Here is a 101,009-nt window from a genome sequence, read left to right as displayed (position 1 = left end):
TGTCGCTCTGAGGATTTCTTGAATAGAGTTCAGAACAGCACGAAGCAGCTCTGAGGTAGTAGCACACCTACACGTCCCATGACCTTGCGACTCATGAGGTTGATGATTTTGATTACGGAGTGGCTAAATCCAAGACAAAGCCCTCCTTCAAAATGGCTTTGGCTGTCTCGTCCACATCACATGATAGAGGAGATAGAGTCACACGACTCATTAAGACAAAAAGGGCCATGCTCAGAAGGTTTACTTTGGTGTCCAACGAAACACAGGCCAAGGCACAGACTGTGCACCCAAGGGTAGCAGGGCCAGCAGAGATCTCAGTTGAACCCTTCCTCGTGGAAATATGATGACAGCAGCAATTGTTGATCAGTCCTAGCTGATGAGCACAATGCAGCTGACTATGCTTTGAACTCACTGAATATAACTCAGACATCAAAAGCAGCAGAGAAGATGCTTCCCATTTGGAAGAAGTGAAAAAGTACAGCAGACTTCCTTTTCTGACCTCTGTGCACTATGAAAAAATTGCCAGCTCCTCAGGCCTGTGTGTAATCCCTGTTCTTTGACTCCACAACCTCACCCTGACCTTAAATAAACATTAGGAGCTTAATGCCCATCCGTAATCTGAAACATCCTTTGCCCCACTAATTGGAGTTTCACACAGCAAAGACACCCTGACCTGGATTGAAACAGGTGGATAGATAAACAGTAAGTGGACTACACAATTGGCTTATACAAGCTCACACACAGCAGCCAATCAGTCTGTCTCACTCACACACACACACACACAAAGGTACTTAGTTAAAAGTAGTACTCTCAGAATCCAGAATTAGTTCAAAATCTTGCATAAATATTATGCAGAATGGCCACTCTGATATTGAAATATCTGGGTGTCATTTTATTTTATTATTCACTAAGCTTGCATTAACAATGCATAACATACACATTGGCACTTTTGACATTGTAGCCAAAAAGTGTGGAGCTGCATGTTTAAATACTTTAATTACTGTTGAGTTGTTAATTAAAGAACATTACATCATATTTTGCTCAAAGTAAGTTTTCTACCTAAAATTTTAATAGGCAAGGTGACTTTAACTGTCAGATAAGTGCACTAGTGTAAAAAGCACAATATTTACCTTCGAAATCTGGTGAAGTAGAAGCAAATATAAATGTTCAAATTAAATGTAAGTACTAATATGTGCAAGGAGTAATACCAGAGTAAATGTATCATATCCATCTCGACTGCAGATGCCAGAGTGACTAAGTGCACTGCCAATATTGTTACTCTCCTTATATTTATGTTTGCTTCTTTTATTTGCTTCTTTTTTAAATTAGATTGTGTCTGATAGTTTCTTGAAATAGGGCGACACCATAAGGTGAAACGTGGCTTTCTACCGCGGTGCATTGTGGTCTGACACCTCTTGTCTCGTTGGTTGTTTGGCCCGTTTGGCTCACACTCTGCAAAATGGCGACGTCCCTGGGATCCAACACCTACAATAGACAGAACTGGGAAGACGCGGTAAGTTTAATCGGTATTATAGTTTGTAAGACAGTAAGTATAACTGAAATAACTGAAATAAAATAATTTCACCTTTAACTCGATGAATCAACATGATCATAAAATCTTCCAGCACCCGCTAACCTGGCGGGTTTGCTTGATAGCTAGTTAGCCTCCCGTTAGCTAGTAGTAGAAGCGTGGCTACTATCTTTCTAACATGTCTCTACAACTACAGTAATTCATAAGGTATAGCAGTTTAGTCTGGAACCCGCAGTAATGACGTACAGAGAATAGATGATAACGTCTGAAGTTGAACTAAGAACAAACCACCTTGGTTAATTTAACCTTAACGTGTTTTGTGCTAAACTTAGCTGTCTAAGCTAATCAAAGCTAGCACTAGCCGGCTAACAATAATAGAATGAAGTTGCGTCAAGTAACGCTTGTCAGCTAACAAATGCCACTAATAACTGCGTTATACAGAACCGAGCCAATCCGCCACACAAGCAAGTTATTGCCTGTTGTTTTGGATTAGTTCCTCGGCCATGTTAAACTCATTGAGCTTGAACTGTAACGTTAGCTTAGCAGGCGCTGATAGAAAAGGACCATATGATCTTGCCTGATCGGTCAATCACAACTTGTATAACGACTTTGGGAAATATCAAAAAAAAAAAAAGAGAGAGAGAGAGAACTGTGTTATAAACAACTCTGAACTGTATGAAAACTTGTTAACGTATTATTTCAGCCAAGCTTGTTGCTTGTCAGTCGTCCTCATACAGATAACCCGGTCTTTGTAACCGTAGTGAGAAACTAACCTTACATATGTTCTAAACGGAAGTCGTCGTACATCTACCAAATCTTCACTCTTAAAGTTATTGTTAGTAAATTAAGCACTTCTATTTTTTAACCTCTTAAAGGGTGCAAAACCAGACTATATAAGGCAGCAAATTAGTTTCCTGTCTTGAGCCATGACACAACAGGGCCTTTGGCCAATGTTAGTTTTACCAAGACATCAGAATATAAACTTTGCAACCCTAGACCATGTCGTTGACGTTTGAGCCACAAGAGCTGCTTATATTTAGGTGTAGGTGCTGATGCTGTCAGTGAGGCGGATTAAGGCAAGGTCGTTTTCAGCAGTCAACACTTGGATTGAAACAGCATCCTTCACCAGATGGCAAAGAAGGAGTGAGCAAGTCCCAGTGCACTCCCTGTTTTCACACATGTAACTTTGCCAAGGTGCCCATAGCAGAAAGTGAAAGCGAATGTGGGCCAAGTTACTGTTTCAGATACCTTGCATTCAGGGACCGTTGGATGAATACCAGATATGGTGCTCGGTTTTAATAAAATGAACATCTGTTTTCCTTTTTCTTCCAGGATTTTCCAATTCTGTGTCAGACATGTTTAGGAGAAAACCCTTACATCCGTATGGTGAGTGAGCATTACAGTGCCATCATAATGCATTGTATTGAATTGAATTGGTTATTTTACTTGTAGTGTTGACACCAGTAGATTTCAGTTTTGTTCATGCTTTGCTTTACAGACCAAGGAGAAGTATGGAAAGGAATGCAAGGTATGTTTGATGACCCTGTTTACCTGTGGAATGGCCCAAACAGGTGTTTTTGGAGTGTTCCACAACTTATCCTGTCTTTTGTTGCTCCTGTCTCAACTTGTTTGAAACATTTTTGCTGGCATCAAATTCAGAATGAGTATGAATTTTACAAAAATCAATGACAATGAAGTTGATGAAGAAAAAAGTTAAATATATTGTTGTTGTTTTTTAAATAAAGTACATGGATTAAAAATTTAACAAATTATCACATTCTGTTTCATTTATGTTTTATGCATCACAACATTGTTTGGAATCAGGCTTGTACTTATATTCTTGGTTATTCAGCACACAACAGAGCTTATGTTAAAGTTGTACCACATGCGACAGAATACTTACTGTTTTCGTCATAAACCCATCAGATCTGTGCTCGACCCTTCACTGTGTTCCGATGGTGTCCAGGAACACGAATGCGTTTCAAGAAGACAGAGGTCTGTCAGACCTGCAGTAAAATGAAGAATGTTTGTCAGACATGTCTGCTGGACCTGGAGTATGGTGAGTTTCTGTAACTGACTCCATGTAATTTCTAATTGTAATTTGGCTTGTGTTCATTTCTTATGGCTCGCTGAATCATATAGCTTTGTGAGTTTGACCCACTTGTCGGACCTTGTGTTTTGCAGGTTTGCCCATCCAGGTCAGAGACACTGGGCTGGCAGTTAAAGATGAGGTTCCTAGGTCAGATGTGAACAAAGAGTACTACACACAGAACATGGAGAGAGAGGTATAATTGCTTTCTGATGCAGCTACAACAGCTAATGCCCTGAGCACTTTTCTTTGTCCTGAATATAAAGAACACATATCTGCTGAACCAGTCAATAATCATTTATTTTTCCTGCACAGTACATCTGAAAGTGTATACTTGGCATGCATTGTGCTTAGATTAAAACAAGTAAAGCAGTTTTGATATGTTTGATAACTAAATGTTTTTGCAATTAAAACATGTCCTGTATTATGGTGTTCCTTTACAAATTTCCAATAATATTTTGTGTATTATCCATGTGTGAGAGTCACTGTGAAATTGTTGTGGGAGAAAGGCTTGGACAGGCTTTAGCTTACCTTTATTTTCAGTATGAATAAAATCCTGGAAGTGAATGTTGATTTTAACCATCTGCAACACTTCAGAGGTTTGATTCACCTTTAAAATTCCACTCAAGTAGGCCCAAAGCAGAACATTCCTTTAGTAGTTTGTGTCTCTTTCTAAGGTTGGGATTTCTTTTTGTCATTGATCCCTCGTGTGTTTGGACCTCTGTGTTCTCAGATAGCCAACTCTGATGGCACAAGGCCGGTGGGCCAGCTCGGTAAAGCGCCCAGCTCGAGTGATATGTTGCTGAAACTGGCTCGGACCACACCATATTACAAGAGGAACCGGCCGCACATCTGCTCCTTCTGGGTGAAGGGAGAGTGTAAGAGAGGGGAGGAGTGTCCATACAGGTGAGTCACACTTCATAAAACAGGCTACAGCTGCAGTTCTTTAGGGTTCAAACTGGGTGCTGTGTAATCAGTGGCAGTGTGCGCTGATGTATTTTTATTTTTTAATTTATCAATTTAAATGTATTAGTACTTATACCTACAGGAAAAATAGAAATCGGTGTGCTCCTCTGGTTCAGTTTGACTGTAATGTCTTTATATTTGTTACAGTTGCAGTTTCTCATTCTGGTTCTTGTTTTCACACAGACATGAGAAGCCCACAGACCCTGATGACCCTCTAGCCGACCAGAACATAAAGGACCGTTACTACGGCATCAATGATCCAGTGGCTGACAAATTGCTGAAACGGGCCTCAACTATGCCCCGACTGGACCCACCGGAGGACAAGTCCATCAGCACCCTCTACATAGGGGGTTTGGGAGATACTGTCACAGATGGAGATCTCAAGTAAGGATTTCACTTTTCATTACAAGTTCTTGTACAACTTTCGTGGCCATTGAAAGTTTTATTCATTTTGTGAACATAGTAGAATGCCATCTCATTGTCATTAAAGGGTCTATTACAGTTTTATACTTTTATTTCCAGGGTTTTAAGTCTATTGGACATTTGTCTGTTTTATTGCAGGAGTCATTTTTACCAGTTTGGTGAGATTCGCACCATTACCATAGTCCAGAGGCAGCAGTGTGCCTTCATCCAGTTTGCCACGCGGCAGGCAGCTGAAATGGCGGCTGAGAAGTCCTTCAACAAACTCATCATTAATGGGCGGCGGCTCACTGTCAAGTGGGGAAGGTAAGAAACTAATCACAAAGGCAAAAGTTGACCCTGAGGGTGTCCATCAGCAACCTGAGACCAGAACATTGAATCCTTGGTTGTGCAGTCATGTATTTTGTAGGTGCAACCCCAGAAAAGCTCGAGCTCACTTGCGAGGACATGTGGAAATTTGTAGTGATGATTTGCTTATTAAATGCTGTGTTTAGGGAGCATGTGTGTTTGAAAGTAAGTGTGAAATGCTACCATCACAGTCACAACTGAAGGCAAACTACTGTCTACAATGATTTAAAAATATTACAAGAGCTTCACCAAGGCAAAGAATTTGTACAGGGCAGGACATTTGAACTTGCACACCATTTAGTGGTATTATCAAAGTAACTGTGAGTAATACGTATGTAACTTAAATGTTTTTTTCTTTTTAGATCTCAGGCAGCAAGAGGGAAGGAGGGTATCAAAGATGGTGTCAGTGAGATGGGCACCAGGCTTGATCCTGTACCTGGACTTCCTGGAGGTGAGTCTGCAAACAGATTAAAGTTTTGTGTGTATGTACGCATAGTGACGTAGTCATGTGAGTGTAATTTAGGTATTGTTTAATTTTGACATTGTCTCATAAGTTGTTTATTTTTGTCGTATCTTTTTGGTCATACAACCTAGATTTAAAAAATATATTTTGGATGCTATGAAAAACATGAATAAAACAGAATTTGTGAACTTGCTAATCCTTTCTGACATATTTAATTGAAAACAAAAAAAGAGAATATATTGAGTGTTTGACCTCATCAACCTCATTATTTTTGTAAAGGAACAAGTCCTAAAGCTGTTGTTGGTAAACACAGTTAATTTACAAATTAATACATTCAGTCCCAACTTTTTTGCAATGTGGGTTTTGTATACTAGAAAATTATTGGGATTGATAAAGGAAATAAAATGGAGAAATTAAGGTGTATTTGCCACATTGTTTCTTTAATTCTATTTCTCTCTATGCTACAGCTCTTCCTCCTCCACCAGCCTTAGATGAAGAGACTCCTGCAAACTACTTCAACCTGGACCCCAGCACTTCTCCTGCTGTCATGAACATTGCTCTGCCTCCACCTCCCGGCATCAACCCACCTCCTCCAGGTAAAGTCATAACCTTGGTCACATAATTGCAGTTTATGTCACATACATAGTGAAATAATGTCAAATATAAGTTACTTAAAATAATCACATTAACTTTATCCCATTATTAACTGTTTATCCTGATCTATGTAAACAACCTAAACACAGTGAGAACTGGTTCCTAATGCTTTATTCTCTTACTTTTTATCTGCTAAATCAGGTTTTGGGCCTCCGATGTTTCACCCCATGGGTCCCATGGCTCCACCTATGCCCCCTCCAATGAGCATGAGACCTCCTGGTCAAATCCACTACCCCTCCCAGGATCCTCAGCGCATGGGCGCTCATGCCGCACATGGCTCCCGTCATGGAGATTAGCTGCTAGAGTGAAATCATACTGTGATTAGGTGTCATTCTTATTCTTGCGTCAAACCTGGTCAGGTGCTTTCACCTCAGATGCTGTCAGTGGGTCTGAAACCTGCAGACCACTCCTGTGAAAAACACACTGTACAGAAAACCGTTATCTCGTACAGGATATAACTTGTGATTTATTATGCCACCTGCAGTGCAGCGAATGAACTGAATGAGGACCATCTGTGTCTGGAGAGACGACAACCAGGATGTTACAGGATGAATTTGTCACCACTTGCAGTTTAAAAAGTACCAGAGCAGCATCTGAACAGTTGAAGTTAACACGGTAAAAGACTGGAGGCATGAGAGTGCCGGCCAGTGTGATCGGGGCCATGTGGTTTTTACAGGCTCCCGTGGTTGGAGCCGTTGTACATATAAAAATGTATACTGTTGCTTAAACTTGTATTTGTCACATTGTGCAAAGTATCATGTAGAGTAAAATTCTGAGGAGCATTTTTAAACCTGTTCATTTTCAGTTTATTGACTTTTTTTATTTGACACAATCTCAATATTCCACAGCATAACGACTCAGTTTATTGTTAGGCTTTCTTTGAATGTTGTTTTCACTTTGTCATTAAAATGACACAATTTTGTCATTAATCATCTCAGAGTGCGTATTCATTCATACTCCTGCTGTTTTTAACTGTTGTGTAAGAGCATAGGTACCTCCTGCTGTAGCTGTTATAACAGTATTAGGGGATAAAGATGTGAGTATCACATGGAGGCTGGAAGGAGGGGAAAGGGGGCAGTCAAGTGTTGAGACATTTTTGGGGATCAGGTACTCGTCTGTGTGACAGAAAGGAAGGACAGGTGTTACTGTCTTGCCTGTGGAGGCATTGCTCTGGACTCTACTGTGGTAGTGAACTGATTCCAGCTTTCTGAGCTGCTGATCAAACCACTCAGCAGCAGCAAACCACTTCATATTTCATGCAGTAGTGTTTCTTTTTTCTCTCCCCTGCACTGCCTTAGTGATTAACACAGATGATCTCTGTAGGAGGAGAGGAGCACAGAGTAGGTCAGCGCTTCAGTCTTTAGCTGATCAGACCTTTTTCATAGTTCGTTAGATTCAGGGCTGTAATCAATTCCCCATCCCCTGGGCGCTCTGTTGAAGTTGGGCCGCCGGCACATGCGCTCCTGAGCGATGCCGGGCAGCTTCTGGGACTCCACTGCCTCAAAGCTAATCACTGGGATCACCCTCTTGCTGGCCATAGCGCCCCCGTATGGCATGGCAGATCTGAGAGGCAAAGAGAAGAGGATTTACTGAGCGGGCTGAATGCATTGTTTGATGTTCCTGGCAGAGGAGGACCCTGGGTATCACATGGCTCAGGCTCCTTCCCATAAAGGGGGGGGAGGGGGACCTTTCGATGATGCATAATAACCCAGTCTGCTCATCTCTGTTTTTAACTGGTCCTGCTGACAGGGAAAAAACAGACTCAGGATGACTCAAGCAGGGTGTGTGCTGAACTTCACCTTTTCTACTTGAGTAGCTGCTGAGCTCAGATTTAATTAAGGCATCACAACTTCACAGTAATCTTAAGGGCGTAAACAGATCCCTCCACAGGGGGTACAGTTCCAGACTAGCTGGCAGAAAGCGAGTGATTGACAACCTTAATTGAGCAAAGTCTTGAGTTTGTCTTTCATATATTCTCCACTTCTCCATCTGCCCAAGCTTAACCTTTTGTTCTGCCTCGCTGGAATGATGTCAGTCCTCGGGTGCCATGAGAAAGGTGATTCCCTTTCGTGCGTAATCTGTCTTGTGGGGGGCATTAAAAGCTTGCGGCCCCACCAGTGGATCATCTTTCAAGAGCCACGATTCAAAATAGCCATCACGCACAGCGAGAGAAAGAGAGACTGGTTTCATTTTCAAACTGTGGAAACATGGAGTAGAGCCGAGGGAAAGGATGGAGGTGATGGATAACGTGGCTCCGTCATCTCTGGGTCTATTTGAAGATGCGCCTCCAACTGAGAAGGATTTGACAATTCATGCTTTATTTGGGTGAGCTGAGTTGTGGATTTACCTGTTGAAGCACCTGTAGTTGGCAGGCTGTAGTCCTTGTGGGAGCTGGGGCAGCTGTGTATTGAGGGTGTTCAGGAGCTCTTCGCTGCCTCCCAAAGCTTCCGTCCACGGGGAGCAGTAGGATTTAGGGATTACTGTTGCGTTGAACTTCTCGTGAGGAACTTTCTTCAGAGGGCCAGAATATCCTGACAGAACAAAAGTGTGATGTCAGTGGGTAAAAGTGTCATACCTCTGTGAGTAAACTGAAAGCTGTGTTACTTTCATTTGGACTAATTTTATCTTTACATTCAAAGTAAGCAAAATAAAGTCCCCTGTGTTGAGAAAAGTTTATATTCCTTGGGTTTTGAAACTAATTACAAACCCCATTAGATAACTTCAAAAAAAAAAAAAAAGCAAGCCCCAACAAAGAACAAATGGATCTAATATGCTCCTTTGGTGTCACTCCTGTCAACAATAGGAACTACAGTAATTAGATCTCAGTGTGAATCCGAGATAATAAAAAAGCTTAGCTCACTGTCAGTCAGAGTGGAAGCAGTGCCTTTTGTCAGGCCAAATACGCAACGGCACACAGCAAAGAAGGTTACAGATCACTGCGTTCTGCAAACTGTTAACTCTCCTGGCGCTGATAATAATAAAACTAATTTATTTGCTCAGTACATTTCCATATAAAAAGTGAACACCAGCAGATCAGAGTGAGATACGGCGTGCATGCGTTGCCCAAGCATGTGGCATTGTGGTGAGCCCTGTGGCTCGTAGCGGTCTGTGCTAATCCGCTCATCACCATGTATTACCATTTACCTGGAGCAAGGACGTCAGGACTGCCCTTCTTTGCTACAGTCTTCTGAAGGTTCATGACCAGGCTATGCTTACCACTGACGGAGAAAGCCTGGTTCTCTTTTCCTCCCTGTGGCTCTGCGGCAATCTGCAGGGGAGGTGCGGCCTCTGAATGGACCTGGGAGGGGGGCAAAGTTTTATTTTAAGATTCACATACTTACATTTTCACCATGTGCAATGAAACGCAGGGGTGGCATACTGTCTATAGGATGTGCCAAAAGGCTATGGTGCAATAATCATAGGAGCAGGAGTGAGAGAGAAGGATTAGGAACAATATAAAGGATAAAAATATGTTATATCAGCATTAATGTGTTAATGTGCATATTTTCAGTGTCAAAATAATTTAATGTTAAATGTCAGGCAGACTGTATAGTAAAAAAAATATTGTGCAATTATAACTGTGCTCAGAGATGGTTAATCTGGACAGAGTTCATCATCCTGATGGTCTGAGGCAGGATGTTTTTCTACACAAATACACACTCATCTAAAGGGGCATTCCACCAATTTTTATACATGAAGTTCAGTTAACTGTAGCTACTCAGCCTGTGACAGCTTCCCAGAGTTTGAAAAAGAAAAAAACCTCTGATGATGACATTACATGGACATGAAAGGGGCGGGCATTTAGGAGGCGGTAAAAGATGTTGCTGAAATGCATTATGGGTAGTGTAGATAAAGTGTTTTTGGATTTTATCTGAAACTAAAGACAAAATGTTAGGATGTGTCACTCGCTGCTGCTTCCATATTGTCCATTCTTTTTTAAAGACTGTGATGAAAGTGCAGTACTACATTACAAAACTGCCTTACTCGAACGCTTGTTGTTTGTTAGGCTATTCCTGCCTGTGTGTGTCTGCTTTTACCTCATTTGTCAGGGCGGAAACACCTAATCTCGCAGTAACAGTTAATGTGGTCAGATGTTAAATGTTTGTCACTGTGTTACAAAGAACATGAGACAGTCGTTGTATCTCTCTGCTCAGTTCAGCACACTAAGAAGGTGTTTTCAAGCATTGACTAGGTGTCAGAAACACAGGTACATCGTTTTGGGCGAGCAGGTTGAGCGGATGGGAGTCATTACATGCTGTGCTCCACCTCTCAGTTCCTTACATTGTTGGTGCTGTAAGAGCCATCGGCTGCGTTCTCCAGCGTGAACCTCTCCACCCGCCTCTGTCTCTCCTGAAACATGCGAGAGCCTCGGTTAGACGGAAGGTTGAGCTCCTCCATCATCACATCCTTGGGAACGCTGATCTTCTTCCCCAGGTTCAGACCCTCTGGCACGACACGACAGATAAATGGAGGCGCTTTAATAAGTTATTGCTTTTAATATCCCTGTGCATTTTCAAAATGGCAGCATCAGAGCAGAGACATCTATTTGCTGCAGGTTGTTATGCTGTGTGGCATGGCATCCTGACATTTGCTTGTTGGTGCAAAAGCGATGATAAGAGTAACTGCCAGATATCTGGAAAGAGAGGGAAAAGTAACAGACTAATAAGGACCTTTGGCAAATCTTAATGCCTCCTCTGATCTTCTTGTTTCTGTCGACTTTAAACAGCTGAGGGGCACTGAAATAAAAAAGCCAAACCATGCGCAGCATCACTAAGTTGGTATCTGCACAGCCTTTGCTCCAGGTCTCTTCTCATGTTCTATCATGGCACAGCAGAGGGTCTGAAATAGCCTCGAGATGATGTCAAGGGCTGCGTAATGTGTGTTGTGGTCCTGGGTTGCATGGGTAACCGGGCATATAAATAGGATCTTTGGATGAAAGACTAGTGTAAGAGCGGGTGGCCCTCTTTTCTTGCACATGAAAAGTGTTGAGAGAAGTCTGGGCATGTGCCACCCTCGAGGAGCTGCCTTTGATCGGCCTGCGTAAAATTCAGTGGTGGGAGTCACATTTTGCTGAGTTTAGGGGACTCGGTTTCAAAGCGTAGCTGGCAGACAGCGCTGGAAAACAAACAGTGCAACTGGGATGGTCCCTGCTGGAATGTTTGGAGAATTTCAGCAGCACACCGGCACTCCTGGGATTCGGGTGTACCGCACTGCATGTGTCCCCAGGCAGTGGACGAACACACTTTGATGTTTGGCTCAATTACGTCTGACAGCTCTGGCTGTGATCACGCGCTATGACAGTTTCAATATGGGCGTAAATACACACAGGAGCAGACCAAGTTGTTGATGTAATATGTAAACCAGTTTGCAAACTGCAAAGTGTGTTAACTGACATACTGATACATGTATTCATGTAGACTAATGAGTGTACTCGTTGCTGTTCAAATATCACGTATGTGTATGACAGTTCTGTTTCAAAATGCGCATCAGCCGGAACAAAATCAAATCAGTGCATCCAGACTTACTTCCCCTGGCCTCCAGAGACAGAGCCTTAGCCTGCAGCATCCTCTGCTTCGTGATGTCATCCAGGCCTGACTGCATCATCATCATCATCTTTCCCTGATGGACACACAGGGATTTTTCTAAATTGTAGTTTCTTTTTTTACGAAATCTCTAAATAAGACGTATGACTTCTTATTCGGGGATAAACGCAAGAAAAACACACTTCTATTGGCTTTCTGTACATTATAAACTTATACGCAGATATACCACAAGCCCTGAATGAAAAGTTATATTAAGGGCACCTCCATTTTGCTGTGACTAAATGACTCTGGTCATGTGTTGCTTCTTCCTGGTATTTTGCCCAAGCTTCTAAAATTACTGTACTTCCTTGCCTCTTTATGTGAACTTTTTTTTTTTTTGCATTAAAACCACAATGCATCTTTACATTTTAAAGCATTTCACAAGCTCCCTGTTTACAGCTCGTTAGAGGTGGACCTCGTGCCCCCTGTCACGGCTTGTTTAGATAGCAAACGCCTGCACACACCCCTCACCTCAGTCCTTACCTGTGTCTCCTGCCTGCCTGTGTGTCGGGTGTTGGAGCTGGTCTGGGTGGCCGGGCGGTTTATCGTGCTCTGGAGCCGGGATGCCTCCACGCTCCTCTCTGACACTCCTCAGCAGAGAAGGAACAGTCTGTATAAAACTCATCCCGGGATGCCTCAGGCGCTTACCTCACTGAGTTATTTTAGCAGAGGGATAAGAGAGTGAGGATGGATGGAGGAGGAGTGTTCGAGAGGGGGGCATAAAAGGGCGATTAAGGGGAAGGGGCAAGTAAAAAGATTTACACTCTGACCTCCGGCCTCTTTGATAATAAAAATCTGATCCCTCCTGTGTGTGCGCGCGCATGTGTGTGTGGTGTGTGTGTGTGTGTGTGCCAACAGCTGCTGTCCAGACAGTGACACTGAGCTCTCAGAGGGGCCAAGCAGCCAACCCCTCCACTGCAAACATGGACACACACACACAGACACAGTTTCTATTTTCTCTCTTTCTTCTTTCCCTCCTGTTAAGAGCTTTGTAACTTCTCTGCCACATCGTTGCTCACCAACACGCTCACCACGTGTTTCCCATACAGACAGTTTTAGGGAAGCAGCTATAAAATTGATGAGTTTGGTGCCATCAGACGTTGCGACTGGGGTCAAAGGTTAAACTCTGTGGCAGGTTGCTCTTCCATTTTTGATGGTGTGAGACCTTTCGCGTCCTTTTCTTTCACTCTGCCGTGACTTACGGGCGTTCCTCATGCTTCACAGTAGCTCGGCGGTGTAAAAGATACAACAAATAACAATACAATGTTTTTACTTGTGCTTTGCTTGCTTCTGTTACACTGGAAGCGATGCCCTTTAACTTTATATCTGGTTGCCCTTTTTGAACTCAAGCTAGTCTTTATCGAGCACCCCCCCTTCACCCAAATTGATTCATTGAGCTCGGCAGGAGCCTGGAGGGAAAAAACATTTTCCTTATCCCTGTTGAGATTGGATATCGATTTCACACCTGCCCTGCCCCACAATGCCACTATCCCCCCAGCGGGAAGCCTCCCGGCCTCTAAAACAAAATGTGGAGTCATCCCGAGTCACAGAAAATCATCGGCAGACACACAATTGAAGTTGAACAGTTGCTGAACATTAAGGGTTTATTCCAGTGTTTATCGAGTAGGGAAAAAGCAATTTTGCAGAGCAGGTTTGCAGCCTCCTTTCAGCACAGCTTCAGTGTGCTGCCTTTGTGATTAGAATCAGTCTGTTACTTCACTGAAACCTGTTGTTTATTACAGTTAATTACAAATGGAGTCTTTTGGTTATTCATTGATTTTAACAAGTCACACAAGATGGCAAGATAATGAAAACAGGACAAATTCTCTGGCCTGGTGTCATCTGTGTTTGAGAGGTGGTCTCTGCAGTGTGTTCATGTCACATAGAGACCACCAACCACCAGGCCATGACAGCTGACACAAGAACAATAGAGGCCTGTTCACTCTCAAGGGCTTGCGCAATTAGAGCACCTTTAAAACCGTCAGCCTTGTTGGCTTTCAGATGAAACCGAATTTGGCTGGCTGGTCTGAGGAAGGGAAACTCCACAGGTACCGTCGAGAGCAAGAGACAACAAAAGCAGCAATATTCAGAGCGTGGATTTTTATAGCTTCACGCTGAAAGCTAAATGCATTAAAATTCAGATTGTGGCAGCGAAAAAGTCACCATTGTGTGAACTTTTCTTATTCGCTTGCAGGTGCCTTTGGGAGGGCTGTTGGAAGTCAATCAGTTGGGGAGCTGTCGTGACAGTGCTCAGCTCGGGCTTCAATCCAGAGAGACGTAATGTACGGGCTGCTGTGTGAGAGTCTTCATGACTTCATCAAGGAGTCGTACGGAGACGACGTGTGGAAGCTGGTCAGAGAGAGAGCAGATGTCAGGTTACACTCCTTCGTCACCCACCAGGTACAGTGTAGCTGACGTGAATAATATAATTCTGCATGTATGCAGAGAATACTGATGTATTTGCTGTCTGTCTGTGTCAAAACATACATACTTTCTATATATGTGTGTTTGTGTGCAGGTGTATAGTGAGAGTGTGATTCCCCGTATTGCAAAGGCAGCCAGTGGAGTGACAGGCACGCCCTACAATGAGCTGATGAACTCCTGGGGTGTCTACTTCCTAGGTTTTGTCGGGAAGTACGGCTATGACAGGATCCTCAAGGTGAAAAAAGATCTCACACCCAAACTGTTGCAACTCTAATATCACTGCTGTACTAGTGAAAGGTTATTATTTTGAGATCTTCGCTTTTCTCATCAAGCATGAATATGCAGCTCGTGTAGAACTGAGTCATTCGAAAATTCAAGCATGTCACATCTGCAGAAATAAGGGCATATCAGTGGATTACATACACTCATACAGGCATTGCAGTTTGGTGCATTATTAATCCACATTCTGCTCACAGTTTCTGCCCAGCCCTTATTATCAAACTATATTTTTGGAATATTTCTGCAGGGCCATGTTTTTAAAGAATTAGAATATTAAGAGTACCATTATACACTGAGCAGTCGAATACCATAAAACCATTTTCAGGGAAAGTAGGAGCTAAATGTGGCAGACTCTAAGAGGGGTACCAGGGGGCAGTTTAGTATTGCACTTGCATGAACTTGCAGGACTCACTGCAGACGGTCAAAATCACAGTAGCAAAGGGGAAAAAGTCCTGGTTTGTAGTCACCTGTATTGGTCAAGCTTCAAAAATGGTTGTTCCTAAATTAATACGGTTTAAAATGAACTCTTACGACATCACCTGGCAGCTATTTTCTGAGATTTGACTAAGTTTCTGTGAGAGAAAAGACAGAGACGGAGGACAAACTCAGGGCTGTCACAACTACAATAACATGACCTGTCACTCTCTGCTTTCAGGTGCTGGGCCGTCATGTGCGCGACTTCGTTAATGGCCTTGATAATCTCCACGAGTACCTGCGCTTCAGCTACCCCAAGGTGCAGCCTCCAACCTTCTTCTGCCAGGAGGAGTCTGCAACAGGGGTCACCCTCCACTATAGGTCTGGTGCGAGGAGGAGGAGGAGGAGGGCAGAGGGTTGGGGTGGGGGATTGATTGACAATCAGACATATAAGAAGAAGCAGAGGGCAAACAAAGAGCGAGAGAGCTGTGTGATGAGATTCTGATATTGAATTTTCTCCCTCTGCGACCTGCAGGAGTAAGCGCAAAGGCTATCTGCACTACGCCATGGGTCAGCTGAGACAGATGGGGAAACAGTTCTACGACACCGACATCCACGTGGAGGTGCTGTCTGAGCAGATGGTTGGAGACTACTCCCACGTCACCATGAGGTACACTCGCACTCATGAAAAGCTTTTTTTATACATTTATTCAAGTACTGCTCGAGTATTTCCTTTTTGTGCTCCTTAATACGACATTTAAGAGTATGTGTGTGTTTGGCAGCTAGTTACTAGTTACTTTTCAGATCTATGAAACCTGTGGATGCTGACCTTTTTGTCTTGTGACTGCTAGCATAAAGCCAGGGCCTACTTGTGCTCCCTTGTCACGTTTCAGCTCTCTATGAGCTGTTAGCAGTCCCACGAAAGAGACATTTCCCTCTAAACATCTCTGATGGCTTCATTTGAAGAACTGCTCGAGGCCTAAAGGGAAATTAGCCAATATTAAGCAAAAGAAATGGCAAAGATTAGAGAGAGCAGGGCTTTGTTTTTTCTTCTTTCCTTCCTCATTAGTCATCTCACATTGCCTTAGATTTTGTGTGAGACCCTTTGGAAGCTGCTGTACTGATGCATCAGCACTATCAATCTGATAATGAAATATAGATAAGATATCAGTCACAGGGGACATTTTTCTGCAGAATGAATACTTTTTGATTTTGATATTTTACAGTTTCCTGAAAATACTTCTGCATATTTACTTAAGTAAAATTTTGAATGCATGAGTTTTATCGATACTTTCACCAAGGTAAAGGATCTGGACAGTTCTTCCACCACAGTTTATACTATAAAACATACTGATCTGTATGCCTGTGCAGGCTGAACTTTGACAACTCAGCCTATCGCTACATCATGAAGGAGGATGAGGAGGAGCAGGAGATTTTGCCCATTACCTCAGACTTCTTCTTTGAGGTCTTCCCCTTTAACATCGTCTTCAGACAGGTAAGTTCAGTCATCCTTTATTGGTCTCCGAAGGGTTGTTCATTCTTGTGCATTCAGCCCATCCTCAGTATCAGGATCAGTGTGCAGGTATGGTTTTTGATGGAAACCGGAGGCCCAAGAGGTCACCCCTCAGTGATGCCACTGTTCCTAACCTCACCAAGGTCAGTTAATGAGTGAAATGAAGCACTGAATGAATGTGCAGTTCTTTGATTGTTAAGGACATGGTGGTGCATAACGTTGGCTCAGGCCTGGCCACTGTCTTCCCTGATCTGGACGGGAAGAAGATCAATGATGCCTTCTTGCTGGCTCGCCCCCTAGTGGAGTTCACCTGGAACATGGTAAGACGTCACTTTCCATGTCCCCAATTTCAGACAATGTAACATTGTAACATTTTAATGTTTTCCATCCGAATCAGGTCAAGCTTAAGCAACAGTGTTCTGCAATAAACAGCCATGTGTCTTAAACTTTCAGCTTTAAACAGCGTACTGATGAGTGCTGGGAAAACTGATTTTGCACTCTGCACACAGATCATCTCCCACCCCAACAACCTGTTTGAGATCATGTCCAAGGAGCCTGTGAAGAGAGAGAGGAACCTTCACAACCGAGTCCAGAGTAAGAGTGGGAGCGATGTAAAGACTCGCAGGGGTGTGTCTCTGGTGGGGAAGGACTCGCTGGCTAGTGGTCAGATCAATTTCACTGCAGTCAGTTGCAAAAGACACGCTCAATTTCAGCTTTATTGAATTAAGAAAAGAGCAGGTGTGCAGTAAACTGGATGCCTGTTTTTGTGCGAGAGCTCGAACATCCATGTTTAACCTTGAAAACATTGCTGGATTAAAGTCGAGAGTCTTGCAGTCGCAGAAATTGAATTGTTTGATGTCTTGTTTCAGCTCAAATTGATTGAATTTAGTGGAACTGAGCCCTGGTCGTCATGAATGTGATTGTTCGTTGGCTCTGATAGTTCAGGCCTGCCCTCTTTTTCCACAGATTCTGACTACGAAAATGCCAATCGCTCTGCTGACGTGGATGTGGAGCTCATGGCTTTCCAGTCCATCATCGGAGATGATTACAAAGGTCATGACTTTTTTATGTTATCTTAAAACACACATAGCATGCGGACACTGAGCTAGTCTGGCTGACAATGACAACATAAAACCTATTAAAGACAACAACACATTAAAAGACCAAAGAATCTAACTCCAAGGGGATTTTTATGGAGGCTTATTTGCTTGCTTGTTGAGACCACTCTCATGTCTGTGTATTCAATATAGAGCTGGAGCCAGCAGCAGATGAGCTTAGCTTAGCATCGAGATGGGAAACAGGGTGAAACAGCTTGCCCGGCTCTGTCCAGAGTTAACCATAATCTGCCTACCAGCACCTCTGAACCTCACTAACTAACATGTTCTGTCTTGTTTGTTTAATTTGTACAAAAACCAAATTGACAATGATTGTATGGGGGGATTATGTGCATGACTCCTCCTTGGCTGGGAGCAATGACTTTCTAAAGGAGGTCACTGCTCCCGTCTTTGAAAAAGTCCCCAACAAAACCTGGTAAAAGCCTTTAATTATCATTACCTTTAGGCAGAGCCAGGTTAGCTGTTTCCTGTGTTATGCTTCAGCTTCATGCTGAACATACAGATACGAGAGCGGTATTGATTTTATCATCTGTTCCCAAAATGTCAAACTATTCCTCTAAAATGCTAAAGTGCTAAACCCATTTGGATAACACTGTTAGCACAATTATTACCTATCCACTGCTGAAATTTAACCTAAAACACCTCTCTAAAGGTTCTTCCTGTTGGCATTTCACCATGCTTCTCTTTTAGACGGTAACAGCGCTAATGCGATGGAGAGCTGGGGCGACGGGAGCCGCTGCCTAAAACTGAAAGGACAAATGAGATACATGCCAGAGTGGGAGTCCATCATCTTCCTGGGAACCCCTGTGTACGGCTGAAACGCTCACAAATGCACGCACGCACGCACCCGTACACACAGATCTTTATTGAAACGCCGCCGTTGAAAAGTAAAACATTCTACAAAGCAGCGAGAGCTAAACCGAATTACGAGGCTGGAAATAAAAGCCTGGGCAGTGAATCAAATCAGGGGCCCATTCTAACAGCACTTACCATGCATGAAATGAGCTGCTAATTAGCTTGTAATCAGACAGTGCAGCTCTTGTGAGCCTAATGGGAACCCATTTGCAACTGAGAGTGTTTTCCACCGAGTACATTACCAAAACATCTCCCTCCTCTTCTAAAACATTTTGTTTTGCAAGTAAATGCTCTTGTGCCTGTATTGACAACACGACTGAAATGTTAAATGCTGCATCACATATGTGGATTATTTATACTGCAGGAAACTAAAAATAATTTCTCTCAGAATGAATTGAAAATTTCTAATAGATACTGCTATTGTTATTTCTTAATAGATCCTGTAATTGCCTAAGTATGTATATATTATTAATCTTACCATTGTTGTCTTCCATTTTTCTCTGTCTGTATGTGTGCGTGGAAGGATGGAAAGCCTGAGTGCTATGTTTAAAACGGGCCTGTACATCAATGACCTGAGCATGCACGACTCCAGCAGAGACCTGGTGCTGGCGGGCACGCAGCAGTCAGAGGAGCTGAAGAGAGCCCTCATACAGGTTCACTCTGCTCTCAAGTGCAGCTGTATTTTATATGTGTGATCGGCTATCTTGTCACCCCGCATTATGCAAAGTTGCTCTGAAGCCCTTCTTTCAGTCTAGAAGCCCCAGATCACCTACCGCCCACAGACCCGAGATGAATGCAAATTTACAGTGTTATTCTGTCTTATTTCCCATTGTGCATAAAGGAGCAAAAGAAGTCCAGTAAGCTGGAGGAGAGCATGAAGATGTTGGACTATGAGATGAAGAAGACTGATGACCTTCTGTACAGGATGATTCCCAAGCCGGTGGCTAAGAGGCTGCGTAAGGGAGAGCCAGCTGTAAACACTTGCGAGGTAAGGATTGAAGATAGAGCCGCTTACATATGCCACTGTTTGTCTGTGTTGTGTGTAGGTATCTGTAAAACAATAGTTTAATCCACTCTCATGGCTGTCTGGTAAGTATGAAGCTGCAGTTGCGTTAGCTTAGAAAAAAGACGGGAAACACTAGAAACACAGAGTACAAAGGCAACAAAACCCTCCCACTTCCACCTCCAAAGTCCACTAATTACATGTTAATTAGTGAGCTCTTGAGGTGCTGTTAAGCAGATTTTGTTACCTGCAGACAGTCAGACTAGCTGTTTGCAGGGGCCAGCTGTGACCCAAAAATCAGCTGTTTCCACTTGGGGATAGACTTTTGTCTCCACTGGACAAGCCGTCGCCAGTTAAGCAGTGTTTACTCTGAAATTGGTCCACAAACATTCATATAAATCCTCTGAATTCTTACCTCTTGTAGTCATACTATTGGAGACGTTTTGCTATAGTTCAGGTTGATTGAGAGCGACTTCCTGATGGTGCATGACAGCATACTGTAGGCACAAATTAGGCCCATGGGTGGCCCCCTCTCTCACCTGTGTGTGTGTGTGTGTGTGTGTGTTTGTGTGTGTGTGTGTGTGTGTGTGTGTGCAGTACATGAACCTGCCTGCTCATCCGCTCTTATCTTTTTTTTCCTCCAGGTGTTCCCAGATGTGACCATTCTTTTCAGCGATGTCGTGGGATTCACTCGCATTTGCAGCCACATCACTCCAATGCAGGTGGTCTCCATGCTCAACACCATGTACACGCTGTTCGACACGCTCAGCGAGAAGCACCGCGTCTTCAAGGTTTGTGTTTGTCTTCTCCCCGTCTGCTTAATGCACTTTATCCACGCATGCTGCTGCGTCACACCTGCTGCTCCCGTCTGTTTCCAGGTTGAGACGATCGGAGATGCCTACATGGTGGTAGCCGGGGCCCCAGAGAAGACAAAGTATCACGCTCATAACATCTGTGACATGGCCCTGGACATGGTGCGCTCCATAGACCACCTGAAAGACCCCTCTAATGGCAACAATATACAGATTCGCGTTGGTGGGTGGAATGCCTGTTGACCTATTTGCTCGTTTATGTCAGCGTTGACTGAGCGGACTAACCTGTTGTTCTGGTGGCAGGGATCCACTCTGGGATGGTTGTGGCAGGTGTGGTGGGACATAAGATGCCACGCTACGGTCTGCACGGCGACACAGTCCACACTGCATCTGCCATGGAGAGCAATGGAAAGGTGGGGAAAGATAATGAAAGACATCAGCTGATGTATGAGAGACATGAGGCTAAGAAGCTCAGTCAGCACTCTACTTGTGATGACTAAGGTGCAAGTTTGTTGTAACTGCCTGCTTGTTCTTTATCTGATGCAGGAGATGCACATCCAGCTCAGCAGCGCCACCTATGAGCACCTGAAAGGAAGTCACTTTATTTTTGAAAGGAGGGGCACCATTACCATCAAGGTAGGGGGTTAAAACTGATACCACAGCAACTGCGCTCACCACATTAATTGCATTCACTCAGGCACCGTAAACAACATGTAATTAATATGGTGATAATAAGAAACTGCATTTGTGTAGCACAGTGCTTCACATAGAATGAACATAAGAACAGGGATAGAAAATGAATGCAAAATAAGATGGAGAATAAAACCCACTTGATAATAAATAAAAATAAAAGAGAATAAGGATAAAAATAAAGTTGATGCATAATATAAGATGGAAAATAAAACCACAGAATAAAGTTAAAAAATAAAGTTAGAAAGAGTGCCTCCAATTAACCAGCAGCAGATGATTGCAGTGTTCTTGAAGGCAAACCATAAACAAGGGATTCAGCAATAAAGGGCTTTGCACACAAGGAGGGGGACCTTAAAATCAGTCTGAATGTCACAGGAAGCCAGTGCAGAGCACCTAAAACTGGACTAATGTGCTCTCTGCTCTCGGTTCTGGTTAATAGCCGAGCTGCAGAGCTTTGACTGAGCTGAAGTGGGTTTTTTTCAGTAAACAGCGTGTTACAGTAATCGAGTCGGCTTCGAATAAAGACATTCATCAGTTTTTCAGCATCTTTTTGATTTAGAAATGGTCATACTTTGGTTAAGTTTGGTCGCATTGTTGAAAACTTGCAACCTCAGGTTTAATTGGGGAGTTAATTTCCCCAGATTATTGAACAGCATTTCTCTTTTTGCTGAGAGCTGACTAGTAGGATTTCAGTTTTGTCCTCATTTCACTTCAAGAAATTAGTGCTTATCCATTAATTTATTGCCAAAAGACAGTTAGTAATAGAGTCTATGGCTGCGGCATCATTTGAGATGTACAGTTGTGTGTCATCTTCATAACTATGGAAACATACATTGTGCGTCTAATGATATAGTGAGAGCAGGCAGCTCCCTTGTGCAACTCCAAAACAGATGTGATGTTTCTCAGAGACATGATCTCCAGGACTGACGTAAAACTTTCTGCCTTTGATGTGTGTTTTTAAAAAGTTTAACACACAGTCAGAAAGACCGATTGAGACCTTACTTTAATCAGAATTTAGTCTGAGGGGCTGAGTATTTTATAGTCAGAGCAGTTTCAGTGCTGTGGTTTGTTCTGACCAGAGACTGAAACTCCTCCAGGATATTATATTCTTTAAGGAAATAATTAATTTACACTGAAACTTTCTTCTCGGGTATGATTAGCTGTAGCACATACGAGCATCAGGCTGTGATGATGTGGCCTGTTCAGAACATCCCCACTTAAAAAGTCAATACGTGTTATCTGCACATCACAGGCAACCTGCCTGAAACTAAACGCAGGTAATCTATGTCAACGGAAGATTCAGCAATCAGATGTAAAATAATAATAAGTCACAATGTCTTGGCTCCTGGGAGTGAGCGCACTTAGTATTCAGATCTGGTAATTGCAGCTTGCTTGTTGATTTGCCGGTCTATTTTATCACAGGGTCTGACTTTAAAGCTGTACATTCAGTGATAATGGCAGCAAAGTGACTCACAGAGGTTACTGGGGCAGCTGATTGCAGGTGCCAATCTCATGAAAGCAACACAATTTTTTCATCAGGAAATTTTCACCCTTGAAAATCTATCGCCTCCCATTTTTCTCCCCTCCATAACACCTAAAACCTAAATCTCTTGTTCACTCTTTCCTTCTCTTTGTCTATTTTTAGGGGAATGTTGAAATCGAGACCTACTGGCTGAAAGGAAAGAGGGACAAAGACGGGAATGCTCAGGCAGCGTGTCCTCAGTTTGAGACCCAGACCATCAGCAAAGCCATCAGCAAGGCCACCATCTCAGGCCCGGAGGCCGCAGGGGACGAGGAGGGACTGGTAAAAAGAAATGCTCGAATGGCCTAAAATCTCATTTGCTTCATTGCCGCCATCATCATCTCTGATTCCGCGACTCTCCTCCCGACTTTGCCCCCAGGTTTTCCCTCTGGTGGCAGGGGAGGACGAGGACGACGTCAAGTCTATTCGCTCTCATCGCATCAAGATGGAGATTTCTGGCCACTCTCTGGAGGAGTCGATGGAGGAATGCCGGGTGGAGGAGATGTCGGTCCATAAGGTGAGAGGGAATATGTGGTGCCAGGAATTCTAGATTCCTAGACTTTTAATGACTGATTTAACTCCAACTTCTAGACATATTTTTTTCATTTGCATCACAGTGCATCACATCTGCACTAATAGTAACCTTCCTGGATGACTGTCACTGCTGCTTTCACACAAGCTGTTTTGTTATCTGTGTGATAAAATGTGCCCTTTCTTCCCCCAGTCCCACTATAAGGATGCTTTGCAGGACAGCCTGCTGGACTCTCACCTGGAACTGGACTCACCAGAGTCTGACGGCAGAGACTCCATCATGGAGTCCCGCGACAGCTCCTGTGACTCCCGCTGCTCCAAGAGCGCCATGTGCTCCGTGTCTTGAACGAACAAAGCCAGAAATTCACCTCTATTACTGTCTCTAAAGCGCTTTATGTACAACTCGCTGAAAGCATTGAACGGTAGGCCAGATGCCTGATAGGAAGCAGTTTTTGCTGTTATGTTTTGCCTTTTTGGAGGAGTTCTTGTGGTCAAGCATTATTATCTCTGAGGACTTGTTGTTTGTACATGGACTAGTCTGTAAGGCTTGAAATTTCTAGTGGCCTTGCGTCGTGTTATATTGCACAGCAAAATCATTAGTGCCTGTTTAGCTCAGACAATACATAAATCAGTCGCAGCTGACGTTGATAAGTTCACACTTTGATCAGCTTTAACAGCTGCCTCAGTGCTTTAAAAGCCCTATGAGCGAGCAGATGCCTCTCCAATTAGTGCCTCACACCAGTCACCTCAAAGCAATTGCCGCTAAACCTTTGCTGCTGCTGTGTGACATGTTTAAGCACCGCTGCCACGCGCTTCAGCTGGACAGAAGCTCACTCGTTTCCTCCTGTGTTTGCTCTGCCACACCTTGTAGATTTGACGTCTTGTTTCATCCCGTGTGGAAATCACCCTGGATCTCTCCCCCATCCCTCTCCCTGCTCTCCCCGTCGCCTTGCATGTCTGAATTCATCGTTCTGTATCAGTCTCGTCAAACACACGCAGCCACGGAACGCTGTAAACGCTTGTCAGCTCAGTGAAAATAAAGCAAGATGACTGCTGAGTCGAGTGTGGATCCGTTTCTTATTGTTTGTCTTGTCACTCAAAGGCGCTGGCGTTCAAACTCACATTTACATTTGCAAGCATCTTACACTTATTTATTTCTCACAGTTCTCCATGACTACAGACATGTTTTTATTGTGTCTATATGTTGCTCACATGAGTTGACTGCATGTGTGTTTGCATCTTACCCAGGAAACCTTTTGCACAGTCTTCAATTTTAGCTTCAAAATGCATCATAAATGTATTTTTTGTGATTGTGTAGCAATCAAAAATCAAACAAATGATATCAGTATTAAATTCGTATAGTGGTTAAACCAATGTCTCAAATTTCATGCTTTGTTTTACTATCTGTCAAATGGTGCTGGGTCACATCCACACATGCCACTAAAACACCAACAGTGTAATCCTAACACAAGAACATTGACAGACAGTCAAACATGAGCTATCCTGGTCCAGCGTCCCAGTCAGACAACATTCCCCACTGACTGGTTATCCGAGGAGCTGCACTTGTAGGTGGCGTCCTCACGGTCCAGGCTGCACGTGTTGGCTGTGTGTGAGTCTTTGGGCAACGAGCCGATGGAGCAGTGGAAGCAGAAGGCGTAGAAGAAGGCAAGCAGGAGCAGCAAGCAGACAACGCAAAAAATGACGACGATCAGGATGCTGTGCACTTGCATGTGCACCTCCTCCCATGGGAGCAGTGTGGTGGAGGTCAGGAGGCTGGAGGCCGCCTGGGTAGTATTGAACCCGGGTGGAGGAGTCACTGTGGGTGGCTTCATGGAGGCCAGGAGGGCGATTTCTGGCATGCTGGAAGGATGCGTGCCCTCAGTGGCTTGGGATTACTTTGTAGTAGCTTTAAAGAGGAAAACATCTTTTAGTTTGATTTGCCATTAATAAGTCACATTAATAAGAGGCAGCAGTAATTTCAATTCAAGTGAAGTTCAAGGTAATTATGCGTGATGAGAAATCAACCTGCTGGAAAGAACAGACAGGAACACAGGGTCAAAACTTCATAGGATTTTCTCAACACAACAAATTTTTGCACAAGAACAGGCCACGTTACAGAAATGATTCACGTCAGCAACATCACTTCCATATATTCAGCAGCAGCAGGCGAATATCCTTCCTCACAGGCGACCGAACACAGAAGCGGGGTCGTCAGTTCTTACCTGGGGTGTGGTTGTCGTCCAGTCTCTCGGAGCAGGACCCAGCCTTTCTTTTGATGAGCACAGCTTGGGAAAATGAAAGAAATGGAGGGCAAGAGAGGGAGGGCTGGACTGAAGAAGAGAGGTGGCTGGTGGAATAACAGGGGAGTTGCTATGGCAACCCCTACTGAGGGGCCACTAGCAGTTGAAGTGACATCATATGTGAAGTGACACCTTAAGATTAAGGAAGTGTTTACCAAACGTAGATGTGAGGTGATATTTATGAATAACAATGAAATTAGTTTGAAATACAGTATGTGCAGCACTGTTGCTACAGTACGTACACCTACATCACCTGTAGCTTATAAAAAAATCATTAATCTACAATTTACTGCTACTCCTATACAACTATACAGGAATACAAGTATCTGCCAAATGAATCCCAAGCTCTGAAAGGGCAATTAATGAAATTAGAGTGTGTCAACGTGTTTACTTATTTGTAAAGAGCAAAGCCTTCCTCATCAGCCCTGGGATGAATCAGGCTCTCTAATACTGCCACCTGTTGGTAAAAGAGCTGAACAACACACTGCAAAAAGCAAACTCAGCTCCTGCTGGTCTCTTTCATGAAGCCATTATGATCCTGTAGGACAAGTTGTAATTGGTCCCACACCCCCTGCTGTGGACTCCTACAGGACTTCATGCCTACAAAAATGTTTCGGGACTTGCAGCTAATTTTAGTTGCCATGGAGATGACTCAGTATTCATTCACTTGGTTAACACTTACAGCAAGTAAACCAGGGAGCCGTTGTTTTCCTCCAAAAGCACTCATAAATGGCAGACAGAAGAAGGAAGAGAAAAAATATTCATTTACATAATTTCATGTAGAGGAGGACACCGAACAAAGCCTGCCAGCTGATGTGATTTTAGAGTGCTTTCAGATGGTTAATTACAGCTCCAGACAATAGACACAAAAGATCCATTAGATCCAACTGCAGCTGAGTAGAGCCAAAATGGCTGAATAGAGGACTTTTAGCAAGGTTAGTCTAAAGGACAAGTATGTGAAGAAAGAGCACGGGGCTGTGGGGGCCTTCATAAGCCTGTCGTCCCTGTAGAGATGAACAAAAAGTGGGTAAAGAATGAGGAAGTCACTGATCTGAACAGTCTTTTCGGTAGATTTCAGAACAGAAGGTGAAAAAGGACTTAACCTCAAAGTTGTATGTCTGCTGGGGCACAAAGTGTTCACAGCTGGACATTCGATGTGTCATGTCAGCAGCTGCTTCTGTGAAGACGCATCCTCAAACAGAGAGAGAGAGACCGCATGCTATGTAATACTCCCAGAATTAACATACAAAACAAACACTTTGAGAAAAAGTCTCCCTGCTGCAAATTAGTCAGCCTCTCTGTGTGTAATTTCCTGCACTGTTTGTTCTGCTGTGCCTTGAAGATTTGATATCTTGTTCTGCCATGCGGGCGTATAATTGTAAACTCTCTCCTCGCTCACTCTTGCTTGTCAATTAGTCTCTCTCTCGCCGCTCAATGTAAGTGTTTGTCATCGTGTTGTGGAAATGCAGCAAGTTGACATCCGAGCAGGAGTGGATCAGCTTGTTATTGTTCCTCCTGTCACTCATGGCGGCGTTGGCATTTACAGGCACAGTCACATGTTTTCTGTCTGTCACTGACCGCTTTTAAAGCTATCATCTGATCATCAATATGTTACCGTGAGCGCGTGCATGGAGGGATTTTTTTTTATTAAATTGATGGTGCAAGATTGGAAAACAAGAAAGCAAAATAGCAGATATGACTAATCATTTTATTGTCAAAAATCTCAAAACACATACTTTACACTCACACTGAACTGGTGTCTATGTAACTGACAAACCCCAACAGCTCTACATGGCTACACAGTCAGTTTGGTTTCCTCAGAAAGCACACAAATTCACCAGACAAGGACCCTTGGGACAACAATAAACATACATTTTTTGGAATAGAACAATGACTAATTAATGCCAAATTCACTCATCTTTCTTTAAATTAGCTACATTTGCAAAATGTTCATAAAAATTACAGAATCAGTAAAAACAGAATTGTTCAGATCATTCAGATCTGCAGGGGGGGCGGGACCTGCCATGGGCGAGGTGCGCTGATGTTAAATGAAGTGAAATATGTTTTGAATTGCTTCCGTGATGCTGGTTCTCTCTTTGACTCGGGTCAGTGTTGTTTGGGACGCTGGCTCACTTTTTCTTATTCACGATGTTGTTGCAAATCCAGTTCATGCCATCCTGTTGGGGAAAAGCAAAGAAAGCTGTCTAAATGTGTTTCACAGACCAGTCCAGACGGCTTGACGACAGGAAATAGTCAAAACCACCAAATGAAGCAAGAGGTTGTCTCCATTAAAACGGATTTTCAGTACAATATTGTACAGCAGGCAGGCAGAGAGCACTTCTATGTGGTTAACTAGGTTACATCTGAGGAGAAATCAATAAATCAAAGCTGGGACTTAGTCTGACCTGAACGCCCTCCCCAGACACAGCTGAGCAGGCCTGAATCTGCCACTCACGGTCCCGGTACGTATGCAGGTTGAGTCCCTCGGCGATCTCACTGGCCGGCGATGCTGTGGCCAGATCCTGCTTATTGGCAAAGATGAGCACTGGAACGCCCTTTAGATTCTCCTCGTCGATCAGCTCGGACAGCTCCTGCACACATACCATTCGTTAAAATCACACCGAGCAATGACTTTCATATATGCTAATTTCTGCTGAACCTCAGGTGGTTTTTCTGTGCTTCTCATCAGAGTAAATTTGCATGCAGAAATAACAACTGTGCATCAAGCTCACCAGTCCCGTCTCCTCAAACCGCTTCTTGTCTGCGCTGTCAATAACATAAATCTGAAAGCACAAATGTGAAAGAATGACATTTGCTGAAAAACAAACTCAGAAAATCCATAGATAAAAAGCTTTGTTTTGGGCCTCTTCGTTTTGCTGTCTGCATGTAGAAAACCTGAAGATGTCAGTGAGTCTCTTGTAGTCCTCAGCTGCTCCTGGACTGTACAGCAGCCAGAAAGTCAGCAGTAATTGAAGGTAGATGATACAGCTGTCAACCTTTTAAAAAGTGTTCCTTCATCGAGATACAATTACAGTGCTTAATGTATGTATGTGCTGTCCTGTCCTGAGTACAAGCATTGTGTATTATCACTTTTTGCTGTAAGTGTATGACAACTCATTTATTTTATTATCCTTAAATGTCACTGCTTTTTATTGCGCTGCATGCTTTTTGTGGTGTATTTTCAGCAAGGGCCGCTAGCAGCCACTTCCAACTCGAGAATAAAGCAAATGGCATGATTTCAATTGAATTGATTTCTAATTAAGTTTTGATTTAAGTTCTCACCAACAGGTCTGTGTTTTCCAGGTACTTTTTCCAGAAGGGCCTGATCTTCCTCTGGCCTCCAATGTCCCAGACGTTGAGTTTCATGCCATGGGAGGCAACGCTCTTTATGTTGAAGCCCTGAAATGAAACACATAGCTGGATTTCTGCACATCCTCCAAATGAGCACAGCTCCAGCACCTGGAAAGCCTCGCAAATGGTTATGAAGCAATTCATTAAGCGGCAGTGCACTACGGCACAGGCATGTGTTAAATTAATCACTGTTTGGCTTCTCTGTATTGTAACCTTGTTAGCTATCAGCAGGAGTCCAACGTGTGCTGTTGGTGTTTATAAGGAAATGGTCACTGTGCTAATCCACAGACGTTTTTCATAACGCAGCTCCTTTTGGTTTCAGTCGGCGAGGTTGTATAACGACTTTATCCTGAGGGTCAGTCGAGGAGCAAATCTGAGGATAAGACTGGAAGGATCAAGTGCAGTGTATGTGTTTATGTGTCAAGTCTGATTTAGCTTTGTGGTGATTATTGCTATGGCGCTCTGGACCGCATCCTCTCTGCCCGGTGTCTGATGAGCCGCCACACTCGTCCTGGACCCGGCAGTACATCCGCTCTATGCCTCTATGTCTTGTGAGAGTGATGCACCGGTATGAGATAATCATATTAGAGGTTAGATAATCGCACTGAAGGAGGGTGATAAAATAACATTAGGATCTTCTAAGAAAATGTGTTGAGAGCATCCAAATCAGGAGATCTCCTGCTGAAAGGATGTTTCACATACAGCGTAACGGGATGATCCTAAAATCACTATTTCACCAACTCAGCATGTGTACTATAAGACCCCTCGTTTAATTTCGCAGCGTGTCGGAAAAGCAAAGGTCATGTGAATCCCATTACTCTGAGCGAGAACGTGCACTGGTCCAGCTGGTCTCACAAGATTAGATGCAATCCCCCTGCCTCTTATGATGCTGGGTTACAGTGCCATGACAATACTAAATAGCTTTTGAAAAGCCTCATTTAAACAAGAGGAATCCATCGTTGTGAAAAGTGACACCAGTTTTTGCAAAAGGATTAAGTGGCAGCAGACTCATTGCACGGGTCTTTAAAGAGTGGCAACTTGTTGGCTTCGAAAATATTGATGCAATATTGATGGCAGATGCAGCCTGTTAATAGAAAACACCCTTAACGATAAACATCACATAATGGTGTTATAAAGCTGCCCAGATGAATTAAAGTGAAGGACACACAAACATCATCTGGTCAAGCTGGTCAGTCAGACTTTCTTTCCTGATGACGCTGTTCAGTAACTGCCATTAAGGTCATGCTGTGTGTGTGTGTGTGAGTTTTAACATATCACCTGTGTTGGCGTGATGGTGTTCACATCCTCAGAGGCGAGGCTCTTCAGCAGGGTGGTCTTGCCGGCGTTGTCCAACCCCAGAAGCACTATCCTGACCTCCTGCTCTGTGGATCCCTTCAGTTTCTCAATGACAGAGAGTAAGCCCTGCGTGGAGGGTGGGATGGGTGGTGGGGTGTGGAAGGACAGGGGCATTCACAACATCCTCAGTTATTTGTAGAATATACTTTTCTGTGGAAGTCCACCTGTATCATGTCGGGTCATTCATTGGATGTTTCAATCTTAAAACCATCTTATAAAACCAGAACATGACTGTGAGAAAAGATCTTTCCTTTGATCGGGGGTGCAGTGTTTCTTTGGTATACTGAGATAATATCCAGAGGCTAAAAACAAACAGTTTAGAGATGCTTTACACCTGAAAGCTGATCCCACTGACCTCTTTCTGATTTGAGGTCAAAGCTCCCCTCGCATACAGCACTGCTGAGCACACACGGCCGCTCCTCTTGCTCCACCCACCCGCCAATCTCCTGCCCTCCATCTCTGGAGCTACCACAGACATCCCACCCCCATTCTGTAAGAATTAATCTGTTGCTTCATTTAGAAAAGCACCGTTGTTGATTAGAGCTCCATTCATATAATGGCGCGCTGTTTAATGTGATTAGCCTGAAGCAAGGTTGCACAACCTGCAGACTGCCACACTGCTGACAAAACTCCAGCTTTTAATGTTTGATTCGCAGTGATAAGTACTGCAGTGTGTGTGTGATTAACTCTACATCAAAGGCTGGTGGAGGTTCCATTTAGATGAGCTATAATCATCATGTCAACACTGTTTGACAAGCTGAGCAATTTGGAATACCCAACCATCACAGCAGAGAGCTGCATCAAAACAGAAATACTGTAAAACACATACTGATACACACTTCTGGAGTCAAAACCACCTGTAGTGGTTCTTTGTACCAAATACAGAAGGTTCACGTTTGGTTTTATAAGTCTTGTTCCTCCAGATCAGGTCACTTACCTTTTGAGCTTCTCCCATGGTGGCGTGTTTCCTGTGGCTTGGCTGGAGGGCTGCAGCTACATTCTCCAGTGAAGCTCACACAGGTGTGTTAGCTCTCCAGGTCGCTCAGGTCAGCTGTCCAGAAACGGCGGCAGCAGCAGCAGCCTCTCGTCTTCTCCCGTGTTCCTCCTCGGCAAACCTGGGTGGGTTAAGTGCTACGTGTGTATGTGATAGTAATGTCTACCTGGGCGTCAATTGCTCCTCGCTGTCGCTGTGGAGTTAGCAAGCAGGAAGAGGGGGAGGGTGGATGGGACTGGGATTAGGAGGCCAGAATTAGCCCTAGTCATCCATGCAAAGGCCACCCCATCCGCCCTCCCCCTTCCTCTGTCCATCCCTCCATCTCCACTTTGCAGTGGCTTTACCTGGATTATCCCTTAGCCACCTGCTACAGGAGGAAACACAGTCCTTCCTGACACAGTCACACACAAAAATAGAAAAAAGTTCATATCTTTTGCCATATGACCGAGGGGGGGAAAAGGCTGTTATTGCAGAAAAACAGACACTCTGAGCAGTGTGTGGCCGGGCAGTATGCTCAGAGTTTAACACACAAACTTGAAGGGATTATATCATGTTATTGAAGCAGGGAACTTATCATTTCTGTGTTCATAAATCAACTCTCAAATCCCACATCCATCCCTCTGTTGGAGAGGAGCGGACAGCATTAACATCCCTTATATCCATTACATGCCAGCCGCTATAAAGCTGCTCTGCGTGGGTCGTCTGTCATGTGCCTTCCTGTGAGTGGAGCATTCAGTGGGATTAGTTTGAGCACGCCTGTCCTGTGTCTGGATTAAAACATTTCTAGGCTCTTTTCCTCAACTGAACAGGCTTTCTGGTCAGTGGGAGTGGTTAACATGAATGCTGCACTAAAGAATGCATTGGCCCTGGTCTGGAAACAGCTATACATAAGCTTGTAACCTCACCCGATCACACACACTTAGCCTCAAAGGCAGAGATTACAGAGGTTTTATTTCTATATCAAATAATACAACAGCAAATTACGAAACAATATTCATTATTTTTGAATGTGATGGTGTTTTGTATTTAGGACTCTCTTGGTGTGAATGGAGCTGGGCCGCCACGCTGCTCAGCCTGTTCCCTCTGCTTCATCCTCTCTCTGTGTTTAGCTGCAGAGAGAGACAGAGAGGGGAGGGGAGGGGTCACACCTGATGTCCACAGAGAGGAGTGAAATCTGTCACTCTAAGCTTAGCAGTATGCAAAAATGAAGGGAGCACTTTGACATTTTGAGGAATGGTTATTTGGTTTCTTATAGAGAGCTAGCTGAGAAGATCAACGCCATTCTTATATGGTAATGTGTTGCTGGAGTCAGCAGCAGTTAGCTTAGCTTAGCAAAGAGAATGGAAACCCTCTGTTTCATTGTGCTAAGATAAGATAACTGGCTGCCGGCTGTAGAATTACATTTAAGAGATAGATTTGAGAGTGTTATCCAGCCTCTCATGTAACTCTTTGTAAGAAAGCCAAATAAGCATATTTCCCACAATGCTGAGTATTTGAAATATACTATTTGTAACACCATGGAGTAGTTACAGTATATCTATCATCATTTGCATTCAAGAAGATGTATTTGGGAAGTATTATATCCTTTACTTAATCCTTGTTCTTTCTCTACTCTATTAGGCCCATTTGTTCTTTCATACCACAGATAACCTAAACCAAGCTCTTACCGTTGTCTCTTTTCAGCTTGAACTTCATAGCCAGGCCCATAATCACAACCAGGACCAAAGCAGAAACACCACAGATCACCAGGAGTACCATACTTTGGTCTGGATGAGGACACAGTCACAACAGTAGAAACAGACAGACAGTGAAGACACATGCCATCATGGGTCAGAGCCGTGCGTTTCATTAGTCACATCTGCAAAGCCATTCAATATATCTGCTTTCAATTTCATTCAGTTGCAAAATGCATTATTTTCAAGGCTCTGGTTAATGACTTGCACAATCTATATTCCAAAGGCAAAGGTAATCTGTGTGAAATGCACAGGGTCATGTCTACTTACTGCTTACACTGACATCGTGTGGCAAAGACTTGTAAATGCCACATGAGCAATTCACAGAGCAGGTGTACGGCCCTGCCTTATGTGAAAGCACTTTGTTGAGAACCAGCTCGCTTTCATTTTGGCCTTGCAGGGTTTCCTGCCCCTTCATCCACCAAAACGTCAAAAATGTCAGATTTGGAAGGTTATGGACACATGTTAGAATGATGTCATCACCTTCCTTTACATTGGATCCAGTAGTGTTGATAGAAACCTGGAAGTCTGACGGGCAGAGTAAATACACACAGGGAAGCAACAGTGATAGTTTTAGGTAGACAGTTTACACTTTTTGAGTTTCAGAGCTCTGACACAGATATGGACGTTACAGGTTACCTTTGTAGCAGTTTGATGGGATATCTGGAGGTACTAGAGAGAATAGTAAATATGGGAAGGAATGACTATAGTCAGCATTTAATATACAACAGTGCATGTGTGACAACCCAGGTATTCATAAGGTTCATTTTAAGATAAAAATATAATATAATAATATGTCCACACCACACAGCCAATTACTGTTGGTCATGTACCATACAGTATGTAAAATTCATGGGATTTATCTACAAGTAAACAAATGAAATGAAAGATGGCACTAACCACTGATGCACTGCGCTGTACTGTTTGGACAGAGTGGACAAGAATCTACAGGGAAAACAGAGATGGAGGGAACAGCATTAAGAGCACATTTCCTTTGCATCTCACCTCGCAATTATTTAATGGGCAACAATGTTCAGGTACATTAACTGCTTCATAACATTTCTACATGTAGTCTATAAAAAGAGAGGTTTCGGTTGATTTTTACTTTTCTTTTTTTACCTGCTGGTGTTTGTCCGGTGACGTTACATCTCAGACACACAGTGGGAACACAGACAGAGCTGACAGCTAACAATAAAGAATAAAAAAAAAACTTAAATAACATGTGGAGCCAAACAGGCGTACACAATAAGTGTAAAATTCAAAGTGGCTCCTTACCTATGAGGAAGTGACCGAGCAAAACATATCGAGATATCTCTCTCATAACTATTCTCTGCTGGAAAAGATATTATTTAAAATTATTAAAATACTTATGCTTTAAAATGTTTAACAGTTGAATAAAAGTAATCATCAATATATGTCAGAATCTTTAAGAATAAAAGCTACCAACATTTAAACATATTTAATGGAAATGTCATAAAATCTCTTAGCACCAACACATAACATTTTGTACAAAAGTTATTAAATGTAATTAAAAGGCTAAAAAATAACATTATAATGCTCACATGTTTTCCTTTTTACCTGTGCTGGTGTCATTCCTTCACGCACAGAGCTGAATGATGATCAGCTCTTCTTTGCCTAACCTACGGGTGTTTGCATCAGCAAAGGCACAGCAGAATGATTATAAACACTGATACCAATGCAAATAATATCATTCCTGGAACTTCATAGCACAAACAATAACACAGTTTGTATGGTCTGTAGGCGGGAGTAAGGCTGTTGCAGCTCATTTTTACGTTGTTGAGTAACATTTAGGCTAAAATGATGGGATTTTTTGGTCTACACACAGATGGAAAAAAGAACAGAGACAGACACAGGATTAAAATGACAGTGACAAAGAGACTGAAGTCCGCTGATCTCATTTCCCTTATTTGATATAGTCTGTTATGAGCAAAGGTTTACTTATGCAAATTATCCACTGCCATTGCACACACAATATAATGTGACACTTTGCTAAGAATGTTTGGGATTATGGCAAAATTGACTGAATCTGAACAACTGTAGCTTGGAAATACATTATTATCTTTCACTGAAGCCATCTTCTAAGGTTCTTCCAAACATCCAGTAGAGAGTGCTGCTGATCATCTTTTATCTCAACATTTATCCCATTCAGGGTCGTATAGGGAACTGGAGCCTATCCCAGTATGCACGGGTAATGAGGTGGGGTGCACATTGGGCAGATTGCAAAACACAAACACTATCACACTCTCAACAACCAAAAGGCGGTTTAGAGTTGTATTTAACCAAACCTGCATGTGTTTGAACTGTGAGCACCAAAGAAGAACAAAACACACACAGACACAAGGTGATCATGCGAACACACAGAAATAACCAAACTGCTCTTCGAATTCAAATAAGATAAACTTTATTAATCCCGAGCTGGGGAAATTCTGTGTACAGGCAGCATCAATAGAAATAGCATGCGTTTGCTCCTGTTCTACATATGATAAAGGTTAGTATGCTAACATTCTACAAGTGATGCTAACGTTTTGCCTATGAAGCTAAACGTTAGCATGCTAACAATCTACACATGTTAAATGTTATCATGCTAACGTTCAACAAGTGATGCTATACGTTAGCACGCTAACATTCTACATACAAGGCTATACTTTCTGGACCAGAATGTCATCATGCTAGCGTTCTGAACTCTTAAAAGCTCAAAATTACATTGCCATTATGTACAAAGAGCCTTAATTATGCGGAATATGTTGTTCTGATCAAAACCACTTTGTAAACTGGTTCACACATATCAGCTAACTGGCTATATTTTAAGGGATAAATAGGAACGATATAAAGGTGCACCGTTAATTACAGCGCCGGGCTTCACCTGTGTCCGCAGTTTGTGCGCATGTCAGAACTCATCAAATCGGTAAAGATCAGCTGTAAATTAACTCTGATCGGTAACTTTTCGCTTTGCTAGATAGTGGCGTCTCTCTCGTTTGTATGCCTGAAGATGGTCGCTTTCAGAGGACTTTATCACAAGTTCTCCCACCTAGCAAAAGTTGCAGCACAAAAGCAGTTCAGGAAATATAACAAATGGTGCACCATAACCACTGGCATCATGGCGCACAAAAAGGTATGACCATACATTTCACGCACGAGCTAATTAGAGAGCGTTTGGCAGTGCAGAAAGGATAGTGTGCATACACTTTCATCTGCATTCATTCAATGGCTATAGTTGCAGAATAATACTCATATATTGTACTCTAAACAATGTGATGGAGATTATTTCTGAGGTTTCATTTTTGTTTTACAAGAGAAGCATATAATTGTTTGAGAGACATCACTCCTCCATCCTGTAGATGTTTAGTGATTTGTTCTGGTTTTCATGAAACTACTGTATGGCAGGATGACCTTAACTTAACATAAGGGAATGTGTGGAGGAGGCGTATTTTCTGATTTAACTGCCTGAATCTTAATGGCTTCCCAGTGAAAGAAAAGTGTGACGCACAATGCCAAACTCTGGACTCCCTCTGAGAGGCAGCACTGTAGCTGCAAATTGCCATTTAGATTGTATAATGGTTGTAGGCTGTGTCTAGAAACACATGCAGTGACTACATCAAAAGCACAATGAGTGCATTTGACTGGCCTGTGTTCCCACATCATAGTGTTTCTCAAGATGTAGGTTGAGAACAGTTTGATCATAGTAACCATACTTCCTCTTTTGTGGCTTGTTGCTATGGTAAGACTTCCCTTCCAGGCAGGAAGTGACAGGAAGACCTAAGTGATGAGTTCATGTGTGTGTGTGTGTGTGTGAAGAGTGTGCAGAGTGTGCATCATGTTTGGGTGGAGCACTTTACTGTGTCCCCTGACAGTGTGCACATCGAATTAAGACTTCAGCTTGTAGTCTGGTGTCTGGGCCACCATGGCGAAGAACTGCAATGCTTTAGGGATTCCTGTGGGCCACATGGTGAGTTGGTCAGGTTTGGTTGTGCAGCCGCCCTTTGGATCCAGTAGTTTGTTTATGCAAATGTACGTGTATTTAAGAGGATTACGTTGGAGTCCGGTGTGTTGTGTGGTGAATAGCTTTTTAGGTTGTGTGCTTGTATTTATTTGGTAAACAGGAATGTCTTTTTTTATATTTCGGACCACACTTTCAGTCTGCTTTTTAAACCGTGCTCACACAGGTCAGAGTACACGGCGCATGGTAGAGCAGTGTCTTGTGTTGGCTTGTGTCGTCTGTGCTGACTCCTCGGCATTGCCAGGACCAATCAGGCTGTGTGGCTACAGTTGGTAGCTACTGAAAACAGACTGGGCCCGCTTGAGTCAGAAGCGGAAACCAAGCCATGCCTGTTTGCCAATCTGTCATGTGTAGGCTGAGTTGGCTTTGGTGTAGTCAGCGCGAGACCATTACGTTTCTTGAATTGGCTCTGCTGTGAAAGGTGTGAAAGTGTATATGGAGATGTGTTTGACAGAGGCAGAGAGGACCTGGCTCTTGCTGCGGTTAAAAAAAAAGGTGCCCTGTGTGCTTTGTATTTTTTGTAATTGGAAATGTTCCTATAATTGATGCTGCATCCGTCTCTTGTTGCACATGTTTGAATATCTTTTCTCATCTTGAAAAGGTTTGCCGAAAATCCTAATCTCAGATATTCCCTGTAGTGGTGTATGAGAATGAAAGGTGTGCAAGCAAGATGGCAATCATTTGCTTTCATTGCTGCTCGTGGAAAACTGAGTGAACCGTGTGTTTTGGCTTCTCCAGGCAAGTGTATTTGTAGGCACCGGCACTCGTCTGTGGAGCCAGAGTATGAGCAGTTGAGCAAAATGTTGAAGAGGTGGAGCCACAGTGGAGCTCACACCTGCAGATACAACCAGCCCTTATCAACCTTATATGGGCAGAGTTTATCAGTTGCCAAGAGCTGTCATCTTTGAGCTGCTGAGAACAAGAACAAGAATTCTTTGCACACTCGTGCAGTCTATCTTCTCACTGGCAGTTGATTCAAGCTGCTTCAGCGTGGATGCAGTGCTCTTGTGTTAAAGAAATGTTTTTGGCCATGTGTTTCTACGCAGGAGATGTTCCTTGGCCTCATGGTTAATACTGCTTTAGCTGACATTATGATGTGATACACTGTGGGTTATTCCAACATACGCTACATAAGCTCTGAGAAATCCTAGACTAAAGTTAACCCAAAGACTTAATTCACTCTTTAATACATTTCACAAAATCAGCTAAAATGATCATGAAAATTGAAGTCTGGTTTCTAAAAGCAAGAAAGTGTATGTGTAGGAAGACCAAGTTTGGATGTCAAGTGCAGACCAATTCATAGACAAGATATGAAGAGTGAAGCCGAAAATAAGAGCAAAGTGTAAAAGCAAAAACAACAGCCACAAACCACAAACTAGCAGAAATGATTAAAGTTAAAGCTAAGATATTATCATTTTTTTTTAGAATGAAGAACATCTAGACTTCTTAGATCTGTCTAGAACTCAAATTATGTCTCTTGGTAGGTGCCACAGTATTCTCCATTCAGGGGAAATAAACCCTTCAGATCACTCCTTGTCCACTTTCATTTACTGTTCATTATCAGTTTAATGTACGTCTGGAGTTTAAGCTCGCATTTACCCAAATGGCATTGAAGGTGTGAGTGACTGTTAACGGTGACAATGTTACTTACGCGTTTATTTTTATAAGCTTCACAATAAGTGTGCACCATGGGCAGGCTGCTACTCACAGGTCTATAAACAAACGCATGCTCTCATTCACACCTCTGGATAAATTTAAAGCTGGAGGCCGCATATTCTTGGACAGACAGATTAAATCTGACCACTGATCAGCACCAAAATAATCTTTTAATAATACTGGATTCTTGAGGGCGAGCTTTTCTGTGTGGGTGTCATACTTGAAACTTAACATCCAGTCAATCTGCTGTTCCTCTTTTGTGAAATACCTCCCCGGGGGTTTCTGATCAATATCAAGGCACCTTGATCTTCAAATAACGCTCAAACGTGGTTGTCGGCACAAGTTTGCGTGCACCCTGTTTGCAGAATTCATTCACAGCACTCGCAACTGTGTAGGTGCATGAATTCAAACCCAACTTTTTCAGGATGTGAATTTTGTGAGCTCTGAAAGCTGAATGAGAGCCATTGTCATCAGTGTCACAACCACTTCCTGTCAAGACAGCGTTGCACTACATTGTCACGGAGGAAAAAAACAAAAAGCAAAACACATGCAGCTGGTGTTCACATTTCACTTCCTAAATACATCCCTATGTGCTTTTGAATCTACATGTGTAACTTCTGTATTAGTACTATTTCGAGGACACTGTGCTGTGAACGTTATAAAGCTGTTCCTGGAATATTTATCCAAACATTTTTGTCATCAGAGTGACTTTTTGTTCTGTGGTTAGTTTTGATTGCCACATGTTAGACAACAGGTAGAAATTGAGGTGCATTCCATCTCATCAGGTGTTTTTTTTTCTTTTTTTTGTGTGTGTTTTTGAATACCTTCTATCTCCCTCTCTTTATTCACAGAGCCAGGCGGTGTCAGACGGAGGTGAGCATGAACAACCAGCGTTTCTACACACTGAAACATGCCTGTGCACGACGGGAGGAAATATCTGATTCAGTCTCACTCTCTGTCATGCTTCTCTGTGCTGATAAATGGGTGTGTTTGTCTCTGGATGTGCTCTAGAGTTGAACATGACTGCACGGGGCTGTGGAGGCAGCAGCTCCAGCCTTCCGGGGACTCCGGGCGGAGAGGTCGGCCCGGCCAACAGCGTGCTGAGCTGGGCTGTCTCCTTTGAGAAGCTGTTGGAGGACCCCTGTGGAGTCCACTGCTTCACGGTGAGACACACTCGACACACACGGTGTGGCGGTTTGAATGATTCAAGTGTTGACGTCTCCCTATGACCTCTCATGAGGTGTGCCATATTTGTTCATACGCGGCTTGTGTGTCTTCCTCCACAGTCCTTCTTGAGGTCTGAGGTGAGTGCGGAGAACATTTTATTCTGGCAGGCTTGTGAAAAGTTCAGGAAGATCCCAGCCACCTCCTTGGATGAGGTATTGTGCCTCTTCACGTGGTGAATCATTTGACCTGTCACCTATTCATCATGCTGTTATGTGCTTTACTCCGCATGAGCTCTTCATTGTAATTTTCCTAGAGCTTATTTAATGTCTCCCATGAGGACAACTTAATTTCTATGTAACTACAGTTGTGTCCATGTGGCAGTCTCTAGCTGAGGTTTTTGTTTTGCTTTGACATTGCTTGTATCATGTTAGGATATTTTGGTATTTAGTGAACAGGCCTTAACTAATGAAGTTGAGTAAAATATGATAAATTGTTGACCTTCGTGACAGATGTATTTTTTTCAACGATCCTTTTTGACATATTTGATTCTTTTTATACATCCTTTAAATAAAAGTGGCCAGCTGGGAAGCTTTAAAAGCTGTAATCAGCTTTTAATCTCTCTTCTCCCAGGCTGAAATATTGTCCAGACAGAAATATTGTTCAAATTAAATTCTGTCGGTAAAGGCAGGGTTGTTGACTGTCCATGAATCGGCCGAGTTTCTGCGGTTGCTCAGCTCCCTGGTAAATGAATTGCCTTTTAGTGACTTATTGATTGTATGACTTTTAGCGTGGGTCCTTGGAGAGGCTTGATTTGGTCCTTGGTACACTTAACGTGGACAGACACCATGCCAGTGTATAGATATGCATATACACACACGCAGGGGCGTCTTTGATGGGTGCTGACAGCCACATATTTTGCTGAGTCCTAGTAGTAGTATGAAAGTCAAAGGGAGACATTGGGGTTTCTATGTGTTCTTTTTAAAAAGAGGTGGTCAGTCTGATGGAGCTGTTGTGTTTCCAGCTGAAAGCAGCAGCTCGCTCCATCTATGACACCTACCTGTCTGAGAGCGCTCCCTACTCCGTCAACATCGACGACACAGCCAAGACAGAGGAGAAGGATCTGGAACAGCCCACACGCGACATGTTCAACAAGGCTCAAACACAGGTGTCTGTGTGTGTCTGTGTGTGTCTGTGTGTATGTGCGCGTCCACTCTCCTAGTTTAGCCAAATAATACAGTGAAACATTGTTGGTGCGTTGGCTGACTGTGCACTGGTCCCTGCTGTGTGTCAGATATTTAAACTGATGAAGATGGACAGCTACAGGCGCTTTGTGCGCTCTCCTCTCTACCAGAGCTGCACCTTGGCAAGCGTAGAAGGCAAACCTCTACCTCAGCAAGTCCGGATGGGATCCTGGGAGGACGTGGCCACCAGAAGCACCTCCTTAAGTGACAAGAAGGTAGCGTGACGAGAATGGGAAGGGAGAACGTGGAGTGATTCTTGTTTTAATTTTGCTGTCATGGTGTGTCTTTCATCCCTGTTTGGCACAGAACAAGACGTCAGACTCTAACAGCTTGCCAGGTGCCAAGAGTGCCTCCGAGAAGCAGCGTCAGAAAAGAGGATCCTGGGGAGGTAGTGCCTGTGAAATGGCTGACCTGGTGCTTCTAAGTTATGCTTGATGGACTTTTTCTCACAGTTTCTCCCTGGTTCTTTTCTTGGTCATTTCTTTCTATCTGCAACAATAGATGCATCCAACATCCATGGCTTAGTCACCCGAAAAGAGTTGCATACATCGGTGAAGTCAAGCAGCAGCGTTGAGCTTGGCTCCCTCTACAGGCAGATAGAGGTCAGTGCATTTGTGACATTAGGGTTTGGAGCATCAATGTTAAAGTAGGTACATATGAATGACAAAATGTTGCCTTCAAGGCCACAAATCTGAATTTAGAGGTAAAATCTGCCATAGAGTGACAAACTCCATCATCCTGAATTCTATTTTTCACACTTCAGTTCTTTCCTCTCTTCTCCACTGGTGATGTAGAATGGCAGATCGAGTCCCCGGTCTCCAGAGCAGGGTGGGGGTGGGAGTCGGCTAGGGGTGGAGGGAGGCTACTGCTGCGTCTATCTACCTGATGGCAGTGCCTCCCTGGCCCCCACACGTAATGGCCAGCCCATCAAAGACATGCTGGCCAGCTTGTGTGAGAAGAGGGGCTTCCCACTGAAAGATGTCATCATCTACCTTCACGGCAAGGACAAGGTGAGCTCTGAGCTCTGTCCACAGCGCTGTAGAAGCTGTTCAAAAGTATCTAGTGTATCACACTGCAGAGTTGTTTTGCAACAGGCAGTGTGAGAAAGATGACTAGCCTCTTCCTGTTCTAACATCCTCTCAACCTCTCACTCCTGCTTTTCATTTCTGAAACTTTGTGAAACTTGTTTTAAATTGTCCCCAGTTGAAGCTGACGTCTCTGAAAGTCACTTTCATCGCTCTCTCTCTCTTCAGCAGCCCTTATCGCTGGACCAGGACTGCTCTGTACTGAGGGATCAGCAGGTCTCTCTCGAGCTCAGGGTGACGTTTGCGTGAGTCAACTGCGCCACTTCCTTCATTTTCTTTTTCTTTTTTTTTTTTTTTTGTCTTCGTCACCCAAGCAGGCTTTCACACCCACATCCCCACTACACGCACCACTTCTCACCATGTTAGAGGGAAGTCCTTGTGTTAACACCACACGTAGAGACAAGCTGTCTGTGCAGTAGTCATTTTAGTCATCGTTTGCATTGAATATGTTATCAAATGATCAAATTTGGATTTTAATGCGGCCATACTGCTGTTCCACTGCGTTCCACACGACTCAGTTTTACTGTTTGTGCTGACGTTGTGAGGGAGGTTATTTAAATGCGTGTGTGTGTGTGTGTCAGGCTGGAGATTGCCTTCACTGGAAAGACAGTGGGGATTGTGGTGAAGTCCAGTAAGACGCTGCAGGACGCCCTCTCTGCGGTGCTTCACAAACACCATCTCAAGCAGCAAGAGGCCCTGGTCACCATGGTGAGTGTCTGTATGTATGAACGAGACCACAATACAGCCCCGCTTCCAAAAGAGTTAGGACACCGTGTAAAACATGAACAAAGCAGAATGTGATCATTTGCTAATTCTTTTGGACACACTGAAAACAGCACAAAGACAATACAATGAATGTTTACCTCATCAGCTTCATTGATTTTTTTTTTGTAAATATCTGCTTATTCTGAATTTGATGCAGCAACACATTTCAAACAAGTTGGCATAGGAGCAACTAAAGACTGGGAAAGTTGTGGAATGCTCCAAAAACACCTGTTTGGATCATTCCACAGGTAAACAGCTCTACTTCTCACTGGAGCAGCAGACGTGTCTGACATTTTTTAAATGTAATACTTACGGCCGTCCCGTTGCCACTCGCCGGCCTCTCCTGCCTGCAGCAGCCATCGCTAGGCAACAGTTTACGCGTCAGGGTGCATATTAATATTTATAAAAATCTGGAATTTTAATGCCATCACTCAAAACTGAATCTGTGACACTATATCCTCCGTGGATTAAGCAGGATTACACCGTCTTAGTAACGCAGCCATGTGTACTTTCTCTCTGTTATGCATCGTTTTTTGTGGGGTCTTGAGGCTTCATCCCCACAAACCGTGCAGCTGGTTGCGTGTCAGCATCCGTCCACCCACAGTCTCTCATGTCTGACTTCTTTGTTGGTTTTAGGTTGGGAGCGACGAGCCCGTGAACATGTCCAGCACTGTGTTCAGACTGGCCAATAAGACGCTACGGCTTGACAAAAGCAAAGGTTAATATGCTTGACCTTTTTTTTTTCTTTTTTTTTTTAAAAACCAAAACTTTTACATTAGCGTGAACCAGAGATAATCATGTGTACATTGTTTAATACTTGCTACACTGCCCCCCCCCCAAAAAAAAAGTTCTCCCCCATCCACTGTTCGTTGATGGTGTGGGTGATGCATAGTGAGGCTGTGTGTGTTCTCCTCTGTTGCCTGAACCCTGGCTGTGCTTTCTTATTCATTTCATTGTCTCTTAATGGGTCCTAGAAAGTGTTTCCGCATTTCTTGGCTCTCACTTGCTCTTAGCGGGCGGCGAAGGCAAAGTCTTTTCACTGTCCACTTTAGTGCCCTGGTTCTTCTGCATCACTGTCTGCGTGCTCCTTTTTCCCTCCTCTGATTTCTCTGTGTGTGTGTGTCTCACTCTCTTCTGTCTTTTCTGTGAGGTTGAAATGTCTGAGTACATTTGGTTTGTTGAGTGCTCTGCTCACTCACCTCATTTCCCAACTGCTGAGAGACCAGAACCAACTTCACTTTGGATCAGCGCTCCCCGCCTCAGCTCCACTCACAGTCGATTCGATTAGAGTGGCTGCATCCCAGGGGGAGCAGTTTAATTCTTGTCAAGAATGTTTTATCTGGGTGATGTCAGTGTTTAACAAAACGGGCTCTGCAGTAGCATCATCATCACTGACGACTTTTTGTACTGGGGGTGGGAGCACGGTTAGTAACTGATCAGTGTCCTTTTTTGGTTTGAGCAGGAAGAGATGTTTCCAGAGCCAGTGGTCCAGCTGCAGCCACACAGGTGAGGCGGTGTCAACAGACTGCTTGACATCAAACAAACTTCTTGTTGCCATCATCAAGAAACTTCCTACTGACTGATACTTTGTTCTGAAATTATTAATATGGAATAGTAACTTAAAATGAAAGAATGTTGATAGGAAAAGATGCTCAGATCCTCTTGGTTGTTATTTTCTAAATAATATAATAAAGATGAGGATTTAAAGGCCACTGCTACGCATAACAGAGGGAGTGATTTTGGACTCAGCCTTCTTATGTACACTTTTTTCACACTAAGAATGAATAAAATGGCTGGCAGTAAATATAGTGCTCGAAAGGGTATACAGGGATTAGCCTGAGTCCTCTGGACACTACCAAAACTCATTGTGAGTAAGCATCAGTATTTATCTCTGTTGAAAAGTTGAATCCCTTCATGCTTCACCGTGAAACGTACATCGCTGGAATCTATTTTGGTCCCAGGCAGGAGCAGGGGGTGCAGGTGGTCTGGAGACCAGAGCATCGCTGCAGACGGACAGAACCAAGACTCAGCCCAGGCCCAGTAAGAACCGCGACATGGACGGTAGGACACCTCAGCAGTATCTAACAGGGCTGGGCCATGTGGCAGTATAGACCGTGAGAGGATTTTCTCAGACATTTGGCAGCCATCAGGTTTTTCCGTATCATTTATAACAAGGAAGCAACGGCATCTCTGTAGCTGCCTTTCTGAGGTTCATTCTTGACCTTGGAAGCAAAAAAACAATCTAAAGACAAGGTCCAACACAGGGAAGCAGTTCCTTTCTCAGCTGTGGACAGGAGTCTCAGCACAGGGTGCATTTGGATGCTGTTTTGGAGCTTTCAGTCATATCACACGATCTCTCTCAGCAGATGAAATGACAAAAAAAGATTTTAAAATTCCGTGACGACTCCATCTGCTGAGGAAGATTGGGCGATACAATCAAAAGCTCCAGCAAAGCTACTGAATGGACCCTGGGGTGAGATTGTTTTATCAGCTACTGCATCGTATTGTATTGCGACACACTGATATTGCAATATAATATTGTATATACCATGATCAAACATTTTATTCATGGAACCAAACCCTAGTATCCAAGCCAGGCCATGTTTGAAGAGCACTGTACTATTAAATGACTGAAAACGTGTATATACAGTTACATATAAGAATATAGTTGAGTCTGTGTTGCCTGACTGTCATAAAATGTAAATACAGTAGGCTGGTTAAAAATAGTGCAGTTATTTATTCATCGAAGCAAATGGCAGAATTAGCATGATGTTCCGTGTGTGTCAGGGTTTCTGGACATGCTGACGAGGGCTCAGTGCTGCAGGGTTGATGACCAGCGAGGCCTGTTGACCAAAGACCAGCTGGAGGTCCCCTTGTTTCTGCAGCTGTCCTCGGATCAGGGACAGGACGCCGAGCCAGACCAGGCCAGCGCAGCCAGCGCCCCCACTGCAGACTCCAAAGAAGACAAGACGCCATCAACTCCAAGTTCAGCTGGAGCAGCGGAGGAAACCCCAGACTCCGCTCAGTCTCAACCCAAAGACTTGAGGGAAACGATGGTTTGAGAGACACGTGTGTGTGTGTGCCTGTGTGTGTGTGAGTGTGGGTTCGCAGACCCAATCAAAAACTACAACAATTATCTTGCAGCATCATGTTGACCAATCGTGTCAAACCACAGAATCTCATTTTTAGTGAAAAATGGTCAAGCACTTTTTATAATTGTTTACAAATAAGCTCTGAGACTGCAGTGTGCTACCATCTCTGCTCTGGATAATTAGCCTCTCGAGGTGATATGCAAAGAAGAAGAAAGATCATGGCCAGCGTTTAGTGTCGGTTCAAAACACTACACGTCTTAAAGAGAGAAATGTTTGCTATGAATTGTTTAATATATGGAGAAATGTTTGAAAAGAAGTTCAGCTCACCCTGGAGCCAGTGTGTTTGCTGTAGTAGTCCCTGATGTTTAACGCTGTACAGTTTGCACTTCACATTGCTTTTATTTCTCACAATCTCACTTTGCTTTCCTTTGAACTCTAAGCAAAAACGTGTTTCTTCACAGGACTGTCCAGAAGGGGGGTTTTGAAGTGTATTGCACAATTGTTTCTTTTTTCTTTATCTGAGTTAAGATTATTGAATATTTTTACTGAGATGCGTTTTTAATATTTTAAATGACTAATTTTGTGTGCTGACTTGCTATTTTCAAATGTGTGTTTGCGGTGTTTTAATGCATTTCGTTTGCTGTGATGGCACTTTGAGAAGCCCTGGTCAAGTCCTGTTTTCCTGTCACCTCAGACTACGTCTCAGGGTCCAGATCATGAATTAGTAATGCGATATTACAGCAAATGAATCAGACGATGTGATCATTAAGAATAATTCACAGGGTGTTTCCAAAGAATTAAAGTGTTTTATGTTAAACTGTGATCCTCGCTGTCTGTGTTTGTTGTTGGGGAAAGATGTCAGATGGCAGCTTTTAGTCCTCAGTGAGGAAGTTTTTGGATGAATCACTGAGGTCAGTTTCTGCTTTGACAAATGCTGCGTGATTTGGTTTGATATGAAGAGAAGCCAGACCCCACTGTCCCAGTGGACTGGCTGCATGACTCATCCAATGTAAGACGAGTCTGATCTGTGTCTGTCTGTGTAGGTGTCAATTGTAACTAGCTTTGATTGCATTATCGCGCCTTTGGTGTATCTCAGTGAAACCTCCCTCTAAAATGCCATCATGTAATGATGTCATTTCTGCACAGTGACGGTGGATCATTGCAGCCCTGTGATTGGCTCTTTATGAAGGGCCTGTAACCAATAACTTGCTTCGTCTGGCTACAGACTTGTTGCTGGAAGGTGTTTTCCAGTTGAGGAGCCTGGGAGGACTATTATGGGGCGTATTTGGCCATTGTATGGGTTACAAAACAAATTGGATGAGTCATAGATGGATTCATCCAAATGGGTGATGTCAACAGCATGCATATTTTCAGAGTATGTGACAGCGTGAGATTTGGGAAGCAGCTCATTTGCCCACCTTGCCCTGTAGCATCACCCTGTAGATGTGTCACTGAAGTAATTAACCTGAGACAATGAACAGCGCTGTGCAGTATGTGCTACCTGTTTGTCACAGACTGCCAGACCAGACACATTAGCATACACAACTATGATTGGCACACCTGGCTTTACACATATATATATGTGTGTGCGTGCGTGTGTGTGTGTGTGTGTGTGTGTGCATCCATGCATGAGTGGTGCGTCGGCGGAGCTATGAATGGCCAGAGAGGGGTGTGCTCTCGCAGACACCATAGCAGCAGTGAGATGAGGAGTGCCGTCTACTCCGCTGCACGTCTGTACTGAGAGAGGAAAAGAGAAGGAAGAAGGGAGAAAAGGAGGTGAGTGGCTGAATTTCCCCCCGGCATTTCTCCTAATCATTTTTGTTGGGGTGATTGCTGTGCTTGTTCACTCGCTGGATGCATTTACCTGCCCTTTCTCTCTCTCTCTGTCACTCCCATCATTCATTCTCTCCTCCCGTCTGCCACTCACTGTGTTTCTGTGCTTGGTTAAACGTCTTGCGCTGTCTTGATATAAATGCCTTCATCTCCCCATTCATAGAAAAGCAAACATTTTCATTCAGACGGCGCGCCAAGGCTCTCCTCTCTCTGTTATTTACTGGTTTCACTATTCCACGCTGGGATAGACCAGAAGCAGGTTTTGAATATCTGGTTCTTTTTCAGAACTCAGTCTTCTGAATGGTACTCACTGTGCCTTTGAGAGTCCTGCAGAGGAATACGTAAGTGGTATGAAACAAAACCCATCCATCAGATCAATGCTCGCACATTACCGTGCATTGAAGGATTCTGCTCAGCCGGTGAAGGACGGGCTGAGTGCTCAGAGTGGTAAAAAAAAAAAAATGAAATTCAGCCGCACAGACTCGGTTATCAGGTGAGATGCACATGGCTGAGCTGTGATTCGAGCTGGGAGCAGCTGTGTCGGTCGACCGCTGACTAAGTGCATCCAGCTGGGGAGCTGGGGGGCCGGGGGTGGGCAGTTGGGGTGGGTGTGCATGTGTGTCACACCTGATCGGAAGACGGCCCGTCATCATCAATTACAGGACAAAATGTCCTTGCCACCGTGAGCTACCTTAATGTGCTCTCTAACCACTTACTGCCCACATGGTCACCTTGGTGCTGTGACCACCTGTGTGTGTAAGTATGTGCTACAACAGCCTCTATAATTACACACATCCTGAACATGTCATCTTCTCTGATTAGCATGTTCAGCAGCACAGACGTGGAAAGGTGGCGATGTCAGAGCAGGCTTCAGATTCATCTCGTGGACTTGAATTACAGACGTTAGTTGACCCAAAATAGTGGAAAACTTCTCCAGGTGTTTGCCACTCACTGTTAGATGAATGAATGAATGAACACTGGTTCATTTGCCACATGGGCCAAAATGTCAGAGTTCAAGAAGACAGCAGGAGTGATAATGTAGATGAAGCTCGACTGTACTGTTCCTTTTGATACCTTTTCTGCTCTTGTGAAACTCTTTCACACACACTGAAAAGAAGCTTGAGAAGTTCAAGTCATGTGGTGCGTCTCGGCCGGCGAGTTAATTAGTGTTGACCCAACATTTGAGCACGGCCAGTCTTGGTCTTTATTATGGATTCAAATCTTCAGAACAGATTTTCTTCTCATTTAATGCAGAATCTCGCGCCTGCATTCTGTTACAGATTATAAAGGCTAATCATTAAACTTTTCAACCCCTTAATCAGCCTCTTCGTGCAGTGTCTCAGTCAAAGTTGCGACGGAAGGAGGAAAAAGGGTGGAAAAGACTGCGAGGCAAAATATTCTATTTGCCCATCCTTGCAGAAAGACATCTTGAGTAGCTTTTAAGTCCCTGTGTTGCTTTTGTGTGTGTGTCTGTCCATGTCCACGTAATAATGTATGAGCGTTTTGTGCGTGTACCCTTTTTTTGTATGAGCTCCACAAAGAGTGTTTTTGGATGTGTCACCTTGGCTGTTGTTAGCTTGCTCATGTGGACTTAATCGATGGAGAAGAGTTCCTCAAAGCCACAGGGCTTTTCTACCTTGGCCACAAATGAGATGCGCTTCCACCCGCTTCAGTGTAGCCTTCATCCTCACCTACAAAGAGAGGGATTCCTCATCTATCCAAAGCTGGGTGGACAGTGACAGAGGAAAGCAGGGGGGGAGACGGGGGGGGGGAGCAAAGCAGGCAAGTCATTCTCATTTAGGTCATTTCCCTCTGTGAGCTGGTCAGAGAGCACTCAGGACTCGCTGAATGCGTGCCCTTCCATCAAGGCTGAGATTATCCTCAAAGGCCTGTAATGCACATCTTAGAGTAAGTGCATGGACTACAACAGTCTTGTATATCCCTGGGTGGGCCAAATGAACCGGCATGCGTGTGCATAAAAGACCTGATGTATAAAAGAAGATGGGCACACCCCACAGGGTCAGTCCCGCTGTTGGCCAGCAGGTAGGTCTCGTCCAATATCACACACATTGCAGTCCAAGTGGGACTTTCTACCAGAGTTCCCCGCAGCATTGCAACTGTGGCGCTTTCATGGCTGCTGACGTCAGCCATCGCAGCGGGTAAACGAGCTCCTGTCGATCAGCTCAGCTCCCATTCATTCTTCATGAGCTCCGGGCTGAGGGCTTCCTGTAGAGCAGCAGTCTAAACTGGGAGCTCGACAATTCGGCGTCGCCTCAGTCAGATCAGGAAGTGATCTCTCTTTAGATTTATTTTGTCTTGGCTCTGTGTACATTATTGTCTCACCAGGCCAGACTTCAACAGACATTTGAATCAAAATTCAAATGATAGTGGGCGGGTTGTCCGGTCACCGTCAATCAAATCTGATCAAACCACGCCCACACAGTCATCATCAGACAGATCAGGTGAGTTTTTTGTTAAACTCTCACTAATTAATACCGAATAATTAGTTTGAGTATGGATTTCAGTCATGAGTATTTAATGTCATAGAGAAATAATTAAGATATGAAGCCAAGTTTTCAGCAGCATTAACTTGCTGTCAGGCTACTTTGCAATATCAGGTGCTATTACTCAAACAAGCATTACAAAAAAATGTCAAAGGTAATAGTTAAATTTTCAGGAAATCTAATGTAATCCTAGTCTTGAGGTGACTTGATCAAATAAAGCAAGTCCAAGGCATCATCTTGGTAAATGAACTGCATTTATATAGCACTTTTTCAGTCTTACTGACCACGTCGTGCCTTTCTGCCGAGGAAGGTCACAAGATGTAGCTGAAAACTTTAGAAACACGAAGTGTCTGGATGAGGATTTATTCTGCCAAACTGCTAATTCCAAGGTTATTGTAAGCAGCGTCAGTGAACCACATCTTCAAAGCTCTCCAATATCTTATCCTGCCTTTTGAGTCTCATCTGTCTCCTGTCACCTTTTTAAAGGTCTGACAGAACAGGAAACCGGTGAACCACCCGTTCGCTCTGACATGCCAGGAGGTGTTTTGATCTGATCAATCTGGTCAGATGTCAGGCAGAGGCCGACACTGACGGGCAGCACTGAGATATTTGGAGAATGAAAATCTGTCTCCTGCAAACTGCACCAGGGACCCAGGGGTGTTTTGTCTCCGGCCACCAGGGCTCCAGACTCCAGCTGTGCATCCAGCTGAGACTGCTGGCTGGTGTTCACTGTGGCCTTTCAGCTGAGCAATTTTTTTTTTTTTTTTTTTTTTGCCTCTCCTGTATGTTTTAAACATGATTTTTCCTCTTTCCTTGTTATACACTCATGCAGTTTCTTAAAACACTTATCACTTTTTGAGTCATTTCAGTCCTGAAATTGACCCTGTTCCTGCTGGGTCTAAAGCCTGAAGGCTGACAGACTGTGGAGCTGCTATGAAGACTGACACAAGCATTTATTTTATGACATTCAGCTACAAAAGTCTTAATATTTGATAGGATATGTGTGAAAGGAAACAGGATAGGAAGCATTATCATCAAGCAAAGCCATGTTAATAGCTGGTTTCTGTGATGAGCTCTGCCAGCAGGATAAAAAAACCCAAATCAGCTTGCAGTCAGGTGAAACAGGTGTGTTTTTCCGTCTATCTAAATCAAAATGACAAGCAGTAATGGGAGCAGCAGTGTGTACATCTCAGTGTGATGATTAATACCAAACTCCAGGGTAAATCCCCTGAGGCAAATCACCCAGCGAAACATCCAGATCATTGAAGTGGCGGCGACGGTAGGTCCCTGAGTCAGAGTCGCCATCTAGTGAAAAGAGGCCAGAACTGCAGATCGCTCAGGACAGATGCTCGCCAGGATCCTGTAAGATCCAGTAGGACATATCAGGGATCAGTTTAGCTTGTTGTTCATATTAAATGTAATTAAAAAAAGAAAGTGGTGAGTGATTTTTTTTATCAGTATTTCCATTCTGGGGGACCTTTTTTAAAAAGTCCTGCATTTTGTTGCATATAACTAAATGGTTGTATAACTGATCTTTTTCTCACTCCTGTCTTATAGTTGTGCGACCGCAGTACTGCAATAATTTATCACAACATCCCATAGCTGCATCAGCACCAAAGTTCTGCTGAGACACGTCTCCAAGTCAGCAATGGAACAGAAGGCGAATGAGGTGTGTGAAGGCCTGATACAGTGATATGTAATAAAACTGGAGTCATCCAGTAATACGATCCTCCCTCTCCCTGTTTGTCTCTCCAGTGTCCCTCCACCACCTCTCCTCAGAAGCACATGAAGAACAGGTCCAAATCCACAGAGGAGATGCAACAGACCAAGAAGGTGAGCAGCAGCCATTCACACCTCCAGGTGTTTCATCCTCATGCTTCATATTCATCAGATCTCATGTGACCGTCCCGTCTCACCTTACAGGCCTTTTCCTCACAAAAATCACTCCCAGGCAGACCAGAGCTGGACAAAGTGAAGGTGGGCTGTGCAACATGTGTTCCTCTATTTTAATGTGGCTATTTTTTCCTGGTATTTTTAGGCATATTTCTGAATAACGTGATGGTGTCATGCCTTATTTCTGCACTTTTTCAGGAGTGTCCTGACGGATCTGATATGCCCACATCCTCCACTGAGGAGCTGAAGTGATAAATGGAAGGACCAACAGAACATCAGAGTTGTCATCAAGTTACAAGCTCATCGTAAACACAACATGCTGAAAAATGTACATATGTACACAGGGAAACATACAAACTATTGAGGATAACTAGATTATAAAACATGCAAAAAAAAAAAAGAATTAATCATTGGTTGAAGGGAACTGTACTGCACACTGAAACAATCGCATGTAAACAAAGGGCAGCCATGATGATGCTGTTTCATTGTACTGTGAGTGTCGTATACATACCAAACTGAATGTGTATTGACAATAAAGTGATGGTGTTGTATGAATCCGTCTTTACAGTCACATCACACATCTGACAGCTGATGAAATACTGAAGGTTAAAAACACGTTTGACTGTTGGATATAAACTGTGGAAACAGTGTTTTGTCAAACTGATGTTTGATATTGACATAAAGCTGTACTTCAAACTGGAAGCACACCCATGAGAATAAAAAATGCAGACGCTGTAAATCACTTCAAGAGTCAAACCATAAGAGCGTTTTGGAGATGTTTGCTTTTGGAACCACAGACTGAGCCATGACACTGGTGCTGGAAGGCTGGAAGGGAGGACAGACAGGTGAAACACAAAGCACAAAGACACGTAACATATAAAACCAATATATTAACAGGATATAAAACATAGCATACTTGTGGAAAATATATGTTTAATATTTCAAACAAAGCAGCAACACTAAAAGATAAACTAGACTATTCATCGCCAAATTTTGACTGTGGCGCGAGGGGGCTGCTGGTGTTATCTATACCACTGTTTCTCAAGCCTGGTCCTGGAGTACCACTGCCCTGCATGTTTTAGATGTATCCCTGCTCCAGCACACCTGATTCAAATGAATGGCTCGTTATCAGGCCTCAGCAGAGCCCAGTAACGAGCCGAGCATTTGAATCAGGTGTGTTGGAGCACACCTATTGGCTTACATGGAGCAGCAGAGCAGGGCAGCTGGTGCAAAATCCCTCTTTATTTAAATTTGGTGGGGGCTAACCCTTTAAAATTGAAATCAGAGGCGAGAAGAGACGTTTGTCTACAAAAGGATCCAAAATTATGTGTCTCCTATTCCTATTATTTGGAGTTTATGGCAATAAAAAAAAAAAAAAAAAAAATTCAGACGATTTCTCACTGCCTCTCGCACTCTAGCTGATGACATCACCCACTCTAGGGGCAGAAATTCTGAGCATTTTTTGAGAAACTTTATGGTCTTCAGATGGTCAGGGATCGAAAACCGTAAGAGATATCAAAAAATGTGCCGTGGTTCATTATGAGCCGACAAAATTATCTACGTTTTAAAGTTTGAATGAAGTCTCTAGGAGAAAGTTTGGCGAGGGAGCGGAAACTTGAAAAAGGCTGAAATTTTAGGAAATTTCCCATTCATTTCTTATGGGAAATTTTTTGCATTTTTTTGCGAATAGCTGCGGGACTAGTTGCCTGCCAAAATTCTGGCGGAATATGAAAAATAAGAAGAAAAAATGTGAGAGATTACAATAGTGGCTCGTGCCACTAAATAAAGTGGAGTGAGATGTGGAGTTGGAATAAAAGCCAAAGGCAGCTTATAGGGCCCCCCAGAGGTCAGAGTGTCAAACAGAAGAAATAAAGGATGTCTTACGGATTTATCTTTTGCCCGGACAGTAAACAAGTCACTCTGCTTTATCTGGGCTTTCACTCTTATTTCAGCCACTACAACTACACCATCAAACCTCCTCCTACCTTCAGCTCAGGAGACACCACAAACACAAAAATCCGGCTGCTAATTGTTTTCATGTTCACGTGGCTGTCCATGTATCACCTGCCATATGTCCAGAGATAATGAACTGACATTTCTGTGATTCCCGTCACTGAAGCGACAGACTGAGAGCCTCCTGAACACATCATATGGCACGCCTCAGTGTAAGATTAACGAGACAACACGGCCTGCTGAGGAGCAGGGGAGGGCTAACAGCGTGCACCTCCATGTTGATTGCCAGGTGTTTCGAGCGGCAGGATGGCGGCCTGGTGGCCTCTGTTTGCTTTGAGCGGTGGGAGCGACCTCCCCATGACTCACACATCTGGAATGCAGATTAACAGCAGCATGGAGGGTCTTTTCTTTTTCGTCAAGGAGCTCTGGAATCACGCCAGAGATTTACCCGTGTGTGTGCATAACTGATTGCACATGTGTGTCCATATGTATGTGGATATCACTGTTTCTCTACCCACTGCTTCTCTTCACCATTGATGGCAGCAGCCTCGGCTCCGGTCCAGCTGCCTGCAACAACAACAGAGCTGTTATCTCTGTCTGCCTCCCAATAACACTTTGGAAGACACAGCTCAGTTTCGGAGGTTACTGAGTTCTGCAGTCTGAGGTCAGCAGGATTGGCAGATGTGGTTGAGAGCACTGCTGATGTGACAGAACCGTAGCTGGGCTAATTATTAACAATTGCCCCGTTACCCAGGCCATCACGGTCCTCTCCCATGGCGAGGAGGGCGTCGCCTGTGGGTAGCGAGGTGTGCAAGTGAACGTGTGTACGTGTGTGTTAAGAAGATCTCAGAAAATGTCCTGATAGTTAAATTCCAATCACAACATGCTTGATCTGGAGTCCTGGCAAAGTACCTAAGAACCTGAACATTCTGCACAAGTCAAGCAGATTACACTGAACGTGTTTGAAATACTTCCACTGACTTATCTCACGGAGGAAATGATCATTTAATACCCCGACTTTAATCTTTGCCAGGCTGCCAAGTGCGTGATGAAAACAGCTACGTGAGAGTATGAGTGGGCTTGATACTTCGTTCCCCGGCCACTAGATGTCAGGTGTCCCCTGCTCTTGCACGAGAGAGTGGGAGAACCTCAAACAACACACATTAATCACATCAAACAGTCCTCTTCATCTTGGATTCTTTATCTGGCCTCAAATCAGGTGAAAAATAGCCGGCTGAGCAAACACCATTCATCACCTAATACATGATGTACTCTCCCAACTTACGCATCATTAAGTTAAGGCTTTGGGTTATTGATTAACGGTGAGGCCTCCGATGATGGGGCAAGTTAATCGACAAGAGATGAGGTGTTCCTCCCGACACCTACACAGCTGGTAGCTTATTTAACGATGAGTTACGCTTCACTTTGATGCTTTGCTTTGCACACAACACCTGAGACTGTTTCAGAAAAGGTAAGATGCGTATGTTAATATCAAAAATCTATGGTAAGTGACATTTTCCTGCTAATGCTGTGTGTTGAAAGCCGCCATCACCAACACTGAAGCTCTCTGCTACTATTTGCAATTAATCATTTCTTCTCAATTAAATTTCAGCATTTCAGATAAAGCTTTGGGACCAGCTTTGCAGCTCATACAAAGTTTAGGAAAACATTGGCAAGTCAGCCGTCAGCCAGCAGTTCCTAAATGTTTCATTAATCCTTTTATTTTTATAGTTAAAGCAAAACTCAGTTGGTAAAATCTTGGTGAAGCACAAGCGGCATTAGAAATATACACGTGAGTCACAGTGACTTAAAGGCAAACTCACAAATAGCTCAGAAACAGAAGGAGAGAGAGCGGCAGACCGGCAAACAGATGAGCGTGGGGCTGATAGATTGGAGAATACCATTCAGCACACACACACACACACACACACACACACACACACACACTCTGCATCCAGAGTTTCTTCAGCTGCAACCTATGGAGCTTGTCTCACATACTGCCATATGCAGATAGATGTACATATGCTAACAGGGCCTCTCTGCACATCACAACCTGCAGGAGGATGCCACACAGAATGACAACGATGCAGCGCCTGTGATTACTATAATTTCCCCTGCTGTAATTACTGAACTCACTTCCATCCTCTTTGCTTTTAAGAGACACATTAGCACTCCCTCCTCCACTGGAGTCCCCAGAATACGGCGAAGTGGCTGACATGAAAAGGGGGGGAAACGGCCTCTTTAAACCGAGAGCGGTGAAAACCTTTGAAGGGAGTTGCTGCTCTATAGATGGTGGAGAGTCCCTTTAAGAGCTGACTTGCAGCTGCAGGAAACGGAGGACAAGACGAGTTACATGGATGCTGATGTTGCCTTATTGATTCCGACAGGGTGTTCATTTGTTGTGGTGTGCGATTTGACCTCGAATCAAAGACAGCTGCCAATTACAAACAACGTGGGCCGCCTTGGTTCACTTCTAATTGCCTGTCTGTTCACCTCAGTGGTGAGAGAGGGGCTAATATACAGACATGTGGGTCTCCTCTGGCTTCTTATTACAGCTGCAGGTGGCTGATAAACACATTCGCTCTCGCGCTCACGTTCCCTCCACACTGGTGTCACCCTGTGATTTTAATGACCTCCATGTCTCCACACAGCATTCAAAGCACCATGTCCTCCCGATCTATAACTATAGTGTCCTCTGGAAGGAGCGCAGGGCTCGACTACAGCGGTAACTTATTATTTTTAATTCCCATCAGGCTGTTTTTTATGTCTTTAAAAGGCTTCAAGCTGATCTTTGCCACCTTCTTTGTTAGCAGGGTTGAGGATGCATGGCACTCATCTCTCCTCACAGCCCAAAGTCCCGCTGGAGGAGGACAGGGAGTCCGGCATCGGCTCCACCCTTGACCTCAGCAGCAGCTACTACAAACATACCAATCACCACCTCAATAAACTTTCCCTCAGTGAAGCAGACAGGCTCCCTAAAGAGAAAGGTAAAGAGTGGCATGAAGAGGAGAAGCACACATTCCCATCTCCTGGGTTGGCTGCAGGTCTCATCTCTTTGAAAAGGCAAATAACAACAGCAGAAGCTGAACCACATGCTCATTAGATTAGGACATGCTCAAAAGGCACACAGGTCCAGTGGGATCACACAGTCTGGGCAACAAAGGCAAAGTCCTGCTGTCACTCAGCAGTGTTTGGCTGCACATGGGTAATGTAGTATATCACATGGCTTTAGTCTCTGCATGTGAGCTTACTGAGGCTATCTCTCTCATCCAGAGCACAAGAATAACAAACACGAGAAAAGACTGTAACGTAGTGAAAATAAACCACATCGTGTGTTATCTGTGATGCATTTTTTGAGACTGCGCACCCCCAGATTTAGGGCATATTGTGAGGCTAACCCCGCTGTTGTTGTTTTTGAACAGATAGCTCCCCACAGACCACAGCAGTGAGCCCGAATAAGATAAAACAACTCCTTGTAACTATATCCAAGATCCCTCTCCTCTTCGTCCTCCTCTTCTTCTTTGTTTGCTCCTTGGACACTCTGAGCTCTGCCTTCCAGTTAGCAGGGGGTAAGTACTATAACCCTCACTGCCCCCTCAGCGGGTTGATAGTGACTCAGCCAGTTGATGTTTGACAAATAAGTGAGTCACTGCAGAACAGTCCACGCTGTCCTACTGGGTCTGTGCTGTATAATTTACTGCAAAGCCTCGTCTGCTGACCTTTTTGGATTCGGGGATACGAGCACTTTGAGTCTTGTTTAACATTGCTCTTGGCAACCCTGTCATGTCTGAGACCAGCAGTTTGTGTGTGTATGTGGGCGGCATATTTAACCAGGTAAAGTGGCGGGGGACATTTTCCAGGACAACGCGGTGCTCTCCAACCCCGTGGCAGGGCTGGTGGTGGGCATCTTGGTGACTGTGCTGGTTCAGAGCTCATCCACCTCCACCTCCATCGTCGTCAGTCTGGTGGCCTCCGGATGTGAGTAGGCGCATAATAGTGTGTGTAAATATGTAAGCGCCATAGACTGTTTTTAAGTTTAAATAAGACTCTGAAATGGAAAGAGGTCCAGGCTGGCCTCATTTAGTCTGAGATATATGTTGTGTGTCTCTGTTTGTACTGTATGTAGTGTATGCCTGTGTGTTCCTCCAGGCTATTATTGTGCACTCAAAGATATTACAGTAAACAGAAAAACAGCAACACAGCAATAAAGCCAGCAAACTCCCAGGATGCATGTGTGGCAGTGACAAATAGATCTAATTAATTTGCAGTTCATGGTTATAATCTCAGATTTTTGGCTCCCAGCCCAATCTCATGCTGTGTTCCCCATGGAGGATGCAGTAATTATCCTCCTTCACTGTGATATTTTGATTAGGAGCTTTTGCACATTATAATTCGTTTATTATTTTTTGATTAATAAAAGCTGTTTAGCATATTAACGCCAGAAAAGGCAAACCAGGCCCGACTTCAGCCGCTCAGCGTCTGTTCAGTTTGCTTCCTGGAGTTCAGCATAACTTAAAGGACAAGGCTGCTGCTATTCCATGTCAATGTTTTTGTCACCAAATCCCGTGAAATGACCAAAAACCAAGAGCACAGAATGTGTTTGTCGCTTTCTCAGCCTATTCACTCTTACTACAGACAAAGTCTAATACATGTTTTTATTTTTCAAAAAGGGTAAATGATTTTCTGAAACAGCTGTGCTCTGAAGATTTTGGCAAACATTAATCAAACAACAGTGAATAGCGCATTAGTTGGGCCACTATTTTCGGCTGCGGATTAACACACATTTGGTGCTCTTCTGAATACTTAGCTGGGTGGTGTTCCTCCTAACGAAGGGAACGTGTCGGCTCATGCAGCCTTATGGCTCACTGATGTGTTTTTCATAGGTTTTGGACGATGGAGGTCTATCGCACATAACAAGCTATATCAGGCTTTAGCTACACAGAAAACTCCTGTTGCGGAATAGATTTATTACTGTTTTTTTGTCTTTCCATTGGATGTTTTTGACAACAAGAAAAATCTAAAATATCAGTAGCACTTTTCTTTCAGTTTACTTAAAATTGTGCAAAATGTTATCTGTCTTTTCTGTGTGATTATTACTCATTGACTGACCCGAAATCAGCATTTCGAGATTGCACTGCTGCGGTGGCCGTGTGTAAAAACCATCTGAGAATTATTGTAATCCAGCATGTTGGACTGAGATCAGAGAGATAATCAAATCAAACCAGTTCACACCCTGTAATCGTCCTCCAACTCAGTCGCACAGTCAGTCTGCAGTTTACAATGCCTCATAAGACCATTACACAGTAAGACTGTGACCCGTCTGTTGCCAGTGTGGGCTCCGAGGCCACCGCTTCTCCATCTATTAGTTTAAAGAGATGGAATGAAACGATATCAGTATGCAGGAGCTGCCCCTCTGCTTCTAAAGCCTTTCTGTAAGCGCGCTAGGAGAAAGATAAGCGGTAATTATCAAAGAGAAAAAGGGATGCAGAGGCATGGAAGTGTGTCTGTAGGAGTGTGTGTATGTGTGCATATGTCCTCCAGGTCATCATCATTAGAGGCATCCTCGACAATAAACCCCCTGCAGAGGGTGAAGGCTGAGCGCGCTTACTCTAACCTGGAAATTACAATCACCTTTCATCCCCATTAAAACCGAAGCACTGACGGTCGCGTGCAGTGATTATGTGCGATGCGCTGCAGTTCACGACGATCTTAAAGTGTTTTTCGTTTAGTGGTACATGCATATGGTTTTCAGAATCATAAGCTTTCAAGTAAAATGTACGATTCTGTGTGGCCTCATCTCACAGTGCTGGAAGTGAGTTCGGCTGTTCCTATCATCATGGGTTCCAACATTGGGACTTCGGTCACGAACACCATCGTGGCCATGATGCAAGCGGCAGAGAGGACGGAGTTTCAACGGTGAGTGGAGAAAGGTAGTTGACAGGCTGAGGATGCTTGTTGGGGAAGCTGAAGAGCAGAGAAGAAGAAATTGAAATTGAAAAGTGAAGAGGATGAGTGGGTAGATGGAGGGGAAGAAGGATGAAAGTGCAGGGGAGAAAGAAGAAGAGGGTGAAGTGAAAGCATTAGCAGCTGTTCACTGCCTCTTTGCGCCGGCCTCCATCTGAGTGTAATTTCTGTAACAGTAACAATAATGGCACCAATCCACGCTGATCCCACACCAGTAACCCTCTGGCATGAAAGATGTGGCACCGAACAGATGGCATGTTACTTAATCTGTGTCCGGTAAAATATATGCAATTTATTAATCTTTCACAATATACTCACACACGGAGTCAAAACTAAAACGCTCATTACATCACACACGCCCAAAAAAAACTACGTTGAGCCACGAAAAGCAGATTAACAAGCAATCATTTTGAGTAGTTCATCATGCCGGCGGCTGACCTTGCTCAACACAGAACATGATTGTGACCCACTGCAGGGCCTTCGCCGGGGCAACGATCCACGACTGCTTCAACTGGCTCTCGGTCCTGGTTCTGCTGCCGCTGGAGGTGGCGAGTGGCCTCATGACCCGGCTGTCGCACCTGCTGGTCACCAGCTTCAGGCTCCAGCCCGGGGAGGAAGCACCCGAGCTGCTCAAGGTCATCACCGAGCCCGTCACCAAGCTCATCATACAGGTAAAACTATCAGCCAATCACCATTTTTCTAATTGAGTATGTGCTAAACAACAATTCAGGCAAATGGCAAGAAAATACTAAACAGGACTTAAACCTGACTCTAGAGTGGTAACACACTGGCGAACGATCTGGTCGGGGTGGATTTAATGCAGGAGAATGGTGAGTTGCAGGTGTGCAGGTTGATTGGCAGCAGGTGGGAAAATGAAGCACCACGCCCAGACAAACACACCCCAACACCAAGAGCAAACAAACAGGGGACCAACCAGAAACAGAAGGGAGGGACAAACAGCAGAAACACAGGGAATGATGCAGACGTGCAGACCACAACACCAGCTCTACACTGACAATACAGGAGCAATGCTCTTTCTCTGATTCTGTGTCTTCTACGTAGGAAGGCGAGGATGCTAGCTTTCTGCCTGGGGCATTTAGCTTGAGCTCCAGTTATTTAGCATGATGATGTTTAAACCAAGTCAGCTGGAAACACAAAAGCCACCTTGAGATAACGTTTTTAAACAACACATAAAATCTGACAGCAGCCATTTCAGCTGGAGAATTTGCCGGTCGGGGGCTAAAAATTATGATTTCGAGTGGTGTAAAAAACATAATACCTGTTTTTATTGTAAACTGCAGGCCTTCTGGTTGAAGGACTGAAAGTTACTTAAACCTTGCTCAGCTCTAACTAACTGAACTCAGAAACGTTTCGCCTTCCGCCCTCAGCTAGATGAATGTGTGATCACGGGGCTCGCTATGGGAAATGAGGACATGAGGAACAGGAGCCTGGTGAAAGAATGGTGCCAGACTGACCTTGTTATGGTAATGGATTGTCTCTACCGCTGTCTCCTGCACATGCAGACTACTGTGTCACACTGTGGCACCAAATAGAGCCTGTCACTGCTGCCAGTGACAACAGTGTTGCTAATTTGTTTCATCACAGCTGCTGCTTCTCTATCTATCTATCTATCTATCTATCTATCTATCTATCTATCTATCTATCTATCTATCTATCTATCTATCTCTACAGTCCACTGACAATGCGAGTACCGACAACTGTGGCCCTGACAACTTGTCCCAGTCGTCACTGAAGTGTGAGTTCATGCTCAATAATATCTGCAACCCATCCGCTCTTGCGAACTGTGCATTGATTCTGATAATATATCTCGAGCATGCATTTTCTGTTCAACATTTAACAGTACTAGGCGTTTGTGGGATCATATCCTGATGGTTTTTGGGGCCGTCACTGTGCAGGTCGGCATTTGTTTGTGGCTTCCGGGCTGTCAGACCTCAGCGTGGGCCTGATTCTCCTGGCAGGCTCAATGGCCGTCCTCTGCACCTGTCTGCTGCTTCTAGTCAAGCTGCTCAACTCTCTCCTTAAAGGCCAAGTAGCAAAGGTCATCCACAAAGCCATCAACACAGGTGGGCATGCTGCTGAGCCGCTGCAGCTTTTCACCATCAATGTGTGGCAGTTGAATATGCAGGATGCAAATGAGGAAGCAAGCCATGAAAACCTTTTTCAGCTGCTTTGGATGCATATTGCATGAAAGAGGCTGTGCAGAAGATCCAAGCATTGCTGTGTTAATTGTATATACATGCGGGTAATAATTCTCCTCTCTTTATCTCATCAGACCTGTCATATCCGTTTGGGTGGCTGACAGGATACATGGCCATGGTTGTGGGTGCAGGGGTAACATTCGTGGTCCAGAGTAGCTCTGTCTTTACCTCAGCCATGACCCCACTTGTAGGTGAGTGACACACACTTTTGCACTACGAGAGCTTCGAGTGCGTTGAACTGACCTGAAATATTTACAAGATAAAATGTTAATGTGAGAAACGTGTAGGTAAGTAGGGCACAGAAAGATGATTAAGTGTAAGTAAAAGTGAAAACTCATTAGCCCCCTACGAGTGAAAGCTTGAAAATATGTGCACAAAGTACATATACCATATGTTACAAATGACAGGAATATGTGACCTAAAAACATAGGAGCAAAAGCAATAAGATGAATATGCAGAAATATGTTAATAATCACAGTGAGAGGTCATACATTCACAGAACTTAATATACTTTGTGTTGTTAAACCTTGTACATTTGTTATTGTCCTGTACTCATATGAAATGAAACATCTGTTATAAGTAAAATGGCAGATGACAGGCAAATAAATAAATACATTTAGCATTAAGAAATCTAATCCATTTTATTATTGCTTGAGTACATTATCAACATTTCCAATGCATAAACATTGCCAGTTACCATTTAGTGTTTTATCATTCCCTTTGTTCTCAAATCTGTGACCCTGCTCATGAAGTGGCTGCTAATAACACACAGTATGAGCACAGCACAAGCAGAAAAAAACATTGCATTGCTTTCTTTACTATATACAGCCTTTCATGTCCACCACCCACTTGAGCCAACACAGTGTGACCCAGGCCGCATCTTTTAACACCTCCAGCCATTAAAATACTGAATAATAGCATTTTAACCTTGTGCACTGCAAGGGCCCAGGGTTGATCTAAACACTTGTAGGGACACAATGGTGAAGTGACTGAGGCGCCAGTAAATAAAACGGATTAACCATGCGCTAGGCCATAGGCTCAGAAAGGCAAAATAACAACAACAAAAGAGTGTGTCTCTGTGTCCATACAGTGTTCTCTGACAGGGGGCTGGGGGGCGCTGGGATGAAGCGCCTGTGTGGCGAGGGAGAAAAGCGCTGTATAGACTCATGGCTTCAGGCTACTGTTTCAGGAACAAAGACCACATTTATTAAAGCTCTCACATAAGAATGGAGCACGACGCAGAGCGCTACATCTCTTTTGGATGAATGAAAAGCATCTCTCTGTCAGCACTGTCCAAGGTTCTGAAACAACAGCGAAGCAATGGTCACGCCGCCTCTGGAAGGGCACAACAGAGTGACCTAAGCTGACTTCTCTCTAAAGATAACATGAACCAGAATGTCCCTCCTGTCCATATGCAAACTACGCCCCCGTACACTGTCATCACCTGTCTGAGTCTGAAACCTGTGGCAGCAACGCCTGGTTTTTATATATAATAGATACGTGAATAATGTTAAACAACTATCTGATCCCTTTGCCCACAGTTTGATTCTCTCTGTGGAAAGAATGCCAGTTAATCACAGCAGCCTGATGGGTAATTAGTGGTACTTTTGTTAGTTCTCCATCAGTGTGTAGCATTTTAAAATCCAGCTCATCAGATTCTACTCATTCATTATTCATTCTAGTTTTTCAGTGCAGTTTTTCTTTGTGATCCAGTGTTTATTAGCCGTGCTAGCCGGACTCTAGAGACCGAAATGTTGATTGGTTTGTCTGTTGGTTGCTCCTCTTTAAACCAGACTGAAATATCTCAACGGACTATGTTTTGTATGGTATGTTGATTTTATTGATCTGACTTTTGTTCTAGCGCCACACGAGGTTGACATTTTTGGTATGTAGTGAATTTTCTCAACAGTGGTTGGTGATGAATCCTGATGACTGTGGTGATCCCCTGGCTTTTCATTTAGCGCCACCAGCAGGTCTAAATTTTCTCTTATTAAATCTCACCTTCTTCTTGATAAGACATTCCACACACCTGCTTTTTCTTGATGATTTGGGGTGAAATGTCTCACCAACTTTTCTATGGATTGCCATGATATTTGGGAGACACATATTTGTCCCCCTCCCAGTCATTTTGAGAACTTTGGTGATCCTCTGACTTTGGACACTCTTTGGGCAGTAAACTGAGAAAGAATAACACCTTGCAGCTGATCAACAAACTAACCTTTTCTCAGGCTGAATTCTTCTCCTTCTCCTTTGCAAACAACAAAACTCACCTCTCACTGTCCAGCATGTCTCTCTGCTCGGTTTGCTTCGTTTCCTCCAGTTCATTTTGGCTGATGAGAAACAGGAAGTGCTGCTCGTATCCCGGAGACAATCAGAGCAAATGTCCAGTGTGAAGGTTGGACTCATGTGAAGTTTCTTCTCATCCTGCCCCCGCTCTTTTGAGTCTGCTTGATTTGGTGCAGCCCCTCGGGGAGACTGACTCTTGTAATGTCTTATTAAACTCGACTCTAACCGTGCTTCGATGGATCTCATCTTTGAGCGGGCCAACACTGTGCAAAAGCACGGTCAGTTGTGTTACTTGTTACTTTGAAGTTGGAAATCACAGCCACTGCAGATGTGTGCTTTGACGGTCTGGTTTCATGTTTTAAATGTATATCAGCCTGTGTGGGTTTTTTGTTTTGAAGTTAAATTGTGGCAGAGAGAGAATGGCTGTAAACAACAGAACACCCCTCCAACCTGGAAGAATTACCACTGTCATCTAACAGCTCGTAAACTGGCCTCTTGTTTCCAAGGCCACTGGTTCGTAAACCAAGTTATAAATTTCAACAAGACAGCCTCTGAACAGACATTTACTGCTACAGTAATAAATTAAATAACTGTACATTGAGCAAAGGTTGGCCTGATCGCTGTAGTCATGCACTTAATGGCAAATGAAAATGAGTGCGTTCTCACACTAGTGAGGGAATTTCCTTGTTGGCTAATGGCTCATTTGCGGGCGAGACAGGACCAAATAAGGACATGAACCTGCTTTTTGCCGCCGATTGAGTCTTGTGAAGTTTGTCAGAACATGTTGCATAAGCAGCACTGTATGCCGCCGGCTAAATGAAGCATGTAAAATCAGTGACGACTGAGTCATCGGCCTGCTACTCAGTGATAAATGTGAGATGAGAATAATTTCTCATTTTAAACAGGAGTAATTAACCATCTTAAAAAAAAATAAGCTAAAGGGAAAGAGATTAAACACATGGCGGATGATTTCCAGTCCACAGATTTCTGTTCGGTTTATTCACTGTTAGCGTGTCATAGTATCATACATTAAAAACAAATAACAAGAGCAACCGGTTCCTCACAGTTTCAGTACTTTTGACTGCACAGATCCTCGAGCAGCATTACCCGACTTTGGCTGTCAGTTGCTGTCGAGCAGCCACTCATTTGGCAGTAATTAGTCATCTTATCTGGCAAAGGTATATTTCAGCCTCTTCCACTGTTGCTGTTTCAAACATTTGGCTCCAGTTCATCTTAAACACCACGTACCACTGGTTTTACGTGTAGTCTCTTTATCCAAGGTGTAATTTGGATCAAATAGTTTGACAAGTTATTTTTAAACCTATTGGAGAATAGATTTAGTGGCTCTCTGCAAGTTTCTCAGAACATTTATTTCAGTGCTGTGCTTTTATGCTGCTTCTAATCCTAAAAGCAGTGATTTAAGATTATATCAGATGCTCAGAAGTGGAATCCCAATCACAGATTTCCACATTTTACGAGACAGATTAGTGTGTTTTGATTTGAAAAATGTACGGGGATTAAAGATGCAGTTTATCTACTCCAGCACTTGTCTTTGGAGAGCTAATGATTGTAATGCACTTCACACAAAAGTGGTGTCGAGTGCATTAACTAGTTTCTGTGAGAGGAGCTGACGCTCTGCAAATACTCCAACAGGAAAATGAGAGAAGCTGAAACTTTTCCTAATTAACCATCATCATTTGCCGTCCTCGTTTCCTCTGACACAGCGTGTTTCTGTCGTCTCCCTCAGGTATTGGTGTGATCAGTCTGGAGCGGGCCTATCCTCTCACCCTCGGGTCCAACATTGGCACCACTGCCACAGCCCTGCTGGCAGCTCTGGCCAGTCCTGGGAACAAGCTTGCAGCAGCCATTCAAGTGAGCCAGTGTTTTCTTTTTTTTTTTTGACCGATATGACAGCCATTTTAAAACTGCAGGAAAATGAGAAAGAGGAAAGCGGCGGCTCCACTATCACCATTCTCCTCCTCGGAGAAAAAAAAAACTAAAAAAATTCATGAATATATTTTCCACTTATATGGCTGGCAGAGGAGGATGAACACGGACTGGGAGACAACAATAAGGAGCCCACAAATGTCTTTTTCACCCACATGAACAAAAACATGGGAGTTGCAGTGAATTAGCTACAGCTTGCGGATTATAATAATGTTTTTGTGTTTATTTATGAACATGGATTTATGCATAAATGTGTGTGTGCATGAGCTTTGGAGGCAATTAAGTGGACGCTCCACGAGTGCTTCTGTAGGACACGAAACTGCGAAAACTAGAACCATATCACATCACTGTATTATATCGGATTATTAACAAATGTTGCATGGTGACAAAACACGTCACATAGACTCTTTTTACACACACTGACTGTCACCAGTTACATCCTTCAGCGCTTATGTCCTGTGCGGCAGATTGACCAAAGCTTTTGCACCTGTATGACGCCTTCTGCCCGAAACACATGTGCCGTCTTTATCGAGCAGACACAGCAGGCTGGAGTCGCGGTTTTTCGCGTCTGCAAGGTTCACTTCTCTCCTGATTGCATATGAAAAGGAGATGGGATTCACACGAGCCACAAGGAGGATTGTAGTGGGAAAAAGACGTGTATAGAATATAGGCTTGTATATAATTAAGAATGGATTATTTTGGCTATTATTAACTAACACAATATGATTACTGTAAGGCAAACAAATAGTAGATGGATGTTGCAGTTTGTGTTCGTTCTTTGAGAGAAAAATCAGAAGCCAAAAGGGAGAAATGTATACTTTCTTGCATTAATTCGAGGGAATACATTTGTGGCATCCGTCTATGTAGATGGAGACATTTTTTTTGGTACAGCCAGTCAAATCTTGCATAAAACAGTAACGTCAGCCTTCTATCACAGACAGAGCAGACGGTCCCACTGAGTCAGTAAGCAGCCTGCAACACAAGAGCCACAGACTTTGAACAGCCACATAAGCTTTCCTGCTAAAGTCTCCTTCTTCTTTAAGCGACAAACGTGAAGGTCTTGTCCTGCAACTTAGCTTGTCGAACCAGCAGCCAAACAAACTTTCCCTGTGGAAAACTGCACTGCTAATGTCAGCTTGCAGGCTAGGTAGCTAATTAGCTGTTCAGCTGCAGCTCATTAAGCGAACCAGCAAATGTCGATGAAAAGTGTAGCGCACATTTGCAAATTTCCTTCTGGGCCTGTATCTGTTTATCTTCTCTTTGTACGTAGATTGCTCTGTGTCACCTCTTCTTCAACGTCTTTGGCATCCTGCTGTGGTACCCTCTTCCCTTCCTGCGTCTGCCGATAAGGATGGCTCGAGTCCTGGGTGAGCGCACCGCTAAGTACCGCTGGTTTGCAGTCTTGTACCTTCTCCTTTGCTTCCTGCTCCTGCCCTCTCTGGTGCTCGGCCTCTCGCTGGCAGGCTGGCGGGTCATGGCTGGGGTTGGGGCGCCCTTTCTGGGCGTGACCGTCTTCGTCGCCATAGTGAATGTGATGCAGGCCCGCAGCCCAAGGCACCTGCCCACTCAGCTCCGGACGTGGGACTTCTTGCCCCAGTGGATGCGCTCTCTCAAACCACTCGACCGCTTGATCACCAGGGCAACCGTTTGCTGCAGCATCGCGCGCGAGGCGGGGAGGGGAGATCACGAAGAGGAGCGCATCTCAACGCAGATGACCTCTGCTAACCAAGAGAAAGAGTCCGCGCAGAGGAAGGCAGAGCTGGCTTATGACAACCCAGCCCTGGACTGCCTGGATGAGAAGACACCAGGCGTACGTGTTTTCAGATTAAAAGGGTTAGAGAGGTGCAACAGCACTCCACTGTAGTTAAACTGGTAGCAGACACTGCTTTTATACTTTGGCTTTGTCAGCATTGTGGGAGGAGTGAGATTGACAATAGCCACTTTATAATGCTTTGGAAATGAACCCATTTCAGATTATTGATTGACTTATAATTACAGATGGCCTCTCAAAGCTCATGAGCTCAGTGTGAGACTTTAAGTTGGGAAACAGCAGCTGGAAGCCAGACCAAACAAACCAAGACCAAACTATGGGCTGTGATTCACATGCTGATGCGGCTCGCCATCTCTCGAAACTCACCTCAAGCTCCGTTATGTGGTTGTTCTGCAGCTTTCCATCATATTAGACAGGCACTTCATCAGCAGATAGAGTGTATCCAGGAGTATGGAAATGTTCACGTTTCCATTTTCAATGAGCAATTTAAGGATTTTTCATCCATGTTGAACTTCCATCCAACTGGCAAAACTCCATCTGCTGATGAAGCTCATATAATATGATCAAAAGCTCCAGAACAGCTTCTGAATGGACCATGAAGTGATCTTTGTTTGTCAGCTCACACATAAACGGAGCATTAAATGAACCATAAATCTCTGACAGCATTAAAGGTACCCTGTGGAGTTGTATGTCATGTATATAAAGCTGGATTCAGACTACACAGTATTTTTATATGTTAACATGGTGGCTGTGTGAGATGACTAAAGAGAGCTCAACTCTAGCAGTGACTTGGCCATGGCAGACTACATGTTGGTCCCTGACAAATCATTCATGGCGCATGGCTGTCACCTGCTTCAGTGGCAGTGTGTATGATTCTGGCTGTCAAATCTAACATGCTAATCCCAGATGTGGCGTTCGGTTATCTTGCAGTCTACTACACTAGATGGCCAAAAATCAGCTTTTGCATCCAGTGGCCATTTTCACCCTGTCCAGCTGGGCTGCTGCTGAGCTGATATCATGTAGTCTGAACCCAGCATAAAGGGTTTATGTTCGAGTGAGTATGAAACTAATCATTGTTACACCAGTTCTCAAATTTCCCAGGATTCAGCAGTCCTGGGTACAGAATTCAACCATTTAGTGTCGTCTGTTAGTGTCAAGAACAGACATGAAGCAAAGGAGACGAGCGCTGCTGTTCTATTGATGAAACAATCTGATTACCAAGTGGGTAAATGTTTGATCATTATGTTAAAATACCCTGTACTCACTTCTTATATAAGTGTAAGTGGGTGACTCAATACATGCAGACACTACAAAGGATTCAAAGAATCATCACATTAGCGTCTTGATGTTATCTACAAAGGAGTGTATGAATGTGTTGTTGCTGTGTGTGTGTGTGTGCTGTAGTGTTGGTGCGTGTATGCGTGTCTAAGTGGGAGACTGCACATTTGAGAGGTGTTGCTGAATGTGTGAATATGCTGCGTTTTCTCTGTTGTGCTGTAACAACTGATCACTCTTTTAAGAACTGTCGGCTCTCTGAAGTCTGTTGATGTAACGAGAGAGTAAAGTCGGACTTTCGCTTCCTGAGGTGACAGACAAAGGAGTGACCCTTCGACGAGCGCCGGATGAAAGCGCACATGAAGTGACAGCTCTGTTAGTCTCCGCTGGCGAGCTTACAGCTCAGTATTCGTTCATTCTTGTGTGTCTTACTTCAAAGAACTCTTCAGTAGGAAGATATGTTCTCTCATCAGACTCCTGAGCCCGCCACGCTCTTTAAAGTTTCGGTGTTTTAAATGAGATGCAACCATCTCCGCCACCAATCATGGCAGTCAGGACAGAGTTTGCATCATCCTGCCGAGTCTGATCTGAACCTCGGAGGCATTCGACGGCTGCCTGAGAAGGAAGGGGAGCCAGAAACTAGAATCCGCCGTGACACACACTCCAGCATGCACTCACAAAAACACAAAAACACACCCGCTCTCTTCTGAGGGAGGGCAGATCTGAGCGCTGATAATCTGCGGTGTGGGACTGAGCGAAGGCGACCGCAGTTTGGATCAGTGCTGGGGTGCAGCAGGGTCGCGGCAGAGGGTCACTTTCACGGCTGGTGCAAGTACAGTAACAGGGTAGGGACCCAAATGCAGACTTCTGAGGCAGAGCTGGTGCCGTATGATTCATTGAGAAAATCAAGGTACAAAAAGGCTTAGGGGAAGGCGAGGAAGGAGGCGAGGGTCAAAACCAGAAGGCAGCAAACAAACCTGAGAGCAGCAGGCAAAAGGGTCAAACAGCTGGTTTTAGATCAACAGAATACAGGTTCCAGAGTTCTGGTCTCAGGTAAACAAGCAAGCACAGGAAGCACATGGAAGCTTAACAATCTGGCAAGGAACAAACAATGAGTGGCTGATGGGGAGATGAGATGCAGGTGAGGAGGTGGAGGGGAAGCCCAGGTCGCTGCAGCACAGATGATGGAAGTGAGAACAGGTGTGTGGTTGGGTGGGGCAGTCAGGTTCTATCCAAAGCACCCCACAATGATTCTGTGCTCGCATGCACCATCACACACTGATGGCACCACTGCGAGCACTTTGAGGTTCAGTGTCTTGCTCAAGGAAACTTCGGCGTGCAGACTGGGGCAGCCGGGAATCAATCCACCGGCCCTGTGGTTAGTGGACGACCCGCTCCACCTCCTGAGCCACAGCCTGTTAAGAAGTAGCATCATCACTGATTCACGTGCACATGCTGCTACTTTCTTCATTTATCTAGAATCTGCAACTAATTGTGGCTGCTTCCATTTTTTCTCATGTAATTATTGTGATCTCTGTGGAATCTGAAACCGACACTGATTACACTCATCTACTGCACATCCCTCTGCAGGGGGCAGGAAGTTATTGTATGAGTGTGTGTGTTTGTACAGTAGGAGGAAGTTCATCCTGTACTCCCCTCAGAGGCTAAACAGTTATTTCTTTCTGCCATTTAAGCACAACTTTCTTCACGCAGGGCTGAAGTCACACCACATTCTTCAATAGCTAATTGCACCCTTTCAACCCTCAAGCTCTCGGATTTTGCTTCCGAAGCATTTTGCTTCACTATCCAGGTGCTGATGCAGCAACAATCTTTCAGCAGCTACTTCTTGCTGCGTTAGATGCTGTCAGAGTGTTTCTCAAAGGGATTACAATAGACTTAATCAGACTTATGATCCAGAGACATCATTACTGAGTGTGTTGGGCAGTGTCATTACAATGGAAATCTGCAACACTGACCTGAATCCAAATATAAACAGTGTTTGGACGGTTTCCGTTTTGGTTGCCATGTTTGCATACACAGTTTTTATGTGGCTACTTTCATCAATAATTACAAATAGCTTGAACTTGGAATCTTTCAATATTCTTCATCATGAGATTACTGTATGCCTAATAGCACAATAATTAAGAATAATGGCAAAATCCAAGCCAGAATGTTTGCTGAACCGGCACTGCATATGAGCAGAATAGAGATTATTAAAGAATATATTTAAAGATTTTGTTCCGTCTGCCCCCCTTCTCTTAAAAAAAGGTGCTCATCTGCAGTAATGATTTTACTTTTAAACGTTTTTACAGTTGTGACATGTCTTGGCAGACAAAAATAATTGCAAATACATTTTTTTATTTAAAAAAGCAGCAACTAAATTGCAGAAAGGGTGTAGACATCCACAAAGCTCAGCCATATGTGAGATGACTTGCTTTATACATTGGATTCATGAATTCAGAAACAAAAATCACCATGAATAATTTTACTCTAGCTTGTAGGACAAGGCTAGTTACCCATTCATCGTTTCTAAAATTTAGGCACAGTAGCAGAACTGAAAATAATCCGTTATCATTCTGCTTCTCGTGTGAAAACAACATGTTCTGACGGTGGCTGTTATTAAGTCAGCACGGTGTCAGCCTGTTGGGACAACGTGTTTACACAAGGTGCTGCACTCATTCTTCAGTTTCCCCGTCTGACACACAGAGCCGAACATGCTCTTAATCTTACTTTTACTTCTTTGCCGTGAATCCAGTTTGACACCAGTGACAAACCGGTGTAATGCATGTTTTGCTTTATGTCTTTGCATTTATTCTTCTTCTAACTAAGGTATGGTGGTGGTTATTGGAATCATGACCGTGCATTTTAATGAGGTCCTTTGATTTAACCTCACACGATGACAGATCTGCATGCCTGCACATACCAACACAGGATCAGGCCTCGATGGCCACGGTGGAGCGAGGCCAAATGTGTTAAAGTGTGCCGAAGTGTAATACCTAAGACCCCTTTGTGCTTTAAGAAGGAGCATTATGAGAAATGCGTCAGCCACAGCCGGTAAGGCAGCTTGTTAAACAGCAAAAGAGGAAAAGACTCAAGCATTTCTCAGCGCAGTCCATGTCACCTCTTACTGCAACAACAACTGGGGATAATATAGAAGATGTTCAGAATTTAAATTTAAACACATTTAAACACATAACTATCATTAAAATCTTCCTTTGCCGTTAAGTTCGAAGAGTGAAATAGCTGCATCATCATAAGCTCTATTTATTAACAGCACACTTTGCATGTAGATAGAAGAGTGGGGAACGTTAACTTCGGACAACATGTAAGCTTCCAGTGCTCGACACAAAGAGTGATTATTCATGAAGTTGGAAAAGTTCTCATCACTTAAGTCACTTCAAAAAGCTTTCGGATATTTGGAAAAGTTCTCGTCTCATGAATAAAAAATGATTGGTTTCAGAGTGCATGCAAACGCTGTTCAGAAAAATGATCGAAATCAACCAGAGAAGACAGAATTTTTACTTCTCCTCTTTATCTGCGCGGCGCTCACATAATTACCTCCTTAGCAGCACAAACACATTTGATCTGAATTCAACCGAAATGAGAGAGAGAGACACACACAGAGTGAGGGAGAGAGACACACACACACATACAGAGAGAGAGACGAACAAGCTCTCCTCCTGCCGGGCAAGGTGGGTGGTTGATTTGAAATATGTGCATTAATGCTCATATACAGATACACAGAAAGCATTAATGCTTTCTGTGTATCTGCTGTTGTTGTGTGCAGGCTGTTGTACGGCATGTTAGGTGTTGCTGAATGCAGTCATACTTCACTTCGCGCACACAGAATGTGTAATTTATTCTTGTTTGAGCAGGAAGTTGAACACCATCATTATCCTTATTTAGAGCCATTTGTCACCATTATTTTAAACTGCGCAGCATTAATGCCTACAGTTTCTCAGATGTTTTGATAAATAGGTTTGTCACGATGGTGAAACGGAATTACATACACTGTGTGTACGCACAGTGGGAATTATGCTAACCTCCGGGCCACAACCAATTTGAGCTGTGTCGGGAAATGATTCAAGCTTCGGGTTGACAATAAACCTTACATAAGTGTGTTTATACATTCCATTAATTCCAATGTTTGCTTGGTCAGGGTCTCCATGACATGCCAGTGTTGTGCAAACATGATGTTACAATGCAGCAAAAAGCAGGGAGCGACATTTTGTTTAGGTTTGTGAACAACCACAATCACACAGTTTTCTATTTTGCGTAATGGGAAAGTACAGTAAAGCAGAAGTTAGGGAGAAAAAAAACCCTGAACTTTCCTGAAAATTAAAGGTTTTGTGTATCATTTTGTGTTTGCTCTATGTAGCATTTCTCCTTCTACTTTTAACATTTGTAATCAAGCTCCTCACTTCACAATTATACAGCATATTTAACAATAAAAATATTATACCCATATTTTTACACTTTTGATTCATTTGGTCAACCAAAAATCTAACTTACTAGTGTACATGTCAATATGTCAGTGTGTATATACTGTATGTTTGTATATCCCCTGCATTTACCCCGAAAAACTGATACTCATTACTGATTTTTAAATGAATGATAAAAAAATCTAGTCACATTTGTTAAACATACAGTAGGAAAAGACATGCAAAAAGCCATATGAGACAAAAAAAAAAAGAATCATGTTATCTACATAGATAATCTGAGATGAGGTGAGGGTTTCAGTTTTACAAATTCAAGATGTGCCACGAACTCATCGACCCTGCGCTCACGATGGTCGAGTGGTGGCTCGTCAGTGGAACATTATTAATTCTCTAATTGAAAGTGAAGGGGACTCAGGCTTCTGCCCCTCCTGCCCCAAATAGTACTTGTAATTTGGTCAGTGGTGAAGATGATCAAGAATGGCTGGAGCACAGTGGACGACAGTGACAATGACTACAAGCCCTTAAAAACTACTTTGAGTGAACTACCTTGAGCTTAAGGTAGTTTTCCAGGTTTTGTGTTACTGAGCAGTCAGTTGTTAGACTGAGCAGTCAAAACTGAAAATGCTGTTCATGGAGATGTCATAGCTGTGAGGTGGTTTATTCGGTCAGTGTCTGGCATCCTGTGCTGTTTTATCTACAGCCAGATACAGAAGGTGGTTACGTCGCACATGAGCCAGAACATTTTAGCAAAAGAAACAGCAGCAGTCAGTCAGCCACAGCGTGTCGACTGAACATAAACTCTGCTTTATTGTTATACCTCTGGACCAGCAGCGGTGCCTGCGTGGCCAGTAAAGACTGAGCTGATGGGAGCCAGCACATGCGAACCAAACAGAGCTGACCCACAGTGACTTTTACTGCGGGATGTTTATTTCTGCTGGATTTTATTGACCACGGCCGGCTGGGACGTGTCTTTAAAGATAATCAGAGAGGATGAAGTGCTGCCAACGGTCTCAGAAGAAGCGTATCAAGGTCAGTGACTCGGAGATGTCACACAATAACCTGATATGGGTTTTTAATGTCACATGATGCAGCAGAATTGCAGAGATAGTAAATCACTGATTATTTAAAATGATGTGTGTGTCAGTCATAGAATTTTTCCCACAGTTAAATATTTTCTGTAACCACTGGATTGGTGGAATGTTTGCATTGTTTTATAAAGAAGTGCTGACTTGCTGTTATCAGAACTTAAATACTGAGCTGGTTTGTTGGACTATTGCTCCATGACAGGCTTTGTTAAAGCCACGACCTTTTCAGTGAGACTCAGTTGTGAATGGCAGCTTGCAGTAGTGCTGGTCATAGCTGGGTAGCTCATCCTCTCCTCTTCGTTCTTCCTCTCTTAGGGGTTTTTGTATGACTGTGCATTTGTTCAGTCCTCTGTAAGAAATGACTCTTGTGATATAATAAGGGGCGTTGTCTGCAACAGTAACACGAATCTTGGCAAAAATCATTTGCACAGTAGATCTTGCCAGCATAACAAAAGCATCAACAAGTGCCAGGTCGTTTTAAGCTCTTTGAGGGACCGATGTGAAACTGTTAATGTAACACAGCCTGTTATTCTTCACCTCTGTGAACAGGTTCCTGTGCCTCATACAGTCTTCAGCTGGACCCCCTTCTACCTCCATGTGGTGTCGTGACCAGGGGTCATGGATGAGTTTGCCTCAGTTCGTTTGTTTTTGTGCGTAATCGCATGCACATGCACACAACGAAGCAAAACATGGAAACACGCACACACACACACACACACACACATATGCACAACACAGGCCAAATGATCCATCAAATTGAGGAAAGGAAAGCAGGGTAACGTGCTTGTTTATCCTCAGGATCTGAAACAGAAATAAATGACCACTTTATCACCGTCGTCCCGAACACACAACACCATCCGTTTATTAACACGGTGCAAACACACGTAGGCACAAAAGTTGGCCCCATCGTAATCGGCAAATCTCAGGAAGAGCCATAAATCATTAGTGCTGTGTGTTTAATTCCACTGGAGCTTTAAGAGTCTGCAGAGAAAAACAGCATTCCTCCCACATGGAAAAAGTGGTTGATTTGAATGAAACTATACAGATATAAGCGTCTCCGTTTATGGGTGCTAATCGCTCTGTGCGAGCATTAAGCACAAACTTTGACACTAAAGATCATGTGATGCTACTAGACACATTAAAATAATGGCCTTTTCATTTCTGATGAGGATTTTATCTTGCAGACTGTACAGACCGTTCTCGCTGCACACGATGCTTCCCTCAGGTCATCATTGTCACAGCTCATTTCACTGTTGAGCTGATGATGTGCAGATAGACAATTAGATAAAACCCAGTGACTTCCACAAGCTGGCCACACTCCACAGATTGTTATCAGAAAGACAGAATGTCCTAAAACTTTTGAAGACAGTCTGAAGGTCCGAAACATCGTTACGCTCAAAAGCAGCCACTTCTTGGTCCCCTTTCCCTTACAAAAGGGGCGTTTGGAGGACTTGTAATCGGAGCACAGGTACTTGTAGGGGGGTCTGGGGGGTATCCTTCCCTGGGAGAAGAAATATGAAAACTTACACCACCTGAACCCACTGTCCCCTTTTCTTAAATGTGAGGATCCATACACCAAAAAAAAAAGTGCAAATTCGACATACTTGACTGACAGTCTCACTGTTGGTGTTGAAGCTTTACTGCGAAGGAATCAAAGGCGAGATGCTGCAAACCGCACTGAAAGAAAAAAAAAAAGATGTCAGATGATGAAAATGAAAATCATTTGCTCAGAGACTTAAGCCTTGATCCTCACAGGTTTTCTCTCCTTCATGACACGATCCCTAAATGACTAAATAGCAGTCCTCATTCTGTCTGTTAATTGATCCCAAGATGCCGGTCACGTGTCTTGTAAGACGAATTAATAAAAGGACAGAAAATACCATTAACCCCGCAGGGCCAAATCATGAGGACGACTCTTGCAGAATAATCCACTGTCAGTGTGTCGGTACATTACTTGTCTATCACTGCTCTCCTCACTGATTAATTGACTGTGTGAGTCTCTTTCCTCTCTTACTTCACTTCCCTCTAGTAGCTCTCTCTCCCTCCTCTGTCCTCCCTGGCTCGCCTGTTTTTGGAGACACAACATGGGTGTTATCATCAGGACCCCAGGAAGACTACATGCACACCCAGTGTGATTCGTATGGTAATCCCAACGTGTTTGCCATCCCAGAACTTTTGTCTTTTAGCAATAATGAGAGAATAATATTCATCATCTTGTCATCAGTCTTGATTACTGTAAACCTGAGTAAACATGCCTTTGCTCAGCACTCGACTATGTACAATTCAGCAGCTACTGACCCTGACTGAGTGCTGTTTCCCACATTACCTTAGTTTTGCACAGAGCTCCACAGTATATAGCCTGGAGCCAGATTACATTAGTGCCTGCCTGCTGTTCTCCTTGGCCTCTCGGGCCCAGTCGGTTCGGTTTGTGGCTGTATGCAGTTTGGATTATGGTGTCTCTGTCCTGGAAAGCAGAGGCACCATTTAGTACAACAGAGATCTGCTGGCAGTGGGTCGGTTTTTAAATCTTGCACATAGGAACTTGCTTTCTTGACAAACTAATCCCTCACATGTAAATTAATGTTCCTAATTAAAGTATCCTATGTGTTGTCATTGTAGCTTCTTTCCTACGGAAGCTGTCCCAAACTAATACCCATTTTCCATTTCCTGTACTGTGAAGCAATTATACTATCATAGTACTACATCTTGTTGTCCTGCTTTGTTCTGTAGATTACAATTATTGAGTTTGCACTGTTTGAATTTTGGATGCCATCTATATACTTACATGTCTATACAATCCATGCTGCATGCAATGCACTTATAATTGAGTTAGTTGGCAATTATTCTTCTTCTTGCAACATTTTCTTTTACCTGCTTGGCTGATATGTACAATTCTGCAAAAATGTTCTGTGTTACACCAAAAACCAAAAGAATCCTGCATTAGATTGCATTAGTGTGTCCCATTTTCACTCCATTTGGAGAGTCATACTCCATTTGAATATCCATGTGCTGAAAACTAATGGAATTATTATTGACAATTTAAGTGCTCTTTGGCCTTAACTCTCGTGGCTTTTTACTTGCTTAAGTGTTGTTTTTTTCCCCGCGGCGTGTGAAGTGCTGTTATATCATCCAGTGCAGTCAGTGCCCTGCAAGAAGAGTGCTCTTCATTCAAATGGCTCAGAGGTCGGACCACATGGTTTTGATCTTTATAAGTGAAGTGACTCGGTCTGTCCCTCTCCCTCACTTCATCGAGATTGAAAGAAAACTGGCGAGGTTTCCAAATGGTGCAGAAGTGCGTGTTAGTTTCCTCGTCATATACAGCCGTGAGACAAGGGCGGGATAGAGTAATTAAATACAGAATGCAAAATAATGACACGGACAGACCATTTAAGAGTTTTCAGGCTTCATTTTTTCGGTGTATTTTAAAACTATCACACATTGAGAAAATCCACGCCAATCAAGTCCTGTTTGTGATGCCGCCTCCACTTAATTACAAATGAAGACAGACTGCAGACAGGTCGCTGCAGCCTTTGTGTCTGCGGTTTCCATGAAGATACACAAACAGACAGATGGAGAGAGAGATGCGACTTCTCTTCAGTCCAAGCATGTTGCTTTTTCTGGGTCCCTCTCTCCCTGTTGTTGACAGTTTGTTGGCGGCTTCGGTTAGAGAGGGAATGTGACTGAATTTGCCAAAAAAGAGCGAACCAGATGTCACCGGAGGAAGTTTTCCGCTGGGACATATCACACTTGTGGTGTGATTTGCCTAAAGCGAAATTATCTCCTATTGATGGAAAGAGCCGATCTACAAGTCGTGCTGTGAGAGGGGACTGTGTAATCTCTTTCAGGTGCAGCTCCTTCAGCCAATCATGCTTCTCAGTGAGAGCCTCTCAAATGTACAAGACTCTGCCAGCTGGAATAAGAAACTGTGCCACTTACCTCACCTGCACACAAAGTGTTCAGGCCTGGCTTTTGAAAAGTCATCACTGCACCGTGTATCTGCATGTATGAAAAGATGGCCGTGGTCAGTATTGCATCAGCTGTGTGTTCTTCCCATGTTGCTTGCCTGACTGTATGCAATGAAATGGCTCGTGTCCTGTCTTTGTTTTGTTGTTGTTGCTATCTTTATGGCGTCTGGTTATCTCTTCATTGTGTGCATTTTATTTATAGGTTTCAAAACAAAGGACTGTAGCTGAAAATTAGCCAGCTGGCTAACGTGTGCACATGCACTGAAATGTTTAATAATGTATGTATTCTAAATAAGGACAATAAAAGAAGGAAACTTTTCATGCTCACTTAAACAGATATCTTACGCAAGACACTTTCAAATTCATTTTCCGAGCATGTTCCCACCTTTGGTGACATCTTACAGCAACCATTTCATTTGCGAACATCAACCTGGTGAATCCAGATGAGAAATTTACTCACTGCTCTTTATCCTCTGCCCAGTGCTGAGAAAAGAGAGAAGAATCTGCATCATTTGAGTCCCGTGCTGCTTTTCTGAAGCATGCAAGCTCTTGTACTTTGTTTTCTTTGTCACCTTTCTTCGTCACCGGGATTTGCCTCATCAACTCCTGCTCCCAAGCAGCACAGCTGTGTGCCACCGAGTGTTTTAACCTTCATGTCACCTGTGTTTGGAGACCAAGAGTGGTGTCCTGCTCCCACATGACGGCATGCAGCCTTTTTAAAATGTCATTTGACAGAACCATATACCCACTCGGGTTCAAAGCAAAACTGGCTTGTAGGGCCTTTTTTTGATGCCCTTTGCTCCCACTCTTTGTGTTGTTTATGGATCTGATGGTAGTGCGGGCTGAGAACACACAGCTCGAAAAATCTACTCCCCCGGCACTGCTGTGGAGACTTGTGGCCGTATCATATAGAACTAATTACATGCATTACAACGATAGTTTTATGGTCTCCAGATGATTACAGCCATAGGGCACAAAGACCAGGAGCATGGATCCATGTGATATTGGCACCACATAGAACGTCCCTTGTTTCAGGGCAATGCCACACAGTGAAGGTCAAGTCTTCAGAGTCCATTAGATAAGATAAGATAAGATCAACTTTATTAATTCCCAGCTGGGGAAATGTGGTGTTACAGGCAGCATCAATAAAAATAGCAAATAGCAAAGGCAAGAGAAAATAAAAAACACAAAATACAAAATAAGAAAATACAAAATAAGAAGTTGACTAAAGTCAACTTCTGACTAAATCCTTCTGTGATCACAGTTTGGGTTATGTGATGTGTATCCTTCAGATTGGGATTCTCAAGAGGCAAATTCCTGCTGACAATACTGAGGTCATGTCTCCAGTAATATTCCAGGAATTTAGGAAAAATGGGCAACTCAAGCATTTGGGGAACTTGGACCTTTTCTACTATCTTGCTAAAGCTCAGAAACTACACACATTTTTAGGTGATGTCAAATGATAGTGTTCAGAACAGGCTAAGCATCACAGATAGACCTATTGGTAGGAGCTTGTTCGAACAGGGTTTGTCATTCATACCAAGTGCAAGGCTGATTACAGGGGAGGGGTAGCCTTAGTCACATCACATGGAACTTCTTTTATTCCCCGTTCCACTCCATCTCACTTCCCCGCAGGATGTTCATGCTGAGTGTGTGTGTGAGTGTGTGTCTGGGTATTAAAAACTCACTCTTTGAATTTTTCGCCATTTTAATCATTACGTGCAATTACAGTTAAAAGCCACCAAGAGTCTTATCAAGACATTTTTTTGGTCTCATTCAGGTGCAGTGAGCCAGAGAAAGACTCGTGAGGGCCAACAATGACGAAGCCTGAAAATGTCACCGTGTGCGGCTTTCACTGGAATTACTGGGCTGCCCTCTTGGTGTTCACAATATATCTGCGGAGAAAAGAGCAGTAGTAATGGTGGTGGTAGATGTGGGGTGGGGTCAGAGATTGGCATAACAATCCAAATGGGAGTCATTTCCGGTTTTGTGGGCGTTACTGTGAGTCCGTGCAAAACTCTTGGACGTACGCTGAGCAGCCTCACTGGTACACACACACTCAGTGGAGTCTGTTCCTTCGTGAATAGCTGTGGTTGCTTTCACACAAACTCATGATGACATCTGATAAAACACTCCCTGCTCTCCTTACCCACACACTCCTCTCCTAACGCCCCCCTCCCTTTCTGGGTCGAAGATGGTGCACAATGAGCAGAATGAATCCATTTTAATTGACAGGTTCCTGTTGCACTGTGGTGGCCTGTCTATGTGTGATGGGTTATGCATGAATGACCTACCTGGTTTGGTTTCCAATGAGGAATGACTCTGCCAGGCGCTAATGACATGAGTGTGTGTGTGTGTGTGTGTGTGTGCGCACACATGCATATGCTCATCTGACCCGGCTTCAGATGAGCACTGGCAGAGCCAAATGTCCATCAGATGACAGCTTGCATGTCAGACTGTGTTTATGGCCTCATTTAACTTTGATTGTGCATTTCAGGAGTCACGACACGCCATCATTTTGTTTCTGGAAATTATTTCCAAATCAGACTCTTAATCAGCGGAGAGCAAAACACAGATAACAGGTGAGCACAGACAGGAAGTGAATCACAGAATAGTGAGAGAAAGTCCTTGTTTCCTGTTTAAATAAAAAGGAGAATGAAAAAAGAGGATATTAAGATAAGACGATGGAGTAGAGTGAGCACAATGGCACTATTTGAGGATTAAAATGGATGTAGGTAACAGGAATTGGCAGACGTGAGTGGCATTTCCTCCTACAATGATGCGAGAAGAAATGGTTTTGCGGTCCAGATTCATGTAAAGATGAATTTTCTCTAGAAGGATTAGATCTCTGCGGCACATCACACTACTGGGTTGTGCCTCGGAGAAAAGACAGAGATAAAGAGGAGGATTTGCATAAACCAAAAGCATAAAAGATTCATGCCTTAAAAGACAGGCTGATAGGCAGTGAGCAGTCAGACCCGCAGACGCAGCCTGTCTCATTTTGTGTGCTGTTTTGTAGTTTCGCCTGATCAATTTGCAGGTTTGGAGATAAGAAGGCTTCAGGTGTCACGAGGCACTGCTGAAACAGGTGATGATGGGGCTCTGCTGCAGGACCCATTACCGTTCTGTACACCCGGCGATGACACCCGCACCTCGGAGTGATTGTACCAGCGTGAGGTCGAAGCCCCCAGTTGCTCTGCAGGCTGATATTACAACAACTGAGTCTGTGGTCCTCTCACGCCACAACAGCGTCTTGGTTGGAAAATAAGCTGATGTTTATTGGGCTGCGTGCTTCGAGATCACAGCGGGCCGCTGATCGAGACATGAGATATGTGAAATCGCACAAAGTAGAGGCTAGAAGTGCACCACTGGGAAACAGCAAAGCTTTAAAGAAGGGAGATAGAGAGGTAGACTGCTGGGAGATTTTAATGATGAACACAATGCATTCATCTTTCCCTCCCAAAATGAGTTTTCTTTCAGAGGAGAGAGAGCGCTGATTGCAGTGGGAGTTTTTTTATTGCGTGCGTGTGTTTTCATTCAGCAAGTCAAAGGATTTGTGTCGCAACTCGTTTCTTTTATTCGTCACTTGAGACGCACTCAGAAACAAACCAGAATCCTCTAATAGGGAAGGGCATTACTTCTTTCAACAGCATTTGCTGGAGTTCAATGCTTCTATCTCCTGAATTTGAAGTTTTTGCAGGTGGATTTATTAAACTGTTATGTTCACTCACACACAGTCTGTTTAGATCTTTCTTATTGAATGACAGACTCTCTCCCACAAAACCGACTGGCACAGACAACTACTAAAATATAGTTTCTGTGCATCAACTTTGGTTCATCCGAGCACATTTATCACATGGCTGCTTTCCGCCACACGTACTTATGTGCACATACTTCGTCCGAGCTCTTCAGAGCGGGTACCCAGAGTTCACTCAGTCATGTTCATGTAAACCTTTCATGTGAGACAGTGAAGGCCACAGTGGCACGAACACGAGATATGCAGTAAAAAGAGAGAGAGGCATGCATTTAGACTGAGAGTGTGGAGGGTCGTGGGGACATAAATCTGTTTACACAGTCACATTGTGAGTACTCACCTTCCTTATGGGGACAAAACACAAGTCCCCATTATGTAAACCATCAAATTTTAGGGTGAAGACTTGGGTTAAGGTTAGGTTAAGGATTATGGTTAGACAAGTCATGGTTATGGCTGGGTTTAGTCTGCAGGAAATGAATTTAAGTCTATGTATGTAATCTGAAGTGATGGAAACACCACTGTGTGTGTGTGTGTGTGCACATATGTGTGTGTTGGCAGGTCTGCAGTAGCATGAAAGAAGATAAGTGAGACATTTGGGAAGAACCCAAATTCTGAAATCCCTCTTTTGGACTTTGGTTTTCTTTCAGATTACTGAGAGGAATCATGGGCAACTGTTGAAGCATTTTGACCTAAACTGGTGAATAAGAGTATTTTTAATTGGGGTGGGGCAATTACTGGTGGGAGGTATGTCAGCGTTTTATCCTTCCTGGGTTGGCAGAAGTACAGATGAAAAAGATTGAAGTGAAAGTAGGTCTTACCCAGGAAATAGGATTAATTCTTAGGAAACGCTGAGTGGCCTGTTTTTCAGTTATTACTGATTACGGTCAGGAAAGTTGTTCTGCACACTTTGAAGCTCACTTATCAATAATGTCAAAAAGGTTGGTGGTAGCGACAGATCCAACGAAATATTCCACACTGCATTACCATTTAGTTAGTTTTGTTATTTCCTGTTTTATCTTGAAGGTTTACCTCATGTTTCATCTTGTGCTTTACTTCCTGTGTTTTCCCGCCTTTGTAATAATTTGTTTTCACCTGTGCCTCATTCGTCCCCCTCTCCAGGGCATTGAAGCCAGTGTTTTTCCCTTCTGTCTTTACCAGATCATTGTCTTACCTCCTGTGTGTGTATTCCAGTATTTCCTGAGTGGTTTCTCTGAGCTTCTTGAGTTTTTGGACTTTTGTTTTGTTATCCACAGGGCTCTGCTTGATTTCCTCATTTTTAGATTTCTGATCCCTTCGTTTGGTTTATTTGCCCATTTGGACATTTAGGTTTGGACTCTTACCTGCCGACAAAATTAGCAGTTAGCTGGTGAACTCAGAGGGGCATTAAGCTGCTAAAGAAACATTTTTCTGAGGAGTTGGTGGAGAGCAAAACAGAGTGAATACTGGACTTGGATTGACTAGTTGACCAGACAAATGACTGGATGTGAATGTCACTGTCACTCTGTTTAAATATGCAACAGTTTGCCTTTTGACACATCAGGAGATGATGTCAGTGTTGTGTTCAGTTTGTTGTGTAGCCTGAAGTGGCCAAAAAAGCTCAGTTAATACAGATTTGCGAATCATCCTCATCACTCGTTCAATTAGCTGCAGTTCTAATAAATCTTTACAGAAGCCCATTCACATGCTTATTTGGTTATTTTATTTTAAAGCTGTGCCATGCCACACCCTGACACCACCGTCAGTGGTGTCCAGTGACTGATGGCACTTCTACACTCAACAGAAACCACTGAGGATGGGTAAATACAAGATTCTCAGCTGCTGTTGAATCATCCTTTAAAGTCCAGTTCACTGGGAAGCACAACAGCAAAAACTCATAAGTGATTCTGCTGCAGAAAGCCTCCATCTAGTCCAAATGAGTATGGAGGTCAAACTGACATCTTCCGCATCAAAACCCATTTTGAAAGATTAAAACATCAGCGAGGCGATATGACGTGTGTTGCCATGACTTCATCTTAGAGAAAATTAGACACTGAGGTACTGGCTGCAATTTAGTTATTTTTTGCTCCATAATTTATTTACTTTCCATAGTTGTTACTTTTATATCACAGATTTTCAATAATTGCATTCAATCTTGTGACACTTGTCAAGACAGACATAAGATGTCAAGACAAAGAAGAGCCTCTTTTTCATCTGGCTGATAAATAAAAGTCATCGTCATCAATGAGTACACTGATGTGATAGTGGGCGACTGGTGTGTGTGTTCCTGTTATAACGACTAATGCAGAGGAGTTGCATGTTTACTGTACAGCAAAGAGGCAACGTGTTATGCCTGGAAAACACATTCACTTTCACGGTGACTAAGCACCGTCAATGTTATTGTTTGACAATTTTATGTTTACTTAAAAGAGCTGACTTTTGTGATGAGCTAGTTATGCCGGGCTGCAGTGGTGATAAGAAATTATGCTTGAGAGTTAAAATGACAACACATAGCAAAGCGCAGCACATCGCTTTACGCTGCCAGCTGAGATGAAATGGTTCTCCTGTCACTGTTGGTGTAATGTGGGACTGAAAGAAATGACATCCCATTAGGAAAAAGACCAGCAGAGGCTTAACACCTGACTCCTGATCTCACTGAATATGTCACAGGCACACACGCACACACACCTATTTGTTTTGTTGTTTTCCTCTTTCCTACCACCCAGCAGTCGTCAGTGTGTTTCAGCACGTCTGCCTCTGTAGGACGTGCAGCAGGGCCTCAGCTTTGTTGTGATGTGATCATTTTAACCTTTTCTGCATCATGGGATGGTGCCAGGCCTCCTCCCTTCTGGAGCTAAAGCTTATAAGGACATGACTATATTACGACATAAGACACCCGTATCAGTGAGATAAGGTGAGATAAACAAAATGTTTCATCTGTTATATACACTGTGACAGCTATGGTGGGGGTCGTGTGGGGATAATGAGCCCCGATGTTTGAATTAAATTGTTTTTTTCTGGGTTTTTTTTTTGCACTCGTGGAAAAAAAAGTGTTTAAAAATGTTAGAACCAGAATAACAAGTACAAAGTAGTAAATCCTCGGCACTGGAGGAGGCATGTGTCTCTACTTTTGAAAGTGCTACTTGATTTCATGGGCTTAAGTCACATTCATGCTGTATCTTCAAACATGCAGAGGCATTTGCAGCATGGTGGCTCAGCGGTTTACTCTGCCACCTTCTAACAAAGCAGTTCTGTTTGCATGTTTTCCCCACGTTTGCACAAGTTTCCTTCGTATTGAAAAGGCATCTTCGGTACTGGCCTTTGACTAAGATACTGTCCTTAAAGCTGCTCTAATTAGTATTTTTATACTAACAACTTATTGTATGCTACCTGCCACTAAACAAGCACTAACTATAGCAAGTAGCTGCTATATTTTCAAGTTATAGAGCCGGAAGTTTAGTAGTCTGGAGTCATGTACAGAGCGACACTTTTGCCATATTGAGTCATCATATTCAGTCTTATTTTTATAGCTTGTTGCTCTGTCCCCAAGAATAACTTAACACCCCCAAAAGGCCTGTTTTTGCTAGTCCGTCACCTTGCTGCAGTGACATACAGGTGTACTCACTCAGGTGTGGTCAGAGGTGCAGCTACTTCTCAGCCTGGTGTTAATGTCACAAGCATGAGCGATGACTTCATCTTATGCTGGGCAAGTCAGAAAAAAGCAGCAGAATTGTAGGAATTAAGAATCGAGCCTAGGTTTCAGCCTGAATAGAAACAAAGAGGCTTTAATATCTTTTGCCACGGCAGACTCACACAGCAGACATTTCCATTCTTCCCCTCTTAACTGTATGAACTGCACACAGCAGACACTGGACGGGAGCCCAGAGGCTCCTGCAGCATTAGCATGTCCATGTGGGAGTGCTGTGAGGATGAGGAGGAGGCCTGCGCCCTGATCTAAGCCCCTCTCTGCTCTCTCCACCCTGCTCCACCAGCCGCTTTGTGTCTCCGCTCAATTCTCTCACCAGCAAGCAGACTGAGAGCTGCTGCGAGCGCCTCGCCGTGAGACTGAGATGCATTAAGACTGAGATGAGTTGTTTATGTGCATCTTTCCTCTGAGGAAGAATTTTCTCCAATGACTGCAGTTAAATACACAGCCAAGAGTTGAGGACTACTTTATACATCACAAAATAACAAGTTTCTCTCAAAGGGCTTCACAATCTGGTTGCCATATAATACTCTCATCATTGATATCCTTATTCTATCCCTTGATTCAGGTCTTTTACTGCAGAATCTGCTGTGTCAGTTCCATATTTTGGTGTCGTGATTTTGGAATTTCACATGTTAACTGTTATGGTTTTTAACAGCCCATTGACTGCCATTAACTCCTGTCTGACTGGATTATACTATTGCACAGAATATTTATCAAAAATGGCGAAAATGATGCGCAGAAAATACTTTAAGATTATTTTGGGGAAGCTTGATGAGGGATGTTTATGAGGAAGCCTTGGACATAATTCATCATTTGTTCAGATTCCTGAAACATCCTTTATTTAGGTGCACCATGACAAGGCACTAAAAACCAATGCCACTCTGCAGATAGGTGTCAGATCAAAAACACTTTTTTTAAGGCAGTGCTTACAGCTTATTTTGTCTTTCAGGTTAGAGGACTTGTTACAATCCATCATGTGAAAATAACAAAACACTCGATGGTTACAAACTAACTCTGACTGTCCCAAAAGTAAGAAAAATGAGAACTAATCGTGGCTGAAGTCTGAATCAGGGAGCAGGTGCAGGCTTAGTTGGAGTGCTGAGGAAAAACAGGCGGCCCGGCCAACATCGCCAATAACGAAGTGCCAAAAGGCTTGAAAATTGTGACACTTGGACCCATATATAGCATTGGACAGGATAATTAATATACAAGCACATCTGGAGATGCTTTAGGTCTGATGAGGCCTCCTTTTTGAGTGCCAGTTAAGCACCTCGTCACCGAGTACAGGAGGGGCCAAAGGCGAGACTTCCCATATTCAGAGAGCTAAATGATGTTCTCACTTCAGAAATCCAGCATATCGTATTAGGTTTCATTCAATTTAACACCCCCCTTAAGTGTGACACGACCGCACATAGACGTCATTAACCATGACAGAGACAGAGCAGGCTGTGTCTTTTAGATTAAAGCTCCCTCTCGCAGCAGAGACATGCTTGAAGAGGAATGTGCTGCAGACGTGTTGTTGAACTTCAGAGACTTTGATACATGCAGTTGCCACCGAAAGCTTCCTGCTAACTGGATGCAGATGTCTCGGCACAGTGAGTGTGTGTGTGAGAGACCATGAGTTTGTGCAACCCGTGTGCGTTTACACAGGCCCCTGCAATATAATCATTTGACTTGTATCATGTTTCTGTAGAATAACAACCACAAATAATCCATCTTTGAGTATTTAGTACTATACAATCTAATGTCCCACAGTAGTGCAGCAAAATATGTCTTACATATAGGTTTGTTATCTTTTCTCACAGGCTGTGTTGTCTGAACAGAGCTTTATATTCTTAACTGGAGAATATATTTGCTAAATACACAATGATAAGCACTAAATGTAGATATAATGTGAAGAAATACACTAAGTATGACATTTCAGTCATTGCTGCACGGCCACACATTGTATTTACTTAAACCATCTCTTTTTTGGCCACTTGGGGGTAAACAAAATATTGAGATATTATCACTTTATGAAGTTAATGTAGCAAACATGTTAGCATTTATACACATCCAGCAGACATGGATCATCATTAGCATTTATTTGCACTGGAGTCACAAGTCTGGCCAGCTGATGAATGTACCTGCAATAATCATGCGACATGAGCCAGAGATTGATTTGTGGCCGTAAAAAACAAAGCAATGAGCTGAAAAATGGTGAACTAGTCCTAAAAGCTGAGGGGAACTGCCGAGTCGGGTGATAATTGTCTATGAGATACCCCGTCCACATTATGCAGAGCAATTTCATCCACCATTTCTATACAAACACTACCTCGAGGAGCTTTAAAGTAAGACTTATTTTGCAGACAGTCCCGCATCACAATCACACAGTTGCACACATTCACATTTACTTTATAGTCTTACAGTTAATTTTTGAGCAGCTTTGAATCTTAATTGTGGGCTGAGCACTTTACTGTATCCCAGTTTTTTTATTTATTTTTTTTTATAGCCAAACTGAATCCATGGTTTCCTTCCAACCAAATGCTGCAGCAGCTGAGTCCATTAATAAGGCTCCATCCACTCACTGGTTATCATTGGGCTAGTAAGTGAAATCATGTGATTTACTGGTGTGTGGGAATGAAAGCTGTTATTATTCATGCTCTGTCTTCAGTTTTCTCATCCAGTTTGTTTATTTTCTACAGTCGAGCGACATTTTTGAACAGAACCTTTGGTCCTGAATTATTTCAGCATTGACTTCAACCCTCGGCCTGACCAACTCTCTCCCTCTCTCTCTCTTCACGCGTCACAATACTGCATGTGAAGACAGAGCCGCGGGTCGTTTTAGGCTGTCAGTCGAGAAATGCTTTTCGCTGGGTTTATGTCAAACAATGAGAAGGCCCACCTATCAGCTTCCCCCACCTTGTTTTTCAATAGTTTTCATCGTCCACATCTGCAGGAACACCACATTCAGCCTGGGCGAGCGAGCTGGAGCAGCACCCCGGTTGGAGGATTTTGAATTGAATCCGGGTACCGGAGATAAAATGCTTCGGATTTCTATGCCGCTGTCATTGTCAGGCATTGTATTCTAAGCCACAGGAGAATTGCATAATTCATAGGTAGAGCATAGGGACCCATCACTGTAATAAGCCAGTGTGACACGAATCTTCACCTCCGCCAGCAAATAACAGGATGACGTGTAAGAGAAAATCAACTGACTGAAGAGTGCAATGTGCTCTCGATGGTCATGGTGAATGTAAACACAGAAGCACATCCTCATAAATTCAGGATGCTTTATTTTCACTCAGAGGAAACTTTTTTTTAAACTATTTGTACACAGTCTACAGGTTTAGACATCAATTATATTTAACCCACTGCACAGCGTTGCTCTAGAATATGTCAGACTGGCCCATCTGACTTGTTTCGTGCAGGCGTTCATGATCACCAGAGGATGAATCCTCCTGATTGTTCCTCTCGTGCCACCACAAGACTGGCATTTATGTTTTTTTCAGAAATGCCTTCCCAACTATTGGATGGATTGACAAGAACACGTGTTGACGAAACTGAGGAAGACACAATTCTACAAAGAGAAGAAGAAGAAAGAAAAGTTGCTGTGCAGTGGGGGTATTATAATTAAAGGTCAGAGTTCCCGACTGATGTTCAAGAAACATCACACCACCAACACACAAGCCTACACACGCACATTCGGCTTCCTTTGCAAATTAAAACAGATCAGCCTAATGAGGGCACACGAGCTAAAGGTCACATTTTTAAACTCGACATGAGACTCAAGACTCTACTGGTGATATTTTGACAAAACAGGAGGCTATGACATACTTTGGCATTGCCTTAAGGCTTTGAGAATATGTGACAGTTCAGCCTTTTGGAAGTGTGAAAATTAGTGGTAAGATGTTTATAAGGGTGACGCTGTTTGTGCCAAACACGAGATTACATTCATAAACACGCCAATGAGATGAGATTCTTCCTAGTTCCATAATGCTAATGTTTTCTGTGTGTGGGTAGGGGCTACAACTGCATTTCATTTGGCAATCCTGTATTGCATAGTGGGGCTGAACCTTAACCTTGAATCTAATCACTCCATAATGAACTGGTCTCACCTTATAATATCTCTGGCATTTCTAGACCATCTACAGCCATGCTAGTGACTGAGAGGCTGTACTTAGGCACAGTGAAGTTTTGAGCTAAATGACATCAGCACGCTAACATGTTTAGCACGTAATGTTTACTATGTTCTCTTATTGCATATTAACATGGGAACATCTCCTAATTAGCACTTAACATGAACATGCCTGGGGCTGATGGGAATGTCATTAGATGGTAGGTCGTAAACAATCGTTCTGGAAGAATTCAAATTTTGACCTGAGGGTGGCGCTAGAGGAAAAGTCGGGGGATCAACAGAATCACTAGGTTTCATCTTCTGGGTGCCATGAATGTCTGTGCAAAATTTCATGGCAGTCCAAACAAAAGTGTTGGACCGGCCACATGCTGCAGGTGTGGCTAAAGCGCATTGCTGCAGTGGTGCTTGATGAATGAATCATAAACATCATTAATTCTCATTATAAACATCATACGGGTGCATAATCTTATATAACGTTTTATCGTTGGAGTGTATGTCTTCTCTCACTTGCATCCATCAATCATTTGACTGGTAATTTGCTACTTAATCCTCCTCCTCCTCCTCTGTTACTCATTCATGTTTACCTGTCTGAGTGTCTGCACGTGTTGGCAGAGGTGCGTCTCTCTCAATATTTCCGTCTCTCCTCTCTGTTCACCGGCCTCTCTCTGCTCCGGGATTAACTCTACGCCACCATCTGCCTGCTAATCGGAGCACGCAGGCTGTCCCCTCCCCGCACCTGTTCCCACTTCACGGCACTCGGTAGCAGCAGAGAGATGCTGCCTACTCATTCAGCTAGCAGTCAGCATAGCACCTACATTCACTTCGCAAAACAACATAACAAGGTTATGGTCACCCACGTCTGTACCCCGCGCGGGAACGATTCTTAAAGACGATTTGTGCCTCATGTGACTGGATATGTGACACAATTAAGTAATGTTTTGCTCTTTACTTATCACTGCCGGCGGTGCAGGCACATTCGGAGCTGTGGCGTCCACCTTTTAGCATCTTACTCATCGGTGCAGATCTCCTTGGGTTTTGAACACTGAAAGCTGTGCACAAAAGAAGAGAGATTCCCTTGTGGTAACTTTCCTCCATACCTTGATCTAGCCTCACCACGTTCCCTCTGTGCATGTGTATGTGTCATAGGTTCACAGTAATGATACAGTATATGGCTTTATCTTGAGGCTATGTTTGCAGATAGTTTGTCTTAATTAACTGAGAAGGACTGCTTATGTTCCCTTGAGAGGCAATGCGAACACCAACCCACATGATAATAGCCGAAGTATGATCCACAAGCTTCAGAAAAACTTGCATGAACGCCCATGCACACAGAGCCAGAACACACACGGATGCAAGCACACACACGGTTCATGACTCCTACACGTGTGTGAGTCATGGGACTGTTCTCAAAGTTCATCCTCTCCAACTTTTACAAGAAAGAAAAATAAAGTATCACTCTTCACCTTTAGTTCCCGTGTCCTCGCGCACATGAACAAAGGGATGGACTAAAACTTGCCCAGGGACCAACCTGAGACACTGGAGAGTTGAACTGGCTCATTGTCTTATGGAAGCAGACACATGACAGAGATGAACACACATACCAGCGCGGTGTCTTTCCCAGAGCATCAAAACCACCGCATCGTCACACGCTTTGGCGTGGAGACCAGGGTTTATGTCCTGTGAGAAACTAGAAGTGAACGATCTTTTCCTAAACCTAACAAAGCAGTTTTGATGAGACCACTTACAAACACGTGTTAGAGAGGCTTTCTGGCTTTGTGCGTTGCCGGGACGACACAGAGGAGTTACACAGGGCAGATAATATTAAGGCAGACTTGTTCACAGTGGAGTGAGTTGAAAGTCGTCTCATACAGATGCTCAAAGGGACCTTGTGGAATACTGTGGAGTAAGTGTTTGTGTGTTTGTCTGTTTTCTACCTCTCCTTTTCATTCTGCTGTTGTAACAAATGAATTTCCCCAGCGTCTGATCAATCAAGTCTTATCTTATGAGGGACTCCCCATCACTCTTTTCAAAATAATCTTTCACACTCCACAAGTGAGTGACGTTCATCACTCGTGCCCTCTGACATAAGGATCAACTTTTATTTCTCCTTAGCAATGCACCAGTATATCCAATGTGGTTGAAGTAGAATAACAACACTCTTTGGCCCATTGGCGCCCCAGTGTTTAGCAGCTTCAGTCCCTGAGGGCCTTTGTTGTGTGGTGAAAATCTGCCTAAAGGGTAACATTGATTTCAGATTGAAATGGAGAAAAGATACTGTGGCCTCAGAGTTAAAATGTTCAGTATAGATTGCAGTCCTACTGTATGATGTTATACTGAGCAGTGAAGCGCTGATGAAACATTGTGAGGTGAAATAAAATCTTCAGCAGAAACTGGGAATTTGTTATGCCGGGACCCAAACGCAGGCTCCTCAGACATGACACAGCTGGTTAAAAGGCACTTAGACTGGCACACAGCCCGTCACTGCAGCAAACAGGAGAATGAAACAGAACAGACGGGCAAAAAATCAGTGACAAAAGGAGGCTTAAGGACACAGTCAGGAGAGAAAACCTAAGATAATTCTATATGATGTTTAATACTAATCTTCAGCAGGAAAATCACAGGTGTAAATCAGAAAATATTATCCTAATTATGCTGGCTTACTGTCACACTGTCACAGTTTACAGCATGGTTTCTCAAAGTGCGGCCCGTGGGCCAATAGTGGTCCTCAGAAACATTTTGTGTGGCTCCCGAACGTGACATGAAATAAATATATTACATTTTATTCTTATGCATTCTATTTAAATACTTTCACTTTCAATACGCTGCATTTGAACACGAGTCAGCTGCCCTCTAACAAGCATCTTTCAGGTTAAGGATGACAACAAGCTACTGGTCGTACGGTAACTAGCGGCACCTTGCAAGCGTTGTAGATTGATGTAGCTTTCGGTGGACAACTCGCTACTTCAACGTGAGAGTGAGGTGGAGGTTTCAGGAAAAATGGATCAACTCTTCGACAGACCTCGAGGGACAAATAATGTGATCTGCCTTATCTGCAAACAGGTGAATTCAGTGCTCAAGAAATTTGATGTTAAAGACTATTATGAGACCAGTCACAAATGCTATGACAGGTTCATGGCTTTTCCTGTGGGGCCCTCAATAATCATTTGCTGGCCTGCCTGTAACATTAACGTTATTAGTGACACTTGTGCTTTTATAACTATGATAATTCAAAACATCTGCTGTGAAAAGAGCAGATTAAATTTAATAAGGAATAAGTAACATGTTTTAATGCATGATTGAATACAAGCTGCTTCATGTCCTTTTTTTTTAGTCCACCAACATTAAATAAACACAGTATGTACACAGACATACAGTCTTCGAGTATACTTATTTGTGTAGCGAGTAATGTAGTGCATTAGTTTTGCAAATCAAGTAATCACTTTTCAATTCAATTTCATTTTCAAATAAGTAATCTGTTACTGTTAAACTTTTGCCGTGTTCCTTTTGTTGCCACAAAAGCAAAAGGCAAAATTCCATCTGCATTCACACAGTTTCTTTCTTATTTCTCGTAGCTGTGTACTGGTGGAAAGCATCCAATCCCACGGTTGTGTTGGTGCGTATGTGTAGCTTTACTTCCACGCACATCAAATATTTGGATATTTTTATTGCAGTTGAATTGAAAAAAAAAATACACATAGTATGAACTTGTTAGGCTATATGAATTGAGCCCGAGTACCCGCTTGATTTAATGTGTACTTATAATAAACATAATCATTAATAAAGAGCTGTCTGTTACTCCTGTTATTAGCCTGCAGGGTTACAGACTGATTGGCAGTACAGTGATGGTAGATGTGCAGGAGGCTATAGGCGCCCTCTGAACAGTACAACTTGTGCAAGGAGCCGCAAAGAACAACAGAGATCAAATGCCCACCACTTAAATGGCTAACAAGATAACAACATGCAGCTGCGCCAACAGGTGATCGACTTGATGAAGACCTCTAGTGGACAGGTGAAGCATGACAGAGTCTGAAAATGTCAACAGCTGGTGAGTGCACACAAATCACACGCTGTGTCCCAATTTAGACCCTCTGAAGTTTGAACGTTTCCAGACTGACAACAGGCCCACAAGGCCTGTCCCATTTCCCTGGCTGAGAAATGCAGCCTTCTTTTTACCCCAAGCTGGAGGACACACGCAGGACAGAGAATGCAGTGAACAGAATCTTATCACACACTGTGTCAACAAATAGTGTCAGGAAGTATCACATGACCAGCACATTTGCGTCAAACAGGCTTATGTATTTAGGTTTATATTATTTCTAAAAGAAATCAGACCAAACACAAACGTCTTTAAACATAACGAACTGACTAACTGCTGAACACTGATCTATATTGTTCATACTAATACTACTACTTCTACTACTACTAAGACTCATAATAATAATGGTAGAGCGCTGGTTTTAACTCCCCATCAGATGACAGTAAAATGCTAACATATTGTACAATGGTTCATTTCACCTGCCTTTACAGCAGATCTTTTATATACACACTTTCATTGAAATGTCCAGGCTAAAATGACACCATAATCTATCTCTACTCATATTATTATTATTGTGTCAGACTGGACATGGCTGTCACTGCTGAAAGGCTGAGTTCTGTGTTTAGGTAGGAGAAGCTCTCTCCGTCCTGTCTCTCACTGGCTGTCGCTACGAACAATAAAGCAGAAACGCTAAGATAAAATGACTCAGCAGAAGCAGCAAGCGTTCAGAGATTATGAAGATGAGTCAGTCACAAGTCACAATCACATCACAATACGAAGGTCACCGTGTAATGAAACAGGGTGAGATGAAAAGTTTTTGTTGTTTTCTTTTGCATTCATGCAACGTTCAGAAAAGGAGGCGTAATAAATGATCAATGTAAAGCGCCTTCAGCATTTTCTTCCCCCGCCAGCTGCATCTCCTCTGAATCAGAAAGACTGATGTGCTGTCAAACCAACCTCCACCGAAAGATAACCATAAAAACATAAGATACCAAGCCGACGTCACGGACACGTCGGACAGAAGAGAACAGTGGAAAGCAGCATGAGTGGTCAGTTCATGGTCTTTTATGAGATGACGATGATGATGATGGACACATGATGTAATGCGCTGACATTTCTGTCTGATATCTGAAAATATTTACATGCCAACGTCTGGAGCTGCAATGAGCATCATCATTGCGTTGGAAAACTAGAGTAAAGTAGCACACACACCTGCTAAATACCTGTAGCCGCGAGTCACCTGACCCAGGATACAATGCCTATTGTGCCCTTTCCCACTGAAGGGAAAAGCCAGATGTCGGTGGGTGATAGTGGGTTTTTTTTGTCCAGTGTGAGAGAAGTTTTAATGAGCTGCTGTTCATCTGGGAAGCATCTGCACAGCCCTAAAATACCAGATATCTATCAGCTAAAAGTTTACTACATCAAATGAAGCGGTGGTTATTTCAGCTGAAGATGAATTTCCTCTCAGAGTGCTTGCCAAGTACAAGGTGATAAATCTTCTAATCTGCAGCCTGATAAATGTGCAGTCTGGGTCAGAGTTGAAGTCCTATTTACGACTATATTACTTGGATTACTTCTATACAGTATTAACCTGCCGTGTGTGCAGCCTTTTGACAGGAATGTTCTGATTTATAATAGTTTCTCTCTTGATGATGAAAGTTGAGCTCATTCTCTCAGTATCGGTGCTGCTAGAAATATTACTTGCGAGGTGAAGCTTGAGAGGATACGTACGACCGTGAAAACACAGTACAGCGAAGTGGTCCAGGAATGTAAATCTGGCAAAAAACCAAACACAAACTTTATTTTGCAAGGAGGATAGTTGCACAGAGGGATGAGGAAAGAAAGATGGAGACAAATAGGCGCAGTAAGGGGTCAGAGGTCGTGAAAATAAACATTCCCGTTGTTTGGACCAGTTTGTGTTGTCCTCTCTGCGGGACATGAGCCTATTTCCTAAGGGTGTCATCAATGAATGTTACATTACTCCTGTATTTTCCCCCTTGCTTTATTTTGATGCCACAGTGGAATTGTGGCAATCTCCATTACGTATGAGGGGCCACTATCTTGTACAGCTGTTCTCTCCTCAGCAATCACTTTCAATCAGTGCTTCGCTTTGATTTATTACTTCCTGTTGTCCTTGGGATTGCTGCATTTCACTACACGGTACATAGCTTCAGTTTGAAGCTCCAGCTCCTCTGGTGCTTGGGAGCGCTGACCGCAAGGCCTAGCTGTGGGGTCTAAAATAGTTTGGAGTCAGGGGATGAGATAAAAGGGACGTCGGGATGGAAAACAAAATGACTTGGCTGGTTGTGGGCAGGTTGGAGGCCTGTGAGAACTCACCATGTCAGGATGATGGCTGTGTGACTTCTGGCCCCTCAGGGAGCGGCGGGTGGGGGTAACACTTGAGTAATTGTTCCACAATCTTGCATCTAGACTAGCATCATTAAAATAGCACTTAACCTCCATGTCAGACTCGTCTGTCCGCACACGATGACGAACGAGCGCATGAAGCAGAGACTGAATAGCCAAATCTCCGCTGGGTGACTCCTCGCGGAGTTGGGACTCATTAGGCCGTGATCGGCTCAGGGTCACTGAGACTGAGGTCAGGGCTGGAGGAACCCGCCTCCACCCTTCCCACATCTTCCTCCACTTCCTGTCACAACAGCTGGCTCTTCCACATCCTCGAGAAAAGTGATAATTCATCACTTCACAGGCTTCAGTTTCGTCAGTCAACATAACTGAAATGACACAAATTAACACACATATGACCCACATTTTTTATCATTAGACATATGAATTATATAATCTGTTTTAAGATTATATGATTACATATGCATTCTCTTCAACTATATATTTATTCTGGATGTATTCTGCTATAGTCACTATCACTGCACCAACTGGACCAATTCTGAGTGTTTAATCCTTTCTTGATGTTTTTTTTTTTGGCTCCTTGGGGGCAGCACAACAAGCCGCCATATTATCAGCTAGTTGCTAGCTGTCTGTGTTTGGTGCTGAGCAGGTTTACCAGAGCTTCTTCTTGTTGCAAAACAGTTTCACCCACGTTTCTCCTGGATTCTCACACTTAAGCCCCTTAATGTCTGCAGAGTACAAAATTGGTCCCAACTGCCCACAAATTCCCAGACTGATGTGAATCTGATCCCACTTTTAGGGACAGGAGTAAAAGCATGTTATCCTCGTCTTACCATGGCTTAAAAAAAGAAGCTTCTAGGATTAGGCGAGTCAGCGAGCTGTCGATGTATCAGCGGTTCCTGGCTGTTAGCAGTGACATAGACGCACTTTTTGGAAAAGGATGTATTTGTTTCAAAACATTTGACAACGAAATGAAGATCTCACATTAGGATTGAACACTTGAGACTGATCCTAAAGAGGTAAATTGCTCGACCCACAACATCAGCTTGCTCTATCCTTGCTGCAGTTTTTAACAGATTTGGCTTCGGCTTGTTGATTATTGCTTAAAATGGTCCCATCATCAAGTTTAATACTGTATACTGAAGTGATAACCATGAGATTGACTTACACAGCAGAGTTTGATGTCGCACTGTTCAAAGATGAATCGACTCTCTGCATGAAGGGCAGGTCTCACATCCAGCTCACTGCAGGTCCTGTTCTGTGTGAACACTTGAACTAAATCCAGGATCCATGATGAGAGCAGCTCCCGAGTCTGCATGATTAACACACCTCCTGGTGGGAAGCGTTGCAGTCTCTGCCTGCGCCCCACCAACGGGTGCATTCAGTCCTTCGGAGGCCCAAAGCAAAGACAAGCATGTGGACCCTTTAATTACACCCTCAGCATTTACGCCCACCCTTCCTTCTCGTTGAATCTGGGGCAGAGCAGAGCATCCATTGAAGGGTTGCTGCTGGTTGGGAAAGAAGAATAGAGCTGATCTGAGAAACACACACACGCACACACACACACACACACACACACACACACACACACACACACACACACACACTGTGTCTTTATATTGGGAGAGTTGCCCTCATTATCAGTATTTCTAATACTCATTCTCCCTTGGCTCCTAACATTAGTTGGCAGGCTGCACGCTTGTAATTATTGCTGCTGCAGGTGCCAGCACTGGAGCTGGCACAACAAGCAGTTGATTCTTTGACATAAAAAGTTTTCAACAAAGCTTTCATGTCTGTTTCTCTTTGCCAAGTAGGTAGCTTTAATTTTGTGAATTTACAATTTTTCATTTGAAAGAAAAGCAGCAACATTTAGAGAGGAGTTAAAGCCAATAATCTTTTAAGGCCCGGCTGAGGTTGAATGAATTATTTAAACCATAGCAACAGGTAGGGGGTTCTTTCAAAGGTGATTGCACATACACCTACATTATTTCATGATGTTGTATTTTCTGTGCCCCCTTTGTGCAGCAGTGACCTACCTTTGCATGATGGTACGGCCTGTCCATTTCCTGTTTTTAGACGTCAGAGCTTCCGTAATATCACAGGTCGTAGGTGTCCTTTTAATGGTGTGCTCCCTAACGCATGTCAGAGTGCAGGAGGTGCACGTGTGTATGTGTGTTCTTTTACAGATGATCACAGGAGGAGAGATGCACTATGGTCCAGCAGGACATAGTATCATCCCAGTAATCTGCCTCAATACAGGATCACAGGGAAGCACTATCAAGAACAGCACCTTCCATCAGAGGTTGTTAGAGGTGCACAGTACACAAAATTTGTTCACCTGATGAAGCAGAGCGTGTGTGGATGAGCACAATATCCTCCACCTGGATGTAAGGACAGCACTCAGGAATAACAGAAGACGCCTTATATATGTGCATCTGTGCTCCACCGCCTGCTTTCTGTGACTTTTGAGCCATCTGCCACAGTGAACTTCAACATGAAAGCTGCAAAACTTCCCTGAATGTTCCGCTCTGTGTGTAGTGGAGGACTGGTGAATAGTTTGAAACTGCAAACACTTGAGGTGGAAGAATACATATTTGCATGCAAATATTTTACAACAACAAATATACAGTACTCAGTGAGCAATGAAAAGAAATGGTAGGTAAATAGAAAGAGGCACATTCACATCTCTCTTTGAATAACTACCCTTGACTTTCAAAACTGTTTCTGAGAAGAGACAAGAACAGACGAGGGGAAAGCGTACCTTTGTTTGAAAGTGTTAAAGCCACGAAGCATGATCTAAAATTTCAACCCAAACAAGAGATTTTGGTTCAGTTACTTTGTTGAACAACAACAAACAATTATTTTTTTCTTATTTCTGAATGTGTCATATTAAAGGATTTGGCTGGAAATATTAATAATTCATTTATCTTGAGTTTTGACGATAAATCCTATGAAAAGACTAAAATTGCACGAGTCCATCTCTCAGTACTGTCCAAAGTCCCCAGCCTGTCTGTGGCTCTCATTCCCAAGCCTTTTATTCCTACTGAAGGTATAAATCTTTAAAAACAGGTCACAAATATGTGTTTTATTTTCCAACAGGACTAATGAATTTCCTTAATCACTGAAAAACATTGCAGTTTTTAGCAGAGGAATAAGCTAAATCAAGTTTTGGATCATGCCTGTCAACCCTCCCGTTTTTCCCGAGATTCTCACGTATTTTATCCTTCTTTCCCGCTGTCCCCTCGTTTAAATATCTTCTGTAAATCTCCTATATTTTTAACCTTTAAAAAAAAGTTGATGGACGGCATAACCGCCTATTGATTTGTTTGCTAATCTCTCCTCCAGCACACCAGGTGGCAGTATGTAGAACGCTGGCTGTAAAATCTATTGACAAGGAGTCATTGGGTCAAATGGCAGCGCAGATAAAAGGAGAATGACTGTGAGAGGGATGGAGCTTTTTGTAGAATAAGCCACGTGGATCTTAGTGTATCACAATGAGGGAAAAGTGACAAATCTGCCAATCATAAGTGCACCCAAGCAGCACAGAAACATGCTCCACCCAGTGACTACATCTCTGCCATCCGTTTTCTAAATCATCCTCTCCTACCTAAAGTCTTAGTAACCAGAAGCCTCTCAAAATCACAAATGAAGCATAATGTGTAAGTGTACGTATCCTTCAAATAACACATAAATACACTAAATGCTGAGTTTATCTGTTTATCTGTTTATCTGTATCTGTTTTCATGTATATAATGCAGAGTGGAGGGACCGCTCAGGGTGGTGCGCCGGAGAATCTCCCTTATTCTCAAATGTGCCCTGAATACACAGACAAAACTTGAAGGTTTCATTTATAAAAACATATTTATTATTCATTCTCCTAGATTATGTTTTTTTGTGCGCACTCAAGGCAACGTCAATCAAACTAAGGTGGATTTATTCATTTTAAG

General features: G+C 43.4%; 7 protein-coding genes and 1 long non-coding RNA gene across 13 annotated transcripts; 5 read left to right on the top strand and 3 right to left on the bottom strand.

Moving 5' to 3' along the window:
- The first annotated feature begins 1,425 nt into the window (after window positions 1–1,425).
- rbm22 (RNA binding motif protein 22) lies at window positions 1,426–7,405 on the top strand. The gene is made up of 11 exons (XM_041944314.1): window positions 1,426–1,513; window positions 2,864–2,917; window positions 3,030–3,059; window positions 3,458–3,590; window positions 3,716–3,816; window positions 4,354–4,526; window positions 4,770–4,970; window positions 5,148–5,312; window positions 5,717–5,805; window positions 6,285–6,413; window positions 6,613–7,405. The coding sequence occupies exons 1-11, from the start codon at window positions 1,460–1,462 to the stop codon at window positions 6,765–6,767; spliced, it is 1,284 nt and encodes a 427-aa protein (XP_041800248.1). The 5' UTR covers window positions 1,426–1,459; the 3' UTR covers window positions 6,768–7,405.
- LOC121611662 (myozenin-2-like) lies at window positions 7,215–12,678 on the bottom strand. Of its 3 annotated transcripts, none has more exons than XM_041944317.1 (6): window positions 12,550–12,678; window positions 11,997–12,084; window positions 10,753–10,916; window positions 9,616–9,769; window positions 8,819–9,002; window positions 7,215–8,034 (listed from the first exon to the last, which is right to left on the bottom strand). In XM_041944317.1, exons 1-6 carry the CDS (start codon window positions 12,676–12,678, stop codon window positions 7,851–7,853), a joined length of 903 nt encoding a protein of 300 aa, XP_041800251.1. In that variant the 3' UTR covers window positions 7,215–7,850. The 3 variants fall into 3 exon arrangements, with proteins under 3 accessions (XP_041800251.1, XP_041800249.1, XP_041800250.1); XM_041944315.1 differs by having other exon boundaries at window positions 11,997–12,090; window positions 12,537–12,634; XM_041944316.1 differs by having other exon boundaries at window positions 9,688–9,769; window positions 11,997–12,090; window positions 12,537–12,634.
- A 1,655-nt stretch (window positions 12,679–14,333) lies between these two features.
- Window positions 14,334–23,557, top strand: LOC121612028 (soluble guanylate cyclase 88E-like). Its single transcript, XM_041944773.1, has 18 exons — window positions 14,334–14,453; window positions 14,572–14,712; window positions 15,412–15,551; window positions 15,706–15,840; window positions 16,542–16,665; window positions 16,884–17,003; window positions 17,193–17,277; window positions 17,650–17,736; window positions 18,489–18,606; window positions 19,177–19,306; window positions 19,495–19,641; window positions 20,301–20,447; window positions 20,535–20,691; window positions 20,772–20,881; window positions 21,015–21,104; window positions 22,804–22,962; window positions 23,060–23,197; window positions 23,405–23,557. The coding sequence occupies exons 1-18, from the start codon at window positions 14,334–14,336 to the stop codon at window positions 23,555–23,557; spliced, it is 2,301 nt and encodes a 766-aa protein (XP_041800707.1).
- Window positions 23,558–27,229: 3,672 nt separating this feature from the next.
- arl3l1 (ADP ribosylation factor like GTPase 3, like 1) lies at window positions 27,230–31,443 on the bottom strand. The gene is made up of 6 exons (XM_041944209.1): window positions 31,156–31,443; window positions 30,141–30,284; window positions 28,794–28,910; window positions 28,244–28,294; window positions 27,917–28,102; window positions 27,230–27,688 (listed from the first exon to the last, which is right to left on the bottom strand). Exons 1-6 carry the CDS (start codon window positions 31,171–31,173, stop codon window positions 27,641–27,643), a joined length of 564 nt encoding a protein of 187 aa, XP_041800143.1. The 5' UTR covers window positions 31,174–31,443; the 3' UTR covers window positions 27,230–27,640.
- A 740-nt stretch (window positions 31,444–32,183) lies between these two features.
- On the bottom strand, window positions 32,184–34,609 carry LOC121611921. Of its 3 annotated transcripts, none has more exons than XM_041944650.1 (8): window positions 34,524–34,609; window positions 34,221–34,278; window positions 34,065–34,130; window positions 33,846–33,890; window positions 33,585–33,617; window positions 33,216–33,473; window positions 32,880–32,978; window positions 32,184–32,321 (listed from the first exon to the last, which is right to left on the bottom strand). In XM_041944650.1, the coding sequence occupies exons 1-8, from the start codon at window positions 34,536–34,538 to the stop codon at window positions 32,239–32,241; spliced, it is 657 nt and encodes a 218-aa protein (XP_041800584.1). In that variant the 5' UTR covers window positions 34,539–34,609; the 3' UTR covers window positions 32,184–32,238. The 3 variants fall into 3 exon arrangements, with proteins under 3 accessions (XP_041800584.1, XP_041800586.1, XP_041800585.1); XM_041944652.1 differs by having other exon boundaries at window positions 34,508–34,600; XM_041944651.1 differs by having other exon boundaries at window positions 34,221–34,275; window positions 34,524–34,582.
- A 2,175-nt stretch (window positions 34,610–36,784) lies between these two features.
- rgs14b (regulator of G protein signaling 14b) lies at window positions 36,785–46,792 on the top strand. Of its 2 annotated transcripts, none has more exons than XM_041943943.1 (15): window positions 36,785–36,912; window positions 39,471–39,492; window positions 39,631–39,782; window positions 39,906–39,998; window positions 40,808–40,951; window positions 41,078–41,242; window positions 41,334–41,415; window positions 41,529–41,629; window positions 41,822–42,037; window positions 42,284–42,357; window positions 42,694–42,820; window positions 43,514–43,595; window positions 44,340–44,383; window positions 44,839–44,938; window positions 45,665–46,792. In XM_041943943.1, the coding sequence occupies exons 1-15, from the start codon at window positions 36,868–36,870 to the stop codon at window positions 45,937–45,939; spliced, it is 1,722 nt and encodes a 573-aa protein (XP_041799877.1). In that variant the 5' UTR covers window positions 36,785–36,867; the 3' UTR covers window positions 45,940–46,792. The 2 variants fall into 2 exon arrangements, with proteins under 2 accessions (XP_041799877.1, XP_041799876.1); XM_041943942.1 differs by having other exon boundaries at window positions 42,281–42,357.
- A 4,460-nt stretch (window positions 46,793–51,252) lies between these two features.
- On the top strand, window positions 51,253–52,626 carry LOC121611951. The gene is made up of 4 exons (XR_006007127.1): window positions 51,253–51,975; window positions 52,062–52,139; window positions 52,230–52,283; window positions 52,398–52,626. It is a non-coding gene; the product is annotated as an uncharacterized LOC121611951 (long non-coding RNA).
- A 4,190-nt stretch (window positions 52,627–56,816) lies between these two features.
- slc34a1b (solute carrier family 34 member 1b) lies at window positions 56,817–68,432 on the top strand. The gene is made up of 12 exons (XM_041944152.1): window positions 56,817–56,877; window positions 56,966–57,139; window positions 57,575–57,721; window positions 57,987–58,130; window positions 59,957–60,068; window positions 60,592–60,787; window positions 61,505–61,600; window positions 61,809–61,872; window positions 62,033–62,200; window positions 62,410–62,526; window positions 66,369–66,493; window positions 67,839–68,432. The coding sequence occupies exons 1-12, from the start codon at window positions 56,817–56,819 to the stop codon at window positions 68,430–68,432; spliced, it is 1,998 nt and encodes a 665-aa protein (XP_041800086.1).
- The last annotated feature ends 32,577 nt before the right edge of the window (window positions 68,433–101,009 follow it).

This window comes from Chelmon rostratus, chromosome 9 (assembly GCF_017976325.1).
Source record: "Chelmon rostratus isolate fCheRos1 chromosome 9, fCheRos1.pri, whole genome shotgun sequence".
NCBI lineage: Eukaryota > Metazoa > Chordata > Actinopteri > Chaetodontiformes > Chaetodontidae > Chelmon > Chelmon rostratus.
Note: the sequence above shows the minus strand (reverse complement) of the source record. Positions and strands in the feature narration are given on the sequence as shown.

What these genes read in the sequence shown, in the direction of transcription:
- LOC121611921 (XM_041944650.1), bottom strand. An exon ending in ACACGATGTCAGTGTAAGCA is followed by an intron (nt 32,979 to 33,215) that starts GTAAGTAGACAT and finishes GTCCTCATCCAG; the next exon opens with ACCAAAGTATGGTACTCCTG. An exon ending in CAAGCTGAAAAGAGACAACG is followed by an intron (nt 32,322 to 32,879) that starts GTAAGAGCTTGG and finishes CTCTCTCTGCAG; the next exon opens with CTAAACACAGAGAGAGGATG.
- LOC121611662 (XM_041944317.1), bottom strand. Translation starts at nt 12,678, where the DNA reads ATGAGTTTTATACAGACTGTTCCTTCTCTGCTGAGGAGTGTCAGAGAG. An exon ending in GTCTCTGGAGGCCAGGGGAA is followed by an intron (nt 10,917 to 11,996) that starts GTAAGTCTGGAT and finishes GTGTCGTGCCAG; the next exon opens with AGGGTCTGAACCTGGGGAAG. An exon ending in AACTACAGGTGCTTCAACAG is followed by an intron (nt 8,035 to 8,818) that starts GTAAATCCACAA and finishes TTTGCCTCTCAG; the next exon opens with ATCTGCCATGCCATACGGGG.
- arl3l1 (XM_041944209.1), bottom strand. An exon ending in ACACCATCACGCCAACACAG is followed by an intron (nt 28,911 to 30,140) that starts GTGATATGTTAA and finishes GTTTCATTTCAG; the next exon opens with GGCTTCAACATAAAGAGCGT. An exon ending in TGTCTGGGGAGGGCGTTCAG is followed by an intron (nt 27,689 to 27,916) that starts GTCAGACTAAGT and finishes TTTCCCCAACAG; the next exon opens with GATGGCATGAACTGGATTTG.
- slc34a1b (XM_041944152.1), top strand. Translation starts at nt 56,817, where the DNA reads ATGTCCTCCCGATCTATAACTATAGTGTCCTCTGGAAGGAGCGCAGGG. An exon ending in CAGTCTGGTGGCCTCCGGAT is followed by an intron (nt 58,131 to 59,956) that starts GTGAGTAGGCGC and finishes CTCATCTCACAG; the next exon opens with TGCTGGAAGTGAGTTCGGCT. An exon ending in GAGAGGACGGAGTTTCAACG is followed by an intron (nt 60,069 to 60,591) that starts GTGAGTGGAGAA and finishes GACCCACTGCAG; the next exon opens with GGCCTTCGCCGGGGCAACGA.
- rbm22 (XM_041944314.1), top strand. Translation starts at nt 1,460, where the DNA reads ATGGCGACGTCCCTGGGATCCAACACCTACAATAGACAGAACTGGGAA. An exon ending in TCTGCTGGACCTGGAGTATG is followed by an intron (nt 3,591 to 3,715) that starts GTGAGTTTCTGT and finishes TGTGTTTTGCAG; the next exon opens with GTTTGCCCATCCAGGTCAGA. An exon ending in TGTACCTGGACTTCCTGGAG is followed by an intron (nt 5,806 to 6,284) that starts GTGAGTCTGCAA and finishes TCTATGCTACAG; the next exon opens with CTCTTCCTCCTCCACCAGCC.
- rgs14b (XM_041943942.1), top strand. Translation starts at nt 36,868, where the DNA reads ATGGCGAAGAACTGCAATGCTTTAGGGATTCCTGTGGGCCACATG. An exon ending in GGATTCCTGTGGGCCACATG is followed by an intron (nt 36,913 to 39,470) that starts GTGAGTTGGTCA and finishes CTTTATTCACAG; the next exon opens with AGCCAGGCGGTGTCAGACGG. An exon ending in CCCTCTACAGGCAGATAGAG is followed by an intron (nt 41,630 to 41,821) that starts GTCAGTGCATTT and finishes CTGGTGATGTAG; the next exon opens with AATGGCAGATCGAGTCCCCG.
- LOC121612028 (XM_041944773.1), top strand. Translation starts at nt 14,334, where the DNA reads ATGTACGGGCTGCTGTGTGAGAGTCTTCATGACTTCATCAAGGAGTCG. An exon ending in CAGCTGTAAACACTTGCGAG is followed by an intron (nt 19,642 to 20,300) that starts GTAAGGATTGAA and finishes TTTTTCCTCCAG; the next exon opens with GTGTTCCCAGATGTGACCAT. An exon ending in CAATATACAGATTCGCGTTG is followed by an intron (nt 20,692 to 20,771) that starts GTGGGTGGAATG and finishes TTCTGGTGGCAG; the next exon opens with GGATCCACTCTGGGATGGTT.